Source organism: Martes martes, assembly GCF_963455335.1.
Source record: "Martes martes genome assembly, chromosome: 16".
In the NCBI taxonomy this organism is placed as follows: domain Eukaryota; kingdom Metazoa; phylum Chordata; class Mammalia; order Carnivora; family Mustelidae; genus Martes; species Martes martes.
In genome coordinates this window covers 54,084,863-54,188,219 of record NC_137904.1, presented here as the reverse complement: position 1 = coordinate 54,188,219, position 103,357 = coordinate 54,084,863, and the positions used below count along the sequence as shown (strand labels likewise).

General features: G+C 40.5%; 1 protein-coding gene across 3 annotated transcripts; it reads left to right on the top strand.

Moving 5' to 3' along the window:
• The first annotated feature begins 12,321 nt into the window (after window positions 1-12,321).
• Window positions 12,322-79,710, top strand: ABCA8 (ATP binding cassette subfamily A member 8). Of its 3 annotated transcripts, XM_080825945.1 has the most exons (40): window positions 12,322-12,497; window positions 13,120-13,209; window positions 15,916-16,025; window positions 17,122-17,326; window positions 20,949-21,113; window positions 24,207-24,310; window positions 25,521-25,747; window positions 27,412-27,553; window positions 27,881-28,066; window positions 30,251-30,398; window positions 32,133-32,301; window positions 34,129-34,187; window positions 34,918-35,028; window positions 36,078-36,253; window positions 36,951-37,070; window positions 37,313-37,451; window positions 38,249-38,339; window positions 41,625-41,764; window positions 45,435-45,554; window positions 48,931-49,129; window positions 51,108-51,274; window positions 54,113-54,246; window positions 55,198-55,335; window positions 58,110-58,220; window positions 62,873-63,046; window positions 63,242-63,355; window positions 65,085-65,204; window positions 66,043-66,111; window positions 66,585-66,676; window positions 68,500-68,620; window positions 69,486-69,603; window positions 70,492-70,583; window positions 73,211-73,371; window positions 74,015-74,090; window positions 74,162-74,256; window positions 74,862-74,981; window positions 75,229-75,369; window positions 76,732-76,811; window positions 78,840-78,895; window positions 79,027-79,710. In XM_080825945.1, the coding sequence occupies exons 3-40, from the start codon at window positions 15,930-15,932 to the stop codon at window positions 79,123-79,125; spliced, it is 4,875 nt and encodes a 1,624-aa protein (XP_080682071.1). In that variant the 5' UTR covers window positions 12,322-12,497; window positions 13,120-13,209; window positions 15,916-15,929; the 3' UTR covers window positions 79,126-79,710. The 3 variants fall into 3 exon arrangements, with proteins under 3 accessions (XP_080682071.1, XP_080682073.1, XP_080682072.1); XM_080825947.1 differs by lacking the exon at window positions 66,043-66,111; XM_080825946.1 differs by lacking the exon at window positions 13,120-13,209 and having other exon boundaries at window positions 12,357-12,497.
• The last annotated feature ends 23,647 nt before the right edge of the window (window positions 79,711-103,357 follow it).

Below are 103,357 nucleotides of genomic sequence, written 5' to 3'. Positions count from 1 at the left end.
CATCTAGACCTGGGTATTTCCCTCCTTCCCTCCAAGGAAATGTTTGTGGTGATGAATTCAATGACTTAAATTGATATAGAATTATATATTATTTACCCCAAAGATACAGATTTTTTTATTGCTTTTTGTGTTACTTTTTGTAGGTTACATTTTTAAGGATTTCTCATTTAATCTGAATTTTCAAATTTATTAAGATGCAGTAGTTGATAATACCCTCATTACTTTTTGGTAGGAGTGGGATTTATAAAGAAACTTTCTTTTTCATTCCTGATACAAGTAATTTGTTCTCTATTTTCTTACTCAGCCCTCCTAGTAGATTAACAATTTTTTATTGTTATTTTTCAAGAATCAAATTCTGGCTGTGTTGGTCTTTCTCTTTGGGGCAACTAGACTTCTCTGTTGGGTTAAATTTGCTATTCTTTTTCTAGCTTCTTAAGACTGAATCTTTGGTCACTGATGTTCAACCTCTTTTCTAATAAATGCCTCTAGAGCTATCAATTGACCTCTAATGATTACTTTAGATATAATCCTGAGTTTAATACATTGTATTTTCATTATCATTAAGAAATAACATTTTCTAATTTTTTCATTTTGATATATTCTCTAAAATATCATTGTGTCATCTTTTCTGGGTCCCGTTTCTTACTTAGACTTGCATTACATAATTTCCAAACATCTGTGAAAACACACATGTATGTATGTATATATATATATCTGTACACATTATTTTTCTATTTTTGAAAAAAATTTTTTTAAGATTTTTTTATTTGTGTTTTTGAGAGAGAGAGAGAGCGAGAGCATGAGCGGGAAGGAGAGGAGGGGGAGAGGGAGAAGCAGATGCCTCCTGAGTGGGAAGCTGGTGGTGGGGCTGGATTTCAGTCCCTGGGATCATGACCTGAGCCAAAGGCAGAGGCTTAACTGACTGAGCCACCAAGGCACCCCTAGAAAATATTTCATTTTAATCTATATTTCCTTTTGGGCCCCCAAATAATTAAGTTATCCAGTGGTTTACATATTTTTAAATGTTCATTTATTAAAAAGTTTCGGTTAATTAGTTAGATCTACTGTTTTCCGTTCTCCACTTATTAATCTGCACTTTTCCCCCCACCTGTCTCTTTGCTTTGGCTTTCTTTCTAGTGTATTTTGTTGTGATTTTACTAGCATTCTGTGTTGGAAATTGAATCTTTCTTTTCTTTTTTTTTTTTTTTTTCCAATAAGAGTATGTGTTGGAGGAGGTCACAAGGAGGACAGGACTGCCCCAAGCCCCTGGGGCTGGCCCCAGCAATCCCAGGCTGCTCATTCCTCCCCTGTCCCTGGAATGTGCGACCCACCCTCTTCGCCCTCCCCAGAGCCATTTTGAAGGTCTCAGCCTTCAGAGAGCAACATGCTGTTGAGACCCTATGGAGGGTATACACGACTGAACCTTATTAAGGCCTTTGTGTAAACAATTAAGATTCTGGCCGCCGGTGTGGAGATCTCCTTGTCTGGCCGCGTGCAGGACAAGTTTCCTAAGTAAGTCTGTCCCCTTGCTTTTAAACTGGCCACCTGCTATGAAGTGGCCTGCCTGTGTTTTCTGTGTCTCCTGGCCCTCTGCCTTGCTGGTCTTGCTGGGAGGTGCGGGATGGGGTGGGGGTTTGGAGGGGGCAAGTTTCAGATTTTGCCCAGATAGCTCCTGAGGGTGCCGGCCAACACTATTTAAGGCCGTGAAAGTTTCCGTCAATCACTTACCTAAATATATGCCACTGATTCTAACCTATAGCATCTTATAAACACTACCTTTTATAAAACCAGGAACTTCCCATTTTGTGTCTCTTTCCACTCAAGAGATGTTTAGTAGAAAGTTGTGCAGTTTCCTGATAGACCGCCTTTTAGGTTCTACTACTAACTCTTAGCCTTACTACATCGTTTTCTCAAAATATTGTTTATAATATTTCTATTTTCTGTAGAACTGAGTGATTGAGTTTGTGACCTGATATACAGTCAGCATTTCTGACGGGGCCGCATGCACAGGAGAGGAAGGCGGGTTCCCTGTGGTCAAGGTGTCAAGTTATTTATATTGATGTATGTTACAGTGATATATTTAGACTTAAGAAAAGTTGCAAGAGGAGGCCCCTGGGTGGCCCAGATGGTTAAGGGTCTGCCTTCAGCTCAGGTCATGATCCCAGGGTCCTGGGATTGAGCCCCACATCAGAAAGCCTGCTTCTCCCTCTGCCTCTCTCCTCTGGCTTGTGCTCTCTCTCTCTTTCTCACTCTCTCTCTCTCAAATAAATAAATAAAATCTTTAAAAAAAAAAAGTTGCAAGAATACATGCACACATGCAGAATATACACGCACACACAGAGACCCAACCATACACATAGTACCTCATTGCTGTGATGTTTAAAACAGGTAGATAGAATGATACATAGGTACAAATGTAGTTTTATATGTATCTATATCTCTATGTAGTACCTTTGTTGAGTACGTTGTTCAGATCTTCTGGTTTCTCACTGTGTTTTGTCTGCTTCCTCTGTCTCATGCTAAAACTGGTGTGTTAAAGTAGTCCACTGTTTTGTTTTTTGTTTTTGTTTTTTGTTTTTTTTTTTAAAGATTTCATTTATTTATTTGTCGGAGAAAGAGAGAGAGAGAAAGAGCACAAGCAGGGGGAGCAGCAGGCAGAGGGAGAAGCAGGCTCCCCGCTGAGCCAGGAGCCCGATGTGGGACTTGATCCTAGAACCCTGGGATCATTACCCGAGCTGAAGGCAGATGCTTAACTGACTGAGCCACCCAGGCGTCCCTAAAGTAGTCCCCTGTTGTGATGTTCCTTTTCGTGTCTCCCTAGCATCTCTTTGTAATTTTTGTTTTATACAATTGGTTGCTGGGCTTTGGGTGAATAGGTATCATAATTATTATAAATTGATGGTCATGTTTAATTTTTTTTCTTTGAGTTATATTTAGCTAAATATCAGTGTTCTTACATAGGATTTCTTACCAAATAGCCAGTGTATTTTTGCTAATCTTCTTTCATTCCTACTGCTGACAGTTTATGGGTTTGTTTTATGATTAGGTTAGCTAGCGGTTATCAATATTATCAGTTCCTTCCAAAGATCCTGCTTCTAGTTTCATTGAATTTCTCTATTATTTTCCTTCACTATTTATTCTAGCCTCCAGGTTAATTCTAGGCTTTTCTTTTTTCTTATACCAGCACATATAACCAAAATTGTCCTCAAAGTGCTGTGTTAGCTGCTTCTCAGGAATTTTGATATGTGGCATTTTATTACTTCAAAATGTTTTGTTTCTGCTTTTAATATTCTTTGAAATATTTTAAGTATGTTGTTTAATTTCCAACTGTCTGGGAAATCTCCAGATATGTTGCTATGATTAATTTCAAATTAATTCCCTTTTGGTCAAGCACACTTTTAAAATATTTTCAGTTTTTTAAATCTATTGAGAGTTGTTTTGTGGTTAATATAGGTCTATCATGATGCATATTCCATGTGCATTTTTTAAAAAAAATTTTAAAGATTTTATTTATTTATTTGAGAGAGAGAGTGAGTATGAGCAGGGCAGGGGTTGGGGGGTAGGACCAGCAGAGGGAGAGGGAGAAGCTGACTCTCCACTAAGCAGGGAGCTAGATGTGGGGCTTGATCCTAGGACCAGGAGATCATGATCTGAGCTGAAGTCAGATGCTTAACCTACTGAGCTACCCTGGCACTCCACATTTATTATTATTTTTTTAAATCTGTTTTTTGTTTTTTGTTTTTTTGCCTAGAATGTTTAGTAGAGACTAATTAGTAGAGGCTAAGTAGCTTGATTGTGTTGTTCAAATTTCCTGTATACTTACTGACTTTTTAATCTAATTTATCAGCTACTCAGATATAGATATTGAAATCTCCATCAATAACCGTGGACTTTTAATTGTTCTTTTCAGTTCTATTTTTTCCTTTTTTTTTTTCTTTTTTAGACTCATTTTTATTAAACAAATAAGCCTGGTAGGAGTTCTATTTTTTCATTCATGAGCTTTCAAGCTCTGCTCTTAGGACTCTGCACATTTCAGTTTTTCACGTATTTTAATGAATTAACCCCCTATTATTAGGAAATAGTCCTCCGTGGCTGCAATAATTCTTGTCCTGAAGTCCAGTATGTATCATATTAATGGAACCACTCCAGTTTTCCTGTAATAAGTCCATAGGGTAGCTTTCCCATTTTAGTTTTTTAGTTTCAGGGTTTTTTTCTTTTTTTTTTTTTTAGTTTTAGTCCCCATTTAGTTTCAGTTCTCATTTTTGAGTCTTTAAATTTAAAGTGGGCTTTCATTTTTTGTTGGTAGCATATATTTATGCCACACTTTTAATATTAAGTCCAGAAATCTCTCTTCTAATTGGAGTGCTTTGATCATTCGTATTTAGTGTCATTGTTGAAATTAGTTGAATTAAAGCTACCATGATATTTTTTATTTCCCATCTGCTTACTCTTTCTTTTTGTCACTATTCCGTTTTTTAAAAAAACTGATTTGACACTTTTAGTATTCTACTTTATGTATACTATTGTCGTATTAGCTTCCTTTCTTTCTTATTTACTTCCAGTGGCTTCTCTAGGGCTGACATTATGTATCTTTTTTTCTTTTTTCTTTTATCTTTTTTCCTTTTTTTTTTTTTTTTTTTTTTGTTGCCATGTGCCCAGTTCTATCAGCTACTTTTTTGTTTTTCTGAAAAGTATTTATTTCGTCTTCCTTTTTGGTAGATATTCCTACTTGATTAGGAATCTAAGAAGATTAATTTTTTTGCTCCACTCCAACAATGTGGCTCCATTGGCTATTAACTTGCATGGTTTCTGCTAAGAAATGAACCTTTTTGTAGAGTTGAAGTAGAAACAGTGAATTGACCCAATCTGCTATCTCATGTCTAAAATCAGAAGCATCAGCAAACTTCTGCTGGAAGTTCATGGGTCTGTGAATATTTGCAAAAGGGCACAGGGCTCAGGACTGAGTGGTTCAATCATCTGTAAATCATTTATGCATGAGAAAAGAAAGAATCAAAGCCAGTGAATTGTGGCATATACTGATTAATGAGAGCTCTGAAATTTTAACTGGAGCAGAGAATGTGGAAGTGATAGAGGAGTCAACTGGCCAGCGGGAGGTACTCCATGGAACAGATGCAGAGGATTCCCCTTTCAATATCACAGCCAGAAAAATCACTAAAATATTACCATGTGTTTGTGGTGAGATAACACACCTTATTTTGGTAACCTGACTAAATACTACTCCTCACCGGAGGGTTAGGAGTGCATTTTAGCCAGTATTACATCATAGAGTACAGACCTGAAATTGTCCATGGAGATCATACTGTCATTTGTGTGCTTTACAAATAAGGAAACTTCAAAAAAAAAAAAAAAAAAAAAGAAAGAAGAGAAAAAAGAAAAAAAAAAGAGGAAACTTCTCTGTATGTGAGAGCAGAGGGAACTTTATTACCAGCATGGGCTTTTGCATGCAATTGAAGCGTCCTCGTGGTTTTCACATGTGGTTTCCAGTTATCTATTAATGGGCCTCAGTTACAGTGAGCTAATGGTGTTTAGCAGTAGCCATCAAATATCTTCACTCTTGTATTTACTTGTTGAGACCATGGTCTCAAATGCCTTAGAGGTTTGTATGTGCTAGTGCATCCCTTTCCACCAGTGCATTTCCTCATTCTCCAATGATGAAAGCTTGAACCCTTGGTCCACCACCTCCCCGAGCATGGGTCTCCATTCTCCTACCACCAGACTACCCAAATAAGGGGGGTTTCCATTTCCAGCGAGGAAGTGAACCATCCAGTGTCAAAAATCTCATCTCCTTGCCCACTTTCTTGGACCATTTCAGATTTTAAATGTTTGATTCTCTAGTGCATGACACTAAATTGGCATTTTGAGTGCAAGATAATCAATTAGGGATTCATGTCTTTTCTTTTAAGATTTTATTTATTTATTTGACAGAGAGGGAGAGATCACAAGTAGGCAGAGAGACAGGCAAAGAGAGAGGGAAACAGTCTCCCTGCCGAGCAGAGAGCCCGATGTGGGGCCTGATCCCAGGACCCTGAGGCAGAGGCTTTAACCCACTGAGCCATCCAGGCACCCCACGATTCATGTCTTTTAAAAGAAAGAGAAAGGGAGAAAAAGGGATGTGGAATTGTGATACCAGAGCAAGAAAGTCCCGGGCAACCTGGCGGAGGGCTCCAGACGAATTCTGCCTGTAAAGTTGTCCAAATCAGGTTGCAACAGCTGGGGTTTGTATCCCAGCTTCATTCAGTCACTGGATTCAAGTGGCCCCGGGAAGAATGTGACCTTGTGTAGGATGGGCTTCTACAGGGAAGGTAGATCCAGAAGGAACTGACAGCTGGCAGCTGTCTACCAATCCTGCACCCCAGAGCTAGGAAGCGATATCTTCTTTGAATGGAGGATTTGATGAAAGAACTTCACGTCTCCCGCAGTAATATGAAAGCAACATCATAACTCAATTAGGGTACAGCTCATTAATACGAGAATATCACAAAGGTACCATAGAGAAGCATTGTCAGTGAGGTTTCTTGCCCCACAGAAACATGGAATCGAATCTTATGAAAGGGAATATAATGCTTTCTGATTTTCAAACGTGGCCTATTTATCTAAGTAACAGACTAGGAATATTGAACATTTCTAAACAGAATTTCATGCTGAATTCTTAAATATTTTCAGTCTTCTAATCAGAAAATCATTCATGTTGCCCCCATGCTTAGGAATATGGCTTGATCTGGCAAAGATGGAGGGAAGAGAGAACAGATCTAGATTTCCATAAACTTGCAACTTGTAGGAAACCTGTAGGTGTCATCAGGACATTGAGCTGTTGGTTGAAGTAGTGATGTCCAAGTGCCAGTATGCAGCTTAGAAAGTAAGGTAAAAGATGTCAAAAAGGCAGTTGGTTTGGTGCTACCTGCTTCTTTCCAAGGACCCTGAGATGCTAAACTGACTGGATTTACCTTTTGCCCCCTAAATCCTTCTAGTGATCCCGAGCCTTTTCTTTACCATGAATTCACTCTAGACTTTGTGACCATAGCAAATGGAGTCATTCATATTTACCATATAAAGACTAGAAAGAAGTTTTCCACCAATTTGCACTTGTTATAGGTGGTAGCCCGGCAACCCAGAGGCCAGCCTCCCCCTAGTCTCCCAGGGGTTCTTCCGCAGTGGTCTATACATTTCCTGTGGAGAATAGGCTACATTTAGCCCAGACTTTCTTCAAATTAAAAGTAAGTAAGAGATGGAGGATTGAGATGAGACTCTGGGGAGCAGATAATTTCAAACATTAAAATAATTCATATATGTGGTCCATCGAGTTTGACCATCATATGGAAAATGTAAAAACCTCAAAATGAAATTGAAGAACATGCAACCAAGACACTGTGGTATTCTGTTTATAGTCACGTGTATTGTTGTGGGGATGGTTTCGTCTCTTGCTCTGTTTGTTTTGCCGTTTTGCATGTATGTTGGTACAAGTTAAGATTAAACCTAATTAATCGCATTCCCAGTTATGTATATTCATCAAAGGAGACTTTTGTGGAGCGTAGAGACACTCACATGGAGCACAAAATATAGGATACATCCCTTTGTAATTGATAGTCTTTTATTGGCTTACACCATGGATGAAGAAACAGGCCACTCATCTAGATGCCAATCACACATTCTCCTTTGGTTGGTTGCACTTTACAACTGAGCAACCTTGAGCATTCCCTCCAGATCAGTCTTGTAGTTTTTTTTTTGTTGTTGTTTGTTTGTTTGTTTGTTTTTCTTTCTTGCTACGCTAGCTCATGGGCTTTGCTAGTCAGAACTTCCTGGTTGTGTTATTTCCCTTGTTATTGCTTAGTGATATCTTTTTTTGCTTGTCACCTTGTCCAAGGCAGTCATGTAGGTTTATCTGGTTCTGGAAGACTTCTGACTGCTTTTCAGAGCAACTGTGGTCACAGGGACACATCTTCTATCCATTCTTTGAGTAAGCTAAGCACCTTGACTGTCTCAGAGACGTGGTTATTGGTCACTGTCCTCCAATTGGCACTGTGGCCAGGATGGACCCACCACTGTTGGTGATGTATTTTCAATCTGCTGGGCTCTTCTCTGGGTTCTCACTTTCCTTCCCTTTGGTCAACAGCAAAGGTGTTCAACCCAATTAAGGACCAGCTGCAGTGGTTTCTGGAAAGAGACACGGAAGGATATCTGCTCTAAAAAACCATAGATAACCAGCTCTATAATCTTCTGATGCTTCCTTTTTCAAACGTTCCTTCTACCCACCATTTCCTGCTACTGTGCTGAATGTTAAAACACTGGCCCATGTGCAGGCAGGAACCTTTAAGTCCAGATGCCTTATCTAAGCATTTTTGTTTTCTCAAACATAAGCAAATGTATTATGTATTTTAACTTTGTGACAAACTTGGTCCATGAAATTTTGTTACTTTATCTTGTTCCTTAACATTGATACTTTGTTGCTTTTTCAGATCATCTGGATACAAAAATGTATGAACTTTTTTTTTTTAATTGAAATTGAGTTGACACATAATGTTACATTACTTAGGGTGAAAAATGTATGCACTCTTCACAATAGTTCCATCGTTTTGGAGTTAGAAATTCCATCTGGAGGAGGACAGCAGTCCCAGAGCTCTGCAGGGAGCAGGATTTGGCTGATTTTGATGAGAAAATGGATTCCTTGATGAAGTAGAAGCTCCTGCAGGAAGACCCGTAAAGCCCAAATACCTTACGGTTCTGTTTATGCCTCTGTGGTTTTGTAGGAGGATTATTTTTGTAGCTTTAACATGATGCCTTAATGTTGAATGATTATACCAATTATTTGGTATCAACTGTTGTGGAACTCATGTTATGGTTTTACAAAGAGATGCTGAGATGAATCTTCATGCTCAAAGAAGGACAAAGGCTGGGGTAAAGTCAGTGATGACGTTGAGAAGATCGCCCTGTCATAACAAAGATAGGCAGGTAGATGGATAGAGATAGATGGGTGGGTGGGGGCAGAAAGAGAGGGAGGATAGATAGATAATAGATAGTTGTCTTTGACAATAGATCAAACTGACAAATGCACAGGGCTCAACTTTAAATACATGCAGGTCTCATTTAGGTCAATGTTGGATCTTAACTTGATGGTTATCCTATGTGCTAAATATAAAAACTAAATACTAATTCCAGTTATCTCCTGGAACACCTTTAGGTTTATGATAAAAGTAAAAACAAAACAAAACAAAACAACCCCCCCCCAAAAAAAACCATAAATGGTGATTGGTTTGAATATAGCCCTCAACAATCTATTTGCTAATGTAGATTAAACATCTAATTTGGAATTTTGAATCCCATGTCATCTGAGATGACACTGGCTTCTTTCTAGCTGTGTGGTTGAGAATAAAGCCCTAAAGCTGGTAACCGTACTGGGTCTAGTGTCCTTCGTCTTATTTACTCATTTGAGAAACCTCAGGTGGAAGTTTTGTAAACCTCAAAACCCTTTATGCAAATTTTCTACGGAAGCAGAAGGCACATTCACACAGTGTATGACCTTGAGACGCAAAGTGATTTCCATTAATTCCTAAAATCTTCGCTGGTAGAGAGGTCACAGACTAGTGAGTCTCTGATCTGTTCTCTAAGGACAAGAAGTCCACAGAACAAAACATTCTCATTTTAACAGAATTTTCCCACCGTTGACCTCTCCTTTGCCATAGGGCCTGTAGGTCACAGGACAGAAGTGGCAAGTGTTTGCAGAACACTCTGAAGTGAAATCCGTTCCTACTGCAGGCCTCACTCAAAGATGGCAGCCTTCCCTGTGGAAGTATTCCACAGTCTTGCTAGGTGATGAATGTGGTGCCTCTGGAGTCCACAAAGCCCTGTCGGCACTGGTCTTCTATTGGTAGAGGATGAAAGATGTGGCAATTCATCTTTTACTTTGGAGGAGATATGCTGAGCACCCCTGACCCCTGGACCCAGAATGCCTTCAGTGATGTCATGGGGTCCTCATCCTCAGAGGATTTGTCTCCTACTCTCTGGAGCATTTTTGTCTTCCCCATATCACCAGCGGTGTCCTAGTCATCTCTCCTTGTCCTGATAGATCAGCATGATGTTATCGATATATCAATATGATGTTCTGGGAGACACTCTAGATCTCTTAGACTCTAACAGAGGCAATTAACATAACCCTGAGGCAAAACCACCAAGGACTATTACTGGGTAACTTACCAGAATATGAACTCTTTTCTAATCAGAATAGAAATGAATCACTAGCGGAATATCACAGGCCTGTTCCAGGCACAGATACCATGTCTGACAAAGCAGCTGTCGCTGCCTGTTTAAGCTTCCAATGATCTGGTTGCTCTTCAGGATCTATCTGGTTTCTGGAAGGATAAGACTGGTAAATCAAATGAAGATGTGGTAGATACACTTCCTCGTGTTCTGTATGTCATTAATTATCTCTAATTTTCCCCTCCTTAAGATGTAGTATTGTTCTTGATCCAGTGTCTTGGCTGGGGGTGGGTTGAGGGAATTGAACCAGTGTCCACTTTCCCTTCCCCATTATGTGAGACTTCTTACCCAACAAGCTCAGGACCCAACATGCTTCTAAGTAGACTGTGTAACATTAAGTGTGTCTCTTGTAATCCCTAGAGCAATCGCTAAAATTACTACACAAATATATACGGTCTAACATCTCAGTGGGCAAATTGGAATACTTAAAACTTTCAGATAAGACAAAAGAAGGCGGGAAATGAGAAACAGAAGAATGAAAAGCAGAGAAAACACATAACAATGTGGCAGACCTGAATCCTGAAATATCAGTAGTTAGGTTAAATGTAACTGGTCTACACGCACCAGTGAAAAGACATGTGTTATCAGATTTAAACAAACAGGGGTGCCTGGGTGGCTCAGATGGTTAGGCGTCTGCCTTCAGCTCAGGTCATGATCCCAGGGTCCAGGGATTGAGCCCTGCCTCGGGCTCCCTGCTCATCAGGGACTCTGCTTCTTGCTCTCTCTCCCCACTGTCCGCCCTGCTTATGCTCTCTCACTCTGTCAAATAAAGAAAAAAAAGGGGGGGGGCACCTGGGTGGCTCAGTGGGTTAAAGCCTCTGCCTTCAGCTCAGGTCATGATCCCGGGGTCCTGGGATTGAGCCCCGCGTCGGGCTCTCTGCTCAGCAGGGAGCATGCTTCCCCCCTCTCTCTTTGCCTGCCTCTCTGCCTACTTGTGATCTCTGCCTGTCAAATAAATAAATAAAATCTAAAAAATTAAAAAAAAAGAAAAAAAAGTAAACAAACAAATGAACAAAAAGGACCTCACTGTAGGCTGTCTAAAAGAAGCTTACTTCATATAGAATGATATGGATAGTTGAAAAGAAGATGGGAAGCAATCAAAAGGAAATGGGGATGGTCATATTAAAATCAGACAAAGTAAACTTTAGAGCAGAGAAAGTCGCCAGGAATAGAGATGGGCATCGTTACATAATGACAAAAAGGCCAATTCACCAAGAAGACATACCAGTTCCGACTACGTATGTACCTAACACCGCAACATCAGAGTGGATTGGACAAATAGTGAGATCTGGAAGGGAAACAGAAAAAGCCATAATTTTTGTTGAGACCTTCAATACTCCTCTCTCAGTAATCAGCAGACCTCGTAAACAGAAAACCAGCAAAAATATAGAAAAACAGAACACCATCAACCAACTAGATCTAATGGATATCTATGTAACACTCTACACACTCAACAGCTGAACGCGTATCTCCTCACGTGCGTGTGGAGTATTCACCAAGACAGATCATATCCTAGGTCCATAAAACAAGCCCTAACAAATCTGACACACAAAATAAATTTTTTGACCATCCTACAATTAAACTAGAAATCAACAACCAAACGATAACAGGAGCATCCCCAGACACTTGAAATTAACCCACGTTTCAGTAATTCACGGGTCAAAGAGGAAGTCATGAAGGAGATTAGACATATTCTGAGCTGAGTAAAAATGAGAAACAGAAATGAAAACCCTGATTATCCAAGTGGCGATGTCGATCGGGCCCGGGAGAGCTCTGTGTAGAGAGGAGCTTTTCTCTGATTCAACGGTTTACTTTCTCTTCAAAGGCACTGCTTTAAATGCTGATGTTAGCCAACAGTGACCTGGGACAGAAGAGACAAAAGCTTAGGAATCCTGGATCTCCCTGATAAGATTGATCCTTATAATATGATATGGCCAGGCCACCGAGTGTAAATGTCACTGGGTGCTGCAGGAACTGGCCGAATGCAAATGAGATCAGCGGTCCAAGAGGGATCACGTGAATGTGATGTTTGGCAGAGCCTCCAGAGCCCAGGCTGTAACTTCTCAAGCCAGCCGTCGCAGGAAGTTTTCACAGAAGTCAAACAGTTAAAGCAGAGTCTAGAGAAGTGGTAGAAACCAGGGGGAAAATGTGAATTGTTTTCTTCTAAATAAGGAGATCAGTGGATAAACTGTGCTTCTCCAGTCTTGGCTTCAAAGGTCTCAAAAGTAAGTTCACTGTTATTTTTTCCCTGTTCTGATTTGCGTGTGGGGGTTTTCTTCTTTGCCTTTTTTTTTTTCCTCTTGCAAAATTAGAAATAAGCCTTTAGGAACTGAATGCTGACCCTCTATGGGGAAATCATTTTGAAAACGAATGGGCTATTTTGATGTTTTCGAAAACTCAGTGTTTAATATGATGTAAGAGAAAGCACAGAGTTAGAATATAGCGTTTTATGAAACAGTATGCAACTGCTAAATGATTTTTAACCAGAAACTGAGTGTGGAAATAGGCCAAAATTTGCTTTAAAAAATTGGGAAGAACTGAGTATCTTGAGAATTGATTTGTAAACCTGAGTTGTTTTCAAAGTGATAGTTATTTACTTTTATTGCACAATAATGTGAGGGCATTTTGGATAAACTGTTCTATGACTCTGAGACTGTTTACCAGAAGCATTTACAGAAATATTTGTCTTGTCTCTGGCTCTCATTCTTAGGCTCTGAGAATTTGGCAAACGTTAGATGCTATCCAGGATCTTTTACTCTATGCACAGAATGTCCTGAATCAGAATTGAAAAATGCCATGTTTCCTTATCACAATACTATTTCAAATGCACTTTATTTCCTTAAACAGAGAGTTCAAGCATTTTGTTCTGAATTTAACAACCGTCTAAGAGGAGAAAACTCAGAGTCCTCACAACTTGGAACTATCTACTGCATGATAGTAAGGAGTTCACATTGTTGTTAGTCTTTTGATAAACTATGGGACATCCATGAGTTGGGGGGAAAGAAATACTAATTTCCGACGGACAATCAAAGGGACTGGAGCCAGACGGAAGTTTCTGCGCTATATTGGGCTGCAGCAGATTCCACAGTGAGAGATTACCTCTTTGGTCTTTGGCCAGCCGATTCTCCTGCCCAGCCTTGCACAGTCCCCTTAAAAATGTCACACGGAAGTCGCTGCACTAGGAATGGCCTATAGGGATCGTCAATCCCATATCCGTGGATACCTAACCTAATACCTTTTTTTTTTTAGTGGTGGGGGGTTGGTGCCCTCTGGGAACTATCTCCCTTTCACCAACTGCCATTGCCTGGACTTCCTAACCTCTTCACAGAACCTGCTTCTCAGCCTACACGTGCCTCTCTGCCTCCTCAGCAGACATGTCTAGATCTTTCCCTGGAGAAGTGCTCTCGGAGGCTGTCTTGGCTAATGTGGCTCCCATCAGAACTGGCTTCTGGACATCTTCCTTGAGCATTATCTCTAGAAAGTAGCAGAGCCCTTAGGGTCATCCTGAGGCACGAATGGAATGACAGGTTCAGGCGAGGGCACGTCTATTCCTCATCATGATGGGGAAGTTCATGGCAACCGTGGGGTTTCCTATCCCTGGCCAACATTACAGACATGTGGGAGGAGGAGAACACTTGCCTCAAATTCAGGACTTAAGAGCCAGCTCTGTGCTCCGATGTCCTGACTCATCCACCCAAATCACATCCCTGGTGTGCTCATGTGAGGCCAATGACAGATGAGGACACTACAAGAAGAAAGACATTTTTTCCAGGAAAGCCCCTAAATTAAGAGTAATCATCAAAGAAATAGCTTTTATAAGTATCTTTCCTATCTTTGGGACAGGAAGAAAACATGGGGGAAACTTGATAAATTTCAATAGAAGGTAGTATGGATAAAACTAGAAGCAGAGTAAAAACCGTGAGAGACTGTGGACTCTGAAAAACAATCTGAGGCTTTCGAAGGGGCGGGGATGGGAAGTTAGGTGAGCCTGGTGGTGGGTATTATGGAGGGCACGTATTGCATGGAGCACTGGGTGTGGTGCATAAACAATGCATTCTGGTACACGGAAAAGAAATTTAAAAAATAAAAAATTATTTTAAAAAAAGCAGGCTTCAAGTGAGAATAAAACATAGTGAAAGATCATCCAAAATGAAAATTCATACATGACTAAATTCACTTCTTAAAAATATAGCATCTATCAGCTTGGATTTCTAAAAATAAATCATGAAACTTTCTCTTTTTTTTCTGTTTTAATACACAGAAAAACTCCATATTTTATTTTTTACAATTTTATTTTATTTTTTCAGTGCTCCAAGATTCATTGTTTATGCACCACACTTTCTTAATCACACGCGCGTAAAAAAAATCTTTTTTTATATTTTAAAAAAGATTTTATTTATTTATTTGAGAGAGATAGAGAGCAAGAGAACATGAAGAGGGGGTAGGGCGTGGGGCAGAGGGAGGAGGAGAAGGAGAAGCAGACTCCCCGTTGAGCAGGGAGCCTGATGTGGGGCTCCATCCCAGGACTCTGGGTTCATTCATGACCTGAGCCAAAAGCAGAGGCTTAATTGACTGAGCCACCCAGGTGCCTTTCATTCTTTTTTAAATGTTTAGTAGAATTCACCAGAGAAGCCATCTGGTCCTGGGCTTTTCTTTGTTGAGAGGTGTTTGATCACTGATTCAATGTTCTTTGAGCTTTCCTTTTGTTGCTGATTTCTAGTTTCCTATCCTCATGGTCAGAAAAGATACTTAGTATAATCTCAACTTGCTAAGACTTGTGTTGTGACCTATTGTACAATCTATCCTTGTAGCTGTTGGGAAGTCTTGGATATGTGAGAGCTGCTTCTCCCGTCCTTGAGGGACAGCCTGTCTCTGCTTTGTGTCATTGCTGGCTTCCCAAGCAAATCTCAGCGGCAACTCACCTTTGCTTAGGGACAGGGAGGTTTCCCACCCAGCCATGGTGGTAGATGGCAATTGTTTTTTACTTCATGCAAGGTCATGTTGTGTCAGCTAAGGTGTGTTTGGGTAGGTGGTGTTGCAAACCACTGACAGTCAAGCCGTGGGTACAAGGAGGGCACTGACTTTGCAACAGGGATTCTAAAGGAAATAAAACTCTGGAGGGAAAACTCTAGAGCTGTCACATTCCTGACCTTGAGTCAAGAGCTAGTGAAAACACACAGGGAAACTTTCACCATCCCAGCATTTTGCATTGGAGAAAATCATTAAGTCAGAGCGGGGGGAGGGGGGGGGAGTCTCTAGGAATAGGAAAAATGAACCACTCTGAGACCCAAGGGGAGAGCCTCTTCTTCCTGCAATGTCTATTCAGTCCTCCCTACTGACAAAGCTTTCCATCATGCCGGTTGGCAAAGAAAACTGTTTAAAAACCCCAGATCCATTTTCATAGAGCAGTCTGCAAAGAATGAATTTTGAGGCAATACATTGATCACTGACACAATGCATGACCAAAAAAATAAGAGAGTAAAGAGTTTGGAAGCAGGAAGAAAAGAAAGCCAGGGGAGTCATAACATGCTAACCTTGGAACTCACAGATTGCCATGATCAGGCTGGTCTTTTTCTGTTTGCCGGGTGTATCTTCTCATGACGATGTCATATTAATGTTATCTTCTCCTTTTTTTTTTTCTAGTTAAACAGGGCAAAATGATGAAGAGAGAGATAAGTGTGTGTCAACAGACTTGGGCATTATTATGCAAGAACCTTCTGAAAAAATGGAGACTGAAAAGAGAGTCCTTTATGGTATGATTCAGTATCCCTGTTACTTCTTATTTACAATATGGAAATATATATTCCCTGGGAAGTAACTCTACTTTGTTTATCTCTCCTTCCAAAAGCCAGACCAAAGCAGAAAACCTTTCTTATGAGAGAAGGAGCTGTTCCTCAAACCTCAATCTGTCCGCAGACATTTCAGTTGACATATACCCCAAGTCGAGGTCTAAAGGCACTGAATTCTACCCAGCAATAGAAAATCCAATAAATACTTTAAAACTCAGTGGTCACGTGTTTGCTAATGTTCCTACTCATGGACAGTCAGGTTTAGATACTGAGATTCTGAAGGCATGAATGGTACTGAAGTAGGGAATGGTATATTCTCTTTTGAATCACTTTCTCTTTTCAAAAATAAATCAGTCTCTTCAAAAGAGTAGAAAACTTGGAGATGTCATTAACGCCAAGAAGAAAATTAGCATTAGCTCCTATCATTTATACCATATAGCAAAAATCCTGGTTGAACTTTGATCTCTTCCAAAAATCAGATAGATATAAATTAGTAGCATTTCTAACTAAATCAGAACTTTGCTGTGTATCTAATTGTGAATTTCTTCTATCATCATCCATTTAGGAAATAAAGTGATGTCTTATTGGAAGTTTGCAGGTGACCAATAATAACTAAAAAGACAGTATTTCTCCAGTTGCCTGAATTGTGCTGAGTTTCTAATACCGGGATCTTGGCATGTAGCCAGTATATTACTACTAAGTTAGCAGTGCCTTGGAATTGTCTCATGTAACACTAAGCTCTCAGTAGAACCAGGTACTGGATGAGTAGGTCATACCAGCTGGTAATACTTTGTAATAGCTTTCCACTGTTGCCTCTCGTCCTTTCATGGTCCGTGCTATGCTTTAGACTGGTGCTGTGATCAATACATTTGAATCCTTTTAAGAGCTCATTGGAATTACTCAGACTGCTGAACTTTGCACTGTGCATATTTTCAGGAGTTCATAATGTGGCATATATTGAAAGCAGAAAAAATGTACAAGACAAACTGTATGACCAAATGATTGTGGATACCTAATACAAAATCACAATTTTCTTTATTCTTTCTCTTGGATTGTATAGGAATGGTTGACCCCATTGCTCCTCCTACTTTGCTTGTCTGTATATCCTACTAGTCATGAATTTAATGATTTTTCTTCACTGCCTGCCATGGACCTGGGACGGGTAGACTCATTTAAAGATTCTGCATTTTCTGTTATATACACACCTGTCACCAATACAACCCAACAGATAATGAATAAAGTAGCCTTAGCCTCCTTCATGAAAGGTGAGTTTTCTAGCAACCAAGAGGAATTTCTGATGTCAATTTTTGGTTCATTTGACTACAGATGCAGGCATTTAATTTGCATTTCAGTTGATAAACTGTGGTAATTGTCAAAATTTATAGATTACGTGAAATTGGGTACAGTCTCTCAACAAAGAAATCTTGATCTTACATACGGTTTGGGGAAGCTTGGAATACATAGAGGCAGACTTTGAAAAGCAGGAGTGTCAAATGGTTGACATTTGGCTGTGGAAGCATTATTACTAGACAGGATTGTCACTCTAGCATTTGCTTTTTATTAGAGACAAAAACAGTGAGTCTTTTCTTGAATTTGATTATGGAAATTTTATCTCCAGGTTTTTACTACCAAAAAAATGTCTTACTAATTTGAAGATTCTATTGATGAGTATTCTGTGTTTCAAATTCCCACCCTTCATCATTAAGATACTTATCAATGAAAAATAAGAAGAACATTATGACTGTCAAGGTCACTTTCCTGAAGAATAATTTTCTGAAATCAGGAAAAACAGCCTAGTGAAGAGACAAGAGAACTAGTCTTAGAGTCCAAGAACAATTTGACTAAAAATATTTCTGTGACTGGGTCCATAGTGCATTTTGCAAGTCATCAACTTCTCTGAGCCACATTATCACCATATTCAAAATAAGATCAATAGTACTATATTTTTTGTGAATACTTCAGATGAGAATGAGAGAATCCCAATTTAATTTGTCTCAAAGAAAGGGGGGGGCATCTTTTGTCTAACTTTAAGGAAATGAGTATGGATAGATATGGGTCAACAGTAGAGGAAGAAATATGTCTCCAGTTGTCAGGTCTGTAGTATTGTGTGCTAGGCTCATTCTCTTGTTGGCTCTCCCCAGATAGAAGCAGACTTAGTGTGCAGAATCTCTAGATGTAAGCCCTACCACAAACAACTCCACTGAAAAGTATACAGACCTTTCCCAACTGTTCAAAATTATTTCAGAAATTAGACCCATTGGAATGATGGTCTACTTTGGATTAGTGTTGGTCTTGGTCCACCAAGAACAAATCTCACTGAATAGAAGAATACAGTATTGTCACTAGCATTGGTTGGGTTGCTAGTCATGTTGCAGACCATATCCAAACCACATGGTATGTGAGTGGAAGAGTGGCAGTATCCCAAATGAATTTTAGAGTGTTTACTAGAAGGAGGAGTGAATGTCAGGCAAATAAAAGCAATTATTCTTTGCAAATATAAATGCATACCTCAAAGGGAAATCTACAGTGATTGGCCCATAAATGTGAGTTGAGTTATAATTTAGAAACAGTTTAGAGCTTGCACAACTTTGTGAATAGACTAGAAGTCACGAAATTGTACAGTTTAAAAGGATTAATTTTATGTTATATGAATTATATGTCGACTAAAAAAAGAACATAAAAATGTGACTTGGGAGCACCTAGGTGGCTCAGTCAGTTAAGCATCTGACTTTTGGTTTTGGCTTAGGTTATGATCTCAGGACCATGGGCTTGAGCCCTGCATTGGGCTCTGTTCTAAGCATGGAGCCTGCTTGAGATTCTCTCTCCCTCTCTCTTTGCCCCTCCCAACACTCAATAAATACCTACCTACCTACCTACCCACCTACCTACATACATACATAAAGTGACTTAGGAAGTACTCAGTATCAACTTTAAACACCATAATTCCCCACCAAGAGTATTACTGTAAGGGGAACTTTTAGATCTTTCTCCACCCAATCTATATAAAGTCTCTTCTCTTTGCTATCCTATGTTCATGATTCTACTACAGTTTATGTAACCATTAATTTTGTGCCTGGATCCTGACCCCCTACCTGTATTCAGTATCCAGAAGTCCATCTCTGTAATCTGCATTTAGTCTCCCACTATTAGGAGTCTCTATGGCCACAGTTCCCAAATTATGTTGGACTTTTCTTTCCTGTCCATGCTCACTTCACACTGCCAGGACAGGTGGGTGGATAGTTTACATCCAAACTTGCTTCCCCATCATGCCTCACTAACCACCACCCCCTTACTTCCACCTGAATTTTAATGTCTGCACTGTGAGTCTTCCCTATAAACACTAACTCCCCTTCTGATTCAAGATGGTATTCTGATCTGCATTGTCCACTTCAGGTCTGGTCTCCCTGTTTAGCTCAAGGTGTGTTTGCCCTCATCCTCTGGCTCACAGATGTCCTCCTGGGGCAGGGGGACTCACAATGCCATAACTTTGTGCCTCTCAACAATATCCTGGTTCAAGGCCCCATGCAACTGGGCTAACAAATATTCATTAAATGACTACTGTGTACAAGGTCTTTACATCAAGTTTATCTTTTTTTTTTTTTTTTAATTTGTCAGAGAGAGAGAGAGCGAGTGAGAGTGAGCACTGGCAGACAGAGGCAGAGGGAGAAGCAGGCTCCCTGCCGAGCAAGGAGCCCGATGTGGGACTCGATCCCAGGACGCTGGGATCATGACCTGAGCCGAAGGCAGCTGCTTAACCAACTGAGCCACCCAGGCGTCCCTCAAGTTTATCTTTACAATGAATGTGTTGTTATCTTTGTTTCATAAATAATGTAACTGCAATTATGATATTCTTTAATGCTCTCATGACCTAGATTTTATAGACTTTATTCTGTAGTAATAGAATATTATTCTGTATTATATTTTCTGTACTACTAATAATAGATATTATTGTTTATTTTGTAAATAATGGAAATTGAGTGATTAAGCCTATTTGACTTACTCAAGATTACGTGAATTTAAGGATGAGGTTCCAGAAAAAAAAAAAATGATTCTATCAAAATACACGCTGCCTTTTTCCTCCACATGCATCTTCAACACTCCCACCCAATCCAGGACTTTCTTTGCTTTCTTTCTCATTCTTTCAAACTAAATGAGATATCCGTAAGGCATTGAACACAATATCTGCTGAAAGAGGGATTATTTTAGTGATGTAAGTATATTCAATTGACATATTTTTAAAATTTTTTCTTCTTTTTTTTAAGTGTACTTACCCTACTGTCAGGATTGCTAAAGGAAAATGAATTTTTATAATTATTTTCATCTGCTATGTACCAAAGCCTAATTGTGATTTAAACACCATGATCTACCATTCGTGATCTTTTTTTTTGGCTAACATTGTAGATTTATTGTAATATTAATTCTCCTGTGAATAGTTTAATTGGTATGGAATGATATTATATGTGATTAAAATTGGCTCAAGAACTACAAATGAAAATAAAATAACTAATTTTCATGTAGTTCTTCTGAAGAGCTATGTCTTTTCCCAAGCTTTATTCTGCCTGACCTACTCAAAGTTGATATTTGATTGTGTTTTATTTCCACAGAGAGCTCTAGTGGGGCGCCTGGGTGGCTCAGTGGGTTAAGCCTCTGCCTTCGGCTCAGGTCATGATCTCAGGGTCCTGGGATCGAGCCCTGCATCGGGTTTTCTGCTTCCCCCTCTCTCTCTGCCTACCTCTCTGCCTACTTGTGATCTTTCTCTCTGTTGGGTAGATAAATAAAATCTTTAAAAAAAAAAAAAGAACTCTAGTAAAAATAATTTATCATGACATCCTGAAGTTGGTCTCCTAGTAATTTACTAACAAATATATTCCCTTCTTGTAATGGCAGACGCAAAAGTTTTGGGGCTGTCTGAGGAAGAAAATATTAAAGAATTAATGTCAGATAATCCTGATGAAGTAATACAAGTCATCTTTACTAATACTTTCTCATATCATTTGAAATTCTTGCTGGGATACAGAATACCAACAAAGAAGGAACACGGGGTCCATGAAGGTAAGTTTCCAGCTATGTAACTCCAATGCTCTCCACCACAATTATGGCATAAATTGTACATAAGAATGGATGTTAATACAACAAATTTAAAGATCCTTATCTGCAATGTGATGTCAACAGGATAACCAACACATTTAAGAAACATACATTGGGTTTTGGTTTTATTAACATGCTGTATTAGACGGTTGTTACATATGGTTTCATAGATGGATACATACATACACACATTTCCATATATGCATGTGTACATATACATATATATTAAATGGGATATGTAGTTGTAATATATTATTGCTAAAGAAGAGTAAATTTGTTTATGGATAAAATAGAAGAAGATTCTCTTCAGATGTCTGAGTAAGCTTATTTTTGAGGGCCCAAAATGAAGAGGGCACCAAATCCAGAGTGATTGATTATTATTATTAATGCTGTATGATTTTGCCAATCTCACTAACCAAGAGATTTGGGTTTTAGCTATATGAGAACAGGTGAGAAGATCTTGGGTTTATATGAGATGAAAATTTCTGTATTAATTTGGAACTTGGAGAGACTATATACTCAGGGAATACGTAGACAAGAAAAAAGGCCAAGATGGTTTTTAGAAAGAATGAAATTATAACTAATTAAGACAATATGGTATTACCATAGTAAAACACGGATAGACCAATGAAACAGGAAAAAACCTGGAAAGCTCTCACACAAATTTGAAAGCTAACATACGACTGAGAAGACATTGTGACTGGTGCTGGGAAAATCATCTGTCCATAAAGAACAAAATGAAATTATCTCATACTAAACAACCAGTTCCAGGTACAGAACTCAGTAGGGGGAAAAAAATTCTGTAAACTTTCTAGAATTCAATATAGGAGAATATGTTTGTAACTATGGGATAGAATAGAATTCTTAAACAACAAAAAATAAGTAAACTATAAAAGAAAAGCTTTCTAAATTCAACTAGATCAAAATTAAGGAATTGTCTTCATCAAAAGACATCAGAGAGATAATAAAAAGTTAAGGCAAAACTTGTGATGGAATATTTATATAAGCAAAACTAACATAAGGTCAATACCAAAATATATAAATATTTTCTCTGAATAAATAAGAAAAAAAAGCATAGAAATAGGAGAAAAGTGAAAGATATAAATAGGAGCCTCATAGAAGGAGAAACACGGATCAAGAATAGACAGTTGGACCTGCATTAGTAATCAGGGAAATGCATTTTAAAACCACATGTGATATCATTTTACATTTAACCAGAATGGCCAAAAACAGTAAATAGAACAATACAAAGTATTGACAAGGATACATAGCAAAGAAAACCCAATATTATAAAATATTTTAAACATTTAAAATTCAGAAATTTTATTTTTAAGTTGAAGATATCATAATCTGTAACCCAGCATCGTGGAAATTTTATTAGTGAAAGTCTCATGCCTGTGTTGAAAATGTGCTGCCTATTCTCCTCTCCTTCTGAGGACATGGAATAATTGCTATGTAGCTATAATTAGATACCCAGATTCAAGGCATTGAAAAGCAGATGTGAGTTCTCTATACCCTTTCCTCACCTACTTCTGCAAGCCAGATGGAAACTGTCACCTTGGGACCCTTAGATGCGAAACAGAGGACCTTACTCCCCTCCTTGCAAAGACCTTTGCTGACTCTGTAGCGTGAGTGAGAAGTAAACTGTTGCTGTGATAAGACATTAATATTTGGAAGGTTGTTTGATACTAGGCATATTATTGGCTATCCTGACTGATATACACATATTCATGAGAAGACATATATAAGGACTTTCATAGCAGTGGCTTTTTTTTTTTAAACAGCAAAAAGAAAAAAGAAATTAAACAAATTATTATCAATGAGAGAACAGATAAATACATTGAATTGTATTCCTGCAATGTGGTTCTAAACAATCATAAAAAGAAGAAAAAATAGGGCCATTTATATAAATTTCAAAATCATACTATAGAACAAATGAAGCAAAATGGAGAATGATGACTGTAATAAGATAGATGATATAAAGTTTAACAATTTAAAATTACATGTGTGGTTTGGGGATACATTATAGAAGCTTAATGGCATATATAAACACAAAGTTCAGGAAAGCGGATAGCCTCTTAGGAGCTTGCTGCTAGAAAAAGCAATAAGATCATAGACAATATACAGAGGATTCCAATTGGATTTGTAATGATTTATTCATTTATAAAATTTGGTCATGGGTACATATGTGTTCATTATATCATCGTTTGTAGGCCTGAATGATTTCCAATGATTTTTTTTTAAGATTTTATTTATTTACTTGACAGAGAGAGAGATCACAAGTAGGCAGAGAGTCAGGCAGAGAGAGAGGGGGAAGCAGCTCTCTGCTCAGCAGGGATGCTGAGGCAGATGCGGGGCTGGATCCCAGAACCCTGAAATCATGACCTGAGCTGAAGGCAGCGGCTTAATCCATTGAGCCACCCAGACACCCCTCCAATGATTTTTAAATATTTAAAATGTTAATGAAACATGCACTTAATTCTAATACTCAATTTTAATTTTTCACATTAAATAACACCATCTCTTTAATGCAATTTAAAAATCACTAGACTGGTAGACTTTTTTTTGGGGGGGTGGAGATTTTTTTCCTTCAAAAGATGTTGTGATTGACATGATTTAAACATAGTAAGTTATCTCCTCTGAACTCCCAGTTGCTCATCATTGCCTGTGTTGTATGTAATATTAGGCAAAGTTCTAGTTCTCAATCCATATGCTTCTCAATCCATATGAAACCTACTAACCTTTAAAAATATAAAAAGATTATTTTAACAATACAAAATCATAGAAGAGAAGAACTGTACAAAATTTTTGATAGATGAAGAAACAGGGAAGGTAGTATGAGAGAGCATAGTATATTCTAATTTAATGCAGAACATCCCCTATAAGTGCTCTGTCTGCCATGCTTTGAGAATCATTACTCTGGTTTATGTTTTCATAGGCCTTCAGTCAAAATAACAACATTTATAATGTGTGACCATTGTAAAGTCCACTGTTTCTTATAATAAAGACTGAAATAATCCATAATGATATCTATGAGTTTCTTTTTTTCTCTTAAAGCTCATTGTTCTGAAACGACTGAAAATGTTAGCTGCCAAGTTTCACAATACTGGAAGAGAGGTTTTGTGGCTCTTCAAGCTGCTATCAATGCAGCTATCATAGAAGTGAGTACAAATGTTCCGTGCTAACTGATGTTGCATCCAGATTAATGCTATTAGAGGCTTCAAAATGTTCATGAAATTAAATATAAATGGGTAGCTTTGTTCTTTCACTTAATCACTGGTTTCTTTAGAACAAAGTTTACTTAAGTTTCTATATGTCATGGGGGGCTACAGATATAAATAAAAGAAAAATTTTCTCTCCCAAGAATTCAGCCTTGTCAGGAAGCCAGGCACATAGTAGGAACATTATTAGAGCCCAAATATCCATCAACTGATGAATGTATAAGGAAGTTGTGGTATTTACATATAGATATAGATATAGATATAGATATAGATATAGACATAGATATAGAGATATAGTGGAATATTACTCAGCCATCAAAAAGAATGAAATCTTGTCATTTGGAATGACATGGATGGAGCTAGAATGTATTATGTTAAGCAAAATAAGTTAGCCAGAGAAAAACAAATAACATACGATTTCATTCATATGTGGAATTTAAGAAAAAAAACAGATGAACATAAGGGAAGAAAAAAAGAGGAAGGCAAACCATAAGAGACTCAATTGTAGAGAACAAACTAAGGTTTGCTGCGGGAGAGGTAGGGGAGGGATAAATGGGTGATGGGGATTAAGGAGGACACTTGTCGTGATGAGCATTGGTGTTGTAAGTAAGTGATGAATCACTAAATTCTACTCCTGAAATCATATTACACTACATGTTAACTAACTAGAATTTAAATAAAAACTTAAAAAAAAATAAAAAAACGTTATTAGAAAGGGAGACGTAGGGTAGCAAGGGGGTATCAAGTGTCTGTAAGTAAACAGGCTTAACTTCTCAACCTAAAATGCCATGGGAGAATTCCTAATTTAAATGATTTAAATTTAAATTTAAATTAAATCATTTAAATTTAAATTTAAATGAGGCTTGAGGTAAGAGTTGCCAAGTATATAAGGTCATTAACGTATGTCAGGCACATTATAAGGCAGGGTTAGGCAGGGAGGTGATAAAACACATAGTAAATTTTGAGAACTGTGAGAAGCTCAGAATGCCTGGAGTCAGTGGGCCAGTGGTGGAACACAGAAGTGAAAATTTAGGCTAGCATCAGATCCAGACTTAACAGTTTTGTGTTCAGAGGAAAACAGATGGCTGAAAGAAAAAAGAGCATGCCATCCTCGAATATACAAATTTCGTTTGTTAATGTATTTCCTCAGACTGCAACAAATCATTCAGTGATGGAGGAATTGATGTCCGTTACTGGAAAAAATATGAAGATACATCCCTTCGTCAGTCAGGGGGGCATTGAAGCTGATTTCTTCATTTTCTTCTGCATAATTTCCTTTTCCTCATTCACTTATTATGCATCTCTTAATGTTACAAGAGAGAGGAAAAAGATGAAGGGCTTGATGAGGATGATGGGTCTTCGGGATTCAGCATTCTGGTGAGTAAAGCATAGCACAAACAAATAAATGTAGGGATTTAGGAAAAGTGGGCCTCTTCAGAGTATTCAAACCTAATCATTTTCTAACTCTTCCCTATGAGTGGGATAAATTGTCATTGATGTAACGCTTGCCAAGTTAAGGCTGTGGGTTACTGTGCTTCTCAGACTGAAGAAAGAATAGCAGGTTTGAGTTTGGATAGTGGTTGTGAGGTAGGGATAATGAGGGATGGCCATTGAGTCTACTGGTTGTGAGGTAGGGATAATGAGGGATGGCCATTGAGTCTACTGATTGTGAGGTAGGGATAATGAGGGATGGCCATTGAGTCTACTGGTTGTGAGGTAGGGATAATGAGGGATGGCCATTGAGTCTACTGGTAAGAGTGTGGTAGAAATGGTAGATTTGGTTGTCAAAGCTGATTGGAAATAGAATTCAAGCCAGCATGAGACTGAAAGGGGAAAAAAGAGATCAAAGACCAGGAGCTCTTTTGAGACTAAAGATGGGTTATGATGGATATATTTGAAGGAACAAGCTGGCAGAACAGGCTTGTGAATAGGGGCTATGTGGTTTGAATTTAAAATGCCAGAAGCTGTATAATTCCAAGCACGGACAAGGTCCTGTGTGAGAGAGAACTTGAGAATGACTTAAAAACATGGAGGTGGTGTTCATAGTGAAAAGGAAGTAAAATAACACAGAGGCTAGGAAGCCACATGCAATATGCAAATGGCAATAAATTTGCAGTCTGGAAGAAAATGGTATAAGTCAATATTGAACTGCTTATTGAATTAATATAGGAGGGAAGTATGGCAGAACAGTGAACTCTAACAGCTCTAGAGCCAGAAAGCCTGGACTTGAAATCATAGTTACTTCAAATCTTTGTTCAGTAGGTTCTTTGTCTAGAAAATGAAGAAAATAATGATGCTTCTGCATAGGGCCTTTGTGAAAATAGAATGATTTCATATTTGCTAAGTTCATAAAAACACTCTGGTGCAGAGTAATTGCTATACATGTAGGCTGTTATTTTGCTGGGTTTGCTGGTGTTTTGTTTTCATTATTTCATTATACCCTTTAAAGAATGTTAATCAACATGATAAAAGAATTATACAAAGGAAGGTGAACTATCCTATATCTCTGAGGAAATCCATGGAGCTCCTCACCCTTAGAGAGGCCCCAAAGAGGAGAAAAGACCTGAGATTCACTGAGGAGTTACGAGGTACTTGGACAGTGTCCCACTTAGACATGACTTCATTGAGCCAATACTGTGGTATTATTTCCAGTGTCTAGAGCAATTAAAAAAGAAAAAAAGATGAGGGATTACAGAGTTTGCTCAAGGTCACAGAGTATGAATGCAGCAGAAAAAAATGTTTGAACCAAAATCAAATAGACTAGAAGACTATTTTCTCCTTTTCCCCACAGTGATATGTGTGTGTGTGTGTGTGTGTGTGTGTATGTGTGTGTATATTTCTGGAATTAATTTTAGGACAAAAAATATCCCTAACTCCTAAGGAATTTTTCCCCAAACAATTACCTTATATTTACATATCCGGAAACTCAATAAGTATCTACCGAAAGCATGAAGGTATCAATGAATACTGTTAGAATCCATTCTGGATCCTCCTTTCAGTGGAACATGAAATTCTAAAATAACATCTTATTTCTATCCTAGGCTCTCCTGGGGTCTGCTCTATGGTGTTTTCATCTTCATTATGGCACTTTCCTTGGCATTCATTATAAAATCTGTCCAGTTTGTCGTTCTCACTGGCTTCACGGCGATCTTCACCCTCTTCTTCCTCTATGGATTGTCTTTGGTGAGTTGGTGAATTAAATTGCTTTCCATCCAACTCTTACCCTAAGGATCAAGTGTTGGTTTCTAAATACGTAATTATTCTCCATATCCCTTTTCTTCACTATCTGCTGTTTGCCTGAGAACATCCATGTATTTGATTTGTAGTGTTTTTTTTTTTAAGATTTGTAATGTTTTGTAATGCCAACTTATAGTGCAATTTATAGGGCACAGTTTTGTATTATAGACAAAAAAAATGTAACTCTAATTTTGTATATACAATTCCTTATTGTGTTATGCTAAGAATAACCCTTAGGGAAATATAAACCAACTGGATCTTCTCTCATTTTAGATAGCATTGGCTTTTCTAATGAGCGTCTTGGTAAAGAAATCTTTCCTCACTGGTCTGGTCGTGTTCCTTCTCACCGTCTTTTGGGGAAGTTTGGGATTTACAGCATTGTACAGGCAACTTCCTACATCCTTGGAGTGGATTTTAAGTTTTCTTAGCCCCTTTGCCTTCACACTTGGAATGGCCCAGGTGAGAAACAGCCCAACTGTTTGATGGCATTTCAGATACATTTTTCCTGTCTGGAATTCTGTTGTTTATAGTCTTTTCTGTGATTAGCCTTGTCAGATTCAAAACCTCAGTGCAGACTACTGTTACATTGTAAAGATGAACTTTTTAAAAAGATTTTATTTATTTACTTTGGGTGCCTGGGTGGCTCAGTGGGTTGGGCTCTGCCTTCGGCTCAGGTCATGATCTCAGGGTCCTGGGATCAAGCCCAGCAGTGGGCTCTCTGCTTAGGAAGGAGCCTGCTTTCCCCTCACTCTCTGCCTGCCTCTCTGCCTACTTGTGATCTCTCTTTCTGTCAAATAAATAAATAAAATCTTTTTTAAAAAAAAGATTTTATTTATTTACTTGAAAGAGAGAGAGCAAGAGAAGGGAGAGTGTCAGAGGGAGAAGTAGACTCCCTGCTGAGCAGGGAGCCCAATGGTGGACTCGATCCTGGGACTCCAGGATCATGACCTGAGCTGAAGGCCGGTCACTTAACCAACTGAGCCCCCCTGGTGCCCCAAAGATAAACTTAAAAAAAAAAGATTTATTTATTTATTTGAGAGAGAGAGAGTAGGGGAGTGGGACAGAGGGCTAGGGAAAGAGAATCCCAAGTGGGCTCTGTGCTAAGTGCAGTGTTCAATGAGGGACTCAATCCCAGACCCTAAGATCATGACCTGAGCCAAAACCAAGAGTCAGTGGCTTAACCAACTTAGCCACCCAGATGACTCTCAAAGATGAACTTTTAAAAGCTTTGGGCATACTCAACTCAGCAAAATAAGCCATTTGGTGACTGGAAAAAAAAAAAAAAAACAGAAGGTCAGCATATCATTCTTCAGAGATGATCTAAAGTATTTTCTTTGGCGCTTAATTAAATATGGATTTGATATTGCAAATTGAATTCTAATTATTCTAGCTCTCATTTTGACTTTATAATTGAACAACACATGTGAATGTATAGACCACTGTATAAAAGAAAAGAAAATCAAAACTTAAAACCATATTAATTGATGAGCAAATTACATTTATGCTCATCAAATGTCATTTCTCTTAATCTGATTCTCACATTGAACTCATTTGCTGTCCCTCCAATTAAATGGCAATGTCGATCCTTGCATACGTATATTTGGTTCTTAACGAGAGGATTATTCATTATAAAAGACCCATTAACTTGAACATTATACCCCACTTTCCCCACAGGTTCTCCTTAAGCACACCAGTTTTGTTTTGTTTTTCTAAGAGCATGAATTCTCTCTCATGTAGCCATTTTCAAGGAGGACCACACCTTTGTCCTGTATCTTATTTGGTAAAAATTTATCTAAGGTTGAGCTCAAATGTCATCTCCTATACGTCCCTGCTTCCTCCTATTAGGAGTTCAGTGAACACTTAGGTAGTCAGGGCCAGGGTTCCCAACAAGAAAACAGAAAGCCAGGACAGCTAAGATGAAACCACACTAGCATCCTGTTTTATGGACTACAGAAGACCACAGTGGCATCCTGTCTAGCAGCCTCTGCAGAAGTGAGTTTTGCAATATCCTGAAACAAAACAATGAACCATAAAATGTGGGGTCACTACCACAAGTTGAGGCAGTTCATGTCCAAATGTCAGCCCAAAAGACCATTAACACGTGGATAACACAATAGGTAGACAGGTGCGTGATCAAAGCCCTGATTGGCACAACTTAGAGACCAGTGAACAGGGACCCACACTCAGGATGCTCAAGATACATCTGCAAAAAAGCTCAGAAAAACCCCTGGATATGAACACCAAAATGTCAACTCTCTCAGGTCCCCTCCCTCTCTGGGAGCATTGTACACTCACTCAATAAACTTTGCCTTGCTGCCCACCACTCTTCGTCTGGTCTACCTCTTTATTCTGTGAAGTGGTGTGACCAAGAACCGCGGGCACGAAGGCAACAAAAATCCTGTAATAGTCCTAATGCTCCAGTTTCATTTGGAACATAATTTAACCACAGCAATTACTAAATTTCATTATAGTTGGGTTACACGCCTTCCAAAAGATTTGAGAATTGTAAAGAAGGCAGTTTCACTCAACTTTGTGCTCCCCATAGGAAGCAAGAAGTAGCTCTTACACGTTTATGCCAAACCCAATTGTTAACCATTTATCGCAAACCTGATGTCCTTTCATTAATTACTTCTTAATTTTCAGCTTTTGCGCTTGGACTATGATTTGAATTCTAATGCATTTCCTAATCCATCGGACTATTCAAATCTGATAATAGCAACAAATTTCATGTTGGCTTTTGATCTTCTCTTCTATATGGCACTGACCATTTATTTCGAGAAAATTTTGCCAAGTAAGTACAGATGTGATTAAAATTGAATATCATTTCCTAAAGACACATCTAACACATGTGTTATTTATGTTTTAAAAACTACTTTGTGCATCAAAGGCAATGAACAAGGTCATTGCCAACAGCCACATTCGTTCTTTATTTCTTGTTACTTGACTGCTCAGAACTACAGCTTAAATTTTGTTTATAGGGTCACTGATCTTTGAACTTCACTGTGCTCTAAATGCAGTTTGTTTCTTTTTTAAAGTGATGCTTAGAAAGCTATTTCCTAAATACGTCTCTCTTGGTACTTAGTCATGGGAATTTATGGTTGCTTTTGTCTATTTTGCTCAGTGGTTCTTAGCCCTGACTGTACTTCAGAACCACCACGGGAACTTAAAAAAAAAAAAAAAAAAAAAAAAAGCCAAGCACAATTCAACCCCAAGAGATTATGATTCATTTTATCAGTGGTGGGACCAGGGCATCTACATTTTTAAAAGTCTCCCCAGAGTTCCACAGTAGGAAAGTCAATAGGTCATATGTTTTTACTTCTATAGTAGGTTTCAGGTGTTTTCACCACACACACACACAGAAAAATGATAACCATGTGAGGTGATGATACATTAGTTAGCTGGATGGTGGTAATATTTCACAGTAAATGCCTGTATTAGACCATCACATTATACACCTTCCATATATACAGTTTTTATTTGTTAATCATACTTCAATCATTAAAAATTATGGAAATTACTAATGAAATAAACACATTGAGCATTTTTCTTTTTAAGTCAACAACTCAACACTTGGTCAAAGGATCAGACAAGAAAGAGTGAGGGCGAAGGTGCCAAGAAATGTCTAGAAACAGTGAATCGATCGTGTTGTGAAATAGAAATGCCAATTAAATGCAAATACATTGTGGATTAATTTCCAGAAAGAGGGTCATGAAGAGTAAATCTGCTTCAGAGGAAAGTTATTATTTGGGGATGGGATAAAACATAAATACAAAGGAGCTTTTTAAAAAAAATTCCTCTCTGTTAAATTTTAATAAATTATTTTACCCTTTTCTCTCCTTTCTTACACTGTATCCCTCATTTTCATTAAATCCTGTTCTGTTTCCTCTTGGAATATTTGTATCCAATGTTACCACTGGATACAAATTCTCAATTTCTCAATTTGTTCGTCCTTTGCGGGCGACATGACAGTTGGACTCCTAGATAGCATTTGGCATGCACAGCAAATCTTGCATTTATATTCCAATAGCTGGTTTTCTCAGCATCAAGGAAAGTCTTAAAATTTAAAATCCCTCTTGGATTTTTTAAAATTCCAGTTGCCTTTCTCCCTTTAGGAACAATTGTTATAATAGAGATATCTTAGTGATTTTTTTTCCCTTATGCGGACTACACCTATCAAGGAAAATGTGTGCATTCCCTGTGTTGATGATGCATTCGGGTGTCTGGGCAAAAAGGTGACTTTGCTCTGCTTTATTAGGATGACTCTTTCTCTTAAACTGGTGATTGACCCGGGGCACCTGGGTGGCTCAGTGGGTTAAAGCCTCTGCTTTCAGCTCAGGTCATGATCCCAGGGTCCTGGGATCGAGCCCCGCATTGGGTTCTCTGCTCGCCAGGGAGCCTGCTTCCCCCTCTCTCTCTGCCTGCCTCTGCCTACTTGTGATCTCTCTGTCAAATAAATAAATAAATAATCTTAAAAAAAAAAAAAAAACCTGGTGATTGACCCAATATTTGTCTCCTGTTCATGTAGATGAATATGGGCATGGGTATCCCCCCTTCTTTTTCCTGAAGTCTTCCTTTTGGTCACGGCAACAAAAAGCTGATCGTGTGGTTCTTGAAGATGAAATTGACTCTGATCCTTCATCTAATGACTTCTTTGAACCAGTGTCTCCAGAATTGCATGGAAAAGAAGCTATCAGGTATGCAGATGGAGAGCAGGCCAAAGACTGAGAAGCTAACAGCCCCTGAGGCCAGCACAGTTCTCTTTTGTGCCCTAAGGACAGCTTCCACCTTACCCCCTACACACTACCTTCATCATTTTCCACTTCAAGTTTAGAGAAAAATTCCTTTAGCTTGTTTTATCTCATATCATTGATATTTACATTAAATGCAAACTTAGATTTCACCAGACAAAGATAATCCAAAGAAAACGTTGCCTGGATTCTCTTTTATCTGCTGTCTCTCTTCTCCGTCCTTGGCTTCTCTCATTTCCTTACCTGGTCTCATTTATTCACACTTTGCCCCTCCTTCTTTATCATACTCCCTACTTTTTTCTTGCAGTTTTTTTTTTCTCTTTCTTCTATTGATTGCCAAGAGTAGGGGAGAGGAAGGGAGAAAGGATCTGGAGACAGACACAAAGGGAATTAAGGAAGGTGTGCCTTAGAGTGTCATGTACATCCTGGTTTCCACATGTGTGTTTCGTTTGAGGCAGACAACTTTTCTTTCCAGATAAGAAAATAGGAAGAAAGTCCTCAAGATCCCAGACTTTTCACATCTTCCTTGCCCATCAGTAATTCCCCACCTGTCAGCCCTCTGTGAATGATCTCAGATTACCCTAGCCTACAGAGCTTCTAAAGCCCATGTCAGTTTTTATTTTAGCCTGTTCCATATTTTATTTTAGCCTGTTCCTCTATCCTCTATCCTGTTCCTCTATCCTGTGACCTAAGCTAGGTTTAACTTTCAGCGGAACAGCTGAGAGGGAGCAAAGAAATGACTTTACTTAATGTTTCTGTGTTTCTTTTGTATTTCTTCTATCTCTTTAGCATCTCACCCAACCATAAGTGCTATGGAGTGATAGTAAATGGGATTAAAATAGAGTAAAGAATCTAATCAAACAAACCAATATGAATGGAGCCTGAATCCTTTGATGAATAGTAGGTGATAATATAAGAAACATAAATTTGATTTAGTTTATGGATTACATATCTACCTGATAGAATAAAACCAATAAAGTGCCTAGAATTCCAGGTCTATAATAGCACCAGGCAAATGTTAATTCTGTTCTATTATTATAATCATAATCTATTGTCATAATCAACATAATCTAACTGGTACCATTTTATGTTTATTGAATATTTATCATGTACCAAGCACTATGCATGGAAGATGAAAAATTTCACTCATCCTTCAACACAACCCTAAAACACCCAAAAGTTTCAGATTCAAAAGCTGAAACTTACCTGGGATAAGTACATTGGTTAAAGTAATAGCTACTAAATGGTATAGATAGTATAAGCTCAATTAGGTAAGACCGCAAAACCCATGCTGTCACTGTTATCATCTTTGCATCTCTTCCTTACTCTACCCTTGTACCTCTGAACCAACTTCTGGAGACCTTGACTCAAGATAACCCAAGATACCTCCAACCTGAGCCAGTAGTTCATGATGAACCTTTCAGTGTTGGATGCCATGTTACCTGTTGGTCTAGCTTCTTTGGCTTTGCAATTTAGAGAAGATCCTTGGCCTCAATACTAATGCCAGGCTATACCCTAATCTTTGAAATCAGAAGATCTGGTGATGGGATCTAAGCATAGGTAAATTTTAAAAACTCTTCAGGTGATGTTAATGTGCAGCCAGGACTGGGAAGTAGTATTCTAGCTGATTCTCTCACACAACCATGGCTTCATGAGAATGAAATCCCAGATCTTCCTATGCCCTGAGGATAAGATTTATTCAATCCTGTCAACCAAACCTAGAATTACAAACTGAATAAAACTGTCATACCTTGAAATATCTTTTTTTTTCAGAATCAGAAATGTTACAAAAGAATATAAAGGAAAGCCTAATAAAATAGAAGCTTTGAAAGGTAAGGGGGAAAAAAAGAAGATTTAGTTATTGTATTGATACTGATTTCTGATTTTAATTCTATATTTTTTGCTCTTGGTGAGCAGTTACTGGTGGTATTTCAGATTTGAAATGAGTTATTTGAGCCACATGGTAAAATTCACCTTCTAACACATGCTTTGACTGCATAAAAGTTACAAAAAAATGATTATGTTTTAGAATTTGATGTACTTGAAAGATGTGTAATAGTGAGGGAGTCTAGGGATTTTGGGGGGCGGACTGGTTTCTACACATTCAAATTTTTCTTCTGTCATTTCAAAGCTGTTGTAGATATTGTATATTTTTCTTTTGTGCAAAAAGAGAAATTTATATCAAAGGATTTTGTTTGTTTGTTTTGTTTGTTACCATTAATCTGTTATTTAGTCCATAAATATTAACATCCATCCTACCATATGCCAGACAATGTCAATGAACCTGGGAGTATTAGATATGTAACCTGCTGAGAAACCACATAATTTCAAAGTGTCAAAACAGGATAGACATATAAACTGATAAAAGCACATTTTATTTTTATTTTGAATTTAACAACCCATTGTATTCATATTTAGAGAACAAGGCATTCAAGGATATAAAAAGGCAGTCCATTAGCTCCATAATACAGTTTTATTTGTGATTTTGTTTTCCTTCCTGTCTCCCTACTACTTTCCCTTCCTTCCTTTCTCCCACCTTTTTCCCTTTCTTTTTCTTCCTAGATTTGGTATTTGACATATATGAAGGCCAAATCACTGCAATACTTGGTCACAGTGGAGCTGGAAAATCAACACTGTTAAATATTCTTAGTGGGCTATCTGTTCCCACCGAAGGTAAGACTTTATTTTCCCAAAATCAGGTCAATATATAAATCAGCTGTTAGTATAAAGTCCTTCTGATTATCACTTTAAACACAGAAAACAATGGAAAAGTGGAAGTTAACTTATAGAATTCATCTATAGAGGTATGTAATATTTAATTGGTATATATGAAATATGAGTTGTTTATGAGAACCACTGTCATGGTCATTTGTTACTATTTGACATTTGAACTTGTACCTGTTAGCTTTTGCTCCATAACAAGCATCCACCAAATTAACTGGGTTAATACAAAAAATGTTTTATTGTTTCTCATGATTCTGTGAGTTGACTGGCATTGTTTCTTTCTGGACTTCATTGGCTGGTGCTGAATGTTTTGGTGTGTCCTCACTCACATATACGGGGCTTCAGTTAGGACTGTTGCTCCTCTCTGCTTACATGGACTTTCATCTTCTGGGAATCTGGTTGGGATTCTTCACCCAGGGGTCCATGATCCCAGAAGCAAAGAGAAGGCTCATCCCAGTGCAGAGGCAACTTCACAGCCTCTGCTTGTGTCCCATTTGCTAGGATTCTGTTTGTTACATAACCAAGCCTAGGAAGGGATGGATAAATGGATGACATCTTGATGGGAAAATCTGCAGATGGGACATTTTTTTTCTTTCCAGTATACCACACAACTATAAGAGAAGCTCATAATGACTGAATTGTAAAAACCTTGAAGAGAAAATCATGTGTCTAAAATGTAATTAATAAAATGCAGTTTGTGTAATTTATTACAGTGATTCTCCATCTAGAAAGATCTTTTTGTAACTGTTTATTTCAATTCTGGTTAGTTAGCATACAGTGCAGTATTAGTTTCAGGTGCACACTATAGTGACTCAACACTTCATACAACATCCAGTGCTCATCACAAGAACCCTCCTTAAGCCCCATCACCTATTTCCCCCATCCTCCCCGACTCCTCCCCTCTGTTAACCATCAGTGTATTCTCTAGAGTTAAGAGTCTGTCTAGAAAATCTTAATTCAAGCATTACCCTAATACTATCTTTTAACTTTTGTTATAGGTTCAGTCACCATTTACAACAATAAACTTTCAGAAATGAGTGACCTAGAGAATATCATCAAGCTCACTGGAATTTGTCCACAGTCCAATGTGCAGTTTGACTTCCTCACTGTGAAAGAAAATCTTAGGCTCTTTGCTAAAATAAAAGGCATTCAGTCACATGAAGTCGACAAAGAGGTACTAAATAGTTAGAACTAACGTACTGGTTAAAATGAGATTGTTGACTCTACTTGCATGGAATTCTTTAAGCTTTCATTAAATTATATTTGTGCAAATCATGTCTAAATGTTGGGCCAAAAAAAATCTAATTTAGATAGCAGCTAACATTTATGTATGATTTATAATGTGTCAAGCATTATCCTTAATTTCAAATATAATAATTGACTTACTCCTTATAGCAACTCTATGAAATAGGTACTATTATCATCCCCATTTTACATATGTGAAAACTGAAGTTCAAAAGCAACTTACTTGCCCAAGATCACACAGCTAGTTAAAGTGGTGTGGTTTCCAAATCCAGCCAGGCTTTTAATCATTACACTTTATAGCCTTATATTTCCAAATTTAAAAGGAAAGGGAAGGGGTAGGGGGGAGGGAGAAGAAGGAAGGGGGAAGGGAAGGAAAAAGAAAGGGAAAGAAAAGGGTGCTTGGGTGGCTCAGTCAGTTAAGCTTCTGCCTTTGGCTCAGGGTCCCAGGATCGAGCTACGCATTAGGCTCCCTTCTTGGTGGAGAGCATGATTCTCCCTGTCCTGCTCCCGCTGCTGTGTGCTCTCTCTCTCTCTCTCTCTGTCAGATAAGTAAATAAAATCTTTAAAAAAAAAAAAAAAAGGAAAAGAAATCTTGGTTTGTGACATAAATGTTGTCATTTGGCTAGATACAAAGAGTCTTGCTGGAATTGGAGATGAAAAATATTCAAGACGTCCTGGCTCAAAACTTAAGTGGTGGGCAGAAAAGAAAACTCAGCTTTGCAACTGCCATTTTAGGAGATCCTCAGGTAAGTCAGACTAAATTTAGAGATGAATTCAAATTTTTAAAAATGAAACATTTAGTAGAAGTTCAAATCTTTTATTTGCAAAGGACATCTGTGATAAAATAGTTGTGATAGAGCATTAAATATAATAACCAGGTCCTAACTATAATCTCCTTTTAAATATATAAGTAATACGGTTTCTGCATGTTTTCTGGAAGAACTGCACTTTCCTGGAAATGCCCTTTATATACATCCGTCCTCGGTAGGTTTTCCTATTGGATGAACCAACTGCTGGATTGGATCCCTTTTCAAGGCACAAGGTTTGGAACCTCCTGAAGGAGCGGAAAGCAGACCGTGTGATTCTCTTCAGTACCCAGTTCATGGATGAGGCTGACATCCTGGCTGGTAACTGTTGACTTCCCCCTAAGTGTCCTGATGAAGTCTATAGGAGACCGGATTGGTATTCTGAGCAGCTGTATTTAATAATGTGGTCATCTAGGGGCGCCTGGGTGGCTCAGTGGGTTAAAGCCTCTGCCTTGGGCTCAGGTCATGATCCCAGGGTCCTGGGATCAAGCCCCGCATGGGGCTCCCTGCTTGGCAGGGAGCCTGCTTCCCTCTCTGTCTCTGCCTGCCTCTCTGCCTACTTGTGATCTCTGTCTGTGAAATAAATAAATAAAATAATAATAATAATAATAATAATAATGTGGTCATCTAGCCTTACCTGGCAATCTGGACCACTGGTAATGATGTGAACTGGACCCAAAGAGTCACTCCCAACCCTTTCCATGTGTCTCCCCAAATTTTGTATCATTTGATTACACAGGACATGATCAGGAAAGTCAATTCTTGGGAAGTGAGAATCTGTATTCTACTACATTAATCCTCTCACACAAAATTAAGGTGAATCAACTTGAAATATTCAAATGATCTTGGTGTTTGGTCGATTAAAATAAATAATGTAATGGTAGTCTATATTAGAAGACATATGCGCATAACCTCCCTGGCTGGATGGATGGCAAAACAATAACCTGAAATACACAAATAATATTAAAGGGTACCTGTTCTGAAGAGTCTTTATTAAGCCCTGGATGTAAAGATGCAGAAGCTCCTGAATTCCAGTTGGATCATGATTTGCTGTCTTTTTCTTGGGAAAGAATGGACAATTTCCTAACAAACTTTCTTCTTGGCTTCTTCCATTTCAGATAGGAAAGTGTTTCTCTCCAAAGGGAAGCTGAAGTGCGCAGGTTCTTCTCTGTTCCTCAAGAAGAAATGGGGCATTGGATATCACTTAAGGTAGGACCATGTCAGGAGGCTGGGAAAATGAGAAATGAGCTAGAGGAGAAACGATGCTTGACCCAGTACATGACAGCACATGAGAAACTGTTGATTTGTTGCACAGAGATGTTTACATATTCATATGTGGAGATACTTGTGTACATATATGGAATTGCTGTGTGTGTATGAGAGACACCGATGGGCAGATGTTTGAGATTGAAAATATAAGATAACTTGGGGTGCCTGCCTGGGTGACTAAGGCGGTTAAGGTACATCTCTTGACTCAGGTCATGATCTCAGGGTTGTGAGAGCGTGGATCCTACTTAAGATTCTCCCTCCCTTTCCCTCTGTCCCTCCAGCTGCCCCCCACCTCCCAAACACACATGCATGCACTCTTTCTCTCAAAAAAAAAAAAAAGAAAGAAAGAAAGAAAGAAAAGAAAACAAGAAAATATAAGATAACTTAACAAAAAAATTGAGATAAATGTGGTAGAAAATGTATTACAACACACTGTTAAGGAAGATTTATATTAAGGGAACTTTCACAACTGACACATTGTTTCATACATCCCTACCCTCTCTCCCCCATCTGTTAACATCATTTTTTAAGTAGGCTCCTTGCTTCTCCTCCTCCTCCCAGCTATCCTGTTCTTGTGCTTCCTCTTCTTTCCATCCTCTTCATTTTATTTTTATCATTATTTTGTTATTTATTTATTTATTTATTTTAAGATTTTATTTATTTATTTGATAGACAGAGATCACAAGGAGGCAGAGAGGCAGTCAGAGAGAGAGGAAGAAGCAGACTCCCTGCCGAGCAGAGAGCCCGATGTGGGGCTCGATCCCAGGACCCTGGGATCATGATCTGAGCTGAAGGCAGAGGCTTTAACCCGCTGAGCCACCCAGGTGCCCCTATCATTATTTTGAATAGTAGGATATTCTAGCTGTTAATTGACCCACTCAGAGATAAGATACTTAACATTATTTTATTTAAATCCTTTGTCTTTTGAGATAGAAACTCTTGTTACTTTTACTCTACAGATAAACATTTGGTCTCCCTAGGTTCATAAATGATAGAGCCAAAAATGAGACTGGATATTTTTAATTTTGAAGACTAATATCCATATCCATATTTTAAATTGATTTTTGATTTGTTCATGAATTGGTCAGTTTATCTAAAGTATAGCTCTTAGACCATCAATATACCTTAAAAAGAAAAAAAAATACATGACAACAACAAAACAAAGCAAACAAAAAAACTTCAATGGTTCCATTTTACCTACTGGAATCCAGATTTTGTAGTCATGAGATGTTGGTGTGGCCCACCCCATCATGATTGCCTTATTATTTGCCTTTAGTCAATTCAGTATCCTTTAGTCAAAAATAAAATGTTCATTGTTCATTGCACATGTCCTACCATGACCTACATTTCCCCTTGTTTGAGGCTATTTACTGAGCCTTTCAGTTTTCTTGGACCCATTACCACTTTTTCAAGTCCTAAAGCATTATTTTGAATGCCATCTCATGTAGTCTTTATTAATCTTCCAGCTCTGTGTATTTTTCCAGTATTTCATTTCCTAAGCTACATTGTTTGAATTGCTTCTTGGAAATTAATTAAACTTTCCAAAACTGTTGTCTCGCTTATGAAGTGGGAATAACAATTCCTAGTTGCAGGTAAAGGTTATAGAAAAGTAAATGACATGGTGCCTAGCACATAGCATGGCAACAGGACATGTACTCAAAATAAAATACGCTCCTCAGGATCTCTGCCCAATTCACAAGTCTCTTCATGGGCTCCTGGACAATACTTTGTGTAATTGCCTTCTTTCTTCTTCTAAATCAGGGTCAGCCAACTATGATCCATGGGCCAAATCCAGCCCACTTCCTGTTGTTGTAAATAATGTTTGATTGGAACACAGCCATACCCATGTGTTTAGATGTAGCTTGCATATGATGGCTTCCATGTGGCAACAGCAGTGTTGAATAAAACATAGTCATTTTCAGAAAAAGTTGGCTGACCTCCATTTCCAAGCCATACACTCTTCAAGAGAGGATACATAAACTGCTCATGCCATTGTCTTTAGTGCCCCACACAAACTCTTCTAAGTGACCAAGAAGTATTTCTTAAATTATTCTTATTTCAGGGGGTAGCAACTCATGGAGAACAACTATGATTTTTTTGGTTTTTGCTTTATTCCCTCAATGGGTTTCACAGCTTCTAAAAATAGCACGTATGCTCAGATGTTCTTAACACTTGTGTAAATAGCATAATTTCAATATGAGCATTTGATCAAATCAATAGGCATTTTTAAAGGACTTGCTAAGTGCAAACATCACTATTATTCAGTTCTTAGGACAACCTTAGGTGTTAATTTTTGCTGATGAGCAAACTACCCAGATAGGTTAAGTAACATATTTCAAATGGTAAAACCAAAGTTAGAAGCCAAGTCACTACTAATATATTGTCCATTGCATTATTTATAAACTTGATTAATACATTTTTATTTGTTCTCCTACACTGGGGAGTTATCCATGGTATTTGTAAGTGGATAGACTAGTTTTCTCTATAATATTCTTTCTTAGTCAAAGTTCTGAGGTTAGCATACAAAGAAAGCAAAATTAGTGATCTCAACAACCCATACCCATATTTATCCGCAATTAATTTCTATCTATAACCCATTTCCTTCATAGCACTTATTTACTACTGTTAATCATTTCTTTGTTTGTTTATTTTTTTTTCTCGCTGTCTCCCTACTAGACAGTAAACTCCATAAGAACAGGGCAATGCTCTCTTATTCACCATTGTACCCTCATCCTAGCATTTAGGGATATTTTTATCACAGACTAATAACTTAATAAATCTGTATGAAAGAGTAAATTGAATAACTGAACCTGCTTTATGTCTTTGCCTGTCAAATATTCCTTCTTCTTGCCCAATACAATAATCCTATTAAGCCAACTTAAACTCCTTTGAAAAATTCCATTTTATGTAGTCCTGTTTGTGTCCTTGGTATCTGTACTCTGCCACTGTTCTCCCTTTAAGGACTCCAGTGGTTATCAACCTTGTCTGGGCATTAGAACTGAATGCCTGACCAATATTTCTGATTAGCTCCCTCTGTTTTCTCCCATTACATTTACATGATCTGATTTTTTTTTATCCTCTCTTTTCATATTTAAATGGCTTATCTCTTACATTAGATTTTAATTGATTTTTTTTTGATCTGCCAGAACCTAGTAATTTTTGTCATGCCACTAGAGACTATGTCAAATAACAGAGATTCTTTTTTTTTTTTTTTTCAAACACCAGTTTGCAGTTGAATGAAACGCATGTTCAGGAAAATATAACATCACTTATTAAACAACACATTCCTGATGCCAAATTATCAGCAGAAAGTGAAGGAAAACTTGTCTACACATTGCCCTTAGAAAGAACAAATAGATTTCCAGGTAATGTACAAGAACACCATGAAATGAGATACATAAATAATATTCATAGTAATAATGATAATTCTTATATATTGAGAGCTCACAATGTGTTCAGCTATTTGAAACATAATGCAAAGAGTAATACAGTAACTGATTTTATCTACAGTGGGAAATACTATATTCTAATAGTTGCATTACAATGTCTGGGTATTTTAGGGAGGTTTTTTAGTCTTTCTTTCCCTTTGTAGTACATAGCAAAATATTCTAGTGTTCATAACTGTGAATAAATACAAATAGTTGAAAACCTCTAGCTTAACCATTACAAACGGCCCTGTGATTCTTCTCTTCATAAGACTTTTGTGATGATGTTGGGGGTTTTAGGCCAATGCATAAAAGTTTTTTTTAATGACCTTTTTGTGTGTGTGTGTGTGACAGCTATTTTGAATTCTTTGTCAGGCAGATCATATAGCTTCATGTCATGAGGGTCTATTTCTGGAGGTTTACCTTGTTTTCTTTTTGGAGACATCTTTCACTTTTTCATTTTCCTTGACACTCTGTATTGATGCCTAGGCACTAGATAAAGCAGACACCTTTTCCAGTCTTCAGAGACTGGCTTTCTGCAGGAGAAGACTTTAGTGATTGGCCTTGTCAGAGATTCTGAGCACCCCCATCAACTCTTTTGAAACAGAAAGCTGTGGTTTTGGTCAGACCCCTCTGTGGAGAATCAAGGGAGTGAGTTATAGCATTATGTAAACTAGAGTAATCAAGATAATGTGCTATTGGCAGAGTGATCAACACAAAGATAGAACAGATCTGAGAACCCAGAAATAAACCTACACAGATATGCCTCACTGATTTTTGACAAAGGGGGGAAAGCAATTCAATTGATGAAGGATAACCTTTCCAACAAATGGAGTAAGTAGATCCACAGGCATAAAAATAAATCTTTACCTAAATCTCCCACCTCATATAGAAATTAACTTAATGTAAATCATGGACTTACATGTAAAATGTAAAGCCACATTTTTTTTTTAAATGAATAAGAGAAAATCTGCAGGTTCTACTACTAGGCAGAGTTCTTAGACTGGATACCAAATTCACAGTTTATAAAAGGAAAAAAATTATAAGTTTTCCTCCATGAAAATTTAAAAATTGTTTTGTGAAAGATCCTGTTAAGGAGATGATAGAATGAGCTATAGACTGAGAGAAAGTATTCACAAAGTATGTATCTCACAAAAGACTGGTATCTGAACACATAGAGAACTCCAAAAACTCAACTGTTAAAAAAAAGACAATGCAACTGGAAAATGGGCAAAAGATAAGAACAGAGAGTTCACTGAAGATGTGCAGGTGGCAGAGACACACATGACAAGGTGTGCAGTATCATATGTCAGCAGGGAACTGCAAATTAAAACCACTATGAGATTGCATTACATACTTAGCAGAATGGCTAACAATTTTTTTTAACACGGTAATCATATCCAATGCTGGCTAAGATGTGGACAGAATGGATCACGCCTACCTTGATGATGGGAGTGGAAAATGGCACAGCCACTCTGGGAAAAGCTTGTCATTCCATTAAAACACTAAAACACTAAACCCGCAACTCCCATACAGCCAAATCATTTCACTACTGGATATTTATCCTAGAGAGATGAAAACATATTCATACAAAAACTGGTCATGAATGTTTGTAGCAGCTTTATTTGGAGTAGACAACAGCTGAAAGGACCCAGATGCCCTTTAACAAGTACATGGTTAAATTATGATGCATTCATGACATGTAATGCCACTCAACAATAAAAAGGAACAGGCTACTGACAGCCATATGCAACAACCTTGAGGAATAGTCAGGGGACTATTCTCAGTGGAACTAGCCAATTCTAAAAGGTTATATACTGTAGGGCTCAATTTATATAACATTCTTAAAATAACAGAATTCTAGGAATGGAGGGCAAATTAATAGCAGTCATGGGTTGGGATCAGGAGTGATGGGTGTGCTGTCTATGAGTAGCATGATCTTTGTGGTGATGGAAATGTTCTGTATCTTGATTGTATTAACATCAGTAACATGGTTGTGATATCCTACTGTGGCTTTTTAAGATATTACCATCGGGGGAAACTGAGTGAAGTGTACAGATCTCTCTATTATTTTTTATAACCACATGAGAATCTAAAATTATCTCAAGGGACACCTGGGTGGTAGTTGGGTAAGCATCCAACTCTTGATTTTGACTCAGGTCATGATCTCAAGGTCATGAGATCAAGACCCATGTTGGGCTCTGAGCTGGATTGGGGGGGGTCTGCTTGGGATTCTCTCACTCTCTCCGTCTGCCCTTCCCCCTGCTTGCACTCTCTCTCTCTTTCTAAAAATAAAATAAAATAATCTCCAAAAAAAGTTTAATTAAAAAAGAAAGAAAAAGTTTGCTTATTATGTATGTTATTCAAAAGATTTACTCCCTGGTCATAGGGCACAAGGAGGGCTGGTTGAAGCAATTAGCCAGGCCATAAGTGTGCTTAACAGACACATAAATTACCCCACAAAGTCATTCAAATGTCCATTTTATGGTGACAGCACAAGTATTCCTTAGACCCATAGGGAAAATGTTAATTGAACCCTAATTAATCCGTTTTCAAACTAGTTCTAATTTAGGGGAGGCTTGTAAGATTTTAGGCGGAATGGAGAATGACACATAATGCTCACTAGCAGTTTGAATCTTGCTTCTTTTCTGCTTTTCTGTCTATGCTGCTCTCACCAGGATGGAAAGCCTTTAATTTATCCTTTTGCCCAACGAGAAGCTGCAGGTGGAATCCTCAGGACGTATGGAATCATATTAAGATTTAAAATTAGTTTTTTATTCAAGCTTTGTTGAATTAGCTGTTATTATTCTGATCTATGTAGGCAGGGACGTTGTTTATTGTTGTAAGAATACCCCAAGTATTTTGGGGGACCAAACTGAGGAATGAGTAGATACAGAATTGCTTGTGGGAGACAGATTGCCCCTTTCCTACCATTCCAAGATGCCCTGAGTCAGCTGTGTTTCTCTGTGAGATCTTGTGAATTTTTTCTTCCACAATCAAAAGCTGAAAATTTAAAAATATGATTTATAATTTATGTCCTTCCTTTAACAGAGATTTTTGAAACTGAAAAAAGCTCCTGCACCAGCCAAATAATTCTCAAAAAAATAGTTCTTTCCCTTCGGCCTGTTAAAACACAGATGGTTCTTCCGGGCGCCTGAGTGGCTCAGTGGGTTAAAGCCACTGCCTTCGGCTCAGGTCATGATCCCATGGTCTTGGGATCGAGCCCCGCATCAGACACTCTGCTCAGCAGGGACCCTGCTTCCTCCTCTCTCTCTGCCTGCTGCTCTGCTTGCTTGTGATCTCTGTCTGTCAAATAAATAAATAAAATCTTTAAACACACACACACACACACACAGATGGTTCTGGAAAAGAATCTTCAGTTAATTCGAGTTAATTAGTATATGGGCTATAACACAATATACAATTACAAATAACGTAGGGAATTTGAAGAATAAGGTTCTTTATTAGGAAATATGAGTTTTAAAATGTCTAACCTATCACAAGTATGACTTCATACTTTTCATGTATTTGTGCTTTTTAGTTTGAAAAGTGGTCCTCAGCTCACTTGTGATCTTTGTTGTTTTGATTTGCTATTGTCTGTGTTCTGTAGCACTTTACGGCGATCTGGATAGATGTCCTGACCTGGGAATTGAGAATTACGGTATTTCCATGACAACCTTGAATGAAGTGTTCCTGAAACTGGAAGGAAAATCAGCTATTGATGAATCGGGTAAATAAAGTGCATGAGAGTGATCACGTAACACAATTTACAACAACACAGTATAGATTTCCATAAGACACAAGTCCTTTCCTAGATAGGGATGAATAAAGCCAAAATGCATCCCTGTGACTTCTGTTACCTTTCCTGCCAATATTGCCTTGTTATTAGAGGTAGCTCATTTTCTTCTAAACAGGGCTCACTGCCTGCATCCCGCTTCCCAAGAGCAATTTCAGACAAAACATTGATTTTCAGTCTCTCTCTTCCAGCGTTCTGATTACGTCCTTTCATTGCCTGCTGGTCTCCCCAGTTTCTTTCTTTTATTATTTAATTTAATTTAATTTTTTTGTTAACATATAATGTATTATTTGCCCCAGGGGTACAGGTCTGTGAATCATCAGGCTTACACATTTCACAGCACTGACCATAGCACATACCTTCCCCAATGTCCATAACCCAGCTACCCTATCCCTACTCCCCCAACCCCCCAGAAACCCTCAGTTTGTTTTGTGAGATTAAGAGTTTCTTATGGTTTGTCTCCCTCCCGATCCCATCTTGTTTCATTTTTTCCTTCCGTAGCCCCCACAACCCCCTGCCCTGCCTCTCAAATTCCTCATATCAGTGATATCATATGATAATTGTCTTTCTCTGTTTGACTTATTTCACTCAGCTTAATACCCTCTAGTTCCATCCACATTGCTGCAAATGGCAAGATTTCATTTCTTTTGATGGCTGCATAGTATTCCATTGTATATATATATCACATCTTCTTTATCTATTCATCTGTTGATGGACATCTAGGTTCTTTCCATAGTTTGGCTACTGTGGACATTGTTGCTATAAACATTCAGGTGCACCTGCCCCTTCGGATCACTACATTTGTATCTTTAGGGTAAATACCCGGTAGTGCAATTGCTGGGTCATAGGGTAGCTCTATTTTCAGGTTTTTGAGGAACCTCCATGCTGTTTTCCAGAGTGGCTGCACCAGCTTGCATTCCCACCAACAGTGTAGGAGGGTTCCCCTTTCTCCACATCCTCACCAGCTTCTGTTGTTTCCTGACTTGTTAATTTTAGCCATTCTGACTGGTGTGAGGTAGTATCTCATTGTGGTTTTGATTTGTATTTCCCTGATGCTGAGTGATGTGGGGCACTTTTTCATTGTGTCTGTTTGACCTCCCTGATTTCTGATGAGAAGTCAGCTTTAGATCTTATTGAAAATCTCTTGTGTATAATGTGTTGTTTTTCTCCTGCTGCTTTCCAGATTCTGTTTTTGTCCTTGGCGTCTGACAGCTTGACCCTGATGTCTTTAGGTGTTGATCTCTTGCATTTATCCTGTTGGGAATTTGATGAGCTTTTTGTATGTGTGGTTTGTGTTTTTCATCAAATTTGAGAAGTTTTTAGCCATTAATTTTTCAACTATACTTTCTGATCCTTTCTTTCTCAATTCTCCTTCTGGAATTTCCATTAATATGTGTGATAGTGTATGTTAATATGCTTGATAATGTCTCACATTTGTCTGGGACTTCATTTTATTTTCATTCTTTTTTCCTTTTGTTCTTCAAACTTAATAATCTCAATTTATCTTTTGTCATGTTCACTGATTTCTTTCTTCCACCAGGAGATATTTGTTGAGCTTTTATTTTTTTTTCACTTTTTTTTTTGTTATGTTAAGTTAGCCACTGTAGAGTACATCATTAGTTTTTGATGTAGTGTTCAATGATTTGCTGGTTGCATATAACACCCAGTGTTCATCACAAAACGTGCCCTCCTTAGTGCCCATCACCTGGTGACTCCATCCCCCTACCCCTCCTCCCCTCTGAAACCTTCAGTTTGTTTCCCAGAGTCCATAGTCTCTCACGGTTCCTCTCCCTCTCCAATTTCTCCCCTGTCAGTTTTCCATCCCTTTGCCTATGGTTCTCTGTGCTATTCTTTATAGTTCATATATGAGTGAAACCATATAATTGTTTCTCTGATTGACTTATTTGACTTAACATAATCCCCTCCAGTTCCATCCATGTCAATGTAAATGGTAGATATTCATTCTTTCTGATGGCTGAGTAATATTCCATTGTATATATGAACCACATCTTTTTTTATCCATTCATCTGTTGAAGAGCTTTTATTTTTTCAGTGAATTTTAAAATCAGTTATTATACATTTCAACTTAAAAATTCCCAGTTGGTTATTTTAAATAATTTTATACTTTTCATTATACACCCTATTTGATGACAGAGTATTATAATAATTGGTGATTTCTAAATGTGTCAGTCAATGTACAAATATCTGTGGATTTCCAAGATACTGTTATTGACATTAAAATCATATTCCAGCACAGGCAAAATTCTGGACCTCTCTCTAGGGGATACAGGCCCACTGCCCAATTTCTCAACAATAGCAGATACCTCCTGATTTTCAGCTTGCTATCATTTTTTTTGTTTATTTGTTTTCGGGGGGAGTTTCAGTTTTTCTACTCCTGGGAAGTAGGTAACCTGAGTGGAGAATCAGGAGGTAACCTGATTCTCCACTCTTGACCATAGCTCACCAAGTCTTGGGAGATCACTCCTCCTTACCACCCCATACTCTAAATTAGTCTGTCAATGTATGTATCCAGCCAAGATGTATTCTATCTTAGTCTGTCTTTCTCTACTCATTTGTTCAGTAGCCAGCCCCTGGTGGATTTCCTTTACAAAGGAAAACCCCATGTACCTTGATGATATCTTGCCCAAGACTCTGTATAACCTGATATGTATCATTCTTAGCTTTTCTTTCCAGTCTTCGGCCTTTGTTCCCATGTATTTGGTGAGGTTCTCATGGGAAAGAATTGGTAAAAGGTGTGAACTCAGTTTGTGACTTGGGTACCAGGCCACATACGACCATAAGAGTTTGTTTAATGCTCTCTCCTCATTTAAGTTTAAAGTTGTTCTTTCCTTCTTTTACCGTGCCCCTAACATGAAAACACCCATACGTATCTTCTCCCCTAGGGATGGCTCTTCCCTTTATGAAAATTTTTATTATTATTTTGCTTTCTTTGTGCTTTCATTTATCTGATGGGTTAAAATAGGAGGTATTATTCTCTTGGGAATAGAGGTGCCAGTCTCTGGGGCGCCTGGGGGGACATTATGTGATCATGCATATTTGTCATAACCTCTTTAATGTACTGTCTGTATCCATATGATCTAAGATCCCCTTTCTACTCCTTTTGTTCAAGACATGAAACTTCATTGATGTTTCTAGCTCACAGCAGCAGCCAATAGCACCACATAACACTACAGTTTCGCAGAAGATTGTGATATCGTCGTTAAAACATCTCCTCCAGGAAGCTCCAGAAGGTTCATTTGAAGTGGGATTTTGTGAATTGCCTTTTTTTTTTTTTTTTGGTATTTTGTAGATATGGCCACATTGGGAGAAGCACAGGCAGAAAGAACTGGAGACACAGAGAGGCTTGTTGAGATGGAACAAGTTCTCAGTTCACTCAATGAGACGACAAAGACCATAGGGGGCCTGGTTCTCTGGAAACAGCAAATCTGCATGATTGCACGGGTTCGCTTCTTGAACTTAAAGCATGAAAGGAAGGCTCTCTTATCTCTGTGAGTGTCGGAGGGCCACAGGTGGTTTTTCTCTTTTTTTTCCAGTCGATACATTAAAAAACAGATCTGTGATGTAAAATCAAGAGAAGATAACCAAAAATAAAAATAAATGTCTGCACCTACAGAAGTGGATAAAGAATAATACCGGTTTAGTTAATGGTTTTAGGGGTTATCTATCGGCAATCTAGCAGAGGAAATTTATAATGTTTTGGGGGGGAATTTTCAGGAAAAAGTTCAAGTAATATAGTTTTCCTGTGTTATTCCATCTCTTTCAGATTTTCCACTGGGTAGGTGACTGAAACATTGGGATGTGGATTTACACCCCACCCCCAACATATCCATATGCCCATGCCTTATTTTGAGTATTGTACAGTAATGCTCCTGACACTTCCCTGGATGTCCTGACTCTCCCACTGGGTTCCACTTGGTCTTACCTAAATGTTATGACTTCCCACCAGCTCTCTTAAGTGTTGCTAGTTCACTCTCCGTACTTCCTTTCTTTTTTTCTTTTTGAAAAGATTTTATTTATTTATTTGACAGACAGAGATCACAAGTAGGCAGAGAGGCAGGCAGAGAGAGAGGGGGAAGCAGGCTCCCTGATGAGCAGAGAGCCCAATCCGGGGCTCGATCTCAGGACCCTGAGATCATGACCTGAGCCAAAGGCAGAGGCTTTAACCCACTGAGCCACCCAAGCACCCCCATACTTGCTTTCTTTAAAAAAAAAAGATTTTACTTATTTATATATCTGAGAGATAGAGCATGAGCAGGGGGAGTGGCAGGCAGAGGGAGAAGCAGGCTCCCCGTTGAGCAAGGAGCCCGATGTGGGACTCAATTCTAGGACCCTTGGATCATGACCTGAGCTGAAGGCAGATGCCTAACCAACTGAGCCATCCAGGGGATCCCTCATTCTCCATACTATCCCCACTCCTCTGAATCACATCCCCTCTCATTGGCTCACTCGTGTCTATGGCACTTTGGCTACCAATCAGTACCTCATCTATGAATACTTAGATGAAGCATCAAAAAGATAGGAGGCTTTTTAGCACATAATAGAGTCTCCATAAATACTCATGAATAAGTAAGTTATGGGAATTCATTCAGAGCCTTTGACAAGGAGATAGCATGATTTAAGAAAAACCTTTATTATTTATCTGGCAACCTTGTATAACAACGTCTGGAGAGATGCTGGGCATTTAACAAGAATTCAAACAATCTATAACATTGTAAAACAAGAAATTAGGAATAGAGAAAAGTTTTGATGCAAGGTATAATGATGCAATGATAAAAATTTTCAACTGAGGGGTAACTGGGTGGCTCACTTGTTAAAATATTTGACTCTTGGTTTTTGCTCAGGTCATGCTCTCAGGGTCATGAGATCAAGTCCTGTGTTGGGCTCTGTGTTCAGCAGGGAGTCTGCTTGGGGATTCTCTCTCTCCCTCTACCCCTTCCCACCCCACTCATTCCCTCTCTCTCTCTCTCAAATTAAAAAAAAATTTTTTTTTCAACTTCCTTGAAATGGTGAATACAAGAGAATAAAGAATAATTGAAAATTTGAGCTCGGTGACTAAGGAAATTCTGCAGTCACTAACAGAAATAGGGACTATCTGAAGAGGAGTAGTTGTGAAGAAAATTGAGTCCAGAGCATTGATGGATTAACTAGCAGGAAGGGAGAGCAAAGAACTGGAGTCTCAGGAGAGAAGACAAATCTGCAGGCACAGTCAAAGGACACCTGCCCCTTGAAACTGTGTGGGATAAGCCATAGCCTGAGAATAACGAGAGAAGTGAACCAAGGATATGTCTCCATTTTGTCATCTTTAATCAAGAGGTGGGAGAAAGGCAGAAGCTCAAGAAATGAATCAGAGAGCTCAATGTTTAATTTTCATAATCTCTTGATCTCATTACATCATCATCTGCTCAGACAGTTCTAAATGGTTCAGAAATGACTGTGCATTCACGCTGGCCCTTTTCTTCTGGGTAGGCTCTTGATTCTAGGAGTTGGAATTTGCCCTCTTCTTTTGAGGACTATCCGCCACAGAATATATGAAATGAGCTACACTTGGGACCTTTCTCCCCATTTATACTTCCTTGCTCCTGGACAACACCCGCGCGATCCTCTCACTCAATTACTGATCATCAATAAAACAGGTAATGATTGGGTGTGTACTCCATTCCTAAATGCATTCCCTGTTATGAGCGTTACTTAGAAAACATAAAATGTGAGAGAGAAAAATGAGCTTTGGGCTTCTTCAGCATAAAACTGCTCATGAGGCTTCAGGGTGATGAGTACAAGCCCAAAATGGAGAAGGAACTAGAGAAGGATTTGATGAGGAGAAATAAATTTTATGGTGGCTGTGTGCAAAATGAAATGCTTACAATTCAGTGGGTTTGAGTGTATTTCACAGAATTGTGTGACCATCGTTACAACTTATTTTAGGACATTTTCATCTCAAAAAAGAAATCCCATACTCACTGAGTGCTCACTCCTATTCACTCTGTCCCTGCTCAGAGAAACCACAAGTTTTCTCTCTGTTTCCATGGATCTGCTACTCTGGACATTTAATATAAGTAGAATTATGCAATGTAGGATCTTTTATGACTGACCTCTTTCACTTAGTATGATGTTTTCAAGGTTCATCTATGCTGTAGCATGTTTCAATATTTAATTTTTTAATTGTGGAATAATATTCTTTTGTAGGACTGTGCTACATTTTATTTATTAGTCATCAGTTGATGGGTATATTCCCCCAATAACTGGCTATTATGAATATTGCTGCTATAAAAGTCCAAGTTTTTGTATGAACATACTTTTTTTTTTTTCATCTCTTTGGGGTATAAAACCCAGGAATGGAATTGTGGGGCCATATGGTGACTGTATTTAACCTTTTGAAGAACAGCTAAACTCTTTTAAAGTGACTACCCCAATTTATTGTTATGCTAGCAGTTTGAAGATTCCAGTTTCTACACGTTTTCACCCAAATTTGTTACTTCCTTTTTTGGTCATATCCCTTTTAGTGTGAATCAAGTAGTATCTTGTGGTTAGATTTGCATTTTGCTAGGAACTAGTGACCTTAGGCATCTTTTCATGTACGTCTTTTCATTACTGACCATTTTATATCTATCTTTGGAGAAATGTCTTTTAAAATATGGATTGTATGTCCTTTTTATTGAATCCTAAGTGTTCTTTATATATTTTAAATAAATGTCTCTTCTTAGATGCAATAGATCCTCACTATTCACAGATTCTGTATTTGCAAACTTATCTAGTACGGAAAATTTATTTGTGACCCCGAAACCGATACTCATGGTTCTTCCATAGTAAGTCACAGACATGCTCAAAGAAGTGAAAAATTGGAGTCACCTGATGCACAATTTCTAGCTGAGGTAACCAAGGTGATGGTCTGCCTTGTTGTATCAGGTCTCACGCTATACATAAATATACTCTCTGTAGTCCATTTAGGGCCATGTTTTTCACATTTTCTTGCTTTTTTGGGTGATTTTGTTGTTGAAAATGACCCCCAAGAATAGGGTCGAGGTGCTTTCCAGTGTCCCTAAGTAGGGAAGACTGTGAGGTAACTTACAGAGAAAATATGTGTGTCAAATAAACTGTGTTCAGGCAGAAGTTATAGTGCCATTGACTTTGAGATCAATGTTAACGAATCAACAATATATACACCAAAACATATAAAAATATGGTGATATATTGATTGACCAAAGAAACTGTTGTGACCAGAAGCTCACAGGAACCGAACCTTGTGTTTCTCTTCAGAGCAATAATTGAGAATTCACTAATTCCATGTTTGTGGTGATGTTCGAGAATATATGTACCGTGAATAATAAGAATCAATGGAAAATATTTTGCAAATATTTCACCTCACCCTGTAGATTGCCTTTGCATTTTCTCATTGGTGTCCGTTGAAACATAATGTTTTCATTTTTGGGAGGTCTAACTTGTTTTTTTCCCTTGCTTGTGCTTTTGGTGTCATATCTAAGTAAGCCTTACCTAACCCAAGATCACAAAGATTTACTTCTATATTTCCTTCTAAGGTTTTTATACTCTTAGTTCTTATATGTAGGTCTCTGATCCATTTTGAGTTAAATTTTTTGTATGGTGTGAGGAAGGGATGCAACTTCAATAGCTATCCAGTTATCTTCCTAGGAGGGTCTGGCCACCAACCTTTCTCATTCCTTCCAGTCCCATGTTGCAGAAACTCCATCCCAGGCGGTGAGAGGTCTGGAGTTCTCATCTTCCATCCATCCCCTACTCATAAGATGGAAGCTCTATCCTAGGCACAAGTTCTTGACTAGATCCAGTCAGAGTGGATCTTCTGTCATACTCATCAATGACAGGGAATGAAGTGATAGATTTTTTACTCAAATGCCAGTTTCTTAGTGTTCTTACCGAGATTTGTTAGATTTTCTTAAATAAATGTGGAGGTTTTTTCTTTTTTCATCTTCTATATGCCCTTAAGACAGTCAGGAGATTTTAACTTATTGGATTTTTCGTGATTTTCGCAAGTTATGATTGCTTTTCTAGGGGAAGGTCCACAAACCTCTCCATCCAACAAGTTGTCTTCCCAATTCAAGACACATTTTGAAAGTCAGTTAATTATGTAGCAGTAGTGAAGTGAGATTTAGCAATTTTGGTGGTTAATTATTGGAAATTATCTGTGTCACTTAAACCTTAATAGTTATGGCCACTTGATGCAATATTCTAGGGGAAAACATCTATTCCAAATGCCATATGGTGGTAAAAAAGACTTTCACCTTTCACATTAGCAGTAATCAGAAGCAAATAAATATATTATAAAGTAAATTGCATGACAAGTGAATAGACTTAATTCAAAGTAGCAAGTATGTTCTAATGTGAAAAAATATCCTGACTGTCCATATTACAGTAAGGATCACATAATGACATTAATTATAATTTTACTGTACAACCTGATACTGATTTTCTGTTTTGTGATATACCTATCTACAACTCAGGGGCAAGCATTGATGACTTTATACATTCTGTGGAGCATCAGAACATAGCTTTGGAAGTGGATGTATCTGGAACCAAAAATGGCCTGGATGACCCATCTTATAATGGAGCCATCATTGTATCTGGTAATACAAAGGTATGCTGGTTTCTGTTTCATGATGTTTCCCAAAGGTGTGGAAAAGCTAATATAATATTAGTGTACTCAGTTCTCCCCTTTAGGAAATGAAATGAAAAACAAATACTGCTTTTATTATTTAGTGAATGGTAGTCATTAATATGATGAAAATTCATACCTCAGTCATTGTCTACCAATACAAATGGCATGTATTAGCAAAATAAATACTATATAATACCCACTGTCAAGTGCATATTTGAGTCCAAAGAACTCAAATTTCCTCTCAGCAATTTTACTATACATATATTGTGAAACTTCTGTTTTATTCTTTTTTTTTTTTAAGATTTTATTTATTTATTTATTTGACAGACAGAGATCACAAGTAGGCAGAGAGGCAGGCAGGGGTGGGGGGGCAGGTAGAGCAGGCTCCCTGCTAAGCAGAGAGCCCGATGCTGAGCTCGATCCCAGGACCCTGGGATCATGACCTGAGCCGAAGGCAGAGGCTTTGACCCACTGAGCCACCCAGGTGCCCCTGTTTTATTCTTTAACAGTAATAATTGATTCTAGCCTTAAGCCAGACATCTGGTGTCTTGAAAATAAGATACAGCCTATGTATATGTTTTGTTTTCCTTACACAGTGTTTGTTTTTTGCTTTGATTATTTGACATCATTTTAAAAACATGATCTCCTTGTTAAAATATTGAATTTTGGGGCACCTGGGTGGCTCAGTTTTTAAGCATCTTCCTCCAGCTCAGGCCAGGATGCCAGGGTCCTGGGATCGAGTCCCGCATCAGGCTCCCTGCTCGGCAGGAGTCTGCCCCTACATCTCCCACTCCCCCCTGCTTGTGTTCCCTCTCTCACTGTCTGTGAAATAAATAAATAAAATCTTAAAGAAAATAAATTGAATTTTGACCTCTTCAGGAAAAAAAAGAAGATCTTTGAGAATTTATAACCTTTCTTTTTATATTTTAGAATTACAGATTTTCATTAGCATGTAATACCAAAAGACTAAATTGCTTCCCGGTTCTTATGGATATTATTAGTAATGCGCTACTTGGAATGATTATACCATCAGCACATATCCAAACTGACAGAAGTACCTTTGTAGCGGTAAGTATATTGACTCTCCTCCATCAGGATCTGGTGGAGATCACTCTTCTAAGTGCTATGATCTTGTTCTTATTGAGTAAACTACTGCATAATAAATTACCATTTGGATTCACACTAGCTCCTGGTTTTGAAAAATCAATACACTTTTAGAGCTTCTATTTTTTAAATAATCTCTACACCCAACATGGGGCTTGAACTCTCAACCACAAGATCAAGAGTCACATGCCCTACTAACTAACCCAGCCAAGTTCCCCTAGAGCTTCAGATTTTTAAATGCAAAACAGAACTAACAAAATATTTTTCAAGGAGAATGTGACAAAAATGAACTTATGCCGCACTGAGACTAGCACAAGAATAACAAAAGATGGAAGGAAGGAAAGGAAAGGAAGGAGGGAAGGGGGGAGGGGAACAGAGAGGAAAAGAAATTGAAGTCTTATTAGTACTTTTAGAAATGCTATAAAAGGAAAAAATTTAGAACAAAGCTCAGGCCAAAACTGCAGACTGGTTACATTAGAATTACTCCAATTTCTGGTAATAAATACTCATTATCTGAGCCACCTCTAGACCTACCAAACCAGCTTTTTCATACCTGGGGGAGGCAGGGGGGCAGGGGGGAGAAGTTCAGGTGATTAGATTATATACAGTCTTGTAAGTTTGGAAACCAGAATACCTATTAGAGTTTGTTAACTATTCATTTTTGATTATTTCCTAAATATATTTCTTCCTCTTAGAGAGTTCTTTGAACACAGAGACCATGTATTTTTAATACTACAAAGTATTTTGTACCTGAGATAGGGCCTGGAACATGATAAGCACTAAGTAATTTATTCGTTAAATGCATAAATGAATGTCAGAGGTCAGCAAATTACCTATATTCCATTCCACTATAGGGTTTTACAATAATATATATGACTAAGGACCAGCTACCTATGTGTATAGAAAATGAACCCACCATTACTTTTATACACTCCCGCAAGATCTTGAGTTAATTTCTTACAACATACCTCATGGTGTGTTCAGAAAATAAAAATCCCTTTCATTAAGAATGTGTAAGAAGCTAAATCATTAAAGCAAAAATTCTAATTCTCCATCAAGTATTAATTGATTTTAGAACCTATGCCTTGGTTCATTTCATTAACCTCCTATCAGTTTTCTGGTTTCTGAGGCAGGATACAAACTGAGCAATTTGCCTTGTTCTAGCCACAAGAAGTTTGACACCAGCCACTTTAATTAACCTTGTGTTTAGGTGCCCTACATCTGAACTTTGATATCTCCAGCAACTCATTTCCTGTTCTATTTGAATTTACCTATTCACTGCTCAAGTAATAGTCTTCTGTAGCTTCAGACCTTGTGTCTGTCCTGCTCAAACTCACGGGCTTACCACTGAGTACTGAACCCACCCAGCTTATAAGGTGTTCTCAAAAGGTCCTGTCAATAAGCCCAGATTTCACCTTCCCATAGTTAGTTAGCAAGGGTTTCTCTCACGGTCAGGCTGAAGACGACCAGACTCTGCTTATAACTTTTTTCAGTAATCTGTGTAATCAACCACCACCTAGGTAGATCATGAAAGTAACATGGGAACTGCTTTCAGGAGAGTCTGTGAATCTTCCGTCCTCAAAGATTTTTCCAAACAGGAGCAAAAAATGTGTGTAGCCAAAGTCAAAGGTTTTTCTTGGAGATTTCACTTCCCCTTCTCATACTGTTCTTTATCTCTCCTTTTGAACCCTCAACCAGTGTTTATCTGATTTCGTGGTATACCTAGAGAGATATTTATCATCACTGTGCCCATAAAACATCTGATAGGATTTTTTGACTCAAGCTATCACATTTGAAACAATTAAATAGGAGTTAAAAATGGAATGTGAATGATCATTATTTATTGTTTACCATAAAAGATGCATAATGTAAGAAAATGACAAATCTTACTCCTTTTTTATTTTCCAACTCTGTCATATTATCAATTCATTCACCTTCTTTGAGTCATTTTCCTTATCCATGAATTGGGATAGAAATCTAAGAGTTAAGCTTCAAATTTGGAACCAAAAATGGATAAGGAAAGAGTATGGTTCGGAACCTCCACAGGGACCTAAGGCAGGAGTGTATATCATTAGTTTAATATTTTTTAAAATGTATTGAAAATAGAGCTTCTCTATGACCCTGAAATTGCACTACTGGGTATTTACCCCAAAGATACAGATGTAGTGAAAAGAAGGGCCATCTGTACCCCAATGTTTATAGCAGCAATGGCCATGTTCGCCAAACTGTGGAAAGAACCAAGATGCCCTTCAATGGACGAATGGATAAGGAAGATGTGGTCCGTATACACTATGGAGTATTATGCCTCCATCAGAAAGGATGAATACCCAACTTTTGTATCAACATGGACGGGACTGGAAGAGATTATGCTGAGTGAAATAAGTCAAGCAGAGAGAGTCAGTTATCATATGGTTTCACTTATTTGCGGAGCATAACAAATAACATGGAGGACATGGGGAGATGGAGAGGAGAAGGGAGTTGAGGGAAACTGGAAGGGGAGGTGAACCATGAGAGACTATGGACTCTGAAAACAACCTGAGGGTTTTGAAGGGGTGGGGAGTGGGAGGTTGGGGGAGCCTGGTGGTGGGTATTAAGGAGGGCACGTATTGCATGGAGCACTGGGTATGGTGCAAAAACTATGAATACTGTTACACTGAAAAGAAATTTAAAAAAAAATGTATTCCAGAAAACAAATTTTGAATTTGTTATTCAGCTCATTGTATTCTTTGCATTTTCAGGACAGAGAGAGTAGTAGTCCATACGAATTCCAAGTATATACCATATTCTGGTTGATTTTGTTATCCTCATGTTCTCCTTACATTGCCATGAGCAGCATTGATGATTATAAGGTAATAATGAAACCTTCATTACTTTGTACAGATAGAAGCTGAAGGTAATATAATTATAGGATTTTCCTTTGGGCTATTTATGCACGTTTAATAGAGCAGCCAACTCATCAATAAGTCCTAAGATATAATGTGTTGGGTTTTTTTCAAGATTTTATTTATCCATTTGAGGGAGAGAGAGTGAGAGAGAGCATTAGGGGGGAGAGAGTCAGAGGGAGAAGCAAAGTCCCCATGGAGCTGGGAGCCTGATTCGGGACTCGACCCTAGGAATCCAGGATCATGATCTGAGCCGAAGGCAGTCGCTTAACCAACTGAGCCACCCAGGCATCCAGCATTTTTTAAGTCTTTATAAATATAGGGATAAATAAATGGATTACAGATAGAGAATGATTCTAAAATTTACATGGATAGGCAGAGCCTAGAACAGACAAAATAACTTTGAAAAAGAAAAAAACAATGTTGGGTGAGTTATGCTTCTGACTTCAAGGCTTACTACAAAGTTACAGGAATGCAGAATGTGTTGTATTTATTTAGGAGAGTAATACAGGCAAATGAAATAGACCACTTAGATATTACCAGTTGATTTTCAGTAAAATCAGGGAATTCAGCAAATTTTACCAGAACAACCTGATATTGGTACATGAGGAAAGAAAAATGTTCTCAACACTCCCCTCATGCCATATACAAAATTATTTTGAAATAAATCATAGGTTTTGTGGGAGGCAGTTATTTCCTAGATGGGATAGAAGAAGCATATGCTTCAAAGAAAATGAGAACTTGAAACTCATCAAAGTTAAAACCTTTTACACTTTGTAAAACACCAATAATAACATAAAAAAAAAACTTTGCCGGGAGAAAAATATTCACAATGCTAGTACATTTAACAAAAGCATTGTATCATGCTTGTGTTGGCAGCATAGAAACTAAAATTGGGAAGATGTGCAGAAGCGTAACAGGGTCCCTACACAATGTCACCAAAATCTGTGAAGTGTGCTTTTTATGTCAAGAATATAAAGAACTTTAAATAATAGAAGACAGCCTAAGTTTAAAGATAGCCTAATTTTAATAAAATATAGCCTCAGTAATAAAAGGTAGCCTATTTTAAAGATGGGCAAAAATTTGAACAAACACTTCACCAAAGAAGATACACAGAAGGAAAATGCTCCCATAAAAAGACGGCTGATATCATGAGTAATCAGGAAGATAGCCTCAATGAAGTCCCTCTACTCATTTAAATAAAATGAATAACATTAACATGACTGAAAATATCAAGTTTGTGAGGATGTGGGGACACTGGAACTCTTATGCTTTGTCAGCAAGAATGTAAAATGCACAATCACTTTGCTAAGTAATTTGGCTCTGTCTTATAAAGTTAAAAATACATATATTGTATGGCCCAGAATTTCTCTCCTAAGTGTTTACCTGGGAGAAAAGAAAACATCTTTCCGCATACAGACTGGTACATTACCATTCTTGGTAGCTTTATTCGTAATGGCCAACAATCTGAAACAACCCCAATTTCCATCAAGCTGTGAATTGTTAAATAAATTCTTGTGTGGCCATATCCATGTGATTTCATGTGTGATTCCACATCACGGAATACTACTGAACAATACAAAAGAAGGGACAACGAAAAATGTGTCGGCATGGGTATGGCTCAACTTAGACTGAGGGAATTAAGACAGAAAAGAGTAAATCCTGAATGATTTCATTTATAGGAAATTCTCAGAAAGGTAAAATAAATTCATAGTGACAGAAAGCAGACCTTTGGTTTCTTGCAACCAAGGTAAAGGCTATTGACTGCAAAGGATCGTGGGAAATTGGGGGTGACAGGTAAAGAAAAGGCTCTATACTTTGATTATGAGTGTGGTACGGGGATATATGTATTTGTCAAACCCCATGCAACTGTATACTTAACAGGGATATTTTTCAAAATTACGCTTCAAAAGTTAATGAGGGGCACCTGGGTGGCTCAGTGGGTTAAAGCCTTTGCCTTCAGCTCGGGTTGTGATCCCGGGGTCCTGGGATCCAGCCCCGCATCGGGCTCTCTGCTCAGCGGGGAGCCTGCTTCCCCCACCTCTCTCTCTCTGCCTGCCTCTCTGCCTACTTGTGATCTCTGTCTGTCAAATAAATAAAATCTTTAAAAAAAAAAAGTTAATGAAAAAAGATAACTGAAGTAAAAGAAAATAGTATTTTGAAAATGGGACAACTCAGATAAAAAATAAATTTCAATGTTTAACTGACAATCTGTTTATAATTTTCATTTACAGGTACTCTTTCAATAATCCCAATGAATTTTTAATGTATCTACAAGTATTTGGAGCACCTCGAAAGATGAAGATTTTGATTCAGTAGTTCTGAGTGGAGACAAATTTTGAGCGGCAGTTACAGGGTGGTGAACTTATGACTAATCAACCCAGGCCAACTCGCATCAGCTTTATTTACAGATCTTAATAAGAATATCCTTTAATGGTTCCATTTTGGTAACTTCCTCACAAAATGACCTTGCCTAACCATCTTTATCGGTTTGAAACTTCCTCCCTCTTCAAAGTAATTCTGTTGTCCAAAGGAAGGGAATGCTATCAGAATAATGTCCTCTTCTCTCCCTAGTGTAGAACCTCCAGGAATCTTGGGGAATGCTATTTGCTGGCCTGACGTAACTGTCAGCCATCCTGCTGTTAACATAGTCCTAATTTTAAAATGTCTCCCACAGGGAATGCCTGGGTGGCTCAGTTGGTTAAGTGTCTGTCTTCAGCTCAGGTTGTGATCCCAGGGTCCTGGGATCAAGTCCCACATCAGGCTCCTTGCTTGGTGGGGAACCTGCTTCTCCCTCTGCCCGTCTCTCCCCTTGCTTGTACCCTCACTTTCTCTCTGGCAAATAAATAAGTAAGATCTTTAAGGGGGAAAAAAAAAAAGTCTCCCATAGGAAACACACACACTTCCTTTCTCTGGCCTATGTGATGCCACAATTCCATCATGGTTCCCTCAACACCCTGCCACTGTCTGTCTCCCTCTACTGGAACATCTCATTCTTCCCCATTGTCTCTAAATTCTCGAACTCCTCAGACACCAGCCCTTAGCTCTCTCATCATGCTGGATGTCATTTTCTCCTCAGAAAGCTCATTGAACCTGAGGACTTCAAACTCCCTTTACCTAACCCATCACTCACAGATTTGACTGCACCCCAGATCTCTAATTTCTAACATTCCCTCCAGGGTGATCTGAACTCCCTTCTCGGGGTCCCCACTGGGAGCAGCATCACACACTCAAACTTCACGTCTCCAAAGCTGAATTTATGGTATTCTTGAATGTGTACCCCCTTCCATATCTCCTGCCTCCGTAGATGGCAGACCCAGGCACGCAGGTGCTCTGTCAGTAGCGTAAAATCACAATTCATCCCTCTCATGACCCACAGATCAGTCTGGCACTAGAACCTTGTTAGACGTTGTGCGAACTGAACAGACCTGTGATGGGAGATTTTGATAAGTATCCTTAGGTCCGATTACATCTAAGACAGGAGCCTCATTTAGCGAATCAGAGACCACCAGCAAATGAATTTAACTATTTATAAGTAGTTAAGTAGTATTTTTAAGTAGTTGATAAGTAATTTTAAAAAATGTAATTTGGGATGTTTAGTCAGAGAATGACAAGGAATACAAAATACATAATATTTATGAATGTAATACTATTTTATATATATTTATTATATACAAACAGTGAGCACAAGTCTCTCCCCAAAGATGATATAGTTTATAAGTATAAAATACTATACTTTATATTCTACATAAATACATAATATAGTATGTATTCTTATATAATATAAAATTGCTTTATTCTTTGAATTATAAGTAAATGATGCATTGGAGTTGTTTTGGCATAACACACATTCAAATATTTATTACCCATCCAAATATTTATGCATATGTATATCAATATTATTACATGAATAAATATCATGTACTTTGTATTCCTTGTCATTCTCTGAATAAACATACCAAATCCCATATTTTAAAATTACTTATCAAGTGATATGGGGTTTGGCACAAATTAAACAATTATAATAAACAATTAAACAATTTTAAATATACTTTTTCTTTTAAAAATAGTTAAATTCGGGGAACCTGGGTGGCTCAGTCAGTTAAGGGTCTGCCTTCAGCTCAGGTCATGATCACGGGGTCCTGGGATCGAGCCCCACGTTGGGCTCCCTGATCAGTGGAGTCTGCTTCTCCCTCTGTCCTTCCACCACTCATGCACTTTTTCTTTCTCTCAGTCTCTCAAATAAACAAATAAAATCTTTAAAAAAAATAGTTAATTTGCTGATGGTCTCTGATTAGCCAAATGAGGCTCCTATCTGAGATGTAATTTGATTTACATTCCCGTACGTCATTCATCTCTCTATTGTTTACTGTCATTACACTTGGACCTTCCTTCACATTATTTCTACCAGGTGTGGGATGAACATCCATGCTGTTAACCAAAGCAGCGAACTGATCGTTCATGTTTGGGACTCCCCGTATCCCTTGGTCCAGCTGCTTATAGCGTGATGCAGAATTATTACAAATGAAAATTTTGTTTGACTATTTCCTTCCATAAGCCACATTTTCTGAAGCGTTAAGTTGAAATACCACTTTGTGTCTTCGCCTTTTTTTAATCAGAGCAAAGTTCAGTCCCAGCTGTGGATCTCGGGGCTCTTCCCTTCTGCGTACTGGTGTGGGCAGGCGTTGGTGGACGTTCCAATGTACTCCTTGATCTTCCTTCTTATGTATTTGATGGACTACGGCTTAAACTTCGACGGCACTCTGTTCACACTTATAAGTGAGATTATACAAGTAAGTGACCATCTTCGTAGAACAAACATCATTGTATGCTTTAATGAAAGCATTTGAAGGGGCAAACTGTTTGCCTTGATGTTTACATTGTTGCAAATCAAATCACTGTAGAACCTCGTGCTCTGACAATCTTTTGGACCCTAACATTTTCTTAGATTGCATTTGTCTTTAACTAAACATTCCTGTTGATTTCAGATCCTGTGTTCTTTTGGCTATGCTGCCTCCCTTATCTTCTTGACATATGTGATTTCATTCATTTTTCGCAAGGGGAAAAGAAATAGTGGCATTTGGTCTTTTTGCTTCTTTGTGGTAAGTGTATTTCTTGTGAACATTCATTTTGTGTATTTAAATAAACAATTCTGAGCCAGTCCTTTAAAATGGGCCCTCAGTAGAATGAAAAATTAGTATTATAGTCTAAAATATTTTGTTTTTCTTATATGGGATCCTTTTCAAAATCTGCATCTTTTTCCTCTTCCTAATTTCTACCCTTGTCTCTTTCAAAAGTCACTGAATTGTTTCTACAACCATAAAGTATTTGCTAGAAGAAAACCTGGAAACCATTTGTATCTTCTTTTTACTGAAAATAAATAAGCCCCAAGACCTCCACAAAGCCATGAGGATTACAAATATTGTTGCTAGCATAGTTAAAACTAGAAACTACTTCTCCATACTCTACTAGAATTAATTCCATAAAAACAACACTTACTTTATCTAAACTGGGAAGGAAAAATATGTGTCATCTCCTAGTATCTATTCTCATTTCCTGTCATTCCAGCTGCCAAAAAGCGAATTGTCATTTCAACAAATATTCACTGGCTTCCAACAATGTGTCACAAACTAAGACCAATAACACAGAAAAAATAGTTTCAACCCTGAGAGGGAACTCAGAGGGTAAACAGAGAAGTAAACAGCCACTTACTAAAGCAAAGTGGGAAGGAAAAGATTATCTCTTTGTAAAAGATTGTTTCTATGACAACCAGAGTTGGGAAAGATTAACTTAGGAAAATGAGAGCACAGATTTGCTTGAGGAATTGAAACCTGAAGAGTGAGATTTTAGTAGATGGAGAAGACTGATTATTCTGTGCGTGAACAGAACTCAGGGGAGAAAGTCCAGGTTTGTCCTGGGAACTGGTAATCATCTGGCATGGGTAAGGAGAGGAAAACATACAGCGTGGGCATGGTCCTAGTTATGGTAAAAATATTGGTTGGAACCACATCGGCCTTTAATGATGTGCTCAAGAGGGGCGCCTGGGTGGCTCAGTGGGTTGAGCCTCTGCCTTCGGCTCAGGTCATGATCTCAGGATCCTGGATTTGAGCCCCATCAAACTCCACACTCAGTGGGGAGTGTGCTTGAGATTCTCTCTCTCTCTCTATGCCCTCCCACCACACCCCGCTTGCACGCTGTCTCTCTCTCTCTCAAATAAATAAATAAATCTTAAAAAGAAAGAAAGAAATATACTTTTAGGAAGAATATGCTGAATGCCTTAAAAATAGTAATTTGTAACACAAAGAAGTACAAAGACTTTTAGGAAGCTTTTATCATTGCAGTGTTTTAGAAGAAAAAGTCTGAGAGCTCCCGTTATCTCTTATCCCCGAATTTTGAATTTGAGTACTTCTACTGAGGCCACTCCAGGCTGTTCCAGGCTTCTGTTTCCCCACTGGTGTCCCTAATGGAAGTCTCCTCTCACTGTCGCCATTACATCATTCCCAGGAGATGTCCGTTTGTGTTCCCTCAGATTAGTGCTTATCTACTAATTTTACCTCCAAAACAAATATAATGCCAACTTTCTTCCTTTACTGTAATGAAAGTACTATCTGTTAGATCCTAGATTTATCCCATCACGTCTCATTCATGACGCTCCTGGTTAAAGGAATCTAGCTAAGTCACTGAGAGAACATGTTGATGGAGATACGCTGATTTCCCTTGCGTTTCTGAGGTGGGAGTTGAAATTAGGAATATCCTCAAGATGAACCATCTCAATTTGGAGAATATGTGGAAACACAGAGTGGTTAACACGCATGTCCGTATCTTCTTTAGATCTGCAGCATCTCTGTGTTTATATTGTTGTTCGAGAGCTATGAACATGTCACCCTGTACTGCATCACCTTTCTGGTACCACACGCCACGTTAATTGGCTGTCTGTTGTTAAATTTTGAGGTAGGTAATGCCACTGTCTGTTCCAGTGTCCCGGAAACTCTTAACCAGTTGTGGAAGCTATGCTTGGCATTGGGGCTCTTCCCCATCTCAGCATGACATGACATTTAAAGATGTCTACCTCATGGATGCCAGTTGAATTTCTTCCAGAGAGGTGGTGTGTTCCAGTTAGAAAACCTGGCCCTGGTCCATGTGTGGGGAAGCAGGATGATAGGTGATGGGCAATAGTTCAGCCTTTCTTCACTCCTGGGCACACTCAGTTTTAGGAGGAGGCAAATGAAATATCACTAATCTTTGGGATCTCAAGATTCTAGAGAGGCTTTCAATAGGAATAAAATCCCTCTCCCCTTTTTTTCTAGCTGATTGATAGAGAACTATCAACTTCTACAAATATATAGATAGAGATGTAGAAGTACAGACTTCTACAAAAGGAACAAAGATACAGTACGTGAGTGACGATGGGGAAAGGGAGGGGAAAAAAAGGGGATCTTCTAAAGGATCAATGGGCATAGGAAGCTGTATGAAGCCCTGGGGGATAAGGAGAAATCTCGTTTCTCTCTGATTATTTGGAGAGGCTAACAGAGATGCCCAAGATTGTCTTACCAGGTAAGGCATAATTGCTAAATCCTGTTGCTTCAAATAAAAGCACAGTGCCTCATCAAACTTGGGAGGAAGAAATACCACCACTTGCTACACATTTTGGAATGGGCATCTACCAATACCCGTGGTGAAATCAGGCAACGTGTTAGCAGAGCTGTCCAGTGGGTCAGTTCACATTCATATAGATAAAACTCATGAAACCAAAAAACTTCCAATTTCACCATTCTTTTTCCTTTTGCAGGTGGCCATATTTTATTTCTCGACTGAAGAAGAATTAGAAAGTGTAGAGGCATTTCTGATAGTCTTAATTGTAAGAACACTCTTGTCTTTAAAAGTATTTGTGTTTTTACTCTACTGAATCTTTTTAATTCCTGTACACACAGTGAAACATTTTTTTATTAAGATAGACCTATGGATACTAAGATAGACCTATGGATAGACCATGGAGATAAAGTATTTGTAAAATATGGAACAAATTTTTCTCTAAAGATTGACTGACCAGGTAATATGCTTCCCAATTTTTGAAAACACTGTACCAGTATTGGAGGAAGTGACATAAAGTAATGGTATTCTATAATTAAATTTGTTTCCATTGTTCTGTAAACAAGATTGAAAATGAATTTGATAGTTTCACAATTTGACAAATAGATTATTGGAAATCCGTAATGGTTTTTTCAACTGTGTCTTTGGAGAAGGCTGACGTCTCCTATTTCACTTCCGACGTGAAACATTTTCCTCTGAGTGCTCCTGACCATGGGTCTCTCTCTCTCTCTTTCTTCCCAGCCTTTCCTTCATTTTATCATCTTCCTTTTTATTCTTCGATGTCTGGAATGGAAGTTTGGAAAGAAATCAATGAAGAAGGATCCCTTCTTTCGGTTGGGAGAAGTCAAATTTACTTCCTTTATTTCAATCGTTAATACTTAAAATATTTTTCATGCATGAATTAACCAATCAGTAAAGAACTGCCAAGTCCCAGGAAAGACAGAGGTAGCCACCATGGGCCAATACCAAAAACAGAGATCTAAGTACCTAAATCAAAGAGGATTTTAAGTACAGGGGGAAAGAGAACCGAGACATTGACTATTAAGGGCTCGGACACTATGTGCAGTAGAAGGGTGGGAAAAGCTACGTGCCACTACTTCAATTAAATAGCAACCCATTTAAGCAGATTGGCAGTTGAAGGAATGCTGTCAATCCAGGAAGGATTGAACGGAATGAGCAATGGACCAAAGACAGCAATAATTGTGATCTTTGCCTGTGTAGTAAGAAACCCAACTGGTGGGTCGCAGACTGGTCCAGGTATTTATGGGACTTCAAGCTGAGACTGTCTTTTTGCACTGTGCGAGGACACGGCCATAAGCATCTTATTCCCTCTGGGTCACCCATTGGTTTCATCTTTACCTATTAGAGACAGTTGAGTGGGCAACTTCCAAGATGACCTTTAACTATTTATCTATTCATCTTTAACTAACAGTTAAAGATCAACAGACAGTTGAATGGGCAAGACGAAATCTAAGTATGGGGGATTAGGTTGAGGTGAAAGAGAATAGAATATGGCCAGAGGACCAGAGGAGGAGAAAGTGAATCTGACACATATTTCCAAGAAATGGCCAGGTTTCACAGAGACCAAGCATCTGATTTGTATTTTCTGAGACCATGCTGACTTCAAAAATTCTGACTCATTATCCCCATGGGAATGTAATCATACCAACATGGCAGTGGTGTTAAAACTAAGGTTTCCAGAAAAATCACATCATTCAACTATGCTCTTAAAATCCGCTGTTAGATCGGAGAAAGACAACGATCATATGATCTCCCTGATAGGAGGAAGTGGAGATGCAACGTGGGGGGTTTGGGGGGTAGGAAAAGAATAAATGAAACAAGATGGGATCGGGAGGGAGACAAACCATAAGAGACTCTTAATCTCACAAAACAAACTGAGGGTTGCTAGGGGAGGTGGGTAGGGAGAGGGTGATGGGGTTATGGACATTGGGGAGAGTATGTGCTATGGTGAGTGCTGTGAAGTGTGTAAACCTGGCAATTCACAGATCTGTACCCCTGGGGCTAATAATACATTATATGTTTATTTAAAAAATTTAAAAATTATAATAGAAAAATGATACAAATTAAATTTTTGGAAAGAAAAGGCAAAAAAAAAAATCCTCTGTTAGATACTAAGTTGCCCAGTGAACATGGAAAAAGAATGCTCCACAGATAAGTAAGATGAAAGGTGTGTGTGAAGCAAGCAAGGGTCACTAAATATAGCAATGCCCTTGATAGGAACTAGGTCGGGAAGGGAGGAGGAGTCACCTCACTGAAAGGAGGTTATAATCTTTTATTAATTACCCAACCTACTCAAAGCATAAGATTTACAGAATGCAGTATCTTTTTTTTTTTAAGATTTTATATATTTATTTGAGAGAGAGAGAGAGAGAGCACAAGCAGGGGAAGGGGCGGAAGGAGAAGGAGAAGTAGACTCCCCACTGAGTAGGGATCCCAATGTGGGACTCCACCCCAGGACCCTGTGCTGAAGGCAGAGGCTTTAACCCACTGAGCCACCCCCAAGAATGCAGTATTCTTAATACAAGGATGCCCCAAGAATGCAGTATGACTAACACAGGCACTCCAAGAAGACAATATTCTTAATACAAGAATGAAAACGTCATATCAATGATTCATGAATGGCTCTTGACTCTAGAATTTCTCCAAGAAGCCCCGATGTTTGTCAAAATCCAGAAACTCCAGAAGGGGAAGATGAAGATGTTCAGATGGAAAGAATGAGAACAGCAGATGCCTTGAATTCCACAAACTTTGAGGAGGTAACACCTGTGAAATCCTCATTTCATCAAATAACACAAACGTTTGTCAGTGAATGTAGTCGGTCTAAGAGTCTGATCCTCAAATAATTCTGAGTTCTTTGGTCCATACAAGCACAGATCAAGACGAGTTCCTTTTAGGAAGTCATCATCTTGTTCACATCAAAACACACAGATTAAAAGTCATGTCACCTCTGTTTGTCGTTCTTGGAATAAAAGCCAAGAAGTGGAGTACCACTGAAGTTGCAAAAGCCAAGAGAGAACTTTATTTTCTTTTTCAAAGATTTTATTTATTTACTTGAGACAGAGAGCACACAGGCAAGAGTGGGGGGGTGGGGGCTGGGGTTGGGGGAGGGGAGGCAGAGCAGAGGGAGAGGAAGCAGACTCTCTGCTGAGCTGGGAGTCTGAGGCGGGGCTCGATCCCAGGACCCTGAGCTAAAGGCAGACGCTTCACCGACTGAGCCAGCCAGGCATCCCAGAACTTGTGAATTTTAGAACAGGAACAAAGTGACACATTAGCACTGTTCCTTGGAGAATGGCACTGTATGGACTGTGCAGCAACATCTAATTGGCAGCCGGTTGCCTTGTCCTTAGAGCAGGACTCAGTACCTCTCCAAGTCTCTTTCCTCCTGTTCTGTACAAAATACTGTGCCTCTGAGTAACTGCCTTGGTAGGAGGGGAAAATGACCATCTCTTCTCTCCAAGACTGAGGGCCAGGACTGGAGAATGGCCAGGAAACGTGTCCCCTTGTGGAAGGTCTTCTGTGATGGCATGGCTTGTGCCATGAGGGGCCATGACCGTGGGAAGACAGAGCTTCAAAGTTCATGGAGAGAATTAAGGTCTGATACGATTTTCTCATCACTTACAGAAACCGGTGATCATCGTCAGCTGCCTCCGCAAAGAGTATGCAGGGAAGAGGAAATGCTGCCTTTCCAAGGGAAAGAAGAAAATCGCTGCAAGAAATGTCTCTTTCTGTGTTAGAAAAGGTTTGACCCCTGTGGTCCTTCCCCTGTTGGCTTGGGGCCCTCATGAGGTTTATGTCTTGATGAGAATCATTTCATCACCTCCTAGTTTCACACACGGACCCAGCAGCACATGACCATCAGCAGCCACCTTTACATGTCCCATTTCTTTTATTTTTTTTTAATATTTTATTTATTTATTTGACAGAGAGAGAGAAAGAGCACAAGCAGGGCGAGCAACAGGCAGAGAGAGAAGCAGGCTTCCCACCGAACAAGGAGCCCAAAGTGGGGCTTGATCCCAGGACGCTGGGATCATGACCCAAGCCAAAGGCAGATGCTTAGCCGACTGAGCCACCCACCCAGGCGCCCCTACATGTCGCATTTCTAAGTAAAATTAATCAGCTCACCCTATGGATGGGGCAGACTGACATCCACATGGAAACCGCAAGCACTCTATTAAAACAAACCACTGAAGCCATGATGTTTCTATTTCACGGGCATGACTGATTTCCCAGTGTTTGTTCCGTTTCACAAGAGAATGAACTGGGGTTGTGCCCGCTCAGTTGGAAGGCTTGACCAGCAGATGTGAGAGGACCTCATTCTGTGTCGTTATCCCACAGTGTTTACGGTCACAGGAGACAGAGTCTGACACACTGGCTTCCAAGAGTGGCCTTACCCATTCCCGTCAGTGTGATGTGCGTGGGCAGCTAACCTCGTCTCTGAGAACTGTCCCTGGATATGTACGCACAGGTTATGATAACAACCTCCCAGGCTTGACGAGTCAATGAGATACCACATATAAAGCACAGAGCACAACACTTGCCACGTAGCAAGTCCTCAGACAATGTTTTATTCTTAATTTTACTACTGAAGCCAATTCATATTAAGTGTAACCAATTTTTTTTTTTTCAGGTGAGGTTTTAGGATTATTAGGGCACAATGGCGCTGGTAAAAGCACATCCATTAAGATGATAACTGGGGACGCGAAACCAAGTGCTGGACAGGTGGGTGAGTTGTGTGGAGAATGTGCTAGCTCGGGGTGCTCAGAATAAACGTGTAAGATGTGAAAACTTTGTAAAAAGCAAATCTCGTTTAATCATTAGATGACAGAAGTAGTTAAAGTCGCAGAATCACACATTCACAAAAGGAACATATTCATACATGGAAAAATTAATCACTGGCAGGGAATAATTACTTATGCCTTCAAAGACACATAGAGAGAATGTCCGATATCTGATCAGAAATCAACATCAGAATCTATACAAGCTTAAGTTATCGTGCCATAAAACGCATGGATCTGCACTTTTTTTTCTTGGCAAACTATCTGTTTCCATGTGTTAATAGTGAGTGCAGTATAACACATTATATTTTTGGTTTTGATTTTTTTTTTTAATGGGAGTATAGTTGACCTACAGGATTTGTACTTTCAATGAGCATTGTTTTCCCAGTATGTAATGCTTTAATTTTAAATTAAAATTAATTTAATTAAAATTTAAAAAAATAACTTAATTAAAATTTTTAAAGAAAACCTTTATTAAGCAATTGTATTCATGGTCCTCCACAAAGTGCTTGGATACTGAGACATGTATTTTTGCAGAAAAACACTCTTTCTTGGGAGTGTTTTCAAGGAACGACTCAAAATTGAGCAACAGGGATATATATGAAGTCAACTTGAGTCATACACGCACTTGACCTGCAGAAGGTGGCCAGACACCAGGAAAAGAGCTCAGATTTAGTAAAGAGAGAGACAAAATAAGGTATAGAGAACATATTTCCCCCCAGACTCTGTGGCAGAAAATAGACAACTTGAAGAGCTTCTTCAGAAAGGATGTTCAGCATTGTGGAGCTCGGAATATAAGGCAGAGGTCTGTGGAAACACACCAGGGGAGATGCAGTGGTGCTCAAGCCTGGAAGGGAAAAGACCTCCAGGAATGGGATTGACAAATATATCACCAAAGAGGGAGGGGAAAATAAATCTTCACAACCTCTTGAAAGCCAAGATGAGAGCACGGGACGGCGAACGGGGACACTCAGGAATGTTGGTGGCTCACTCAGACCTAACTGAGCTCAGTGGAGACCACGCTCTAATTCAGTCACCATCTGGACCCTAAATCATTATTTTATTTCTCATTAAGCATGGGCCAAAAAAAAAAAAGGGGGGAGGAGGGTGTAACTGTTCATAGATATATGGTAATGAACTATTTTAAATGGTAAGTAAGATCTGAGTTAACAAAGTGAACTCTGGGTGTCATGAAACTAGCTTTAATCAGATCAGCAGTTTGTGATCTTTATAAACAATGCCATTGCCCTACTTCAATATTTTCAACAACCTCTTACTGTACGAAGGCTGAAGTATCCCCTTCCCCGCAACTCCTGGCTCGTCCCAAGGGGCCGATTGTCACATCCCTTCCTCAGTGCTGAGCCGGGCCTCCAGCTTTGCCTTGGGTCTAAGAACAGTTGGAGCTTCTTTGCAACACAGGGCTTTGCTCTGCTCCAAATTCCTTTCATCTGGGCTTTTTCCATGGCAGGTGCCCTGTCCCTCCAGAGGTCCCTCAGCAGAAGGGCCCTTTCTAATCATTCTACCTAGTGATGTTAGTTCGTCCCCGCCCCAGCACCCTCTTAGTCCCCGCCCCCAGCATCCTGCTAGTCCCCGCCCCCAGCATCCTGCTAGTCCCCGCCCCCAGCATCCTGCTAGTCCCCGCCCCCAGCATCCTCTTAGTCCCCGCCCCCAGCATCCTGCTAGTCCCCGCCCCCAGCATCCTGCTAGTCCCCGCCCCCAGCATCCTCTTAGTCCCCGCCCCCAGCATCCTGCTAGTCCCCGCCCCCAGCATCCTGCTAGTCCCCGCCCCCAGCATCCTCTTAGTCCCCGCCCCCAGCATCCTGCTAGTCCCCGCCCCCAGCATCCTGCTAGTCCCCGCCCCCAGCATCCTCTTAGTCCCCGCCCCCAGCATCCTGCTAGTCCCCGCCCCCAGCATCCTGCTAGTCCCCGCCCCCAGCATCCTGCTAGTCCCCGCCCCCAGCATCCTGCTAGTCCCCGCCCCCAGCATCCTCTTAGTCCCTGCCCCCAGCATCCTGCTAGTCCCCGCCCCCAGCATCCTGGCTACTTCCCTTACAGCCTCACTTAGGAGCTGTCTGTATTCCAGCCGCTCATTTTCCTCCTTGTTTATTGCCCAGTTTGCTCAGCAGAATGAAAACTCGCAAGCAACAAGGGTGCTGGCTATTCCATTCCCATTGCATCCAAAGCAGACAGCCCATTTGTTACATGCTCAGAAAACATGTACTCGCTGAGTGCGTTCAACAGTGAGGAATTATGTTCATAAATCCATAAATTTTTTTTTCCTGACTGTGATTTTTAAAAAAAAATGGATATAATCTGTTGACTGCGATGGCAAGACATATTTGCAAGATACTCGATTTTTCCGCTCAGATTAGAGGGTGCACACACATTTGTTTTCATGTGTTTACTCTCTGACAACCTCTCTCCAGCAAAAAATGATTCTAGATTACTCAGCCCAGTTAGGACTTAAAGAGTCTCTAGTTTTTCTAGGTTTGTAAGGAGAAAGAGGCCACTGAGATGTGCAGGGCAAACAAACCCAGAGGGCAGGCGCTGAGAGTGAACTTTTCTCTGCAGGTGCTCCTAAAAGGTAGCAATGGGGAGGGCTCCCCAGGCTTCCTGGGGTACTGTCCCCAGGAGAACGTGCTGTGGCCCAATCTGACTGTGAAGGAGCACTTGGAGGTGTTTGCCGCCATCAAAGGGCTGAGGAAAGTGGATGCAGCAGTCACCATCGCCAGGTGGGTGGCAGCCACACCTGTTCTCTACCTGCGGGGGCGGGTGACGGTTGGGGGTGAGGAGCTTCACCGCTGGTCCAGGACAGGAGACTGAATTCTGACCCAGATCACACTGTGTAGGTTCCCCACTAGACACTGGTTTCCCGGACTTCAGAGTGTTAATTTTCTTCTGATAGTAAATATAAAAATGTAACCCTTGGTGAAAGTTATCAAAAATACTAAAATTTAAGTACAACGTATTTATCAAAGAACTATTTAGAAATCATGAAAATGGGCTTTGCGTCTTTTAAAAGGGAAAGCTATCCATCTGGAGGGATCAGCCCAGCCTGTTGAAGATTGCCTGGAATTGGGGCACCTGGGTGGTTCAGTCGGTTAAGCATCTGCCTTTCTCTGTGGTCATGATCTGGGATCCAGCCCCACGTTGGGTTCCCTGCTCAGCGGGCAGTCTGCTCCTCCCTCTCCCTCTGTCCCTACCCCCTTCTCATGTTCTCTCTCTCTCTCAAGTAAATACATAAAACTGAAAAAAAAAATTGCCTGGCATCTATTTTCCAAACTGCATTTCTGAGCTCTGCTCCCCATCCCTGTGCTGCGGGATCCGCCCTCCCGCCTGCTTCCTTGCTGTAAAGCTCCACTGTGTCTCCTCCAGGTTGGCAGATGCGCTCAAGCTGCAGGACCAGCTGAAGCAGCCCGTGAAGGCTTTACCCGAGGGAATAAAGAGGAAGGTAAGGGGGGGACTCAGCCTGACTCTGCGCACCCCAGGTCGGTGCCAGACTCGCTTTTCCTCTCGTTGCAGCTCTGCTTCGCGTTGAGCATCCTGGGAAACCCGTCGGTGGTGCTTCTGGACGAGCCCTCCACGGGCATGGACCCCGAGGGGCAGCAGCAAATGTGGTGAGGGGCTCTACCCACTCACGGCCGGCTCCCGCGCCTTACAGGAAATCTGTGAATTGTTTTACTTGTGTAAAAATGGTCCCTTAAACTGTTTCTTAATGGGGGAGTGGCAGGGAGACCACCTCTCAGGATCATTAGTACCGTACATAGTACAATATTTTGCAAAACAAGCCCAAACCCTCTCCCTGGTAATATTTCCCTATTGAGCTAAAAACAAGTACTGGCAGGACCCAGACACACTCACTGTCAGTAGGACTGTTTATTTTCTCCTAATGGGTTGTGACATTCAACCCCGGTGGTTGAATTCCGTCTCCTGTTCCTTGGCACAGCCCTTTCATTACCAATCTCTTGCTCAGCATTTCTCGCTCAACACAACCTCGTGAGGAACTCCGTGTTCTGTGACGGCTTCCCCAGGGCCTGCCTCCCCTTCACCGGCCCTCACCTGGCTCACCTTTCCTCATGCACCTGCCCGCTCAAAGGTCGTCCTTTGCTTGAGCTCCTTTTGCTCATTACTCACATGCATGCCGATTAAAATGTCTTTTCTCCACCCATTTGTGATTAATTAGAAGCCTTTCTTAATTGCAAACGGTCTTTTGACGATGTAGGCAGGCGATTCGGGCCACCGTTAAAGACACAGAGAGGGGTGCCCTCCTGACGACCCACTACATGGCAGAGGCTGAGGCCGTGTGTGACCGCGTGGCCATCATGGTGTCTGGGAAGCTGAGGTGGGTGCCCGTCCCCGCCTACACTTGCCCCCTCCCCCCCAACCCTCCCATCCCCTGCCAAGTTCCCCCCACCCCACTCCCCGCACAGGTGCATGGCGGGAGGAGTTTGTGCCCAGTGAGGCTGTGGCTGCTGCATCTGGGTCTAACAGTGACGCCCTGGAGACAACCCTCACAGCAAGAGTCTTAAACACTGTGTACCCTGTCTCTTTCCCCTCTCGGTGACAACCTCATCCTCCTCGACCTTCAGATGTATTGGCTCCATCCAACACCTGAAGAGTAAATTTGGCAAGAATTACCTGCTGGAGATGAAGGTGAAGACCCTGGCACAGAGGGAGAGCCTCCATCAGGAAATTCTGAGGGTTTTTCCCCAGGCTGCCCGGCAGGAAAGGTAAAGATGGATGCTGGGTTTGATCTGATACTTAACGTCAACTTTTCCTTGTGGGTTTCATGCATTTGTCCTCAGGAGAGTGCACATTTCGCCCAAAAGGAAACCCAAAAGATATGGACGCTGCAGAAACTAAATTAAAGAGGGGAGCTGATGGCAAATCAGGGGTAACATGTGTTGTGGTCCTACTAGCTGCCAAGTCCTACTAACTGCCTGGTCTCATGCTATCTCATGTTTAATCCTCGCTGACTTTCCAAGGTAGATGCTGTTTTTCCAGTGAAAGATGAGATTATTTCAAAAAAAAAAAAAAAGCAGATGGGAGTCTGGACCCTACAAGGACCTTAATAAATGGGATTGGCTATTATCTTTAAGCACAGAAAACTGAGAAGTTAGGTCACATGACAGAGCTAACCAGGGGCATAGGTAGGACAGAAAGCTAATTATTTTCTTTCAAATCTATTAACACGTCCAATTTTATACACAGTCTGGTCATGGGGTAGTTTTCAGGAAAATCAAACAATAAAAATCAAAGATCAATTTTAGGATCCTTTTTAACATCTAGAATTTACCGTAGAAGACATATGATGTAGGAGTTAGGGGAGAAAACAGAAGAGAGTAATTGGAAGTCATAACGATATGGTGGGAAAATGTATTTCTACGTGGAGTATAACTGTCCAAGCCGTGGTATACCTCAGTGCTCAGCCCATGACTGAAAAGAAGTAGGTCATAAAGGCACAGGGAGTAGCAGAACAGATGAGAACGATCACCCCATACATGGAGGAAATAGTATCTGATGAAATGAAATCGAAATCTGCCTGATTTTCAAATGATTAAAAAAAGACAGCTGTTCATCTGGGAAACAAATTATTTTTAAAAACCTGTTGCTGAACATTATTTGGTGCTGAATTCCTGGCGATTTCCAGTCCTCATCGGAGACTCAACGATATCGTCCTAAATTAGGAAAGTAGTTGGAGTAGCATGGGACAGGGTTGGAGAGGTGAGGTGCTCTGGAGGAAAGACTTAGACCGCCACCTGAGTTAAGTGACTTTAAGAAATGACGGGGCTTCGGTCCCTGGTGCAAGATGAAGCTGGAGAAGCAAGTGGTCCGCTGAAAAGAGAAGGTGGCAGGCAACTTTGGCAAGGGTCCATGTTTCATCCGCACCGCACCTGCTCCTCTCCATCCCGGGAGCCAAGGGTGGGAGCCTCTCCCATCCCTGGGATCTCCTTGTGAACCGCCTCACCCTGGACATTTCGCCTGCCCCACACGGACTCTTCTTTACCAGGATAACGACCAGAGACAGGATGGCAGCCCACCTGTCCCTGCACGCGGCGGCATCCACCTCAGCCCTGCCTCTCTCCCCGCAGGTACTCTTCCGTGATGGTCTATAAACTGCCAGTGGAAGACGTGCGACCTTTAGCGCAAGCTTTCTTCACGTTAGAGAAGGGTAAGAGCCATAAACTTGGAAATAAATCCCGGAAAGCAGATAATTCCAGATGTAGACTAATCCATCAGCCTGGCAGAAATGGAATGTGAGCTCAGGTGTTCATTGTAAAGATTTTATCTATTTATTTATTTTAAGAGAGAGAGAGAGAGCATGAGGGGGCAGAGGGGCAGAGGGAGAGGGAAAGAGTCTCAAGCAGACGCCTTCCAGAGCACAGAGCCGGTATGGGGCTCCATCTCAGGACCCTGAGATCCTGACCCAAGTTGAATTCAAGAGTCAGATCCTTAACTGACTGAGCCACCCAGGCACCTCTAAGGTGTTAAGTTAAAAATCTCCAGTTGAATTTTAGGTGCACAAAAATCAATGTTGGGGTGTTGATGGGCAGAGGGGTAATGGGAATGATTTTACTTTTGCTTGGTGGGGGTTTTCCATACAGATATATGTATTATCTATATATTATATGTATTATCTATATATATATACACATATAGATATATGTATATATATATTTCCATATATCTTTATGGAAAACCTAAGTGAAAATTCAGTCCTGTAAGCATTCAAAGAGGATACTTTCTTTGGGAACATTGATGCATGATGCGTATTTATAATTTAATTTTATAGGGACTTGTATATTACTTTATGCCTTTGGGCTGTGTATGAAGAAACTGGCCTCCTGTCTGGTCATTAAAACAATCTTCCTGTGTCTGTTGCATTTCACATCTGGCCACACTGTGTCTGTCATCACGGCCTCATGTTTGTCTTGCCACCTGAGCCCATTAACTCTGCTCTCTGAACTGTGCTGGCCAGAACTCCCTCCCTCTACATTCTTTCCATTGTCACGACTCAGTGATCTTTCTGCTTGCTTGTCACCTTCCCTGGGGAAGAGATCCAAGTCTCCTGGTTCTAGAGGACTCTTTGTACTCCTGCCAATAGCATTCATGGTCACAGTGACACCCTGTTGCCATTCTCTGGGCCAAGCACCCCAACTTTCTGGACCATGTGATCATGCCAACACTCCCCAGATTGGCACTGTGACCAGTACTGGCCTGGTACTGTTGGTGACATATCCAGGCTGCGGCCTCATATCAGGGCCTTCCCATCTATTCTGGTCAAGGAGAAAGGTTTTCAACTCAATTAGGAGCAAGCGGTCACCATGGCAAGAGGGTCACAAAGGATATCTGCTCCCCAGGAAACCTCAGACATCTTTCTCCGTAATCTTCTGGGGCTTCCCTTTGCAAAACGTGTCTTCCTTCCCCCTATACCTGAATGTGCAGAAGAGCTAGGTCACATGTACTGGGGAGGAAACCTTTTCAGCACTGTCTTCTCCTTAAATAGAAATCTCTAACACAGGGGCGCCTGGGTGGCTCAGTGGGTTAAGCCTCTTCCTTCGGCTCAGGTCATGATCCCAGGGTCCTGGGATCAAGCCCCACATTGGGCTCGCTCCTCAGTGGGGAACCTGCTTCCCCTCCTCTCTCTGCCTGCCTCTCTGCCTACTTGTGACCTCTCTCTGTGTCGAATAAATAAATAAAATCTTAAAAAAAAAAAAAAGAAAGAAAAAAGAACTCTCCAACGTTGTGCTAAATGAGCATAGCATACGTACTTTCCTCCCCAAACCCAAGTGAACGCATGGGTGTATTTTGAACTGCATTGCCGTACTTAAATCAGGAACATTTTTACCTAAACTTTTTTATTTAAGCTGTTTTTAAAAATTGCTGTTTGGGGACGCCTGGGTGGCTCAGTTGGTTAAGCGGCTGCCTTCGGCTCGGGTCATGATCCCAGCGTCCTGGGATCGAGTCCCACATCGGGCTCCTTGCTCAGCAGGGAGCCTGCTTCTCCCTCTGCCTCTGCCTGCCACTCTGTCTGCCTTTGCTCGCTCGCTCTCTCTCCTTCTCTCTCTCTCTCTGACAAATAAATAATAAATAAAATATTTATAAAAAAAAAAATTGCTGTTTGTACGGTATGCTGACTTCTAAGGCCATCCGGGTATAAAAATAGATGAAATCCTAACGTCCGTCTGTCCTTCTGCAGTCAAACAGAGCTTCGACCTGGAGGAGTACAGCCTCTCCCAGTCCACCCTGGAGCAGGTGAGTCGGTGTGAGTGACTCTGTCTCATCCATGCGCTATAAAGGGACCCCGTGTGCATACGTCTTGCATTCACTCAAAGCGACAGAAGGCAATGTGACCTCTCTCCCTCTTCATTTCTTATCCATCTCAGGTTTTCCTGGAGCTCTCCAAGGAGCAGGAGCTGGATGACTTTGATGAAGAACTTGACCCTTCAGTGAAGTGGAAACTCCTCCCTCAGGAAGACCCGTGAAGCTCCAAATAGCCTATGGTTCCATTCAAGCCTGTGGTTGTTTTTGAAGACATCTATTTTTATAGCATTAATGTCATATTTTTAGAATTATATTATATTATAAACACTGACATGGTTCTTCCTGTGGTGGACAGTAGGAGCAAGGGCTGGGCAGTTGCAGCCACCATGTGGACAGAGGTACACGGCTTAGCCCGCCTCCCAGTCACTGCCTCTGTGTCTCTGCAGGTCTCCCTGATGCCGCTTTTCTGAAAACCTTAAAATGCTTTTTTCTAACCTAGGCTCAGAAGTCCATACATTTATTCTTCTACAAGTTTGATACTTGGTGAAGCTAATATTTTTAGTAAGAACTTTAAAGGACCATGTCAAAAGCATCATACTTTTAAACATAGATTCCATGTATATTCTTATGGCTAAAAATATTAAGCCATCATTGAGCATAATATCTGATATCAATATATTTGAAAATATATTTGCTGGTAACACTATCAATAATATAGACATAGTCTGATACTTGCCATTAGGAATTTATTGTACTTTTTAAATTTGTGTGAGTCAATGAAGTCCCACTTTCATTGTGTTTTAAAATCAAGGTTTTAGAGTTGCCTGCTTTGTTTTGTTTTGTTTTGTTTTTATTTCTTTTCAGCATAACAGAATTCATTGTTTATGCACCACACCCAGTGCTCCATGCAATCCGTGCCCTCCATAATACCCACCACCTGTCTCCCCCGACCTCCCACCCCCCGCCCCTTCAAAACCCTCAGATTGTTTTTCAGAGTCCACAGTCTCTCATGGTTCACCTCCCTTTCCAATTTCCCTCCCTTCTCCTCTCCATCTCCCTATGTCCTCCATGTTATTTGTTGCCTGTTTTTTTTAGCTGGTCTTTTGTGGATATTTTCTACTTGGTCTAAGAATATTGATCCGCATAGTAACAAGTCAAATGACGAAGTTGGTGGGAAATATATGTGCAGTTTTGAAATACATTTTCCATTTCAGGTATTTTCACGTGTCTTTTTCTTGACAAAGTGGCCTCCCTATTCACAAATTCATTGAAACAAAACTGAAAAAAGTTCTGATATAACAGCTAGTTCACTGCTTTCATCAACATGTTGCCAAATGTAAAGAAAAAAACCCCACCACTGATGATTAAGGAAGTTAAAGGTGGTGGCAAACAGACATTTCCTCGAACAGTGTTACTTTTGTTTTTTTGTTTTCCAAAAAATACGGGGTGTGATTACCAGGCATAAAATGTAGAGAAGATTTTCTGAGTGGTGGAGATGATTCCCTGGACTCCCTCCCACCCCTTTTCTGACTTTACCTGTCATTTCTTCCCTTTGGAATCCCTGACCGTCTCAGACTCCCGTAATTTTTAGCAGTTCAGAAAATTCTGTTCTGGAGAGCTCGCCTCCCACGTTCCTTTCCCAAGGTCCCTTTGCTTATCTTGTGCGGGCGTGTGGTGTGTGCCCGCAGGCTGGTTGGGCAAGTGAACCCTGATTGCCCCTTCAATCGCTACCTTGAGAGGGTAGGGATCCCGTTCTCCTTCTGGATTCCCATCAAGCAGAGTGTGCAAAAGAACATGCTGTTCAGCATTCAGTGAGGTCCGGGGTTCTGGGGGTGGCCAACTGGAGGGGCTCCTTTGCAATGAAGACTATGCAGATGGCAGGCTTTGCTCTCCTGGGAACGCTGCCCATGCAAGAAAGGGAGAAGCTACAGGAACGCAGCTGCGAAGCGGGTTCTATCTATGCTCCACAGCATCGCTGCAGGTAGGTCCCCGCGGCGGATGCTCTGTCCAGTCGCCGCTCCTGGATGCCCAGTGCATAAGCTCCCCCCGATAAACCTGCATCTCTATCGCCATCTTGGGTCAAGTCTTCATTCTCTCTGGGCCATCACCCTCGCTCAGCTTAGAGTCTACACGGTTGGGGGACACAGCTAAGAACAGAAACACAAGCAAAACTCAGTTCCTGCCTTCAGCGACTGTTGCTGGGTGACACAGTGTTCAGAGTCTGGGGTCTACCATTTACTACCTGTGCACACCTAGTTTCCTGTCCCCAGCATGGAGCTACTAGTACCCATCTGGGAGGGTTACCGCAACAACCCCAAGCGACAAATGCAGTAACAGCGCCAGCTGCTGTCCAGCTGTCAACCAGCATCAGTGACTCCAAGAAGCTCTCGCCTGCCCTCATGGCTCCCTCTCGCTCCCATAAGCCCTCAGTTCTCAAGGACGCATCAGCATGGACCTGTTTCACCGCATTTCCGAAGGGCCAGCCCAGGTATCTGTAAATAACACCAAACAGACTTATTTTCAGGCACAAGCCATGTCTCCTTGACGTCCTACACCTGGTTGAAAAATAAAGATATTGGTCCATTAGCAGGGGTATTGTTTCTACCAAGCCAATCAATTTACTTTAATTGAATGTTTCCCTTGAATACTACTTTGTTGGCTCTCTACACAGCCAAAAGAAAGGCAAAACAAACAAACAAGCTGTAGAAAACTTCACATCACAACCCAAAGAAATCACACAAAGTAGCTCTGTTTTCTTCTTTGAAGTTATCTGAGAGGTCAGTGGGAGAGACCTCTTGAAGGATGGAGAGAAATTCCTGAAGGATGAAGGAGAGAAATTCCTGAAGGAGGAGAGAAATTCCTTTGGAATTTCAGCACTAACCAGTTTTTCACTCAGCCTGTGGAACCATCCAGCCTTGACCTTACAGACAACCAGCGCTGTGGACCAATGAAAGGGACAGTTGTGTCAAACCTGAGCTTAAGATTTGTACTTTCTCCTTTGCCAGGAAAAGCCAGCTAGCTCTTCATGTGGCTTCGTGTGGGACCGACATCTGGGGTTGTCTTCACCTGACACACCTACCTGCAGAGGACATCTGCTGTTTCACATGCCGCTCAGAGCGTGGTGAAGCATGAAATGATGGTGACCGCATGGCAGATGTTGACACTTCTGAGGCCGGTGGGGAAACCAGAAACTACAAGCGCAGACTAGCTCTGTGCGTTTTACCCCCAACCTGGAACAGCCCATTATATGTGCAGGCCACGGAAGACAAGGAGCGCTACTGTGCTAGAAACAAATCATTCTGCTTCTTATGGTCCATCGTACTCTACCCGTCCCTTTCCTTCTCATCTCACTGGTAGCCTATCACATCCTTCTGACTTCCTTTGGTTTTTTTTGTTTGTTCGTTTTGTCTTTCCTTTGGTTGTGTAGAGATCCAGCAAAATACTATTCAAGGGAAACATTCAATTAAAGTGAGTTCATTGGCTTGGTAGAAACAATACCCCAGCTAATGCACCAATATCTTCAGTTTTCAACGAAATGTTGAAGACATGGCTTGTGTCTCCCTGTCCCCAACTCTGTCTTATTCCGATTTCCGTGTTTGATTCCTTTCCAGCTCACTTGCTGGTTTCCCCTCCTTCGATCCAGATCTACACCATTTTCAGAGCCTTTCCTAAAATGTTGAAGTAAAACTATGGGGGAGATTTTTTCCCACAATTGGAAAAAAAAAAAAGTGCACAGTCTCCCAAGATCCCAGAGAGGTCAAGTATTACCTTATGTTGAATAACAAATGCTAAAGACATCGGGAAAATTATGCAATGACTTTAAGATGGTGGGAGCCAAGTGTCTCAGGGGATATCTTTTGTCTACTTCATCCAAGAAGAACATGCACAGCTGTGTAAGACTTGAAGGGCTAATTAAGTACCAATCACGTCACATAGAGGAAATGCAACATTTTGAAGGGGGGAGGCTTAATACTCTTTTTATAAATTCCAAAATGGCCTTATGATTTTCTGGTGATTTTAAACTCGTGTCTTCTTCCTGCTCCTCATGTCCAAAAGAAAAAAAAAAAAAAAATCACCACATCTAAATTAAGTAGAGATTCTAGAGTTGAGGTCTTAACCCTGGAAGACTGAGTGATCGAAATCTCACTTTGGGGATTGAGAGGTAGCTCGTACTCAGGTTCTAGAGAGGCGGGTGCTGCTCTGCTTCCGCCAGTCAGAGCACTCATGAGGACAGACCATGAAAAACACCAAGAATTCTTATTATCCTGGTGAGTTGAAATCGGACTCCCTGGACTGGTTGGGGTTGCCCTGAAATGAAGGAGAGGAGAAATTTCCAGCCTCTACAATACTGGAAAGTGCCCTGGAAGGAGGGTAGAATAGATGCTGGAGTTTAATGTATCAACTGCAAGGAGACTCTCCAAGAAAGCAGGACAAATAGTGAGCGAGAGTAACTGGGAGCTACTTTAGATTGGGTGGTCAGGGTGATAGTTTAGAAGAGGAGGCGTTTGAGCTGAGGCCTGAAGGATAATCAGGAGCCAAGCATTGGAATGTCTGAGGGAAGGAATTTTGGGCAGAGGGAAAAGTAGATGCAAAGGTCCTGAGGTAGGAACAACTGCTGGGGATTCATGTCCCTTCAAAAGTCCTTCTAGCTGGACTAAGAATCAAATTGACATGAGACAGAGTCACAGGAGAACATCAAATTTAATAGGCATACATGTGGGGAATCCACATAGACATGGAAATTCCAAAGACAGGCAAAATGAGGTCTATACGTCCTTCTGAACTAAGGAGAAGGGGGAACAGATCTGGGATTTCAAAGGACAAGAATGCACTTCGCAGGGTGGTAGGAAGAGTAGATGTTTGGCCATTAAATGCTTGGCCCACCTTGCAGATGGGTCACTAAGATGAAACTTATTTCTGTTTATAACCCTTATGCTAACAAAGACGCTGCCCATCCCCCCTCCCCCACTGCCAATTTAGAATCTTCTGCACGGTTAAGGGAAGACAAAAGTTTCTCTTGCACCCACAACATTTCAAGTGCCTTCAGCTCAAAATAATCCACAGGCCCAAGTGGCCCATTCGGGGAAGGGGGTGAGCCTGTCGCGAGCCCGCTCACAATCTTGATGTGTTTAAGGAACAGAAAGACTCCATGTCGCTGGAGTCTCAGAGTGGTGGGCAGAGGTCACATTGTATGAGGGTCTGTAAGCCTGAACAGGGCTTGAATTTTATTTGAGTGCAGTGGGGGATTTAAAAAAAAGAAAAAAAAAAAAAAAGAGGAAGAGAGAGAGAAAGCAAGAGATACCCAGGAAAACTGAAATGGTCCAAGCCAACACCCCAAGTGCCATTTCCAGCTAAAAACAGACACAGGGAGATTGCCCTTGAAAACGTAAATTTCCCTTCCAAAAGGGTAACTTCTACTTGGTTTTCAGAGCTTCTCCTGTGTCTGCTGTTTCTTAAAAATAAGCAGCTCAAAATAATCCCTATGCCAAAGAAGCATGTTGTGGAATGGTTTATTTTGCTCCCCGACAAAAGGGGAGCAAAATATTTATTCATTTGTCTTTGTATCCCCAGATCCCAGTACATACTACACACTCCGGAAATGTCAGGTGAGTCCTCTGAGAAGTGGAGAATATGTGGAAGAGTAAGGGGGCAATTATCTGAGACAAATTGTTCTTACTTCAACATAAGGTAAGTGACTGAAAATAAGCTGAACGTTGCTGGACCAAAGGGCTATGGGCATTTGAGCAACAGTGACTGATTCTTCTAATTACAATCTGCGAGCTTCTGAGACCCCCCAAAAAACTTGAAAATTAAATTGAAATAGAAAAAAATTACCAGTGAAAACCACAAAATTAACGCCTAGGACTATAGATCAAAGTTGAGAAAGGTGGTTTGCTTCTTTCAAGAGGAAAAATAACACGACATGTAAGCGACTTTCCTAGAGGTCTTCTCATTCATTTCTTCCATAACCAGGTACTTAGGAACTCTTTCTGTGCCAAACACCGGCACACGTCCAGGAATGGCAAAATAAGTCAAACACTATCAGGAAGGGGAGGGAAGAGGACTTGTGTTAATTAATCATCGTCTCGACACAGACATTCCGGCTACAATCTTAAAAGGATGATTATTATCATTTCACAGTAAAAAAACTGATTGCCAGTTGGAGTAACTCACCTATAATCCCATAGTTGGCAAAGCTGGAACCTGAACCCAAGTTTGTCTGGTTCCAAAGCCCCCATGATTATCTAGAATATATCTAGAATGAAAATAGAATATGATAAATGCCTGGCAAATATAATTACCTTAAACCGCAACGGGAGCAGAGGAGTGTAATTGACTCTTGGCTCTTGCTGGCAGCTGGAGAGCCTAAAGTTTTAAGCAGAAAAAAACTTCAAGGTGTCCTTGAAGTGAGGTCCTACAGGATGAAGGAGGTAGATGGCAAGTCATCAAGGTGGAGAAAGAAAAAGCAAGTGGAGTGGTTGGGAGTCATGAAACTGACCAACCCAGTGCCCATTCCAAACTGGACAAGACCAAAACCAATAAACTGTAAGATCATTATTTTACTGCCTAGAGAATTGAAGGAAGAGGATTGGGAAGGGGAGACCAAAAAAGTTCCCAGGGCCAATTTTTCCAGATCTGAGACTGGACCCAAGATTATTTGCCCATTTTTTGGTATAATGGCCATGGCCATGGTGTGTGGCCATTCCGTAAACCACAGCAGCTGGTCATTTAGCTGCAGCTGTCTAAGCAGTGACACATTGAGTCTGTGCTTGTTGGACACTATGTGGGTCCCTTTGTAAATGGCCATTTCCTTTGTTTTCTCTGAAGAGGGATTTTAAAGAGCAGAGAGGCTTACAAAACAGATGCAGGGAGATGGCTATTTCTATGTGAACACAGATTTCAAATCCTCTACACTGTCAATCTGCTATTCAAAAAAATGGGATGTCATGAAGCACCTGTGTTCTGTGCTTCAGAATGGTGAAGAGCCTGGCTCCTTCATGAAGTTCCAGCAGGACAGAAAAAAGATGTTGGTAAAGAACACAGAGAAGGAGGAAAATGAGCTGTGGGATCAGAGGGATGCGCCAAGGGACCTCAGACTAGAGAGGGAGGGAGCTGATCTGCCATTTTGTGCACTAAGGAAGACTTTGTCAGAGTTCTGGAAGGACGAAGGTTTGCAAAGCTTGAATACAAGGAACCAAGAAGGTCTGTGAAGCTACTGAAGCCTTTAAGACTAATGAGAATGAGTAATTGGTACACATACCCCGTACCCCAATTCAAGATGAAACCATGGTAGCATCGTTTCTGCACTCAAAACCACCGTGCAATTTGCCTCTGATGATCGAGACCCAACTGTATGCTCTACACTTTTCTAAACTCTCTAAACTTCTGGGCAAGACTTTTGTAAGGGCTTGGTGTAATGCTGCTTCCCCGGCTTTTAGTTGCGATAACAGGCAACTGTAGAGTTAGTGGTAATGTCACAGGCCCCTTGAGCAAATGGGGACCCAAGCTCTCTGCCCTTCCCAATGGATCCATGTTGCATTTAGGCCTTTGATGCTACCAAGTCAAGTACCTCAATTCTTTTCTCAGAGCCTCTAATGCCATTTGTGAATTACCATCGAAGTTTAGAAGTGTTCTAACAGGGTATTAGAACTCTACCTCCTCCACTAGGGCTCAAAGAGATTGAACTGATAGGTTGAGGTGTCCTCAAATTAGGCAAGATGATTATGGTTTCTTTGTTTTGCATTTCATGTAACATCAATAACCCAGTGAGAGTGAACTTGGGAAGCAAAGGAAACTTGTTTTTAAAAGACTCAGAAACAGGGGCGCCTGGGTGGCTCAGTGGGTTAAAGCCTTTGCCTTCAGCTCAGGTCATGATCTCAGGGTCCTGAGATCGAGTCCCACATCGGGCTCTCTGCTCAGCAGGGAGCCTGCTTCCTCCTCTCTCTCTGCCTGTCTCTCTGCTTACTTGTGATCTCTGTCTGTTAAATAAATAAATAAATAAAATCTTTTTAAAAAAAAATAAAAGACTCAGAAACATAGATGGAGGGGCTTACTTGTTTCTGGTCAGTGATTTATGCTCTTGAGATATTTGTAAGAATTAGACACAGAAAGCACAGACGGTAGTTGTCCATGTAATGACTGTGCCTCTTAGCTTAAATGTACAAGAATTTTAGAAGAAAATGATTGAATTATTGAATATAATCTCATTTATTTTTACTTGTTATTCATACCATGTCACACCGATTAAAAGAGTTGAGATAGCTTGCACTGAACAAAATGCAATCCGACTATTAGGAGAAGGGCAAAAGAACAGAAAAACTAAAAGAGCAACCAAGAAAACACACAGGAGGAGGAGGAGAATGGGTGGATAAAAATCTAGGCACATGTAGAATGATACACCATGTCTGCAGATGGGCTTAAGAAGGAATGGAATAATTTTTCACCATTAAGAATGGCTGCAGCCGTATCTCAAAGGGATTCATCTAATCTGGCCAGCCAAATTTCACAATAAATGAAATACTTGGGAAACACTGCAGCTGCACAAGACCTCTGGGGGAATGAGCCATATCAGCCTGGAACATTCCACAAAACAAAGGGGGAAATAAGCGGCCTTTGTAGGTAGGTAAGAAAATACGTCCATAATGGTGATATTCTATTAAGAAAAACTTTGGTTTTTCCTGCAAAAAGCATAACCACTGGTTGTTATATGAGAACTTCACGTCTTGTGGAAATTCGTTTGTCTGGTTTCATAAGCCAAGTAAAAGCATCATAGAGGAGATCATTTTCCTTCATAGAAAACATGCAGAAAACTGGACAAAATTGTTGGAAACAACCATTTGCAGGTACCATTGGAAATGGTAACAAATTGTGATGCTTTCTTTCCCTCCTGAAAAAAGTGCCCCTGGACCTGGCAGGACAGTGGTAACTGCGTGGCATTCTTGCCTGAACATCTCCGGGTGAGACACATTGTCATCCCTCCTGCATACGCTCGGGCAGCAGAACCTGCAGGATTGCCCTTGAATGGAGGGGGCCCGGAGCTCAGCTTGGAGCTGGCCACAAGGACCCACCATTCTATTGCCGGAAGCAGGGAGCTGGACTCTGGGAAGCTAGAATTACAGCAGAGAGATTCTTGAAGTCAGCAAGCCACAGGAAGGGGAGAAGATAAACTCACCACGTGTGGGTGACTGTCCGCACACCCATGAGGGCCGGGGGTAGCCTGGCGGACACATGAATCTCACAGAAGTGGGGAGCGTCCTAGGACTTCGAAGGCAACCCTTAACTCATACACAGCTCGGGCAGCAAGAGGAGGACACCTCACAGTCTCCAGGTGCCCTGGAGCACAATTTCTGCGCAAATCGTTGTCTGACCTTCAAAGTGCACAGATGCTAGATAGAACCCTAAAAAGCCAACAGCGGTCTACACGCGTGCTTCCCCCATCCTGGGACCCACTGCTACCTCTTTTCTCACACAATCCTGGTTTTCGGGTGGCTTTGGAGCCACTGGGGACAAGGGATCGGATCCTTCCTTATAAATCCTGACTACCTAGCCAGCAGGGGCTGTGGGTAAGGTAGAGACAGGTGTGCCCCGTACGAAATATGCACAGTAGACCTGCAGAGCAAGACAGAGAGGACTTTGTAAGAGTGTATGTGATGTGGAAACGGACTCCTTGGGAAGAAAAAGACACAGGAGTGTCTACACCTGAGGATTTCCTGGTGGAGTCAGGAGCCAGCATGAGTCAGCAGACGTGCACCCCTCTGCCTTCCTGAACGCCTTTTAGCCAAAAGAGTGAAGTTCATAGAAAAAAAAGCTGTGGATTAAGGTAATGAAGTCCACGGACACCCTGTCATCTTTCTGCAGAGAGAAGCTAACTCATCTGTACCATGACTCACGGATAAGGACATCCTTGGTTTTGTGCCACCCGCAGAAACTCAAGAAGGGTCCCACTCACAAGCCAAAGCTTTAGTCAAGGAGTTGTTCTGTAGATTACGTAACAGTCTTCGTTGAAATAATAGAAATTAAATCGGGCAGCTGTAAAAGCCTTTATTCTGAAGATACTGGGAACTCACAGAAATTCTGGAAAAGCGAAACACCTCATCTCAGAAAGTGGTCAGGAACGAGAGGTTAGGCAAGAGGGAAATCACGGCTAATGTCAGACCGCAGGGGCCATCTGGTTTGAGGTCACACTACCAGCACCATCACTGCGAGACTCTTGACGTCAGCCGCGATGGCCACAGCTAATGGATTCTCGAGGTCACTGCTGCTGGAACCCCAGCACGGCCACCACGATGACTGTCTCTACTACCCTTCCTTCTTTACCTCATTGCCCCTGGGTTCAAAGACTCAAGCTGGAGCATTTTGCTGGATGGATTGAGAAGGAAGATGGGTGCATTTGGCATCCATGGTGGGTAGCCAAGTCCCGCCTTCCACCAAGGTTTAAACTTCATCCGTTTTTCTCAGTGTCATGTGCGAAAGAAGAGATACTAAATTTAAGAAGGTTTGCATGAGGATGAGAAAAATGGCTTGCTTTGAGCAAGCAGTGCTTCGGGGAATGGAAAAGACGGACTTATCATGGAAGGAGCAGGTGCCTTGTAAAAGACAAACTTCACAGAAGAGAACTGGAAGGTTCAGCAGCTGTGAAAGTAGGAGAGGACAAAGATCACTCCACGACACGCAGGAAAAAATCAGACTTATCGCGGGACGTTCTTGTTCTTGTTTTTTTCTTGTGGTCTGTTGTTTCTTGCTACTCTGGTATCTTCACACTCCTCTGGATCCACATCAGGTATTAGCTATCTTCAGTTTAAAGATTTTAAATATTTGGACTTCCTAGGAGATTTTTCTTCCATACCCAAATAAAATAACCTGAACACCCCCCCACCCCCCAAAAATTCACTAAACAGAGGCTCTTCATCTCAGAACACTTTCTCGTTTAGTGCTTTTAGGTATGTTTTTGTATGACGGAGAAAAGAATGATAAAATGGTGTGATGGTTGCTTCTTTAGATTAATTGATAAATCCCTACGTGAATGAATGATAATTCCCTACATAAATCAGACCTCTGTGAAGACCTGCTTCTATCTACCTTGTTGTGCTTGTAAACCACGATGCTGATGGCTTTTGAAGCCTCCTCAGGATTTCAAGTAACTTCCTGCATGTTGGGAAGACGGATGACCACTTTGTTCGAGTTCCGATTCACTCTTTAATGACACAGTGATGACACTGAGACCTTCCAGAATCACCAAAAATTGTATTGGATTCCAACTTCCTATTTAAATTATGCTCTGGGGCCTCCCCCCACCCCTCCCCTTCTTTCCTGAAATCCAAACGTGCAGTGTCTGTACATTTCGAGCCAAACATTGAGATCTTCCTTCAACGAGGGATATTCTACAATTTGGATAGTTTGCCAAATGAGAGCTATTCGAGGTTAAGAGGGAAATCCAACATTTCACAAACTTTGGGTTATATAAAACCAATAAAAGAACATCTCTACAATACTGTTTTTGCTTTAAACTAACTGAGAAACTGTCACTGGGTCATTAAAAATGGGGTCTGACTGATTCTGTGCCTTTTACAATCAGAAAAAGAGGCTCAGATCTGAACCTTTGTATCGTCGATAAATGCTGGAAGGAAAACAAACCTCGGGGGCTCTTACGTAACATAGCTTTTAAAAAGATCAATTAAAACCAAGTGCATTTTATCCTTTGGCTTGTTATGTTTTTAAATATTTTATTTATTTATTTGACCGAAGAGATCACAAGTAGGCAGAGAGAGGGGGGGGAAGCAGGCTCCTTGCTGAGCAGAGAGCCCGATGCGGGGCTCGATCCCAGGACCCTGAGAACATGACCTGAAGGCAGAGGCTTAACCCTCTGAGCCACCCAGGTGCCCCTGTTTGGCTTGTTCTTGATACCCCCAGAGAGTAAATCCAGTTTCCAATAGCCCATCCTGCGATGACTTGAAGAACTCACTCCTCACACACACAGGCTCAAGGTTTTGCTTAAACGGGAGGACAGTGGAGCCTCACACTTCTTTCCTTGACTACTCCCATTGCTTGGTCAAGGCTTTATGTAGAGCGATATGCCCATTCTTTCTCAAGTATACTAGAAGGTGGGGAGTCTTTGTCCGGGGAGGGGAGAACGGAAAGAGGCTGATGCTGGGCGTCCTTGTTACTTGCCATCTGAATCCAAATGGAAGATTTCTGTTTCAAGATAAATAACTACATGCTTCCCTCCCACTCAGACTCCTCAGAGATTACAAGAATGATGCAAAAACAAATGAATAGGGAGTATGAGAAAAAAAAACAGAAACAACTGGTGAACGGGAATGGTGAAGAAATCCTGGGAAAAAAATAAAAGCTACCAAAAGCACATTGAAAAAGGGAAACTTTGCCCAACATGTGGATCACAGAGGGCTAGAAGAGAAAGTGGGAGTGACACAGTGCTCTGCCCTCCGCCTCGGAGGTGACATCAAGAGTGACCAAGGCCAAAGAGCAGATGATTTTTTGGAAAGTTGACCCTGCACAGCACCCTCTGTTTGGGCAGGACAGGTCATGCCGCAAGGCTGCTGAGCGTCAGAGAGTAGAGGTCAGTGTGTGACCCAACAAGACTGAGGTGCTGGCACTGAGACCGGTCCTGACTCCATCTGCCGGCAAGCCGTCCGCCTCACTTGGTACTTACTTGAATGAAGCCACATCTGTTCTCCTTATGAGCGGGTTGTTTATGCTACATTCAACATAAATTTTTTCCCCACTGAAGTCATTAAGCTTTGTCCTTAATTCTCTCCCTGGCTTGATTCTCTCCTTCTAGAAAAATCAGGCTTGTTCTGGGGAGGGTTGTTTGGTCTCTGAGGGATGTTCCACCCTTGATTTCTCTGAAGGAGCATCTCAGGACCCATCACCTCCGGACCTGGGCTTATCGACGTGGTGTGTTACCCATCTTTGCCTCCAAATATCTCTGGCTTTGTCATCCCCTGGGGCTCACTCTCTCTGCCATGTGTCTACCTCTGCCTTCTCCTCCAGAAACACAAATTTCCAGGGAATTCCCCATTGCGGGAATTCTTCCTTTCCTAATCGACACAGCTAATACAAGGGCAAAGATTTAAACAAAACATCTATGGGATATACAGACAGAAGAGACATGATCCAGAAAGACCAGTATGGGTATTTTCTATTAACTGTGGCAATAGATTTGAAAGCTGTTTGTATTAAACAAAACAAAACAGAAACACCTTATATGAGACATAATAGTTCCATCCAATATAGTCACATTGGTTAGTATGTCAATGATCACATTTTTTTTTTTACTTTCTTCCAGCATAAGCTTTCTTTTTTTATTTTTATTTTTATTAACATAGAACGAATTACTTGTTTCAGGGGTACAGGTCTGTGATTCATCAGTCTTACACAATTCACAACACTCGCCATAGCACATACCCTCCCCAGTGTCCATCACCCAGACACCCCTTCCCTCTCACCCTCTTCCCCTCCAGCAGCTCTCAGTTTGTTTCCTGAAATGAAAAGTCTCTTATGGTTTGTCTCCCTCTCTTATATCTTGTTTCATTTTTCCTTCCCTTCCCCTATGATCCTCTGTCTTGTTTCTCAACTTCCTCCTATCAGTGAGATCATATGATAATTGTCTTTCTCTGATTGACGTATTTCGCTTAGCATAACACCCTCTAGTTCTATCTATGTTGTTGCTAATGGCAAGATTTCAGGGTTTTGATGGCTGCATAGTATTCCATTGTGTGTGTGTGTGTGTGTGTGTGTGTGTTATACCACATCTTCTTTATCCATTCATCTGTTGCTGGACATCTAGGCTCTTTCCATAGTTTGGCTTTTGGGGACATTGCTGCTATAAACATTGGGCTGCACGTGCCCCTTCGGATCACTGCATTTGTATAATCACATTTTAAACATAGATTGGAATTACGTCAGTCTGGAGTTCGCAATAAGTGTAATCTGTCCTACTTGTAATTAGACAAAAAATAAATTTAATGGCTGGTTTTCTGAGGATGCCTCCTCCCTCTGCCCTCCGTCATCTTTCTTCCCTAACAGGCCATAAGACTGAAGGGGAGTGTAGATCTTACATGCTATCTTATTAAATACAATTTTTGAATTCTCAACCTAAATTAAAAGAAAAATTTATAGATTTTGGATATTAGCCCTTTATCTGATATGTTGTTTGCAGATATCTTCTCCCATTCTGTCAGTTCTCTTTTGGTTTTGTTAACTGTTTCCTTTGCTGTGCAAAAGCACTACTGGGTATATATCCTAAAGATACAAACGTGGTGCTCCGAAGGGGCACGTGCACCCGAATGTTTATAGCAGCAATGTCTATAATAGCCGAACTATGGAAAGAACCTAGATGTCCATCAACAGATGAATGGATAAAGAAGATGTGATATAGGGGCACCTGGGTGGCTCAGTGGGTTAAAGCTGCTGCCTTCGGCTCGGGTCATGATCCCAGAGTCCTGGGATCGAGCCCCGCATCTGGCTCTCTGCTCAGCGGGGAGCCTGCTTCCCCCTCTCTCTTCCTGCCTCTCTGCCTACTTGTGATCTCTGTCCGTCAAGTAAATAAATAAAATCTTAAAAAAAAAAAAAGATGTGATATATATATACACAATGGAATACTATGCAGCCATCAAAAGAAATGAAATCTTGCCATTTGAGACGACATGGATGGAACTAGAGGGTATTATGCTTAGTGAAATAAGTCAATCGGAGAAAGACAACTATCATATGATCTCTTTGGTATGAGGAAGTGGAGATGCAATGTGGGGGGGTTGGGGGGAGGTAGGAAAAGAAAAAATGAAAGAAGATGGGATTGGGAGGGAGACAAACCATAAAAGACTCAATCTCATAAAACAGACTGAGGGTTGCTGGGGGGAGGGGGGACGGGAGAGGGTGGTGGGGATATGGACATTGGGGAGGGTATGTGCTATGGTGAGTGCTGTGAAGTGTGTAAACCTGGCGATTCACAGACCTGTACCCCTGGGGATAAAATTACATTATATGTTTATTAAAATAAATTAATTAATTTAAAAAAAAGAAAAATGCATTTAAAATTATTTTTTACTTATTTAAAATTATTTTTTACTTATTTAAAATTATTTTTTACTTTGAGAATTCATAGCCTTGCATTTTAAAAAAAATCACTTAAAAAAAAAAGTGCCCCAAGCATTTGGGGCAGATAAGTAAAATAATTTTACTACCAGATATGATCTGTCTTAAACTTTACCTTTAGTTTTTGCCTGATAAGTTACCTGCCAGCACCCATAAAATATAGTTTCTTCAATTATTATGAGATAGTTAAATACCAATTTTATTAATTTCCTTTCTTATCAACACATTCTTTCTCCTTTGTATCTCTTAGCCAATTTTACCCGCTACTTTGTTGCACAGAAAATACCTACCACTAACTCAATCCACAGTTAAGATTCCCTGGTACAATTTGAATCCAAGGGCCCCTGGATGTCTCAGGGGGTTAAGCATCTGCCTTGGACTCAGGTCATAAACCCAAGGTCCTGGTTTCCAGCCCTATGTCGCTCTCTGCTCAGCAGGGAGCCTACCTCTCCCTCACCCTCTCTCTCTCTCTCTCTCTCAGATAAGTAAATAAAATCTTTAAAAAAATATATTTGGATCCAGTTAAGGGTGAGATTTGGAGAATGATCAACCACTCTCTTGGGAGTTGAAGGAACATGAAGAGTACAAGACTCTGGCTGTCTTGCTGGATTCAGAAGCCAATTGTGGTTTAATATTGTCTCCATCTTACAAGAAGTAAATGAACTACTTGGCCTTTGACGCCTGACCAAAGTGATAGGCAACCCTAACATTCTGAACTCCCTTTGGAAGAAAGGGGCTGGCTTCTGCTATGATTCTTATTTCTCAAATCAGAGAACATTTTGTTCATCTCTCTGCTCATGTGGGAATTTACTGTTGCACCCACCCTGGAAAGATGAAATATTTATGATGTTTCTCATTAAGTTGTTGACTTCTCCACAGCTATTGAAAAATCTCTAATGACATCAGCTAGAAACATCAGAGGTCTGCTCTCCTTATTAATATCTTGCTTCACAGTGTTGCAGAGAATTGATAAGTAAATCCACATCTCCAGCTGATTTGGGTAATTTGAAAGTTTGCAAATCCAAATTTATGTCACTCTCATTAAACAGGGAGCGGAACAAAACAATCATCCCATTTTGCTTCAAAATTAACGTTAAGAGAGTTTTGCTTTGCAAACAAGAAAATATGGCCTATCAGGCCATTATCTTATCAAGGAATATAAGAACAATATTAAAAGGTGTGAAGGTAGTAATATAATTAGGTCTTAGTTGAGCCTTCAGGTTAGGCGATCAAATCTCATTGGAACATCCCTTAAGCAATGGCATTTCACTTGCTGCTTGCTACTCTTTCTTTTAAAATGCATATGACCAACATTCCTGGTATCAGCCTCCTCTGAACTTAACCACCTAACCTACCTTTAACAGTTCCACGTTCTTCCAAATGTGGCAATCATGAATTTTTTTCAGTAATGAACCTCATTCATCGACTCCTTGAAATATGTGCAGCCTGAATGTGACACAACTGAGGTTTTTTTGTCTTTGTCTCGAGCAAATGTTGTTGAATATGAAATACTGTTGGAGAAGACACTTGATTGAGCAGTCACTACTGTCACAACTCACTTGAAGGATCCACTCTGGAAAGACATACAGGTAAAAGGACTATGAAAACAAAAACAAAACAAAACAAAAACAAAACAAAACCTGATTAAAAGGGGCACTGGAAGTGATCCTTTCCATTCTGCCATATTGTTGCGTGGCAGCTTGCTGGCTCCGATACTGCAGGTCTCACCCGAGATCACACTCAAGGTCTGACCATCCTTTTCTTATGCAGAACATGGGTCTTTTAGCTCAGTGAACCAAAGAGACATTTTCAAAGCCCTTCCTTATTTGAAACTCGAAATATCTTCCAAGTGGCTGTGGTGGAAGGATGGAGGTAGGAAAGGGGGGACATGGGTCCGTGATTCCAACCCACGTGAGGGCATTCCCAGGCTTCCCGGCTTCCAGGCTTCCCTGTCTTGGAGAGGATTTATTATTGCCATAGTTACATTTAGAAGGTTGTTCTAGGATCAGAACTGCCTTTTCTTCAGAATGGTGCAACTAAGTAATGGGCTTCTTTTGTCCAAGAAATATATTCGATGATGTAATGGGGTCTTGAATTATTTCTTAAAGACCCTTTTTTCTTTCCTTACCTGGATTAAAACTTCATTAGCACAAGAACCAGGTGTTCTGCTCCAGCTTTGTTGTAGACTCAGAAGACATTCCTTAATGTTACAGCAGAATTATTATGAGCTCTTATGCTCTTTCACTTCTCCTTAACTAGATGATCTTCCTTTTCTCCAAATTGTACATTTTCTCCAAAGGCAAGCTCAAAGGTCTCATTACCTATAAAAGGCTTTGTCAGTTCTGCGTAACGCACAATGTGTTTTTTTTTTTTTTCCCCTTAAATTCTCACTGATGGCACACTTGTTGAGACCAGGCAGTGAAACATCTGATGGTTCTGCTCTCTTCCTGGGCTTGCATTAACTATCTATAATTTGCCTTCTTTATAAAATTGTGAGGAAATCTAGGAGAAAGACTGAGTTTTCTAGGTGCCTTGTCCCCTTGCTCAGTGTCTGCTGACTGCTCAGGCAACTCGGGGTCGTGGAGAGACCACCAGCTTGATGATGGCCAGTCTGGGTTTTAATCCTGGCAGGGCTCATCAGTAGTTGTGTGGTCGTGGGCAATGTATTAACCTTCTGTGAACATTGATTTACTATCCTGGAAAAAAGAAATCATTACATTGACCCATCATCTGTCCGTGTCTGAATTCTCTGCATCAGATCGGCTGGAACAGATACTCAGTAAGCTGTGATCTGTCTGACAGTGATGTTTAGATTCCATGAGACAGGACCTTTACTCTGGCTCATTTCAAACATTGCACACAGCTGAATATGCCTTTCTGCTGCTACAGACTCTGTGTGTAAAGAATATTAGGATTCAGGAGAGCACTTACTGCCGCTTCTTGAGATCCCAGCAACCCAGCAGATGGAAGAGAAAAACCAAGGTTTGGCAAGGTTGTGGGGTCACAAAGCTAGAAAGAAGCCATTCTCAGATTGCCTGCGCTCCAAACCCCTTCAGCTCCAAGAAGACAAAGAAGGAATGGCAGGTGAGTGTTTAATGGGTACAGAGTTTCAGTTTTGCCAGATGAAAAGTTAGTTGTGGGGACGGAAAGGGATGGTGGCCGCACGGCATCATGGGTGTCGCTGACCTGTATATGTAAAAATGGTTAAGATGGCAAATTTTATGTTACGTGTCTTTTGCCACAGTTTAAACATTTCTACACTCATAGTCTGTGCTCTATGATAGGTATTTGATATGTCTTTTTCCTCGTTGTGATACTCATTCCTCTGAACTTAGAATAGAGCTGAGATTCTGTGAGACCCAACTTCAGTGAAGAAATACTTAATTTTATAAAAAAAATTTTTTTATAAAATTTTATTAAAATTTTTATTTAAAAAATTAGGTTTAAATTCATTACCTAAAAAGATCTCTTTCTTCATTTCTAAAACTTTGAGGGAATACTGAAAAAGCTAGAATGACACAAGAGGGTTGTCCTAGGCTATTGGCCTGGTTCCCAGAAACTTGGTCATTAAACCCTCTGAATGGTAAATCTTTAACAAGGAACAGAAGAGCCTCTGTATTTGAATTTGGGGAGGGACAAAATTCTTATAAAAGGTGAAAGAATTCAACAGAAGGAGAAGACTTTCTTTAGTTCCTCTTGATACGCAAAATATGATTCCTACTCCTACCAACTGGTAGGTAAAATACTTTATATTACATTAGGAACGTCCTTATATTACTTGATTACCAACGTCACACAATAAACAAGGGTAATCTTCCAACCTTTAAAGGTGAGTAAACTGAGGCTCGGCTCCACAAGTTTTCACTCAAGTTTCCCCCCATGCTCCAAAGCTAAGCGACAGAACCACACTTGTGTATGGTTTAATTTCAAATCCTTCCACATTTCCTGGGATTTGGAGATGTTGCACAGATGTTGCAACTTGTAAACCAAGACCTCTGCCCTAGCAAATACAAAGAGAAGCATTCTTCTCTCTGCCAAAGACATAGTTTCACTGTTACAAATTTTAAGCGAGCTCAACAACAAAGGAAGTTACGCTCTTTGAGGATAAACACAGTTCAGTACAAAATAGGACAAATTTCAAACTAATGACATTTGGCAGATCTATACCCTGGTTTAAGAGAAGTTAACAAAATTAATATAGTGTTATTTTTTAAAGATACCTGCTGTCTCTGTTATATCCAAATGTACGCATTATAAAAGATGGTGTTGTGGGCTGAATTGCGTCTACCCTCTACCATCCGAATTTGTATGTGGAAGCTCTCACCCCCAATGCAACCGTATTTAGAGATGGGCCTTTCAGGATGTAATTAAGGTTAAATGAGGTCATAACAGATAGGACTGGTGGTGGCCTTATAAGAAGAGCCATCTCTCAGGGTACCTGGGTGGTTCAGTGGGTTAAGCATCTGCCGCTGGCTCTGATTATGATCCCAGGATCCTGGGATTGAGTCCTGAAGGCTCCTTGCTTGGCAGGGCAGGGGGGAGAGGTAGGAGGGGGGTGTCTACTTCTCCCTCTGCCCCTCTTCCCACTCATGTTCTCACTCTTTCTCTCTCTCTTGCAAAAATAAATCAATAAAAAATCTTTAAAAAGAAAAAAAGGGGGAGGGGGGGGCAGAGAAGAGGGGAAAAGCCAGCAAGGAGTGGGATTGACTGGAGAATAGTTCCAGCCTCTTCCATGAGGAGCTCTGGAGAATGAGTTGCCCCAGCCTTGGTGCCTTCGAGGGGAGTGTGGCCTGTGCCTGTTGATGGCTGGACACCCCGTGGGGGGGGGGGGGAGGGGGGAGATGGTGAAGTGGCTGTCATGCGGCCAATGGCAATTCTTAGGAGGAGGAAAGGGTGGCTGTGAGCCAGCCGCAAATGAAACCCCATCTCAGAGAAGAAGAATGAGGGGGGACCTCCCAACAGCGGCTACACACGGTTTGGAAGAGCAGAGCCAGAATTCCAGCCCCGGCAGGCGGGGCCCAGGGCCCCTGCTGTTTGGACAGACCACACGTCACAGAGGATGGAGCATGGTGATCTCTTAATTTTTATAAAAAATTAATATATCATAGCGTTATCTCTAAGCTCAGTTTCCGTTCAAAACTAGATGCTGATTTTGGATCTGGGGCCAAAACATACTCCCTTGTTTAAGCTTGAAAGTCACTGTTCCCTGCAGCTCCCACAGCGAGGTTCTGTTTTCCGTGACAAGCAGGTTCTGGGCACTCAGGAACCACCTTGCTCTGCTGTGGGAAACAACTCAGACCCTTGTACCTTCTTGTAAATATTCAAAAAGAATGAACTTCAGGGGCACCTGGGTGGCTCAGTGGGTTAAAGCCTCTGCCTTCGGCTCAGGTCATGATCCCAGGGTCCTGGGATCGAGTCCCGCATCGGGCTCTCTGCTCGGCGGGGAGTTTGCTTCCCCCTCTCTCTCTCTACCTGCCTCTCTGCCTACTTGTGATCTCTGTCTGTCAAATAAAGAAATAAAATCTTAAAAAAAAAAAAAAAGAATGAACTTAAAAGCCAACTATCCCATCACCTGAAAGTATTCCTTCTAATGGAATAAACAATCATTATTAGTAGCAGTTTTGAATAATTTTCAATCAATTCACAACAAGCATAGTAAGCGCAGGCCAACTCCATGGTGATGTTCACGCGGGGAAAACAGGACCTGCAGGAGGGGCGATCAAGAATCAGAGGCTTGAGGTACATGGGTGGCTCAGTGGGTTAAAGCCTGTGCCTTCCGCTCAGGTCATGATCCCAGGGTCCTGGGATCGAGCCCCACATCGGACTCTCTGCTCAGCAGGGAGCCTGCTTCCCTTCCTCTCTCTCTGCCTGCCTCTCTGCCTACCTGTGATCTCTGTCTGTCAAATAAATAAATAAAATCTTTAAAAAAAAAAAAAGAAAGAAAGAAAAAGGAATTGAGGGCACATAGAGGACCAATCAAGAGAAGTCGCTCTTTCACAAATAGAGAGGTTCGAGTTGATTTGATCAGGTGTGATCTGGGCCAGGACTTGCAGAAGGTGAGGTAGTCAGGTAGTCAAGCACATAAAGAGTCTTCCAGCAGAAGAAACAAGGGCAGAGCAAGGTGCTGGGGTGGGAGGGAGGGGTGGAGGCAGAGGGAGGGGACAATTCCAGGACAATTAGAGCAGGAGGCAGGTCTATGCGTGCACATCGACTTGCCCCCAGTGGGAAGCAAACTCATCCGGGAGTCTGGAGTAGGTTCTGGAAGGGCACTCTCGCTCTAGAGTGGACCTACGTGCACGTCTCGGGGTGGATGGTGGAATTCCTTTGAGATCTGAGCAACATTAGTTTGAAATCATTAGACAATAACCAGAGACTCAGCACATTGTCTGATAGTCACGGGAAAGACAAGAACGTATTCCCCGCCCAATCCTGTCTGTACGAGATGCCTGTGGTAAAATACGGACATGAAATGACCTTGTCGTCATGCTGGAATTGTCCCACCTTGAGCCAGACAAGAGTCTCTAAGCCCTTCCTGCCTGCGTGCCAGGCTCCAGGCAAGTTAGAAAACCCATAAAGCGTTCCTGCAGCCCAGCTGTGCCTTCCCCTCTCACCCTTTGAACTCTTCTATCTCACCTGCTTTTTCCTTCTCATCCTTGTCTTTGGGGATCCATAGCCAGGTTGGACTATGTGAGACCAGTTTGGTCTCTTCATAAGATAACTCACTATCTCAACCACACACACTGGAGGCCATGAGCAAATGTCTCTCTGCTCGCTGGCAACAAACCACATTCATTTGGGGAAATTGTGTTAATTTTTAGCTGGGATTCATGGAAATAAGGATGCCATTGTGTCCCTCCCTCCAAGTCCATGGACCCCTGAATGGTAGCCCTGAACCCTTGACTTCTGTGGACCTCTGATGACACAGCTCTGTATCACATGGAAGGAGCGTTAATCTCTGAGTATTAAATCAAAGTGATTTGGGCCTCTTTATCATAATAGTTAGCCTGCCTCATTAATATGCCCCCTCCACTGTAAACACTTGGAACTCTCTTCTCTAGCTTATGGACCTCAAGTTTCTACCTAGCTCCAGATGGACTGGCTGGTAGTGGGAAGGAGATGGGGAAGACATGGAATTTCGAGACTGCCAACAGGTAGAAGTTTATCTGTTTATCTCCGTCTGCAGATCTCTGCAGTCCCAGTGTACCTTCAACCCAGACAGAGCATTCAGCTACCGGTGGTATCTAGAATCACGAAATCTTGCTTAGAGAGCCTCCCACCTCAAATACAATTATGAAAGGCCCTACCCCTCGCCCCCAATGCAGCACTGCTTCAGAGTTTCCAAGCATGATCTGAAATTCCTGAATAATGAAAGTATGTCAGTGTTTGTAGACTGAAGTAGTGGTTAAATATGGAGGTTTGCAATCCCCATGTAATTAACATGTAACACATCAAAATCAATGTATAGACCTAACTATTCTCCATACCTGTAATAGCAATTAAACCTTCTAATGCTTAAATGAGGCTTAGTAGTATTAAAACGTCACTAAAATTATCTAGGCCTTATTACAAAGGTCAATGTCTATTGTCTATCAACTGAGATGAGAATACCATTCATACAAAGAACTTTTTTAAAAAATATTTTATTTATTTATTTGACAGAGAGATACAGAGAGAGAGAGGGAACACAAGCAGGGGGAGTGGGAGAGGGAGAAGCAGGCTCCCCGCCAAGCAGGGAGCCCTGTGCAGGGCTCGATCCCAGGACCCTGGGATCAAGACCCGAGCCGAAGGCAGATGCTTAACAACTGAGCCACGCAGGTGCCCCTACAAAATACTTTCAAAACCAATGGAATCAAAATGCGAGCATAAACAGGTTTTTGATGATAAAACAAATCAAGAATCCCAATCAAGTTCTGTAAACTAAAACATATTTTTAATAAGATTCCATTTTAGTTTGAGGTGCCTGAGTGGCTCAGTTGTTAAGCATCTTGCCTTCGGGTCAGGTCATGATCCCAGGGTCCTGGGATCAAACCCCACATCGGACTCCCTGCTCAGAGGGAAGCCTGCTTCTCCCTCTTCCACTCCCCCTGTTTGTGTTCCTGCTCTCCCTGCCTCTCTCTCTGTCAAAAAGATAAATAAAATATTTTTAAAAAATCCCATTTTAGTTCAACAGCTTAAGGCCTCAGAAGTTACTCTTTTGAATTTTACTTATATTTGTTCTTTCATTAATGTTGTTCCTTGTTTGGACATTGGATCATCCCAGTGTCTCTGCTGGGACTTGAACCCATCCTAGGCTTACTATGCTATGTAGGATGTGTGTGGCTTAAGACTGTGTCTTCGTGCTCAGATGCAGGGAACACACATCATCGGGAATTTTACTAGCACTAATTGGCAGGTGCTACAGGCCCCACCTGTCTAGAACTCTTACGGAAAAGATACAAACATTGAATGGGACCCATGAAGCGTGACACCCAGACTTTCCTCTTTGTTGTGGTGGTTACAGAAGAGATGATTGAATAAAGCAAGACTAGGAAAAGGTGTTATAATAATGAAATCACCCTGGCACATCCTCACTGGCTGGGAACCCACATTCACATGCAGAATAATGGTTGCATGGGGATCCAAGGAATGACGATTCCAAGGCAGAAATTCACAAGGCAAATTCAAGAGCTTCTGTTGTCTGACACATCAGGAGGAGTTTGCCAAAGGGCAGAGGCATGTTCCAATATCACATGGAATAAACAGTAGATCATTGTTCAGCATGGGATAGAAAGTATCAACGTCTTCTGTTGTGCACACACACTGTACAGAGAACAAATGATACTGAGAGTATTTCCAACAATTAACAACTGAGTAGCACAAGCCTCAAATCTAGGAATTAAGGAAACACAACCAGCCCTAAGAAAAGTTGCAAGGTAGGCAATATTATTATCTCTTGGCAACTGCCCGTCTGCCTCTGAGTATTTCCCCCTGTACGTCTCTCATAAGGTGCTCAGAGCTTGAGGACTCCATATAGTACTTTCTTGCTAACAAAAAGCTAAAAAAAACTAGAGTTACATTTTTTCCCCCTCTTCTTCCATCCCATGAACTAAACCCCACTTCTACTTACAGTAACATCACTCCTTTTGGGGAAAGCATCATAAAAAAGAGCAGAGGAAAAAATATTCCCATGCATTACAACTTCTAAGCATAGCAGGATTTTAATTGAATTCCTACGGGGGCTTCCTGGCTCATGATGGGAAGAAATAGTTAACCTTAATGCTAGGTATTAGAAAGTCAATTCACTACACCTACATGTAACGTTGGGGCAGAAAATCTCATGGTTTAGAGCCTTCACTTTCT

Bases quoted from the DNA above. Each gene is read 5' to 3' on its own strand.
- ABCA8 (XM_080825945.1), top strand. From the start codon at position 15,930: ATGATGAAGAGAGAGATAAGTGTGTGTCAACAGACTTGGGCATTATTA. The intron at 36,254-36,950 runs GTACTAAATAGT...TCATTTGGCTAG, and splicing joins CACATGAAGTCGACAAAGAG to ATACAAAGAGTCTTGCTGGA. The intron at 74,982-75,228 runs GTGGGTGCCCGT...CTCGACCTTCAG, and splicing joins ATGGTGTCTGGGAAGCTGAG to ATGTATTGGCTCCATCCAAC.